This window comes from Carassius auratus, unplaced genomic scaffold (genome assembly GCF_003368295.1).
Source record: "Carassius auratus strain Wakin unplaced genomic scaffold, ASM336829v1 scaf_tig00013781, whole genome shotgun sequence".
NCBI classification, from domain to species: domain Eukaryota; kingdom Metazoa; phylum Chordata; class Actinopteri; order Cypriniformes; family Cyprinidae; genus Carassius; species Carassius auratus.
Genome location: NW_020524446.1, coordinates 7,364 through 151,542, shown reverse-complemented (window position 1 = coordinate 151,542; position 144,179 = coordinate 7,364). Strand labels below are relative to the sequence as shown.

Genomic DNA, 144,179 nt, shown 5'->3' with positions numbered 1-144,179 from the left:
TAGCACCGCTAGTTTATTACAAGAGTATCGTACTGATCCAGGGACAATAATTTAAAATAATAATCATTAAAAAAAATATTTAAAATAATATAAAAAATGCTGTGTAGTACATAACAGCCTACTATAGACACAGCCAGTTTTACTCACTGAAATATTTGTCAAAGTATTATTCTTACACACATGCTATACAGATAATAGAGTCGTGCATTATTTTGAGTGATGACTGCTATTATAAGAGTGGCTTGATGGAGCGCAGGAGATGCAGATAACATGATATTGACCCTTAAGAAACTTTCATTAATGCGGTCACGTAACAAATCTGTCCAAATATAAATTAATAGTTAATTTCTACATTGAAATAAAAATGTAAAGACTAAACAACTATTTTAAATTGCGAATCAAAATAACTGGGAATCATGAAAAAAATTCTAATAAAATAAAAACATGTATCATTATCTGTTTTATATATCTATTATAACATTTATGTAGCTTTGTTTGCTTGGCTGTTTCCTTATAAAAGTCCAGAAATTTGTCAAGTTTTTCGTCAGTTGTCGTTTTAAATTATATGACGTCATTACATTGCCGTCTTGCAATCGCTGCACTGCTGATCATGGTTTCGAGTATCGATACATATCCCCTTTTAAGACAACACCATGAACGCGCAATTATCTCAGAAATCTCAATCCAGCGATACTAATCATACACAACAGGTGTGTTCGAAGAACCCAATTAGCCGGATCATGATTAGCACGATGATATCATCTTGGATGTGTCATTTGATCTCGGGTTGTAATAAGCGACGTATGAAGAACGGGCTCCCTGGTAGCTCAGTGGTAGAGTGCATGCTTTGGGTGTACGACTTCCTGGGTTCAAATCCCAGCGGCTCCCCCAGGTCGCCGTTGCAAAGGAGATATTGTTCTCAATCGGCCCTACCTGGTTAAATAAAAGGTAAAAAAAAAAAAAAGGAAGGTCTGTTTTTACAGGGAATAATCCCTGTTCAAACCCTTAGATTACTGCAATCAGGCTGGGCACAGAAGCAAAAGTGCTTAAAGCACTGTGCTGAAGGACAAAATGGTTTATCAAATGTCTAAAAGCTGTTGAATTGTCAGTTCTAATATCCCTGTGTACTAGCAACCACCATTGTGCAGTGTGCTCTTGAGCAAGAGACTTGATCACTGAAGGCATTTCACTGATTCCAGCTAAATCATATTAAGGAGTTTAACATTTACCTTTAAAATGAACATGGCTGGAGACATGGTTTATCAATCCCCGCTTGGATATGGTACTCCGCATCCTGGATTGGTCCAAGTTCTTCTCTCCATGAGTGAAAACCTAAGTAGCAAGAGACATAAGTTTAAATGCAGTAAATAACCCATTGCCAATTGTATGACAAAGTAGTTAGTTCTTAGCCTGTCAGATATAACACAATAATAGTCTTTATATGGTATAATTGGGATTGTGTTGCCTACATTGTAGTCAAGCGTTTTCTTAAACTACCAGTGAAAATCAATGATTTCAAGCATTTAAAGATGTTTGAAGTTGTTCTACGACATAAAACACCTATACAGTAGGTCCATTATAATGTTTAAATAATTTAAATGAACATTCAGTTATTTAAAAATGGTCTAATTAGTTTTACTACGGATATATGTAACGTACTAGTTACCCCTGATGGCAGCTTTTCTCCCGCCATACAACCTAACCACACTGTAGTGCGGAAGTGCTATGACAACTGATCCTATACTCTATTTAACTTGCTAATTGTCATAGTAGTCCATCCTAACATACAAGCTAACTACTGTAGTGTGCATATCATAAAAAACATACATTTATCGATTATCAATCACATTGTGATTAAATTATACAACACACGCAAAAAAAAAAAAAAAAAAATGTATGGCATGCATTAAGCTTCAATCGTGCCTAGCTAATAAGTCGGTTAGCTTGGTAGTGGTAGTTAGCTAAATAGTTTCCATTTACATTGCCACATGTATAGGCGCGTTAGCAAACTAACGTTATCTAACATTATACTGACTAAACCGACTCGACAGAAAACTGCAAAGTTAAAATTATCGCTAGCAAGGCCTGCTTTGTTATTAACATTCTCCATAATATATGGTAGTGGCATTTGTTATGCAGTTGGAACATGAATTACATTTGAAATTAAAGTGTTTAGCTTACCTTGGAGACGAACACGCTGATTGATGCTGCGTTTGCAGCTCCTGCTCCTCCAGTGAGTCACGTCACGAGATGCAATCATTAGCTCCAGACGCGCGCGCGGGTATAGGTGTGGGGGAGGGGTTGACCATGTGGGGACCCGGATAGTCTTAACCAGGACATACACCGGTCTCGAGTGTGTGTGTGTGTGAAGATGGAAAAACCCACAACAATCAACCAACATACGCTTTTGATATTGGTTAATTTATGTACCCTCCTTTATCCAACCGAAATGTAGGTCTCTACAGTTAAGCTCTGTATTATAAATAAAAAAGACAAAATATTTTGTCATGTTGATTAAAGAAACAATCACGTTAGTAAAATAAACTCCTGCCTGGCAATTCAAGTGTGAGGCAAGGGTTTTAAAGGAGGAACTGTAGGATGGAACACATTCGATTACAGATAATATGAAAGTTATTTTAAATTAATAACTGGAAAGAATATAGTTTTGCTTTAGAGTGGGCACCAGATGAAGTATCATATGGGATTGTTTGCAGTCATTTGAACTCAGTGTTGCAACTCCAAAACAGTGTCAACATGGCACTTTTAAAATAAGTGTTCCCCTCATTTATCTACAGTGAGGAGGAAAAGCATTTGATACACTGGGGATTGTGCAGGTTCCCACTTACAAACCACGTAAGAGCCTGTCATTTTTATCTTAGGTATACTCTTCTACTCTAATGACAGAATCTTAAATAACAATCCAGAAAATCACATTGTATATTTTAAAAAAATATATTTTTGCAGTTTATTGTTTATGACATAAGCATTTGATCACCTATCAACCAGTAAGAATTCCAGCTCTCACAGGAAGCCCTCCTTTTCTCCACTTTTTATTAACTGCACCGGTTTGAACTGTTACCTGTATAAAAGACACTTGTCCACATACTCATTCATGGGAGAAGGTCATGTGGTCTGATGAGATGAAAATAGAGCTTTTTGGTCTAAACTCTACTTGTTGTGTTTGGAGGAAGACTAAGGATGAGTGCAACCTCAAGAACACCATCCAAACTGTGAAGCATGGAGGTGGAAACATCATTCTTTATGGATGCTTTTCTGCAAAAGGGACAGGACGACTGCAGCGTATTGAGGGGAGGATGGATGGGGCCTCACACACAAAAGTGTCACTGCAGGAAGAAACCCCAAATTACACAAACATATAATTATAAAACATAGTTATATACCAGGGGTCTCCATCCTCCAACCAACCTTTTTGTGTGCGAGAGCTACATCAAGGGATAAAATAATAAAAGGGATTTGTGTTTGTCATACTCAAATTTTATTATACATATAAAATGGTGGTGCTTTTTTACAAAATAATAAAATATCTTGATATTCTGGTTCAGACTTACAAGTGTTGAAAAAGAAATCAACAATTCCTGAAAAATTATGAAAATATTTATAGATTTTTTTTTGTTGTTGTTGATTTTCTACAAACCTATTATGTATGCGTTATCAAAAACAGTAGCCCAAACATTTAGTATAAATATAAATGCAAAAATAAATAAATAAACTGTCATAACTTCTTAAAAAACATTAGCATACTGCATTACATTTAATACATAGCCTATATAGCCGTTTTTTTTTTTTTATTACTTTCTGGACTCGGACTCGGCCTTTGGGAGCTCGGACTTGAGTCCAGCTTGGCCCCTTTTGGACTCGGACTCGACTTGGACTTGATGTTTGTGGACTTGGTCTTGACTCGTGCTTGACAATACCACTGCTGATGACACTCAGCTCTTCCTCTCATTCCATCCTGATGATCCGACGGTAGCTATTCACATCTCAGCTTGTCTAACTGACATTTCTTCCTGGATGATGGACCATCACCTTCAACTCAACCTTGCCAAGACAGAACTGCTTGTGATTCCAGCAAACCCATCGTTTCATCACCAATTTCCCCATCAAGTTAGGCACATCAACCATAACTCCTTCAAAAACAGCTAGAAGCCTTGGAGTTAGGATTGATGATCAGCTGACTTTCTCAGACCACATTGATAAAACTGCCCGATCCTGCAGATCTGCTTTATTCAACATCAAGAAGATCAAGCCCTTTCTTTGGGATCATGCTGCACAACTCCTTGTTCAAGCTCTTGTTCTGTGGCTGGACTATTGCAATGCTCTCTCTGCAGGTCTTCCAGCCAATTCTATCAAACCTTTACAATTAATCCAGAACGCGGCAGCAAGATTAATTTTTAATGAGCCAAAAAGAATACACGTCACACCTCTGTTTATCGATTTGCACTGGCTTCCAATAGCTGCTCGCATAAAATTCAAGGCATTGATGTTTGCCTACAAAACTACCACTGGCTCTGCACACATTTACCTAAATTCATTACTTCAGACTTATGTGCCTCTAGAAGCTTGTGTTCTGCAAGTGAATGTCGCTTGATTGTTCATCCCAAAGAAGCACAAAGTCACTTTTACCGACTTTTAAATTAAATGTTCCTTCTGGTGGAATGACCTTCCCAATTCAATCCGAGCAGCTGAGTCCTTAGCCATCTTCAAGAATCGGCTTAAAACACATCTCTTCCATCTTTATTTGATCCTCTAACTTTAACACTCACTATTCTAATTCTATTCTTTAAAAAATCTAACTACCTTTCTGATCTTTTTGTATTCTATTTTCTTTTCATTTATTATGCAATTGTATATGTATAGTTTGCTCTATTCTTTCATTTTTTTATTCTATCTGTTTTCTTTTTATTTATTATATTAGTTAAAAACCCATCCTACGTGTACTGTATTAACCTAACTGAGACTTGTTATATCACTTATATATCATTGCTCTTTTTGTTGTTTTTGATTGCTTCCACTGTCTTCATCTGTAAGTCGCTTTGGATAAAAGCGTCTGCTAAATGAATAAATGTAATGTAAATGTAATATAGGCCTACATGACTATATTAATATAACAGGATTTTCAATATGAACTTATACAGGTACATTTCTGCCAAAAAATGTTTGTTTTACTACAGTTAATTCATAAGTTGTGGAGTGAAATGTCTTCTGACTGGTTTGTTTTTGGAACAATGTTTCGCCTGTTTTTTTACGTCAATATGTTGAGAATATCAAACTTGAATCACATAGTCATCTGTGGGTTTTTAAGAGAAATAGAGAATTCTGCGCTAAATTGAGCTGCTTCTCAGTGGATCCTCCAAGGGGGCCCCCAACAGAACAGGAAAATCCCATTCATTTTCTCCCTAGGATATTTATTTTCAGACATAATGTCTAAAGTGTCAACAGTTGCTCGTGGCCTGATTGGAGGTAGCTCGCCAAGGGCCATTCACATATGGCGTCTTTTGCGCTCAAGTTCAAAATATTTTAGTGACCCACTCATTTTTTCCAGGTGCAACGAGTCAATATGAAGGATGGGGGTGCACCCAAACCACAGGTGTTTTTTTCTTCTCCGTAAATAAATCTTCTAGCAGAGCTACAGCAAACGTTTATCGGTAGTGGAAATCCATTAGCTAGGCTATTAAAACTTCTAGCAACGTAGCAACATAGCAACGACAGACGCCACGGGAAAATCGGACCGAATTTTACAGTTTTTTTTATTCACTTTGGTACTATTTTCACAAGCAAGGTGTACATTTTCACAACTCATATTACTAATATCACGACAGATCATCAAAAGTGCACTTTTTTCAAACATGTCAGCATATTTTCGATTGTTTTAGTACAATACACAAAACCACAAAGTATCCTTTTCACTACACAAAATAAGTGTTTCATCTTAATAAATGTTTCATTCACAGTAACCACCTTTCATAAATCTCTTACTGATCTTAATGGTTAATCACTGAACCGTTTGGTAAACCTATAGATTTTAAATTGGTTTGTCAGGAATATACAGTATATGGATTTTGAGAACTACAGAAATAAAAATGCGTGTTTGTATGAACATATAAATTATGTCCAAGTGCCTGGACAACCTGGAGGAAACATCTCCATGTGCGCAGCTATCTCTGAAGATGGTGTTGTAGGACGTAGGCCATTACTTGGCTCCTATAATGCTGCACATCTTATTGAGTTCCTCAATGAAATTGAACCAGCCTGTCAAGGTATAAAGGGGTCACCTATGTAACTGTGTGGGACAATGTCAGGTTCCACCACGCAGAGGTAGTTCAAGCATGGTTTCAGGCCCATCCCCGATTCATGACCCTCTACCTGCCTCCACATTCTCCCTTCCTCAACCCTATTGAGGAATTTTTTTCAGCATGGAGGTGGAAGGTCTATGATCGCCAACCCCTTGAACGTGCTACCCTCCTTCAGGCCATGGATGATGCATGTGATGACATCAGTGTAGACCAATGTCAAGCATGCTCGCCAAAAGGCTTTTTCCAAGGTGCTTGAACAATGATAACATTCATTGTGATGTGGATGAGAATCTATGGCCAAATGCTCAAGACAGGCGTGATCCAAATTAATGTAATGTGTGCACTAAATGTTATGTTTTCTTCTCCTTTAGTTAAATTTCATTATAGAAAATATACCTATGTTACAATTATATCAGAAAAATAAAAACTAATTTACCCAAATTATTGTAGAGGATGTCTTCATTGATCCTTCACTTGATTACACATTGGATGGATATTTTGGAAATTATAGATTATGTAAATGTTGGGTAATGTACTAAATATATTGGCATATAAAAGTGTATTGCCTAATGTGAAAACTGTGTAATCTGTCTTTTATAGTACTGTAGCATATTAATTTCAGCACTTCTAAGGCCGATTTGAAACCAGTATCTTGCATTGTTTGCTGTTGGATGAACTGAATGTTAAAAGTACTAAACTGAAAGAAGATCATACTGTTGTGTTTCAGTGATTAAACCAAGTGTTCTCATTACATATTACAATAATCTTGTGTTTGAAACAATGATTATATGGAATGAAAACATGTGCAACTGAATGAAAGCATGAGATCCGGTTTTGAAAGAATGACTAGCTGTGTTACAAATGTGATCAGTTTGGATTTTTGTACTAAGAGTTTTGAAAATGTACACCTTATTTGTGAAAATAGTACCAAAGCGAATAAAAAAAAAACTGTACTATTAATAATAAAATATAAGCTATTGTGTATTGTAAATGTCAGTATTTTGTCTTTTTTGAATCATTCTTTTTATAAGAATGATTTAAAGACTGAAATATGCGAGGTTTATCTTTTTATAAAAACGTTTTTGTCAAAACTTTATTTGAACTTGTACATGTTAGTAGATAACATGTTGTAAGACATTTCATTCAAATTTGGCCATCATTTTAATGATACTATTTTAATGTTTATGCAAACAAAAAGTGCATATTGATGGTAAGTTTATTTGTTATTTGCTGGTTTTCGATATAAAACTTGGTGAATTGATTTTATTGTGTAGTATTAGTACTTTTTGAACAGGATTATGTGATAACAATGCTCATTTTGGTCACTATAATCATGAAAATACAGTTATGATGTACTATAAAATCAACAATAATTATGTGTTTTTACAGTATAATAATTTTTTATATGTCAATTAAAGGTGACATATAGGCTTACAATAACTCGTTTAGGTCTAAAACAGTTGGCATAGTTGTTAATATGAGAGTTATGAGACATTATTTATGTAAGTTTTTTTTTATATAGATTTAATTTTTGCATATAGCTCTCGGCCACTTTCATTTTTAAAAAGTAGCTAAAAAAGTTTGGAGACCCCTAAACCATCCAAGTTAGATTGACCATGAGCTACGAGGCTGAGAAACGAAAGTTTCTGCTCCCATAAAAGCCACAAAGTATAAAAATCAACCTTGTTATTTGCGATCTTCTGGAGAAATACTACACTACCCATAATTCTAAGCAAAATAACTTGAGTCGCGCCGCGGTTACCATGGTGACGTATACCGGCCCCGCGAACGGTGATCTGAAGTAAATAAATACCGGTAGTTTATATGTTTATACTGTGCCTTTTTTCCGTAAGTTTAAACGGACGGACGTTCTGGACTTTTCCAGAACGCACAGATTGTCAGTCCGTCCCTGTTGACATCAAACGATAGTTTGGACATTATCTTCGCCGACAACATGTCTAAGGTAGGATAACAATAATTACATAATATACGTTGTTTCATAGCTTTATCATTACTTTGTATTGGGCGCTATACAAATGGGTGGGGTTACTGCGTTGCGTGGACAGGCTGTACCTACTGTAATCACGTGTGCTATCTTGTTAGCTAGCCTAAAGCTATCAGCAACGCGATCTACTAACATGATGCTAACATAACATGAATTACAACATGGGTTTCTGATTTCATGACTAGTAATTGACAATGTTTAGCAGGTGTTTGTTTTTCAACGTTTTGGTAAAACAATTTGATATTTTATGGCTGCTTGTAGAACAAGATCTAAACATCCTACTAGGCTATAACATACAAAGTGTCTGAAAATTATATTAATTTTTATAGTCGAAGCGTACGATAGTCTATATTCATCATACTTTATTAATTTACTAGAATACATGGTTGATATCCATCAAAAGCTGAGCAGTTAACTTGAGATAACTTCCTTGTGTCCAAGATATGTAGCATTTATTGATATGTAATATCTGGCAATTATTTATTATGCACAATGCTGTACCAGGACCGAGCCATAGGGGGAAACACGTCTTCTTAGTTTCCCGCCATACATGTAAATATGAGGCGGAGATTTATTAAATATGCACACTGCAGTACCAAGACCCGGCTCAGGGGGCAAATCCGAACACACACCCTCACACTCCAACACTGGTAAAACCACCTTCTGGGGTCACAAGTAAGGAGCTAAGAAATTTGCACAGGCTATATTAGCATGCTATTTCCTATCAGTTCCAATGGGCATCCTTATGGGGACACAGATTTTGTCCCCAGTTGGTCATCGTGTCCCCACATGGAAGGTAAAAAAACACATCCATGTCCCCAAGAGGTAGCAAAAACACACCCACACACACACACACACACACACACACACACACACACACACACACACAGGTTTATAATTGAACTCATAAAACTGATCTGTTATATATGCAATTTTATATATTATAAACAAACACTAATCGAAATTATTATAAAAAAGTGTTATGAATAGATTTGTGTTGGTATTGCTGTTCTTTTAATGCTGCCTGTCAAGTTAACTCAATATATCACAGCATTTATGAGTGTCCAAGAACATAAAACATTAATACTGTATGTACATTCTTGGCAGTTTCACAGAAAAAGGGTCACAGTCTTGTTTGTAACAACCAGTGTTAACAAGAAAAAAACTCATGTTGCTGTGTTTGTTCTAATTGAGTGTCAAGAGTTTTTGTGTCACGCATTTGAATTCGGTGAATGAATTTTTGTTTATTCTCACAATCCACAATGCTATCTCACCAAGATGCTCTGCTTTGTCCCAAGCAGTTTTTCAGCATGTTATTTCTGTCCCTCCACTGGTCATTTTTTGACTAAGGAGGTAAGAAAACGATTCAAAATTGGCCCGTCATTTTTCAGGGAATTGCTCTTTAAAATGGCAACCTTCCTGGTTCTTTGATACCGTGACAAAATGAATGGAAAATGGATGGACATGACAAAATGAATGAAAAATCAAATGTCAATGTGCAAACAAATTGGTTGCTCACAACAAGGTGGATTTTTTTTAACAGTGAGCAGCTTCTAATTGATCTCTGGTGATTTGCACTCTGCCCATCCATTTATGTCCTTTCAGTTGGATGAATTTTTGCACACCATTTTATTTCAACTGTGGATGTCCAGTGACACATTAATCTGATTCAGTAATTTTCTTGTAAAACTACAGTTAGTGGTGCAAAATAAATTCAATAAGAAATGCACAGTCGGCCTATTAGTTGTTTGCTGACCTTGTGTCAGTACAGCTTTCGACACTAAGAGTGGGAAATGTTTTTTTAATAGACTATTCCCCCTAATCGTTTGACTTCATATTTCATAATTAATAAGCTCTGTTTCCAAAACCTAGTGCGCTGCCACTTTAACAGTCTTTCAAGGATTCTTAAAACTATAATCTGTTCCAAAATGGATTATTAGGTCATTAAAAAAATTAAAAATTGCTGAAAATTTCACTCACCCTCAAGTAATCCAGGATGCAGATGAGTTTGATTAGGAGAACAGATTAGGAGAAATGTAGCATTACATCACTTGCTCAGCAATAGATCTTCTGCAGTGAATGGGTGCCGTCAGAATGAGAGTCCAAGAAACAGCTGATAAAAAAATCATTATAATCTACATTATTTCAGTCCATCAGTTAATGCCTTAGAAGTGAAAAGCTGCATGTTTGCAAGAAACCAAACCAATCAAGATGTTTTAACTTTAAACCATCACTTCTGATCAAAATATGGGTTCATATTGTAATTAATAATAACTCTTCCTCCAGTGTAAAATCCTTTCACATCAAAATCCAATGACATATTTGTTTTTGAACCATTTTGGACTGTTTTTGCTTGTGCTTGATCTGTGCATATTTCACTCCTTGTTAAAACAATATAACTTTTTTACTGGAAGAAGCAGTACTGTAGAGGACTTGTATTATAGCTGAAGGCAACAGTTTGAAAAAATGAACAACACGATAATTTATGGACTGGAATTGTGTGGATTATTTATGGATTATTGTGATGTTTTTAACAGCTGACTCGTGCATTGCAGATCCCAGCACATTCTAAAGTACAAGCTAAATAAAAAAAGTGATATGAGTCATGTCTTTGTTGATAGTCTTGTTCATCTCTATGCCAGCGCCTGATCCCGTTTTTTCTTTGGCTCCACATCAAATAAACTTCCTTTGAAGCTTATTGACTGATCATTCTCACCGAGGAGCACATTTCACGTAACGCTGCTTCATTCAAAGCTACAATATATGTTCTTAGCATGCAGCAGCCCCCACCCCAAAAAATAAAATAAAATAAAATAATTTAAAAATTAAATAAAGATGATGAGATGTTTAAAATATTTAAATATTCTTAGAATCTTTTTTTTCTTTTTTTCAGCAAATATATTTTGTGATGGCAACTGCACTTTTTAAGTTCAGTCATAATAACATTTTACTACTAGAATATCAATTAGTTTAGTTAAACCTACAGGCAAATGTAACCTTACCTTTACATTTTAAATTCTTCTTTAAGCCTTATATATATATATTTTTAAAGTTCTACACAACATTCACTTTAAATCAGTCAAAAACTGTTCTTAGGTAAATTGTTGCATTTATTTCACTTTGATGCTATGAAGAATGCATTTACAAATTTAAATTAATTCTCTTCATGTTTCATGAATGTATTTACTTCATGTGTATACAACTGTGCAAAAGAGAGTTTTCCAATAAGAAGCAATCCAACAAGCAAGCTGCTTATTTTTAAATAGTTGCGAATGCAGAACAACCAATAGCCACAATCACTGGCCGTGTCCAAAACAATGGCCACAGATTAGCCTTTAACAATCATTAGGCTTTGTTGGCTCTTGAAAGCCCCAGTGTGTTATGGGATTTCATGCGGCTGCCGTGTGTTTTCCCAGTGTCAGCAGAAGGGAGGCACTTTTTTGTAAACTGAACAACAGTTAACAGATTATATGGCAGACAAACAACAAAAAGTGTTCCTAACTGATCACCTCATTACAGAAGAATAACAAGGCCTGCTAAGATTAGCAGCGGGGGAATGAGAACTTGATTGTAGTGGTATTACAGAGGTCCCTTAAACCGTACTGATTATTAGCCGCAGGTTGAAAGCGGTTGAAACACTCCTGTGTGGGTTTTAAATAGAGTCGGGCTCCTCCTGTAGGCAGGCTGTAGACGTTCCCTCAGAGGAATCACATTAAACCGCACTGTGAGCAGCATGGCTGCCCTACAGAGCTCTGGAAGCAGGACTGCTAATTTAGCTTATTATAATTCAAAGATGTATTTCACCGGTTGCTTGGTTACCGAGAGAGCTCACTGCATGACCAAGACCTCGGTTTATTTGAAACCAACATTTGTACTCTTTGGGCCATTCGTTTCAGGCACCACAACAGAAAGGATATTGACTTTTTTGTGCAATAAGTGTTTAATGTTATTAATGTCACTGAATGGGTCATTTAAGCTCATTAGCCTGCATCAGTAACTATTTCAAAATGATTGAAATGGCATTTTATATGGATAACCTGAATGTAAAAAAACCACATTTGTTGCACTCCTTTGGCCCAGATGCACTCATTTATATCATCCTGTGCAGATGGTGTTGCCTGTTGCAATTGATATCTTTATACTTTATACTTTGGCGGCTAATTTGTACTTAACAGAACTACAAAGAATAGAATCTCCTGAAACCATGTCCAGGTGAATTTTCATCCTATAATAAAAAAACAAAAATGAAAGAAATTAAACGTTTCACCATGAAAAGGTAGCATGAAAAGGTGTATGTACTGTATGTCTGTATTTATTTATGTGGATATTTGTTTATTTATGTGCTTATTTAATTAATAAATTAGGTGCTTGTTTTTGTTAGTGAAAACATTTGTTAAACACACAAACACACACACACACGCACACACATTTTTTGGCCATAATATAATATCATTCTCAAAACTGTGAAAAAAAAAAACTAATTGGTAATTCATATTGTTCTCATTTGCTTTTGTAATTATACAGTTTTTATTTTTTTTTATAAATGATACTTTAATGCAAAGATTTTTTTTATCAGCCCAAATTAGCAGAACAACAAATGCTACCATGACATATATACACTTCTAATTAAAATAATACATCCTAGTTGCAGTATTGACAAATAAGGTTTTCATTTGAGCAATTTGATCAACAATTGGGGGTGACAGTTACAAAAGTTAAATAAAAAAAATAGTCTTACTTCTTCTCAAGAAAAAAACGATCTCTTAATTTTTGTGGTGAAATATTGACATTCTTGGTAGGTTTTTAGCCAAAAACATTGGCCACAGTCATTATCTGTCTGTTTACTCTCTTTCTAATCCACAGCTTAATAAAAATCCATCAGTGAGGAACATATGTTTTCACCCACACTTATTCCTCTCCTTGACCACTCACCAAGACAAATAACCTTTGATTTGGAAACATGACAGAAACCAGGGTCGAACAGATTTCCCGGGGAATCGGTCACAGTAGAGGTCTGTATTAATCTCTCGCTCACTTGAGCTCCGTCACACTCGGTGTGTAGGTTACTAATGCGCCTCTGCTGCTCTTCTGGACAGCAGCCACTTCCAGTAGTGTGAATGTCTGGTGCAGTTCGAAGGCTTGCCACATAAGATACTCCCAACCGTCTTTGCAAACTACATGATCGTATAAGAGTGGTATGGTATAAACCAAGACATTCTTCCTGTTTATATTTTTTTGTATTTTCAGCATCCTAGATGTCCAGCCAGTAACATATTTCCAGCTCTTGTCATCCAAACTCAATCAAAAGTTCATCCAGAATGCAGACTGCATCTGTGTCATGCTAAAATGCATGCTGGTCCTCTGCACCCAGGGATTAGTCAAAGAATATTAAGTATGGATTCAATACCCATTACAAACCTTCTGAAATATGCATAACCGATATGAATTATAAAGAGAAAGTCTCCTGAATGGATCACAGAGCACGACTGGAGGTCATTATGTGGTCTCTTAACGATTCATACTGCAGCTTAAAGTTGTATTTAAACTTTGAGTGGCTTGCCCCCTGCCAGAGCCCTGTCAGTGAGTTTGGCAGGCATCGATTAGCCTGCAGTGCACAGCTGTCTGCAGTCAAACCTCTGTTAGCGTTTGGCATACGGACATCAGTAAAGGCTGAAGAATAATGGAATGTGACATTTACCGTGAAACATGTAGCCGCGCAAAGTTGGGGTTCATCAGAGGGGAGCCAGAGGTTTGACAGCTCACTGTAAATATAAGATTTCAAAGTGTGATTTCGGTCCAGTGAAGAAGTACAGCAGATCAGTGTCAGGACTTTTGTATACCTTTATTATTTTTAGTGTTTTTTTTTTCATTTCCTGTTCTCCTGTGTACTGTATATTACACTTATATTGTGTAGAAGTGCTACAAACAAAAACAAACCATGACACAGTAGCACAATACGTGGCAATATTCTCACAGAATGAAAATCGTCAAAAATTGAAGAAAGTATTTAGTTTAGTACTGTGCGTCATCACTGTCATGATTCATTTGGAGAGTTGTAGTCCTTGTTTTTTGTTTTTGGCCTGTGTATAACCCCATGCTTTTGTGTGTTGGATGCTGTCATTAGTTATTCATTAATTTAATGAAAGTTGCTTTTGGGATATTTACTTTTATTAGTGACAGTTAGCTAACTTTGTATGCAGATTTATCTAATTTATTTGGTGACACTCCACATTGCAATAAAGCAGAACCTAATTTTACCAAGTGAGACATGTTCCTGGAACAACATCTTTGTTGTCCCTGGAACAACATTGTGATTAACCAATCAGATTTGAAGAACCAATTTATAGATTTTGTGAAGTTTATGCTTAAAATCACAGTTTGGTGCTTGTAAATCAGTGTCATTCGCTGTCATCATTTCCTCTGATTTTAGGGATTACTCATGGTTAGGGTTAGGTTTAGGTCAAGAATATATTTTTGGAGTAAAATGTTGTTCCAGGGTCAACAAAATATGTTGACCTAGGAACACATCTAACTCAGCAAAATCAGGACGTGCTGCAATAACTTTGCAGTCATTACAGATATTGAAATGGTTAACAAATCAGTATTTTATGGAAACTACATTTCAAATATTAGAATATATTTAAGCAAAGTTTCATGATGTTAGCATTTACTGTATTACACATTATAATGATAAAGCAGTAATTTTAATGACAGTGTACACATTTTGTAAAAATCCTTTCCTTGCTCTGAAATCATTGTATTGTTTAAATGTTGCATCAAAATATTAAAGACTCTATACACTTTCTTACATTAATTCCTCCTCGTCTTCTTCACTGATCTACTGGTTGTAGTCAAAGGCAGATGGGATTTATAAGTTATTTAGAAAGCATTTGATTGGATGTGAATTAATGCATTTGTGAACAAGATCATGTTACCCTTCCTGTTAAGGCTAAATGTGTGTGTGTATATATGCTAAAAATTACATTTATAACTTTGAGTACACTTGCACATAGAAATCGTCATGGTAAATATAAAATGCTGCTTAGATTGGGGGCTTTTAATGTTTGTTTCAAGATTCAGAAGAGGTGCATTCAGCACTGCTAATGCTCAACATTGTGAAGCAATTTTAATTAAGGTAAACATGAAAAAGTAGAACTGCAACTGCTGTGAGACAGAAAAAATAGTTTCCACGTGCTGGTGCAACACTGGGTCACTGTGAATACCAAAAGGCTGTGACACTTTAAGCTGCAAAAGAGACAGTGAGTCAAAGAAAACAAGATGGAGAGATAAAAACACAAAAAGAGGGAAATGGCGAGAGGGGCGTTTGCGTGTCTGTGCCCTGCAGAGCTGTTCAGAGAATTTGTGCTCGTCTCTTTCCTATCTAGATCCTCTGGATTCGGTGAAGGTGACGTGTCAGTCACCCGTGGTGATGTGATGTGAAGTGTCATTGCCGCAGGTGCCGGTGCACTTGTCACTGCCTCAGCTGGCTCGCTCCATTAGTGTCCGCCAGATCTTGAATGTTACCACCGCCCCACCTTTTCAGACCAGTCATGCCTTTTTCGACCAACTTAAGCCTTAGGTGGAGTGCTGCCTGTATGCACCTTATATGACGGACACCAAAGCTGCCTACTGTTATTGTGGCCATTTACAGAATAGTGCACAAGGGTATAGTGGTATCTGAGGAGTCGGGCTTGAAGAAAGACAATAAGGATAAACCTGGCCTCAAGCTTTTCCCACATTTATTCTTTCCCCCCATGTGTGGCCTTTACAATAATCCAAAATTCATTTTTGTTTTCATGGCACAAAGTAGCTAATGTGAGTGTATGCACTGAAAAACAAATATTTCGGTTCCTTGTTCAATCTGAGTAAAATGAGCCAGTGCAATGCAATTCGTTAACTTTTAGACAACCTAATTTCAGTGTTTTCAATACTTACATTTGTAAATGTGATTAACTTAATCCATTTGTGTTCAAAATATCTGAGTCATTTTTGTTGGCATTAACTGGCCAGGGGGGTTTGTTATTCCCAGCATGCTTTTCAGGAATTGTTTTTAATGTCCAATCATGGTGGAATTTAAACCTTTTTTTTGTGTTATGTTGCATTACCATCATGCACGGTAAAGAGTGCAGTTTTGATCCACTGGTTAGTTAGTTGGTAAAACCTAATAATATAATACAGACACAAAATGTTAAAATGAAGAAACAAATCATGTCAAGATGTGACTGTGTGTTCTGCTTACAGCACCAGTCAAATATTTAAAATAACTTTTTTTTAAAGCTTTTAAAGAAATCCAAGCATTATTAGAATGATTTATTAAGAATCATATGACACTGTATTAGCTGCTAAAAATTAAGCTTTGATATCACAGGAATTAGTTACGATTTAAAATATTTTCAAATAGAAAGCGATTCTTTTAAGTTGTAATACTATTTAATAATATTACTGTTTTTTACTGGATTTTGGATTAAATAAATCCATACTTGATAAGCATAAGAGACAGAAACATTTAAAATTCTTAATTATTTCAAACCTTTACACTTATACAGTCACTTAACAGTATAAAGTATTGAACTAAACTGAGGGGGAAAATTGTGTTTGTTACTGATTACTGTGAAACTGATGTACATGTAAAAACAATTAGATGCTGTTGGCCTTGGCCACTATTACCCTATAATGCAGAGAAGTCATTATATAAACTTCATTTGACAGCATTCTAGAAGAAGTGGTTAAAAAATATGTATATATTTTAGGGATTGCTTTGTGGGTCCACGTTGAAGCATGTCACGTGTGTGCTGCCAAAAAATTCCTCCTCCAGACGGCCGGAGGCGGCATCTCTGAAGAAATCCTTACAATTCATTGCATGCGGCAGCTGAGATCAAGACCATTTATTGGTCCCTTTGGTATGCCTCGATCTTTTGTAATGCAGTTTTTTTATATATCTCATATAGTGGTAATTTACTCGACTCCCAGGCCCCGGCGTCCCCTGCCAGTTAAGTGTTGATGTTGCGCTCGACTGTATTAAAACAAAACCACTGCTGGATATTAACAAATTAGGAACGATTTGCTGAATGAGTAAACCATTAAAAAAGCAATAAAATAAACATACACAAAAGCTCCGTTCAGAAATCTAGTGAGCTGCCTCATTGCCTACAAACTGTAGGCAGCTCCCTAAGCAACCAAACATTAGAATTAGCAGCAGCTCTAAAAATGCTACTTGTCTCTTGATTGATTCCACTCTTATATCCCAAAATGGCTTTAATATTGAGGAGAAGAAGGTCAACAGCTACGTTGTTTCTGCAGCATTTGGGATGATCACATCCTGAGCAAATGGTGACTCATCAATTGTAGAATGCATGGGTGTGGGACACCGAGAACCGAGAATCTCAGAAAATGAGGTGTCACAGAACTTCATTAACACACCACAGTTGTTAAGACAGGAGCAACTTCATTTACATTAAGTGCAGTAAAAGGTTAAGTTTAGGATGTTCTGGGTTCATTCCAACTCTGTTTCATTCAACTTTTTATTCAATACTAAAAGTATTGAAGTTGAGGGAAGGATTGTCTTCTCTGCCAAGGACATTTGCCAAAATGAGGTATCTTAGGAGGCATAATTAAGATGCCTATACCTTCGGGAACAGACACTGAAACGCTCACTAGGTTTTGGAACAGAGAGCAGTGATCTCTCAGTTGTTGTTGGCTCAGTGTTAATATTTGTTTGGAAAGCTTTAAGGAGAGAGTATGACAAATGAAGCATGTGGTAAATACATCTATGTGTGCTATGTTCTCTGTCTGTCCTTCTGTATTGAGGTAAAGTGATTCATTTATTTATTTTTTTATTTTTTATTTTTACAGTCACTGAGTTTAAGAGGTTGAACTAAATATCTGAACAGTTTTGTGTTGATTGTTGATTTTTATATTGAAAAGACCAAATATCCAAACAAAAGTAAAACCTTCTAAAACCTGGCTTGTTTTTTTCCACCTTAAATATTACTTCATAAACAGCTATTTTTTTTATTGTTAGCTTATATTGCATGTTTAATTGTGCATGTTCATTTACCCCTGTTTTTACAATTTGATTATCTTTTGCATTCATTTAAGTTAATTTTACAATAATTTTATAACAGCGGGCTCTAGACTGTGATGATATGTCTCCACAATTATTAACATCATCAATCTAACTTATTAGTTAATATAGTTATATAGTTATATATGTATATATATGTGTATATGTATATATAAATTTTTTTTGTATATGCAGGAAAAAATATATTTTTTTAATTCCTTTTTTTTAATTACAAAAACCTAGTTAGTTCTGCTAACTAACGGCTGACCAATGTAATTAATCTCTCTATATTTTTTCCACTCTTTTGTTCTTGAAAACGCTATCATATGTTTTTCTTTATTTTGCTTTGGGAAGAAATGTGAATGCAAAAATTACATTTAAAATAATTTATTATTATTATTATTATTATTTTTTTTTTATATAGTTGGAAAGAATGTTGGATCATCATCTGTGTCTTGGAGCAAAATCAGTTGGAAGAACTTTGGTGATTATGATAAACTTTTTCTTAGGTGCTGAGTTTGAGTTAGTCTGCAATAATGAATTATCCTTCTACAAAAACAAGAGAAGTTTATGGTATGCCCTCAATTAGATTACGTCTTAGATAAACATGTGCGTGTGCTCATTTGCTTTTGCTTCCTTCTGTGGAATATGAATGGAAAGATGTTTTTAATGGAAAATGGCTTTATGAGGCAGCCAGACTCATTTCACCAGCTGTTGTGATTTTATAAATGGTCTTTTCCAAGACACACTTAAGATACATGCAGTTGTTGGAGCACTAATGGGCTAGAAATCCATTTAGCTGATAAGGACGTATTATAATTACCTGATAACTGATTTAAAAAGTCACATAAATTAGGAAAGGAGCAGGGCAATTACTCAGCGTATCTTTCTAACCGAGAGCCACGGTTAAATTTTGCCTGCAGTGCTGCGTTGAGAAAATGACAAGCAAGACACTGTGAAATAAACTGTGATTTTTTCAGGCTTCATCTGCATTTTAAATCAGTCTTTTATTAGGTATATTATGTATGCATGAGCATAACAAGCATGTGCTGTCGTACCTATTTAGTTTGGCAAGTGAGGCACTAGGCTTTGTTATTGAAAATTTCTGTTCAAGAAACAAATGCGTGTCTAAATCTACTTTTAATTACTTCCAAGAAAGATGTCTGGAGAACATCGCTTACTCTTTTGTGAGATGAACTTTGGAGAAAATGAATACTCTACTGAAAAATAGTCAAGATAGGCTAATTATGTAATGTAATTAGTAACTCTGAGATAATGTAAAATATATATTAAAATATATAAAAATATATTGATATATTTTAAGTTTGATATTTATATATTATAATATGATTTAATTTATAATGAATGTTATTTTGAATTCAAATGGAAGCATTGCGGTCGTGGTCTCAGTCATTTGGACCACTGTATCTGTTATACTGTATATGCGTGCCATAATTATGTAAAATAAAATAAATAAATAACTAGAATGTGTTTGTAGCTTGTGCTTGGTCTTAAACCGCAGGCACTCATCTTTTGCACTTGAAATAAAATCTTATTAATTTTGAAGGTGGCAAAGTAGTAGGCGATTAGAAGAACAGGACGTTTTTAAATGGACAGTATTTGGCATTGATTAGAACCGGCGCTTGTAATTTCCCAGCCTGCAAATGTAATTGAAAAAGACATGCTTCACTTGCGCTGCCAGAATTACAAAAACGAGTTAGTCATACAATCTGTTGCCGGAAAAAGAAATAGTTTACCAAGACGTCTTCAGGCGACTGAATAGGGCATGAAAGACTGGCATCTTGATATGATAATCTCTGCAAATCAGCAAGTATAACGTGTGAAAAGATTTTCATGTGGTCAGCTTGTTTATTGAGTTCCCTTTACAGATTAACATGAATATGAATAAATGCTGATATTTACATTTGATGTGTCTTGTGAACAGCCTATGGAGCATTACTAAACATTTTTTAATTATTGAAAAAATAATTATAACAATATAGCTTTTGTAGATTAATTTGTTTCTACTAACAGATTATTATTCACTTTTAAAGACTATTAGTCGTCAGATCCTGAGAAAGCACTGAGGATGTCGTGACATCGCAGGTTTGAGGCGCAGCTTTAATTCACCTTTGCTGAGAGGTTATTAAAAAACAGCTTGTTTCTTACAAGTTCATTTTGAAATTGGTGATACTTGAGTGGGTGACTTGTTTACTTTGTGATTAGTCTGTCAGCTATCATATTTTTTTAACCCATTCTTGTAGATTTGTGTACTGGTTGCAACTAAATGCAGCTTTTCTGAAATGAATTGAAATAAATCAATGATTGTTACGTCCGTATCAACAGAAAGAAAGTGTCACTATAATTGACATGACTTTTTAAATAAACAAGTTCAATCAAGGCATGGTTTCATCCATGAAATTTTAATTAAAAAACGTAAAGTTTAAATATTTACCATTCAACTTTCCTTCAAACCACTAGATTTTACCCATTTGACATTATTAAGCTTTTAATTATTTTAAATATTTTAATAGTACAGTTCACAATAAGTATGCTGTCTCATTTTTTCATTTACTGTTATGATGGACGATGATGGAACATTATTTCTCCCATAATTTAACATTTTATTTTATCTGGAACATTACAGTAGATACTTTACTTTTCCTTTTCATTTAATATGCTTTCTATGTACAGTATGTCTGTATATGTGTGTGCATGTATGTAATATTGTATACTGTGTGAGAACCGTATTGCTCTTTTTCTCATCCATTTTCATGTCTCTTTGGGGGAGATTGGCCTTGGCACAGATTTTGAGAGAGATCTTTCTGTTCACTTCTGATGTGTTTGATGTAGCATCATGTATCTTGGAATACTTTAAAACAACAATACTTGTTGGCATCGTTTGAACAGTTTGTATACCGTGATTCTTTCTGTCTGACCCCAGTCATACAAAACACTTCTCTGATGGTTTATTCAAACATATGGAGGCTGCTTCTGCCAAGCAGAGATTTGTTTGGGCTTTTTCAGTCAGCGTGGCATCAGAAAATGTACTTATCTTTTTTTTTTAGTTTATTGTCTATCCAGACCTTGGCACAGATACAACATAACAGGCCTGCCAATGTCATGAGGCACATAGGCAGACATCTCCCAGTCAAATAGCTGTATTTTATTTAAAAAATCTAACGTTTTCATATGTCTAGTGTTAAGCTTCAAGAATAGAGTGGATGATGCAGTGCAACAAGACGTATCAACCTTCCAGATTTTAGAGAATTGTACTCCACAAACTCGGTGTGTCAACCACAGCATCTCTCTTTTCTGAAAGTGAACCTCAAGTGACTACAGAGAGATTGTAGTATTCACTTAACAATTGTGCCACATTTACATGCATTATTTCAGTGCAAATTTGCTTTACACACAAACACACACACAAAAAACTGTTGACCATTGCAGCAGTTATTCTAGAACAGTGTTTTAATGTGCATATATTAAGTTGTTGATTGTGTTGTTACATGCTTTGCATAATTCTTTTGGCCAAAACCAAAAGGGTTAAAACCAAATAATCTACATAAACAATTAATTAGCTCTTTCAGTGTGCAATATTCAGACCTCTTACCCCGCATGTTTTAATTTAAAGTTGATCCGCAAATCAAAACTGATTCTATTTGCTTACTTAAATATTGGTCTTATTGTCAACCATTCATCAGTGCACATTATTCTAAATTAAATAAAACGGTTGTCTCTGTAATTTATCAGTGTTATCATATTATTAAATTGAAAATTGGTTGCAAGCTACATTTCATTGTGGCTTTTAGGTGTATCTGCGTGTTTTATTCACAAAAGCATTCTGAGATCAAGTAATATAATTCTAATAGATGCATAAATTGAAAGCAGGCTTTGCTCATTAGTGTGATAATTTGAATGTTTTGAGGTCAGTAAACAAGTGTAGCACTTCCTCTACCGCCATTAGGCCTAGTACTTCAATAGAGTAACTATCATTATGGCATGCCAATATTACTGCAATTAAAAATTATATTTAAAGGTCCACTTAATGTTTTTTTTTTTCTAGACCGCATAAAAGCAGGAATGAATGTAAGTGGAATTTAAATCACCGTATTTAACATGTTAATTAATTAAGCAGTGAATGGATTTGTCTCTCTTTACCAGATTGCTTGCTTGAAGCTCTGTCATGCATTTTGAATACTGACTGTGGGTTTGATTTCAAACCGTGCCCATTACTTTATTCTGTTTTTGTATGCCTTATCTTGTAATAATCTGATAAACTAAATGGTTCGTGGTTGTTGTCAAGCTCCAGGAAACACCGGTGTGTATATGTATATATACATATACACACAAATAGCATTCTCATTATTAAAAGCAAATAAAGTGGTCAGCATGGTGTAAATGTAAAATAAATTCACTTGAATATTTCATACTTCAGTTTTTTGCAGAAAAACTTGTCTTGAATATATCCTACAGCTTCCTACATCCTACGTGGAACAATATAAAATAAGAAAATGCTAAATATTTCTTAGCCACATGTTTAAATTCAGTTTTAGATGTCAACTAAAAAATTATAAGCAATTAAAATCCAGAATGACTGAAAGTAATCCAGTAATATAGGCTATTATTAACAGTTAATTTAATGCAAATATGAAATATCGAACATACAGTATTCTTTACAGGATTTTGCATTCTAATAATAATAATAATTAATTTAATTTAATTTAATTTAATTTAATTTAATTTAATTTAATTTAATTTAATTTAATTTATAACACACTTTATGTTCAAACAGGATCCAAAAGTGCTACAAATTAAAACCAAAAAGACCAAAGAAATGTTAAAAATCAATTAAAGCTTTGTTGAAAAGATTTGCTTTAAGGCTGTATTTAAAAGCATCCACAGTCTGCCGAGTCCTCAGATGGTCAGGGAGAGCATTCCACAGGCCCGGAGCAGCTCAGCAGAAAGCCTGATCTCCAACAGTACAGAGCTTGTTTCTGGGGGATTCCTGTTTACTGAACTATGCTGAAGCAGAATGGAGGATACAAGTAGAGGTTTGTAGGGTGAGGAGTTCTTTGAGGTAGGGTGGGGCGTCATCATGGATGCACAGACGGGTAAGGAGGAAGACCTTATATACAGTCCTGAATGAGACAGAAAGCCAGCGAAGTGATTTGAGAATAAGAGTGATATGGTCATATTTGCATAACCTCATCAGGATCCTAGCAGCACTGTTGTGAATGTACCGCAGCTTCTGGAGGCTTTTGCCAGGGATCCCGATGCATTACAGTAGCCCAGCCAAGAAGAAACAAAAGCATGGATAAGCTTTTCCGCATCTGCAATAGTAAGCATGAGTCTGGCAATATTTCTAAAACGGAAGAAGGAAGTCATGTACAGATGTTTAATGTGAGCCTCAAAGGTGAGATGAGAGTCCATTCTAACACCCAGGTTGGTAATTGATGTTAAAAGTGTAATATTCTGGCCAGAAATGGTAATGGCGGTAATGACAGATGTCTGTACCTGATGTGGGATGCCTACTAAAATGGCTTCAGTCTTTAAGATGTTTAACTGCAGAAAGTTTTGCCTTTTATCTCCTCCAGGCAGGTGTTCAAGTTGGATATGACAGGGCAACAGAAGTGGATGAGTTGATCCTGAGATAAAGTTGAGTGTCATCAGCATAGCAATGAAATGATATTCCATGCTGGCTGATGACACGACCAAGGGAGAGCATGTAGAGAATAAACAGGGTGTGTCCGAGAGGTGAGCCTTGAGGGACACAGCCTAGAGGTGACTGTGATGAGTGGGGCGGGGCAGAGAGCCGTGGGAACAGGGGTCGAGTGGAGTAATTTGATATGAGCGACACTTGCGCCACTTCGAGTCCCACGGAGAAGCTCCGGAAGGAAAAAAAGAAGGAGTAATGACAGTGAAGGACAAAAGGGGACCAGGGCTGGATTTCATTTTGGGTTTTGGTTTTGTTTGTGCGCAGCAGTCGTCCATGAGGGGCTGTCGCGCTGTTTTGTTTTTATTTTGTAATTAAAGTTTGATTTTAATGTTTGCCGGTTCCTGCCTCCTTCTTCCCGTACTTACAAACGTTTCTATAGTGTTACAGTGACATTGTGTGTTAATGAATGAGCCTCTCCCAATGTGACATACCTAGTTCTCCCGGTATGGTAGGATGAAAAGCTGTTGTAGACAGAGTCAGAGAGACTAATGGTGTAATGTAGATGATAAAGAAGAATTTTATGATCCACAGTGTAGAACGCTGAAGTCAAGTCCAGGAGGACAAGAAGAGATGGGGAACGAGCATCTGCTGCCATCAGCAAGTCATTTGTGACCCTGACCAGAGCTGTTTCCATGCTGTGATCAGGGCAAGAACCAAACTGGAATTTCTCAAACAGGTTGTTACGTTTTAAATGGACATGAACCTGTGCAGCAACTACTTTTTCCCACACTTTAAAGAAATGGAAGGTTTGTGATGGGCCTGTAGGTTTTTTTGAGATGTGGTCTGATGCGGTCTGATGGCAGCAGTTTTCAGTGTAGATGGCCAGCCGGGAGGGAGTGATTGATAACCTTAAAGCTGCGGTAGGGAACTTTTGACACTCTAGCGGTTAATAAACAGAACTGCTTGCGTCTTGCGGAAGAACATCGTAGCCGGAACTACTTCTCTCTGTTTATGCCTATGAAGAATCACAAAGGTACTGGGTTACTCCGTCGCGGTACCCCCGAAGCAATCTAAAATAGTCCGAATATAAACACTTATTATAAGTGCACCCTAGTGATTCAGGACAAGCTAAAAACACGGTTTGGAAAATGGATTCATGGTGTACTCGCTTATTATATACATTTTTCTACATTGTGAACACAAACAAAGTTACGGACAGCAGCTCTGATTGGTTGATTTCTTACCGGGAGCGGTCTGTAACTGCAAATCGCAATAGGACCACTGGGAGGAGCCAGAGGAGCTTGATTTTTTTCACAGATTATCTGTCTCATATTCTACTGTCAGGACATAATGACAGGTTTAATAAATATGTTAAAAATATATTTTTTTTACAAAAGTTCCCTACTGCACCTTTAACGATGAAGGGACTCTCTTCTGGAGCTTCTATGTGAGAGTGTGCTAACGGTTTAAGGATGGGATTTATAATCGAGAAAAGTTGCTTGTAGTTTCCAGGGCTATTGTTGCTGATAATAGAGTAGAACTGTGACATTGTATCTCTCACATTGCACTGCTTTACTTTATCATGATTGGTTACGAGAGAACTGCTGTTGAGGGAGAGGTGTTTTAATGGGTCTTATTTTTTGAGCTCAATACCTTTATAAAACAATTAATCAGGATTATTTTTCTCATTAAAAGCTGTTTGATCATGTAGAAGTTGTTTGATTTCTGAAAACTCTTTATCCCTGTTGAGGTCTCAATCGAGAGGACCCAAGGAAAGCCCAAAACAAGATGTGTCTCCCATATTTCTCTGTATCTCTGTTGAAGAAGGTTTCTTCCTCAGAGATCCAGGAGTTACGAGCTGTCTGTCAACACTAGCTCAGGACTGGTCTTTTGGAAGCCGTGCAGCACATGGTGTCAGAGTAGCTTGAGGTAATGTATCGATCTGAGCTTTCATTCGCTCATTAAAGGAGCAGAACAGATAATCACAGCTCCAAAATCTCAGGAACGAATAAACAGCCTCTACTATCTATCTATCTATCTATCTATCTATCTATCTATCTATCTATCTATCTATCTATCTATCTATCTATCTATCTATCTATCTATCTATCTATCTATCTATCTATCTATCTATCTATGTCTGTCTGTCTGTTTGAACTGAAAGAGGCATGTGGATTTCTCTCTTTTTATAGAGAGCGATAGAGACGGATGCATAAATTTTGATGCAATAGATATAGATAAATATAGATACATTGAAAGATGCATATACAGTATAGACGGAGAGATAGTTTCATATGTGTATGTATGCGTTTTGAATGTAAATCGTTTTGGATAGAAGCATTTGTCATATATTCCCAAGCAGAATGACATTCTGCTTTTTTTTTCTTTATGTATGTTAGATCATTTTTACTTATTACTTTTAGACGGATGGCAATTCTGATTTATTTTTTGTTTTGCAGATGACACTGCTGTGAAATTATTATGATTATGTTTTTGTTTGTTTGTGGTTGGTCATTGAATGTGACCCATTCTGTGTAAGTGCAGGATTTTGTCCAGAATAAGTTGAAAAGTCTGACTACACCCTACACCCTACAACCTACACCCTACACCCTACACCCTACACCCTAGCAGGACATATATTTATGTCAAATTAATCAAATCCCAAAGGAGCTTCAACAAACCTCAAGTATTTCAAAGCTGAGTAAAGGTTTTACTTTATAAACCAATCAAAAGCTCTTTCTGACACACACACACACACACATATTTTTTTTTTCAGATGCCTGCCTGAATCAACACACTGTACCTTGTCACTTTAGTGCTCCTTTATCCAAACACAAGCTGAAACCTGTTATCATTTCTGTATTGTTCATCTGACAGCTTCTTGTTTTTTATCTTCCTCTCTGCCACTGTTTACATTGCCTGACTCATAGGATAAGCAGAAGGAAAGATCACAGACAGAAGAATATTAGGTACAATGCTGTATAATATATGTACCATCTATTATACCGTGGTTATGAGAGTGAATGAATAATGGGTTCAGACTGTAATCCATTTTAGAGTCTGTATTTGAATTGTAATGTCTGGCTCAGGACATAGTGTTGCACTCCTGCTAAGTAATGCTAAGCACAATGGTTTTAATTGGTTATTTTTAAACTTGCATTGTTCTTGTTAATAATTAGTAGCTCTTGCTTAAGGTGTTTGATGCACCCAAGCCCAGTACCAAACTCTGTGACTCTAAGGAGAGGCTTACTTAGAAATTTGATGATAAACAGTAAAAAACTTGGATGGAAGGAGGGTTTTTCTTGAAGGCTAGGCTCTTTACACTTGGGCCAGTAAGCAATCAATCAGATCACGCTTAAAAAAACTGCATAGGAATGGGCTAAAAATCCATCTGAACAGCTTAGGAACTGTATAGCAACACCCTGACAACTGAATAGCAACATGCTTAATGCTTAGACCACTTAAGTGTTTTCACAGCGACACCCTGGAAACCACCCATAACAACCTAGCAGCTACACAGTAAGTGACCATTCACACAAAACACATTTTTCCATTCCAATGCACTTAGTATGAAAGTGAAATTGAAAGTGACATGACATACAGCCAATGCTGTATGTATTTGCACAGCAACACGTTAAACAATATAGCAATGTGCTACCGTAAATACTTTAGTATTCACAAACAACGCCACAGTAACTGCATAGCTACGTGCTGAAGACTTGGAACACTTAAGCATTCGCATAGCAACAACCTAGCAACTCAGAACACATTAGCAAGCGAATAGCAGCTGCCTAAAAACACTCAAATCAGTATGGTGACCACATAACAATACCCTGGCAATAATGTTTGCACAGGTAAGCTCATGTAAAATGTAGCTATTATAAACTATTTCTGTGTGTTCATGTAGGTATTGCTGTTTCAACAAGTGCATCTTTTGCTTTAAAGCTTTATCCTATATGTTCCTTTCCTTGGCCTTAAGGGGACATGCTGTTTGAACAAGTGCAAGTGAGCATTCAGGGGACATGTCTCATGCTGATAAAGGTAAACAAGCTTTGATGCAAACAAGTCCTTCACTGGGTCTTCACAAACTGCTCCCAGCCACATACTCCACTGCTTTGATAACTCTGACCTCTTAATTCTACTGACTAGGTATTTGGCCTGTTTCATCTCCGCCAGACTCGGAGTTCTACATGACATCCGCTTGCTTTCCTTTGGGGCTTTTTGAGTGGGGCTCTCCCAGCACGTAATTGTAGCCTCTGGCTTTCAAGGATGAACTCACTTTTATTCCACACTCGTTCTTGCTGTCTGTTAAAGCAACACATCCGGTCAGCTCTGACAGGCGCTTTTGAGTCAACACAGAATGGCTTTCTCCTGAGTTGAATCCAACTTACATGAACACTATCAGAGGGTCATATTACATTTCTGAGAAGAGAAGCAACATTTCTTAAAAATGTCAGTTTTCACTTTTTTGACAAAGTCAAAGATTTCCAAAGTCACAGCTGACATCAATATTTGCTGAGGGGTGCAGTACAAAAGCATACAGTGTTGTAGCTTGATGACCAAAAATACCTTTCACAAGTTGTTGTTAATTAAAAGTCTGAATCTACCAAAGGTCACTGCTAAAATAATCTTGTAATATTAAATCTGTTCATTATTTTTTTTTATATCGACAAATATATATATTAGTTATTTAATTTGTTGAGGCTTATTGTTTACACACACACACACACACACACACACATACAGGTGCTGGTCATATAATTAAAATATCATCAAAAATGTTATTTATTTCACTAATTCCATTCAAAAAGTGAAACTTAAAAAAAAAAAAAAAAAAAAAAAGAAACTAATACTAATAAATAAAATGAACCAATTTTCTGAGATACTGAATTTGGCACTTCCCTTAGTTGTCAGTTATAATCATCAAAATTAAAAGAAATAAACATTTGGAATATATCAGTCTGTGTGTAATGAATGGATATAATATACAAGTTTCACTTTTTGAACGGAATGAGTGAAATAAATCAACTTTTTGATTATATTCTAATTATATGACCAGCACCTGTATATATATATATATATATATATATATATATATATATATATATATATATATATATATATATATATATATATATATATATATACTGTATATATATATATATATATATACTGTATATATATATATATATATATATATATATATATATATATATATATATATATATATATATATATATATATATAGCAAATATACTCTAAATCAATAAATATATCTCAACTCATCCCATAAAACATTGAAAATAAATTATTTAAAAATATATTTTAGTTGCCATTGAATATACAAGTATAACAATAGATAATTATTTTAGAATATTCAAATACAAATATACTTCAGAATGCTTAATGGGAATGCTTTCTACTGAGCTCATGCGGCAATTTCTGTTTACATGGTATTGTCAATTTCTGGTTGATAAATCTTATTACTATTATTGGCAGTATTTCATTACAGAATTAAGCCTGATTATTACATTTATTTTTTTTCAAAATAGAGTTGAAGTCATGGCATAATGGTTAGAGAGGCAGTCTTGTAATCCAAAGGTTGTGTATTCGAGTCTTGTACCCGCATTGTACAATTTAAGATTGTAGGTGGGGGAGTGGATGTACAGTCTCTCAAACTTTCAATACGCAGATATATGAGCATGGCACCTTTAAATTTGAGCATTTTTACAGCTGAGGTCACCATTAATTTTCATTGTATGGAAAAGTGCAGCTTAGATTTTACAATAAATAACTTCCTCTGTGCTCTACAGAAAAGTAACACAGGTTTCGAATGGCATGAGTGTGAGTAAATGATGACAGGATTTCATGTTTGGGTGAACTATCCCTTTAACAGTTCAACAGATGTCCCACCTCTTCATTTAAATTCCCAGGCACTTCAATACAAACTGATGCCTGATTGCACAGCAAATCTGATGGCTTGTTAATAAATGCATAGACCTTTCAAAGAGACACACAGAGAGACACACTGAAGGATGTTTGATGTCCTTAGCAAGCATAGCCCATCCTTGCCCTAGTGACCTCGCTAAATTATAAATGCACTGAATTCATAAGCAGAGAACATAGACTGGCCAAGGCTACAAGAGTCTTTTGGTACCGACACAGAACTGCCAGATGAGGCAATGCTCATTGGAATTTTCAATGGAGTTGACCTTTGACCTACAGGATGTAAGTGCTATGCCGAGTTCATTGATAAGATACTTGTATTTTTATTTATTTATTAATAGCTGAAAGTGCCGCATTCACACAAACAATTTTTAATAAATTCAGTGTGATATTTAAATACATGTTTTCGAGTTGTTGATTGGAATATTTCTGGACCATCCTGCTAGAAGCTCTCACCTCCACTGGCATCAAAGCAGTGAAAATAGATTATTAAGTGGAATTTTGGTCTAAGCAAACAGATGAAGTGTGATGATAGGATGCCATATTTAATGGAGTCCAAGACCACAGCTGGATAATGATGGGTTGATAAGCACATACATAATCCTAATTATCACTGGTAGTATAAATGTAAAACAGACGTGCTAAAGGGTTAGTTCATGATAATAATGAATGTTCTGTCATCACTGACTCACTAATTTCATTATTAATCTGCATGGCAGAAATAGTTTGTACAATTGTTCCATATATTCAGAATGTTACAAAGTCATATGATAACTTTATTTGTCAAATACACTAAATTTAAAGTTGTTTTACATGGATGATCAGTGAGTTAATAAACCGGATCAACTGATTCACTGAAAAGAACTGACTCAGTCGCAGCGATTCTCTTGAGTTTTGAGAATTGTTAGGTAAATGTTTCAAAAACTCATTGAATGTGCATATAATAAAGCTCAAATAACTTTATATATAGAAAAACAATGGGTATGTAAAGGATCTAGAACAATACACAGCAATTCGCTTTGTAACTCAAAAAATGGCCATTGTGTTTTTATTTTTTTATTTTATTTTTTTTCACCCAAGTATTCAGTAATTTGGGGGAAAAGCATTCACATTTATTTTTCATTTCATCCCATATCCAATTTCTACACCATTTAGGAATGCTTGTGTCATTTTCCACACTGATTGTTTCTCTGCCAAGCTCTGCCACCTTATGAATAAGAGTGCAGTCTTGACTACAATGTGGAATACAGTTGAAAAGTTCATTACAGAGCTGTGTTAAGGGAAAGGAGGCTTTCCCACTGAGCCAGATGTTAATGGCAGCTAGGATCCCCTACTTCAAAAATTTGAATGCAGTGGATATTGCCTCTTTATCCAGGACCTGCAATTGTGATTGAAGCAACCTGAAGCTTACTGTTGCCAAAAAACACCCATTTAGACAGGAAGGGGGTTGTGTAACTAGGATGTAAAATTATAATAGTTTTTTATTTGACATTTAGAGGCGGTAAATCTGAAATCAATGTTAATAATGGACTGGTGTGCAACACAGTAGCAGCTCATTTAAACAGAAGTACTGCAGTCTTTGTGAACGGCTGTACAAACAAATCAGCCAGAATGAATGGGAAATGTGTGTAGATATCTCATCTGTCCAAAAGAAATAAGTACAGATTATTTTACTGACGTGAGATAGGTGGCAGTAATGCACTTATAAGTCTGCAATCTGCCATAAAGCAGAAGAAGAAGAAGAAGAAAAAGAAGAATGTATCATACCATGATACATTTTTTTTCAGGATTCTTTGATGAATAGAAAACAGTCTTTGAAATATAAATCTTTTGTAACATTATAAATGTCCTTACTGTCCCTGATATTTTGCATCTTATTTTGTGTTTTCACAGAATGTTTGAATGAGAGAAAAGTGTGTGACAGCTGTGTTTCAGGGTCAGCACTCTGTGCCGAACATTGCTGCCCTTGTGTCGCCTGTGATTACGTCTGGCACTGACAAGAGCGAAGGATAACTTAATCTAAGTTATATAACAAACCTTGCAGTTGTTCATGACTGGTAGAGAAAGGATTCAGAGGTATGCAATCTCAGAGACCTTACTGCAGTTACAGCAGGCTGTGATAAAAGACATTCATCCATACAGTATAAGGTCTACAACACCTAAATTATACAGTATGTTCCATTAACAAACATATCTCAAGTGACCAAGCCAATTGTTCCAAGCCACAGTGAACTGGTGTTTCTTCATTAGAACAGGTTTGGAGAAATTTAGCATTACATCACACTGTAAAAAATTTCTTGTTGTTTTTACAAAAACTTTTTGGCAGCTGTGGTTGCCAGAATAATTTTGTAAAAATACAGAAAACTGTAAACACATTTACGTCAAAAACTGTTAATTTTACAATATAATGCTGTAATTTACAAACAAGAAAATGTGAATATAAACCAGTAAATTCAACAACACACAAAATTAAATCTGTTTTGTACCTTGAAAATACTGACAACCACCATAATAATAAAGATGGTACTGTATAAGAGAAAGCCACATGAAGTATCAAAGCTCATCACAAGTAGCTTCACCACAAGCAGAAGTATATATTAACATATAGAAGGTGCACATTTATGGAAACACAAAACACCATCATGGTAACACACGTGATACTTAAATAATGCAAAAAACTTTCATTAAGCAACAGAAGATGTAACATAAAGCTCAAATGTACATAACTGATAACAAGAACTATTTAAAAACATGATTATTTAAACAAAATACTTTCAAACGTGGAGTGTCACGCAGGGAATTCTGGGAATATCAGTTTACAGTTTTAGACTGTAAATTATACATTGATTTGTTCTTTTTTTACTTCTAAAAGCTGTATAATTAACAGAATTTTACTGTAAATTTACATTAAATGCTTTGTTAGATCTTTTACAGGTTTTCCCTGTATATAGTACGGGAACTTACTGTTAACCTATTATCAGTTTTTTTCCGTAGCGTTTTTACAAAATTTTTCAGTTAAAATTACACTTATTTTTTACAGTGCACTTGCTCACAATGGGTCCTCTGCAGTGAATGGGTGCCATCAGAATGAGAATCCAAATCATTTTTTTTTTACTTTAAACCACTGGTTCCAGCTAAAAAACAAAAACAGTCTACTATCCATAATACTGCTTTCTTTAATGAAAATATCATCTCATCTGAATCAGGAGAGAAATCTGTATAGTTTGCAACTTTGATGTAAGAGGACAACAAGGATAGACTTTTTTTTTACTGGAGAAAGTATTATGGATTATGGACTGGTATTTTGGCCAGAAGCTATGTTTTAACATTAAAACATCTTAGTGTTGTATTTGTTTCTTACAAACATACAGCTTTCCACTTTACAATAAGTGAAACCATGGAGTGGAGTTGGGTGATTACTTGTTTTAACACATGTTCTTCTAGCATTTGCATAAAAGTATGTGGCTGGAAACCCAGTCATGCTACAAACTATTAAAACACTCCCAAATAGGGTTATAACATTGGAGTAATACATAATTCTCTCTAGTCCCAATGGTACATGATTATATTACTTATTTTGAAACAAGGCACAATGTATTTCTCAACCAAATGCTGTTGCATTGGCAAAGGTGCTTTGTTGTTGAAAGCACCTTGTAAAACCTCTAAGCGATCAGTTATGAGCTGCTGATGAGATTCAGGAATGAGAAAACAATGTGTTTGTTGTGATGTAATTAGAGAATAATAATAATGAATTAACACTGATCTCATCTGGTCTAAAGATAGTTGCAAGAAATACTTCATTCGGTAGCTTTCTGAGCACAGTGTCTGATTTAACAAAGCTATTAAACTGAACACAGCCACACATATATATCTCTATTGATTTAATTTTGACTGATTTGTAATTGAGGTGAGGTAGAAGCGATTCAGTAAATGAAAGCAAAACGTACACTGGTGACAATTAATCAATGTTTGTGAGGCGGGTGAATTATACACATGAAAATTTGTGTACTGTTTAAACCATCAGTGAGCAAAACCCAATTCAATTACTTAAACAATTCAGACGGAAGAAAAACAAACAGGGAAAAGAGATGGCAGGGATTTCGCTTTTGGGGAGGGTGGGGGTCCTTGGGTGGACATTTATAGAGATGTGAGTTTGATCATAAAATATATTTAGAAAACATGGAAGATAATGTAGTTTTGTTTTTGTTAAGGAATGGTTTAAAAAGATTACACATATAATTTTCTCAAGACCATGGTGAAGATTTCTGCTCGAGATCTTATTTGTAGCTGCACGGTTGCATGATAAATAAGGTTTGAATGGTGAGAAATGAAAAAGAAAGGTCACTCACGATTGGATACTTTAGCTATCTCTACTTTTTTAGACAGCAAAATTATTTCCACATAATGCTACAAAATTACTCAAGGGTGAATTTATTTAACAATTGTATTATGAAGGACTGGATTGGTAATCAAGCATACTGGTCATTTTCCCGATGGGCCGACTCAATTAAGGGACTGACAGAATGTTTGTGTTTTTTTTTGCCGAGGACCATCACATAGGGACAGCGAGCTGCCAGTGGCCTATTGGTTTGTCTCCTGTATTGACTGTGTAAACATCTAATCACAATGCATTATAGACAAAGCGATTAAATATTTAGCTCCGCCTATATAAAGATCCAACTTCTTCCCCGTCAGCTTTTCCCTCGTATTCACAGCAGCTTTATCAAGAACAGGCTTTGCGTTGAGTGATGCGGTCCAAAGAGCTAGGCAGCAGGAAAAGAAGAGAGTAGTTGAAATGGTAAAGTTTTTGATAGGGACTCGCAATGGAGACAGGCATATAACCTACCCTAATGTGTGCGTGCACTATGAGTGTAGAATACATAAACAAACACTTTACGTATATTCGTCCCCCGTGATATTTTGGTGAAATCAAGGGTGTTCATACAGGTCCTTCTCAAAAAATTAGCATATTGTGATAAAAGTTCATTATTTTCCATAATGTAATTATAAAAATTAAACTTTCATATATTTTAGATTCATTGCACACCAACTGAAATATTTCAGGTCTTTTATTGTTTTAATACTGATGATTTTGGCATACAGCTCATGAAAACCCCAAATTCCTATCTCAAAAAATTAGCATATTTCATCCGACCAATAAAAGAAAAGTGTTTTTAATACAAAAAAAGTCAACCTTCAAATAATTATGTTCAGTTATGCACTCAATACTTGGTCGGGAATACTTTTGCAGAAATGAGTGCTTCAATGCGGCGTGGCATGGAGGCAATCAGCCTGTGGCACTGCTGAGGTGTTATGGAGGCCCAGGATGCTTCGATAGCGGCCTTAAGCTCATCCAGAGTGTTGGGTCTTGCGTCTCTCAACTTTCTCTTCACAATAACCCACAGATTCTTTATGGGGTTCAGGTTAGGAGAGCTGGCAGGCCAATTGAGCACAGTAATACCATGGTCAGTAAACCATTTACCAGTGGTTTTGGCACTGTGAGCAGGTGCCAGGTCGTGCTGAAAAACGAAATCTTCATCTCCATAAAGCTTTTCAGTAGATGGAAGCATGAAGTGCTCCAAAATCTCTTGATAGCTAGCTGCATTGACCCTGCCCTTGATAAAACACAGTGGACCAACACCAGCAGCTGACATGAGTAATGAACCAAGCTGGGAGTTTTTAAAAGCCTCAGGAATCTTTTGCAGGTGTTTAGAGTTAATTAGTTGATTCAGATGATTAGGTTAATAGCTCGTTTAGAGAACATTTTCATGATATGCTAATTTTCTGAGATAGGAATTTGGGGTTTTCATGAGCTGTATGCCAAAATCAAACATTAAAACAACGAAAGACCTGAAATATTTCAGTTGGTGTGCAATGAATCTAAATTATATGAAAGTTTAATTTTTATCATTACATTATGGAAAATAATGAACTTTTATCACAATATGCTAATTTTTTTTTTAGAAGGACCTGTAGATGTTTCCATGGGCCAATGCGAATAAAGCTAGATTAAAAAAAAAAAATACACTGTAATTATAAAATCTCCATATTCATCTAGAAGAAGGAGGCGGGAACCGGCGGACAATCAAAATGAAAGCTTTAATAATCAAAATAAAGACAAAACAGCGCGTCAGCCCCTCACGGATGACTGACACATACACTATATTTTCTGACTTGATGTTTTATTCTTATCCAAAACAAGATATGAGTGTGAACTACCAGTCAAAATCTTTTTGAACAGTAAGAAAGATCCAAAAGAAAGATCCAAAGATCAGCATTTGTCTGAAATAAAAAGCTTTTGTAATATTATATACCATTCAAAAATTAATGTTTTTTGAGCAGCAAATCATAATATTTGAATGATTTCTGAAGGATCGTGTTACTGGAGTAATGATGCTAAAAACTCAGCTTATCGCAATAATGAATTACATTTTAAAATATATTCAAATAGAAAACAGTTATTTTAAATAGTAAAAATATTTCACAATATTACTGCTTTTGCTGTATTTTGGATCAAATAAATGCAGGCTTGGTGAGCAGAAGAGAATTCTTAAAAAAAAAAACATTAAAACTCTTATTATTCAAACAATTTTAACTGGTACGGTATAGTGTGTGTGTGTGTGTGTGTTTGTGTTTGTGTGTGTGTATGCAGTATATATATATATCGACGTTGGTGGGACGCCTGGACTAAAAAATGCCAGAGCCAATGTTTTGTCCCAGTCCAGCACTGATTATAAGTGCATTTAATCTTTTTTTTATTTATTTTTTATGTCTGACAACATACTTCTTTCTGTTTGGTGCCTGATGTGAAATTATTTAGTACATATTCGGATTGGTCAGAGCTGTTTCAACTAAAAGAACACTAATTGATCTTAAATATGTCAGTCCCCTTGTTTTGTCTAAAGAATCACGCCAGCAATGTTTTTTTTTTTTAAGGAATGTTTATAAAAGTAACTTAAATGTCCTAATTGAACTATGGCCTAATCCTGGCTTAATCTAGGCCAGGGATAAGCAACTCCGGTCCTGGAGGGCCACTATCCTGCAGAGTTTAGCTCCAACCCTAATTAAACACACCTGAACAAGGCAATCAGTGTTTTCGGGATTACTAGATAGATACAGGCAGGTGAGTTTTTATGAGGGCTGAAGTTAAACTGTGCAGGATAGTGGCCCTCCAGGACTGGAGTTGCCTATCCCTGATCTAGGCCCTGTCTCTGAAACCAGGCCATTATAATATTATATTAGCATCCTAAATGAAATGCAGGACTGCAGTGCCTGGACTGGGAATGTTTTGTTGATAATTCCTTAAGCATATTTCTTAAAGCACATGCAAATAAACAACGCTATCAGCAACTCATTCTTGGTGAATTCCTCCTCAGTGTATTTCGGAAGGAAAAGTCTCTTCTAATAAAAGAGTCCTCGAAATGTCTCGAAAGAACCTCTTTGGCTGCTTCTGGCATAAGGAGGGATGGGATTCAGTTATCTGCAGAATTAACTAATTAGCGCGATATGAAAAAGAGTACTTCTGGAGCAGCCTCTGAGAGCGAGCAGGTGACAAATCTCTCTCTCTCTCTCTCTCTCTCTCTCTCTCTCTATCTCATAATGCCCTTCATACAAATGAGTTCTGATTTGTCAGACATGGCTGATTCCAACTCAGCACGGATCTTCTTAATCAATTGGCAAATGGCCACTGTGACCTTTCGGATGCTACAGATCATTACAGTTCAATTATATTGTATATTAACCCCAATCTTTTAACCTAGAGACAATAGCACACAAGGCCTGGAATCACAAGAGCTCTTGTACAAACCCTAGTGAGTTGGCTCACTGCAGGCAACCTTTTAATTGAAATGGAACCAAATCAAGTGAGCGATTTTGAACATTCTTCATAAGTCACTGATTTCAATATAGGAAAAGTGAGAGGAACAACAGTTCTTTTAATACATTTTATTATAAATATAATTGAAATTATTTTAATATAATTGTAATAACACTATGTACTATATATATATATATATATATATATATATATATATATATATAGTATTTATTTATTTACATATTTATTCATTCATTCAAATTTTTTTCAAACAATATCGTGAATAAGGGAAGAAAAGCTAGCTCAAATATAATAGAAAATAGCCGTGTGACATTTCTGAGCTTAATTTCTGCATTCAGAAAGCTTTTTAAATCTCTCTACCTCTAAGTCCACCCCCCCCCCCCTGTCTTTAAGCAGTCAGGTGTGGATTTTCTTATTAAATCAGATGAATACATTATGAAGGACAGCTTTGGCTGTTATGGTGTGAAGAAGTTGTCTGTCAGTTTAACGAATAGTCTCCTAGGCTTGAGGATAAAAATGGATTTTGATGCCAGAGTAGCTTACTCAGCTGTCTGTACAGAGACCAGTCCAGCATGATTCAGATTTTATAACCAAATCTGTCAACAGTGACTCGACTTTGCAGTCCTGACCTCTCAAAAACTATTGCCCTGCTTGCCACAGTGATACAGCTGGATACTTTTTGGATTCTTTTAGAAATTTCGTATCTTATTTAAGGTCGTGCCTCTCAACTGGTAGGTTAAGACCTAAAAATGCATCGCAGATCTTTACTTTTGCAGCAGAGCGGCAGGAACAGAGTGGAATGCAATAAATAAAATACAACTAGAGCTGTGTGATATATCATCACCATATCATGTATTGATCGGGTATTTAAAAGTGTATGCATATTTTCCCTGTTTTTGCATTTATATTATATTTGCTGGCGTCACAGTCAAAGTAATCTATAATTTAATCTCATCATTGTGATGCTTTCATTCACAAAATGTTTGATTATAGTTTTCACACTTTTGTTTTATTTAGGCAAAGTAATTTTGTAGGGATTGAGTATCGGACATACATTGGTTATTGTCCATAATTTAAAAATAATTATTGACTTATAGGTATCTGCGTTATTAATTTTAATAACGATACATCACTAAATGTAAGTTAACATATAATCATGCAAAGTTAGGAATGCAAAATAATTAGGCTTGTCAACTTTTCATATATGCTTACCATATCATTTATTATTAATGCCAATCAAAGGCATCTGTCATTAGCCATGTTAAAAGAAAACAGGACCTATACTGCTTTTAAGAACAAGTTGACTAGCTAATCTGGTAAATCACACTTGTTGTTGTACATTTTTGTGTTCAGAATAGCGGATTGTTTTGGCCTGTGTAGGTCAGACTGCTATTACATTTCAGTGTTCGGTCTTAAGGGGTTATTTTTGGTTTATTTTCATTTGATGAATATTTTTTTTTTTGTAATGGGTCTTTTGTTAGGTGATTTAAGGCTCATCTTGTGGGTCATGTAAAAGATCAGAGAGAATCCTCAAATGACTTTGCTGTTTGTCTGTGAAGAGGAAGAGAGATGCAGAGAGAAAGAGAGCAGGAGACGGTTTGTTTACAGACCCATCATATTCTTCCTCCCACATGCGGAAAACGCTCCAAAATGCAGGGGTGCCAGGTCCCAGAGCTCCCTACCCAGGACAGAGGGCTTTGTGCAGCAGCCCGTCTGGAGCACAGGAGGGGTTGTGGGCTATCGATCCAATAAAGAACTAGCAGGCAGCTCATAAGTGAACTCAGGCCCCCATGACATTGCATTAAAGTTGGCTTTTTATGAGAACAGCATCCCACAGGTAAAGCGGCTTGGAGGTTTTACTATTGTAATTACCCATGGCAGGTTGCTCTCTAAGATGAAAAAAAAAAAAACAACATCGTTGGCTTGGCTGAAAAATACCTCGCTATTATTTCAATTCAGGGATGTGAACTGCCTGTAAATATAGCAAAAATCAACACAAGATCATGTATGTAAGCATTTAAAAAAATCGGGCAAAATGGAAAAATAACCTCAAAACCAAACACTGAATTTTTTTTTTACACTAGTCTGAGTTGCGTAGGCCAAAAAATGTGTTAAAATCTTAATTGGAAAATTTACACTTTTGTAAAATGCATAAGAAAAAAACAAATGTTACTTACCAGACTAGCCGACCTGTTTTTAAATTTAGTATCTGAAAAGTTGATAATCCTTTTTATTAAGCTATTCTAACTTTGCAAAATTCTCTGTTAAATTTCATTTAGGGATGTACCAATATTAAAACCAATAACTAATGATCAACAATGATCAACCAATAATTAGTTTCATGTTATGGGCAGTAAATGTTATGGACAATAAATAGCTGATACTGGTTCTATACGATTTTGCCAAAAGAAATAAAAAATGTAAACATTAAAAACTACAATCAGTCATTTGAAATGCTACAAGTGGATATACATATTTTGAAATGTATATAACAGTTATATATATATATATACTGTATGAGAGTGTGAGTGTGTGTGTGCATAACAGTGATATATACAGTATATTACTTCCTGCAAAAAAACAAAACAAAAAAACACTATAATACATATGCTACAAATAAATATATATAATTTTAATATATTTAGATCACACAATAAATTAATAATTCTAATAGGATTATTTAATTTAGTTTTATTTTATTGTTCTACTTTTATTTGCAACCTGATGGACATAAACCAAAACATGCCAGTCCTGCCCTTTGTCATGCAAACATATTAGCTACTGTGTAAACAGTATATTAAAATCTCTACTGTTTAAACCATGTCTTTTGGTGCATGACATATACTCCCTAGCCCTACTTAATAGGGTGATTCTGTCTGATTTATATCCCACATGATTATGCATTAAACCACATACTCAGCAAGCATACGGTAAGCACCGACAAAACCCCAGATCATCATATCTTGTTCTCGAATGATTTGTATATTCAAGAATCAGCATATGGCCCCGCAGCTGTCATGACCCTCAGTTACATTTTTACCAACTGCACCAAAGGGTATGTTAGTTTCACATTCTTAGTTCAGCCCAAAAACAGCATCATAGAGCTGATGTGATTAAATGTTACACCAGTGAGTCTTCCAGAACCCAAATTGTTATAATATGGCATGAAATTTGAATGATCCAACTTTGAGGGAGGTTAAAGCTTGTTTTCTGCTTGACACTGATATGCTTGAAACATTTTCTTTATCATCAGCAGCCAATATATTTTTCTACTGAATTTTCGCCCAAGTATGCCACATCCTATTATATAAGTGCCAGCGCTGAGCATCACGAGCACTAACCCACAGACTAACAGCTTGCTTATTTATAGCAAAAAATAAATAAATACAATAAAAAGTTTTGAAAAAGTCTATATTATACAGTTAGATTCAAAAGAAACCAGAACCCTTTAAAAATGTGTAAGAACACTCGTGTTTCTGGGTAGTTTCAGTACTTTACAGTTACAGAGGGAAAGAAATATGAATGTGAATATAAGAAAACATGCAAAGTATAATAGACAGTTACTTGCATTAGGTTGCATGTAGGTTTCCATACTGATGTGGATAGTATTACTACATTTTGTGTATAATATCATCTAATCTAATCTAATACAATCTAATATAATTCAAACTAATATAATCCAAACTAATACAATCCATACTAATATAATCCAAACTAATATAATCCAAACTAATATAATATAATATAATATAATATAATATAATATAATATAATATAATATAATATAATATAATATAATATAATATAATATAATATAATATAATATAATATAATAAGTAGATAGCTAGTTTATTCATTCAAAAGTTTGAGGTTGTTAATTTTTGTGTCTGTGTTTCTGAAAGAACTCTAACAACATTAGATTTTGCATCATTGCTACACTCCTGCCAGAAACCCTTGAAAGTCAAGTGGATTTTGGGTGCGAAAATCCATGTCATCATCCACGTTACATTGCTCAGGGCTAATGATAGAGAGCTGTGTTGAGCACGTGTTGGAACTGCAGAGCAAAATCAACACAGAAGAGTTTCTGTTCAATTACCTAACACCTGCGTGAATGTGTGCTATGACTCAGGGGTGTGGAAACAGAGATTCCATTTGAGTATCGTAGTCCGATTCAAGATATATAAAATACAGAGTTGGTGATGTACCATTATATATGATTTACTTACTTCCTTAATGCCTGTTATGCCCCTGGCATGTAGAGCAGCAATATGATTTACAACTACAATTTAATATTAATTATAGAAAATTATATAAATTATATAACATTATCAATGTAAACATTTTTACCCTGGTGTGAACACTGCAAAAAGTGATTTGACTTGAGACTTAATGTCTTATGTTATTTTGTTTCTCAAATAACCCAGCCAGCAATGACATGTGGGGCCCAGATGAGGGCTTCATGGGCGGCAAATGTGGGCCCCATTATGGGCTTGCACCCGGGATCCATATTGGGGCAAGCCGTGGAAGCCCAGATGTACTCAAAGTGAAACCTGTAAGGGTACTGCATGGGTCTTAATTGGGCAATTTATGTCAGACTCATTTGGGCCCCAAATGGGTCTAAAGTGGGTTTGCACCCAGGATCCAGCCGTGGATGCCCAGATGGACTTTAAAAGGGATCTATAAGGGTGTTATGTGGGATCTTAACTGGGCAATTCATGACAGACCCATGCATGGACAGGATGCCAAGATGGGTTTTAAGTGGGACCTGTAAGGGTCTTAACTGGGTAATTCGTGTCAGACCCATTTGGGCCCCACCTGCCTACAGGGGTTTACATTTATATTACATTTATTCATTTAGCTGATGCTTTTATCCAAAGAGACTTACAAGTGCTATTTATGTCAGAGGTTGAACACCTCTGGAGTGTCTGGAGTTTCTTGCTCAGGGACACATTGGTGTCTCACATTGGTGTCTCACATTGGATTCAAACCCGGGTCTCCCACACCAGAAGCATGTGTCTTATCCACTGCGCCAACACCACCCCAAAGTTTGAAGTGGCTTATACATGTATGTGATGTTTGTTCTTTGGTGACTAGAGTGACTTGATATGTATTGAGTTACAATTACTCAATCTCAACATGCTTGATTAGCCTACATGTAGAGTTACTACAAGTTACTAAAACTTGTACAGTATGTAATTGCATAACTCAATAGGCCTACATAGATACTTTGCACCTCTGCCATGCAGGACCCATGTGTTCCCAGTTCAAACCTAACTTAGCACATAAATATGCCATGCAGGACCCATATATGTGTTCCCAGTTCAAACCCATGCCCAGATGGCCCATAAATATGCTATGCAGGACCCATATATGTGTTCTCAGTTCAAACCCATGCCCAATTGGCCCATGCCTGTCCCTTATGGGGCCTATGTAATCAGCTCATTTGGGCTTCCTATGTAGGACTCATACTGCAAAACCTACATGGGACCCACTGATTTCACCCAGCCAAAGCCCATGACCACACAGTAACCATGGAACCCGCAGTCAACCCATTTGGGCCCCACATGTCATTGCTGGCTGGGAAATGTATCTTCATTTAAGAATGATGGGATATTTGCAGTGGTGTCAAAAGTACTGGCATTCATTACTCAAGTAGAAGTATAGATACTAGGGTTTAAAAAGACTTTTGTAGAAGTTGAAGTATCAACTCAAGCTTTTTACTCAAGTAAAAGTGTAAAAGTACTGGTTTAAAAAACTACTTAAAGTATAAAAGTAAAAGTAATGTAAGGGAACAAATGCCATTAAGAACAAAAGCTTAGGCCGCACCACAGGGGCCTTTTGTGCACTACCCCACCGCCTCAAAAAACATTTTTCTAAAGGCCATAGGCCATAATGACTATAATGTTATATTAAAATGTTAATGTTGAAAAATTTGGGATGCACTAGGATTCCTGTTTCAGCCGCATATATGAAAATACAAAAATGGTGTGCACATCCCAAACATCCAATTAGGACGCAGGTGCAAGACAACTAAATGATATAGACAAATAAAGAAGTGAAGTCTGAACACTGAAAACTACTGCTCCAGAGGAATTTAATCAAGCAACGTTTCGACCTTCAGGTCTTCCTCAGCCGCATATATGCCCATTTAAAATGAACGCACTTTAGTACAATGCAAATACATTAAAGGACTAGAGATATGATGACTAGTTGCCAATAAGTATTGTTATGGTGCAAAAAGTCAAACTTCAGAGGCTTGTCATCAATAACTTTTAATGGAATGTACATCCAAGATTAGCTGCAGGAATCTGCGAGGGCAATGGACAAGAACATTGGTGCAGGCTTAGTAACAATTACACTTGTATGGTTGTCTATTTACAGTAAACATTATAGTGCTGTCAAAATGAATGATTAATCCAAGTGATTAATCAAAAACTAAAACTGAAAAAGAAATCATAATCCTGATACTTTCTTGATTGATAGCTTCTTGTATTTGGTACATACGTCTGCTATGTCCAGTGTTCGGGGGGTAACGAGTTACAAAGTTGGTATAGCCTACTTATCACAACATTGTCAATCGCATCGTCAATCGAAAACGCTAATTTATTAAAACATCTCGCTACCGAACTACGTACAGTAGCTTAATTTGTGGAGGACGAAGAAAAAGCACTCATTTGGTAAATGAGCCAGTGAGAAATAATAACTTTTAAGTAGGGTCCAGTGCCTTTTCAATACTTTTAAAACGGTACCGGCTCCTAAACGGTGCCTGAACCGATACTTTAAAAAAAGAACCACAAAAAAACTATGGATAACTTTACAGAACATTACAAATATTTAAAATAAATCCATAGCTTGTTGTGCAAGTTGTGCTTCCCTTAATCTAAGGCTAATAAATGTATTTCACAGTCTGGGTCATTATTTAATATAAAACCACACATAATGTTTCTGCTGTATCTCTGTCACTCACTCTGATATTTAGTTAACATGAGTGCTGTCTGTCACTGTCTTAAATCAGTTCTGTGAATTACTGTATGGTCATTAATGAATTCTTTATAAAGTAGCAACAATGTCGTTTTTAAAATACAGTACTGTGCAAAAGTCTTATGGAAAAAATAGTATTTTCTCCCCAAAAAGGGTTTTAAGCCAGTTATTTATATCTGTAGTGTGTCAGTAGGAAATATCAGTTTGCCATTAATTTTAATAATAATCTAGTGCGATTTTGAATGCACAAGCAGTCTGACAACGGCAAAATGAATGTTTGGAAATGTAAACTGATATTTTATACTGACACACTACAGCAAAATATATAAATAACTGTCCGAACACCATTCTTTTAAGTGAAAATACTAACGTGTCTAAGACTTTTGCACAGTAGTGTATGTATAAAGTACGTATGATTAAATTGAGAATATTTAAATAAGTTTAATTAAAGTATGTGTTCGTTCATATGTGTTAAGGGCTAGATTTTCGCTGGAGGAAACGGCTGTGGTGTGATGAGCGAAAACTTTACAGATGAGAAACCGACTGCTACCTCGTGACCTTTTGTAAACTGTATTTATGACAAAAAACTGCACAGATATGGATATTCTAACAATCTAAACACATACCTTGTGTCCTCTGTTTGTTTAAGTGCGCATGCGCTGCTCCGTTCGCGGTCTGCGCCTCTGCGGATTGAAGAGCGCGCTGAAAGACGGGAGGAGACCGGTCTGACGCTGGTTTCATGTGAAATTTAAGCGGACTGACTCTGAGGCGATCGGATACCGGTTCCATACCCAACCCTACTTTTAAGAAATATATTTTTTGATAAACGAACCCAAAACTGTCTATGTCCTGGCTGGACTGTGATGTGATTTATGTCACGTGCAGGTGCGATGGATCGCGTACAGACCAATAGGGTGTCGGAATGGTATATGTTTATACTTATCATCCAACCACAATCAAATTCACTCCATCCGGATGGCGCGATTTATCTGGATAGGTTTTTTTTTTTTTTCGAATGATGACAAGCCGGAATGAAAACAAGCCGAAATGAAATAGCAGTAACGAAGGTATTTTTAAAATGTAAGGAGTAGAAAGTACAGATACTTGCCTGAAAATGTAAGGAGTAGAAGTAAAAAGTCGGCTGAAAAATAATCACTCAAGTAAAGTATAGATACCCCAAATTTCTACTTAAGTACAGTAACGAAGTATTTGTACTTCGTTACTTGACACCTCTGGATATTTGTATTATAATACAAAGACAAAAATAGTAAGGATGTTTTTGCAGTGAAGGAAATTACTGTAGCCGCTTGCTGGCAACATAAAGACAACTTAATCTACTGGTAATTCAACATTAAAGGGTAACTACACCCCTAGTCAGAGCCTGACTCCACCCACTGGCAATATTTGAAAAATATTTTGAAAAGTGGGCAGATAGAGGGGACGAACAGAGGGTGGGGCGTTAACCTGAGACGCGCAGTGACGGATTAATTGACAGCTGCTGTCAGAGTCACAAAAATGGAGAGTGACTGTAGTGACGCAAGTAGCTTTGCAACAGAGCGTTCATTTGAAGTAGAGGACTTTTCTCCCCCACATTCACCTGAAGTGGAGGATGTCGAGGTGTCTATGGCCTGAGCCATATCAATTTGAGACGCTGGCTCAAACTGCGGTCTTAACTCCTGCACCACGTCGCTTTTCAGCACGAGCTGTGTGGAGAAGCCCATTTCCACCTCCATTGCCTTGGAGAAGCAATCCCGCGTAAAATGCAGTTTTCAAATGCAACGGTCTTCCAGGCCAAGTGCATGCAACCACTGGCGCCTAATTTTAAAGTCTGCTGGAAAACAATGCAGTCCAGCAGTGCTGTTGCAACCAGCAACACTACACATACGTACCATCCTGACCACTGTACTAAATACAGATAAATCTACGCCAACTTGAAGCTATGCTAATTGATGCAATAAACTATGCTACTAATTAACTATGCTTCTAACAATACTAACGTAACACTAAGAACTATGCTAATTAACTACATAGGCTACACGAAATAATCGAAATAAGTATATAAATGCAATGCTAAATAGATGCTATAATAGTCTATCCTGGTCGTTTTCAACACTCGCAATTCCAACTCCTGACTCACTAGAGTGATTTTGACGGAACAAGATGGTTTTATGCTGCCAAGGGGCGTGGTAGCTTGTACTAAGGGGCATGGTGAGCTGGAAACTGCTTATGTCACCTGCCGCCGCTTACAGTACGTCACTTGCCACCGCAACATCCAATAGGAAAAATCAACTGCAGTAGCCACCGTTCAACCTGAAGAGGGCAGCACTCAGACGTTTTTACACCATATATTGTAGAATTAAAACACTTTATCCTCAAATGTCAAAAAAGTTACTCGAATCAATGAACAGCACTAATAAAGCCACATTCTTACAGATCATTAACTAAAAAAAGTTGGTTTAGTAACTCTTTAATGTTTACCAATTAATCAGTGTATAAGGTAACAGATTCTATAAAAAAAAAAAAAAAAAATATATATATTATATTTATATTATATTATATATATTATATATTATATTTATATTATATTATATATATTTATATATATATATATATATATAAAATAGTAAGCACTAAAGAAATGGGATATTTGTGTGTTCTTTACATTTGTTTATTTCTCTTATAGAGTTTGCAGAGTTGATCCTGACATTAATCTGTGATTTTAACACTTAACGCCTTCTGTCTTGCCCTGATTTTGAAGAGCCAGATATCTTCTGCGTAATCCTCTTACATGATTAGCCTTTGCCCTGTTTGACACTTGAGGTGTGTTAAAACCCAAACCCACATACACTCACCACTAACACAAACTGCACTGACCATATGGCTAACCAGTCTGGCCTGAGTGGCTGTATTTCAAAATGTAATGTGCTACCCACCTAGAGTTATTTTTCAAATTCTAAGTTGTTAACATAGATTGATGCCCACAAGTGCAGTTTAGATAGGTAGCCCATTGTGTTTGGTTTAATTACCCAAGTGAGCATATTTGATGACTACAAATAAGCCATTTATGTGATACGCCACACTGTAAAAAATTTCTGTAAATTTACAGCATATTAACAGCGTAAATATACAGTACTGAACTGTTTTCTAAAATTACGGTGTCTTACCGTAAATGCACAAGTGATCGGTGGGAGAGGGGGAACCAAAGGCTAGCTGACGCATGGAGGAGCATGGTTTCAGTCAATGTTTTATGGATTTCATCTCAAGTTGAGGCTCATTTACAGGTAAGCAGATCAAAGTCTGAATACATTTTTATCTTAAACTGCAGCGTTTTTTTTAATGTGGGCACAATATTTGAATTTACCTTTGACAAATCTTGCCAAGACGGTGAACTAGCATGTATGCAATTTTTACAAATTTCTCCTGAAAGTTAAGTGTGTATGAGTGTGTTTGTGAAGGATTTGCATCGGGTTTTTTTTTCCTGGTGTAAAATCCTGTAAATGTTAAACTTGTAAATAGTTAAATATAAAATACTTGCGTTCGCTGATTATTTAATTGGATATGAATTGAACATATTTGGCAACTTTAGAAGATGAGCACGTGATCGGTGGGGGAGGGGAGCAACGGTTAGCGTCTGATACCAGAGAAAAGTCTCTGTGAATAAAACGGATATTATCTCAAATATAATCTCGATTACAGATTGCAGATAACGAGGATATGAAGTAAGTGTGTTTTCCTAATTTCCTTAAACACTTATTTGCACAATTATATTTACATTTTGCATTGGCGCCAACCCAGTGTAGTTTAAAATGGAGGATTTGTTTTATTTGCATTAATGTTGCTAAGTTAGGTGCGTATAAAGTTGGTAACTTATATATTATCCTTATATATTGGGAAATCGAAAATAGGCCTGTAAACTTAATTTTACTTAGGAAGCATAAACTCATCGCCTTTTGCATGAGCACTTGACTGGATAGATGGAAAGAGTAGCGTTAACGTTATGGTGAGAAACGTTTGTTTTTTTCGGAGTGACACATTAGTCTTTCAATATAAGTCGTATCTAAAACTAGTTAGAGTGTAATCTAAATATATTCGAACTTATTATTAATAAAGTGGGCTTTGTATGTGAGCACATTTTAATTTTAATTTTGCACTGGATTTATTGGCACAAATCTCTATATCACAGAGGAAACGTTACTTCATTCACTTACATTCTAACTTGTTCCTCAGCCTCAAATACAGTTTTGTGTGTGTGTGAGAGTGTGTGTGTGAGTGAGTGAGTGCGTGTGTGTGTGTGTGTGTGTGTGTGTGCGTGTGTGAGAGAGAGAGAGAGCAGTAGACAGAATATTTTTAAGTGTTTTTAATGAAAAGTTGGAGGATGTCCCAGGATGAGAACAAAGATATGGTACACCTGCTTGTCAAGATTCTAACGTTAATGTCCCACTTCCAGGAACATGAAGATGGACTGGTTTCACATGCAGATGTAAGTATTTAATTTTCTTCTTTCCACTTCACCACATTATATTATGTAATATTATTATTTGTGTATTGTGTGTTCTCTACAGGTTGCAGCATCTGCATCTGAGGTTGAGAAGACACTCAATCTACCTGCCAATCCTCATCTGATTTTGCTGGGTTAGTGTGTCATTGCACATGATGAAGAAGAAACATTTACTGATGGCTGAGATATAAAATTGTTAACATTGCTGTTGTGCACAATTGTTAAAATTGCTTCTTTTTTTTTCTTTGTGAATGTCCAGTCAACATTTTTGACTGCAGTTGCAAGTGTTTGCTGTGCACTACATCTTCAACCTGCAGTATCAAGAGGCGGCTTGTTGCACGTTAGAGTTTTTTCAAAGGTAAGTGTTTTCCTTTTTGCGTATGTTTTAATCACTCTCTTAGAATCTGTGGTAACACTTTATAATAAGTATACAGTAGTAAAGTAATAAATTATTTGCAAACTAGTTACCTCAACCTTTCTCCTGTGTTCTACTTGTGTTCTTCCATTTCAGTTTTTTCAGTTCATCATCTGAAACACTGTCAAATGTGGTTTTATTCGCATGCCAGACACAGAGAAAATAGGAGAAAGGCATGTAGATCCACATTAAATCCAAACGAGTCAGAATATATATATATAGATTGTTTGCAAATGATTTATAAGTGCTTTATTACTTTATACTTATTATAAAGTTTTACAAAATTAATCTAAATTCTAAACCAAATTAATTAATCAGAATTTTGAAAAATGGTTATTATACACTTCGGTAATGTGTAATGCAACTTTCCTTAGATGATTCTATGGAATAAACCCAGAAAGAGGCTCAAAGACCTGCCGAGGCAAGGTAGTCTCCAAGAAGACGGGGAAGGTGGTGAATAAGAAGTCCACTACAGTCAATCCAAAGGTTGCCACTCTACAAAAAAATCGAATGGACTTCAAATGGGACTTCATCTAGGCAAGTGAAGTTACACATACATTTTCATTAAATACAGTTCTTAATACAACTGATTTCACAGTTTACACACACAGAATATTTCTCACATTTAAACTTGTTTAACAAAAAAAAAAAAATCAACATTTAAAAGTAGTCAGTTGAAAAAGACTGGTGTGACTCATTTTGGTTACTAACGTTGCGTCCCTGTAGTTTGCATTACATAAAATAAAATAATTTACAGCAAAGAAACGGTTTTATAAATAAAATCCACAAACCTATATTTGACCCAAAAAAAAGTCGTCAGTGGCACTGAGAACTACCCTGAAGAGGATACAGTCCGCACTCATTACAACCCCTATGTTGTTGCGACTGTTCAGTCCCAGGTTACACAAAAACTATCCAAACACACAAAAAAAATTCGAGGTTGAAATAATATAATGATTTTATTAAAACCATGAATTTTTTATTTATTTTTTATTTTTTTTGAGTACATGCACACTATTAATCAGTTTAGTTGGTCCACTAATGTTGCTCAAAGTCTGCTTAATATTTAACTTAACACTCATGAAGAAATTAAGTAAATATGTTTTATGATTTTTTTTGTTTTAACTTTTTCAAATTACATCTTAATGGTTAAAATACATTTTAGAAATACGTTTTATTCTCAAATTCCATTTTTATTCCTGTTACAATTAAAACATGGAATAACAATTGTGTAATTATTCCTTAAACATCATTTTTAATGATTATTATTATTTTTATTACTATAATTCTTATTTGTATTATTATATTACTTTGAAAATGACATATTCTACTGAACAAAAGTGATATATTTCCGTCACAATCACATCACATTAGACCGAACCTTTATTTTGAAGGATTGATGTGAAGACACTTGATTTTTTTTTTGTGTGTATGTGGGATAGAGCTGCAACTATTGATTATCTTTTCTGTAAACTAATGTGACGTGTGGGTGGAGCTAAAGAATCACTAGCGCCAGTAGGCTTTTGCATTGAGAGCGTTTGGAAGTTGTGACATTAGCGTGAGGAAAAAAAAACATCATCCAAAACAAACCATGGTTAACAGTCAGATTCAGCCGTTTATTTATGATCCAGAATCAGATCCAGAGGCTGAAACTGAACGAGAGCAGCAGCAGCAACGACTCGCTCCGAGCGGGGCTCGAACCCGGGTCTCGGCATGGGAGGCGGACACACTAACAAGGAGACAGAGATATTTGAAGCAGTTTTACTCACCGCCTGCGGTTCCAACACACGATCGTGGCCCTTTTTCCTTGGGACTGCATCATCCTTAAGAAATAAACGATACGCAAATCCGTCGTCAAACTGGGCCTTGTTTGTAAAACAAGCATCTTCGAAATGCAGGGAACAAACAAAAACACTTGCACAACTCCGTTGATGCTCTGTAAAAATAAACTCCATCCACTGGTCCCTTAATGCTGTTTTTTTTTTGGTAATCTGTGCAGGGTTGTCTTGCCCTGGCAACCAAAAAGACACTTCTTTTGTGACATTTTGCGACGCTCTCGCTCTGATCAGTGAATGTCTGTGCTCTCAGTGCTCTGCTATACTGGAGCGCGCGCTCTTCCGGCAGAAGTGCCTCAGGACCCATATAAGGAAATTCTGCTCCATCTAACGTCACACAGAGCCATACTCGAAAAAAACTTTCCGAAACTTCTGACAAACCGTACAAACGTTCAAACGTACAACTTAATTTTTGAAACTTTGTCGATGTTTAGCATGGGAATCCAACTCTTTAACAGTGTAAAAAAACTTCAGTATGCATGAAATAGCATTTCAAACCCCTTTAATCTAGTGTTCCCTTTTTTGATTAGCTAATTAATCCTTTGGATAACTAAAATTAAATTATAAGTACAACTTCTAACATAATATTGCAACTTTTATTAATTAATACACTAATCCACATTGCGATTTCAGTTAGTGTACAACACTATTTTATTGTATTCATCACAAATGTGACAAATTCTGTGACAATCCACATTATTTGCCTAATTCCGTTTTCATGATTTGATTCCGTGATTGCCTCCATGTTTTTCACATCGTGGAAATCGTAGGGTCCTAAGTTTCTGAAATGTTTTATATTATTATGCAGTATACATGTTTTTTGTTACGTTCTATTAAAATTCTGCTGATGTTATTTTAACTTAAAAAGGATTTTTCTCAATTTTTATGTTTCAGACTACACCCCTCCCTGGCTACACTTGCATCAGAGTTGGTGACAGTTTTATGCTTCTGAAACGTTCTTGGACTGTTCTACAAATCCTTGCCAGGTTTTGACTTATTACACCAAAATAAGATTCTTGTTCAGAAGTTGTTTGCCATTTCTTAAAGGCTGTTTTTAGGGGAACGTACACTCCAAGCCCATGCCCATGCATTGTCATACTCATAGCACAAAGCTAGACCTAAAATGGCTGCTTGTTTTGTGTTTTATATGGTCAACTTAAATTTGTTTAAATATGTCCACAGACTTCTGCAGGGTTCATTTTGCACATTGTCTGTTTTGTAAATTGGTTAATTTTCTTCTCTCTTCATCTCATCTTTCTCTAACACATACAAAGACTGACTCTTCCATTTTGATTGCTTATTTTTTTTGGAGAAAGCATTTGAATTATTGGTTGGGCACTTAAATAAATAGTGTTCTATAAGAAATACCCCCTTGGTCTTCTCTTTTCTGTCTATTTGCTGCCACTTTTTAGTATAAATGAAATGCCAGTTTGTGAATTTGTTAAAATACAGATATTTTTAATAAAGTTAATGATTGGCAAAATTGCCAGTTCTACGGTTTAGAAAAAAAAAAACTAGAATACAGTAATGATCCTGAAAAATTACGGTACACCGCTGGAAACCTTGCTGCCAGTATATTACTGTTAATTTACAAAAAAAGCTGTAATTCAGAAAACTGTAAAATAACGGTACACAGCTGGAAACCCTGCTGCCAGTATATTACCGTTAATTTACAGAAAAGCTGTAATTCTGGAAACTGTAAAATAACGGTACACAGCTGGAAACCCTGCTGCCAGTATGTTACCGTTAATTTACAAAAAAGCCGTAATTCAGAAAACGGTAATAAAACTGTAAAATTACGGTACACTGCTGGAAACCCTGCTGCCAGTATACTACCGTTAATTTACAGGACAATTTTTTACAGTGCATCTATTTGCTATATAGCTAATAATAGCTTAGGAGTTTCTTCACAAGCATGTTTCTTAAAATTAGAGATGCAGGTTTTCAGGTCCTCAAATGCTGTGGTATAAATGTGAATGTTTAATCATCTTGTCAAATTGTGTTATGCTTTTAATCTTGCTTTACCGATAGCCTTTTCCACTAATAATTTTAATATATTTTCTGGATAAGCATTGAAAGCCTCAGCAGTAAACATCATATATTCCTGGATCTATCTTGTCACATTTTTTTCCCCCATTTGAGCAATTTACTGGCATGCTACAGGCAGGGCCATTTTTCTGCTACTGCTTTAATAAAATGAGCTTCAATTTGGAAAGTGTCAGTAATTCATGCTCTAAAGCAACTCTAAAGTTTCTCATACAGACATTTTTGGTCTCAAATACAAGCCTAAAAGAGTAAAACCCACTCTCCACCTGAATCATGCACTGATTTAACACTACAAATAGATTCTAAGCCCAAGTTTTACCCATCCTGATTAAAATTCATAGTCTCGTTTCTGTTTATTACTCATTTTCATCTCTGAGAATCCTTTCTCTCTTCGGACCGATTTGTTTAAACCCCGTCAGTAGTGTTTCAGCACGGTTTGTGCATCTCTGTGGTCGGCTGATTGAAAAATTAAACATTTTCCGAAAAGAAACATGGTGTGATAATGAGGAAAAGTGAATGGTGTCTGTTGGGATTCTTTCTTGAACTCTTGCCTAGATTCCACACGGCCCCTGAGGGCTTTGTCCTAGAAATTCCTCTCCAGTCACTGGTGATTTCTCCATTGCAGATTATGAGTCTTAATCAGAATCCTTCTTAGAAGTGCCACTAAAGCTTCTATGTCCTGTGCTCAAACACAGATAATTACACTGACAGCTGTGGAGCCAAATGTGAGTAAAGATGTCCCACATCCATGCCAGCCACTCCAAATCTTAAAACGCTCTGCAGGACCGAACTTTGCAAGGCCCGGCTAATGGCTTTCACACCTGGCTGCGGCTGAGGGACGGGAGGCTAAATTGTTCCAGAGAGGCTTTGGGCTGTCAGGTTCAGTTTTAAACAAGGGATTTAATCAAAGATGTGGGTTTTACACAGGGATTTGTCTATAAAGCCTTATTAATTAATGCTGTGCACAGCTTCTAATCTTTAGCTCCTGCCAAGACTGATGGGGACCATAGGTCACTGAATCAAACATGCTGTCCATATGGCAGCAAAGCCCAGAGCGAGCTGAAAGATGTCTTGCTTTACTGGTGACCTTGTGACCCCTGTGTCAACTGAGGATCAACTTAATGTTGTCGTATGCATAAGCTGGGATTTTGGTTACACTTAAAATAAACTTTGCGCTTCTTGAAACCTGGAAGTTATTCTTTGATTAAGATTTCACCACCCCATATTCATACATTTAATTTATTTTTCTTTTTATTTATATAACATTCAAATCTATCTATCTATCTATCTATCTATCTATCTATCTATCTATCTATCTATCTATCTATCTATCTATCTATCTATCTATCTATCTATCTATCTATCTATCTATCTATCTATCTATCTATCTATCTATCTATCTATCTAGCTAGCCTTAGTGGAGGGCACAATCAGATCACCATCCAGATCCATCAGTTAACAAGAAAACTTCGATACAATCAGAATTACGTCAATTTTATCAGAGTTAAATTTAAGGTAATATGCCTCCACCCAAAACCTTAGTTCCTTGATGCAATTTGTTAATGCAGGCAGAGGAAACACTGAGGTGGAAGGTGCGCTAAAATAAATTTAAATGTCACTAAAGCGTAACAGAGGAAATTTAACCCATAGCATTTGATTATTTGTTCAATTGGTAGCATATTAATGGTAAAGAGGAGAGGGCCCAAAACAGAACCTTGAGGTACACCAGAACAGATGGATTTGGTAGATGATCTGTGTTTCTGATTTATAACAAACTGTTGCCTCCTGGTCAAATAGGAGGAAAACCATCCAAGGGCTGTGCCAGTAATTCCAATTGCTGAAAACCGTGAGAGGATTGTTGTTCTGTTGTTCTATTGTTCTACTTACACACACACACACACAAAATAACTATACAAAATGTGTAGATAACATAAAGTTTATATATACATAGATATAGTCATATCCGAAGGAAAATGTTGGCTTGCTCAGCAGAATAAAAGTTGCATTTGTGTGTGATTTTAAAAAGTATAGTATGTGCTATAGCAGGAAAGGTTTATGAGTGTAAAAAAATGTTTTATATACAAATATACAAAATTATTGAAATTCAATCCATGTTCACACACATTTCTCTGCCTTATTATAATGTTATACATTATTGTGTCTATTCCGAGCTCTCCCATGTGTGGCGCATTTGACACTCCCATGATATGATTATTATATGATGCTTTCTGAACGTTGCCACTGGCAAAAGACTGTTTTAGCAGTCTAAGTAATGCTCAAGTGTAAATATATATGCAGTTCTTTTTTATTATTATTATCTTTTACCAGAATCACAGCTCATGTTTTTGACTAGCCAATTAATATTTTTTGACTCTTTTTCACTCAAGCCTGTGGTGTTACCTTTTGCCACCAGTCAGATACAGCTGCTGAATTATTCAGCACATTATGCGTCGATATAGAGGAGTATTTGTTCCTCTAACACGCAGAAGCCTAAGACAAACTAATTAGTCAAGATTACTTCTGAATTCATGATTTGGCAGAAATGCATTAAGATAATTAATTCTGCTCTTGCACATTTGCATTCCTGGGACGCATTCAATTATTCAATAAGAGCATCATGCAATACGGTGAAACATTATTTTGAATGTGGGTTTGTTTTGTGTATTTTGTGCCTGAAGTGTGTGACCTTCTCCCCTTTGGCTCGGTAGCATTTTGTGGCTTATGTGTTGCGGAACGGTCAACATGCAGGGAACTATCACATGATCAAAGAGAAACATAGATGCATAAGGGACCTCTGGGGATGCAGCAGCAGGTGTCTGCAGCTTTGCCTGTGTCTAATTACCATGTCCCTCACATTCTAATTCTAGCTTGTCATGTTCACGCATTATTTTTTTGTTCAATTATAACAGTGTTTTGTTGATGCTTTCTTTGTCACCTACTGTATATAAATCAACGAAATATGTTATAAAAACGGTAGTGTGGAATGTATTTGGTCACAGCTTTTGGGCAAGATTTACATATATGGCATCAAAAGTTTTGAATAAATATATTTTTTTTTAAGTTTTTGTAGTAAGTCTCTTATGATCTCCAAGTCTCTGTATGATAAAGTGATATTGTGAAAGATTATTACAGTTTAAAATGGTTTTCTAATTTAATGTATATTGAAAGGTAATTCATGCCTGTGATGAAAAAGCTGCTACTTTTAGCAGTCATTTCTCCAGTTTTCAGTGTCACACAGCCCTTCAGAAATCATGATATTTTTGTGGAAACCTTGGTAAAAAATGTTTTCTAAAGAACAGAAAGTTCAATGAACAGCATTTATTTGAAACAGAAATATTTTGTAACTTACTCCAAACTTTTGTAGTGTGGTATAGTTTCCACAAAAATGTTAAGCAGCTGAAAAAAAAAAGAAAAAAAAAAAAAAAAGATGTTGCATTAAAATTGTTTGACAAATGCATTATTGATTTGACAGTGAGATGGCGATAGACCTGCAAAATAATGCAGTTTTTCAAAAGTACATGATTATAGGCCTGTTACACATTGCCAACCAACTACCCACCAGCTGGTTTTTGTACTCTTGAGAACCAAGAGTAAATGTGAAGTATGTCGTAGAGCAGCTAAAACAAGATCACTTCACTCATGATATTGATTCAGACATATTGATTGTCCGGTCAAATGTGAAAGAAATCTCAACCAGTTACTCCGAGTGCTTCTCAATGCAGCTTTTGATTGGGCCTTGAGTTTATACTTTTACGTTGCCTGTATTGGCAAATCTATGTGGTTGATGAGTCAAATGATTCTTGCATGCATGTCCATGAATTATTCAAATCCCGATGCTCTGAAGAGGTAAACAAAGGCCTGTTCCATTTGATGAAGAGTTTCACCCTGAATGACCCAGACAAAATACCATTGCTTTGTTCTAGGTTTGCATAGCCAAAGCTTTTTAGACATCAAAATTCTTCTTATGCAGCCCAGAGAATGAGATACCAGAATGCAAAGTGGTCTAAGCTTCGCACATCATCTTGGTTTCATCTAACCTTCTTGACGCTCCATTACTGCTAAATTTAGCTGCTCTCACATTCACCCAGGACAGACCCCAAAGATGTATTTTTATTAACTAAACCCTTTTTTTATATATATGCGTGTGCAACATTTAGTAATTATGTGTCCTTTTGTTACATTATACTTTCCTATTTGCATTTGCATTAACATTTAAGTCATTTAGCAGATGCTCTCATTTCAAAATAAAGTGCTTTCTTTGTACTTCATACGAAGAAAAGTACTGTTTTGCCTCTTGTGTGTTCAGACATATTCAAACTGATGCATTCAGTGCACTGCATTGGAAACAATTCACATTTTTTATAGTGAGAACTACCATTAAAATATTCAGTGACTTTTATTCAGCAATGACGCATTACTTTGAATAAAAGTGACAGCCAAGGCAATTATCATACTTCAAAACATTTCTTACATTTCTATTCTATTCTGTGCTGTATTTTTTTGTGTATTTTACATCAAATAAATGTAGCATTGGTAAGCACAAAAAATCTCTGACCTCAGACTTTTAAATGGTAATGTACAGTATATAAAATAAACAGTTGAGTCTGAATTTATCAGAGCACATAATTAAAAACCAGAATAACTATTCATGAATATATAGCAGTAGAAACAATGTGAACGTGTCTCTTCAAATGTTACAATGAGACTTACACCACTAATTAAAAGAGTAGATTCTAATTTGTGCTAAATTGTGTTAAAAATAAATAAATACTTTTTTTTAGCAATTATCAGATAAAAACATTTTGAGAGCAATTCGCTGAAATTATAACCAGAGACTAGAATTAGAAGTTAAACCAGAACACAGAATACAAAATATCACATTGATGTCATCAATTACATATTTTGAATGTAGAACATTGTATTAATGTTCCAGAAATAAATCTAAATATAATTAGATTTACACGAGTATAAAGTGGTAAAAAACTGAATCTAGATGATCTACAAGCTGATTGGCTGAAGTAATTGCAGAAGTTTCATGCTTAAGTGATAGGGATTTAGAAAAAAACCTTACTAGAACATATGAGGAATAACAATACAGCTTGTTTATTATATCTTCAAGATGAACACGTACACACCAAACAGATGTCTCGACAATTTACATGTGCTATCAGAGGGATTCTGGCAAAAGCATAACGTTTTATATAGTTGGGTAAATAGAGTTTGTGGTAACACCATCACAAAACCCTGAAGCACATTTCTGTCAGTGAACTTGTATTTGATGTCAAATTGACCTCATAGAATCTTCCCCCTCACATTTACTGTCATAAGAGTGTAAAGCCTGATGGCTAATATCTGAACTAGCTGTTTCCTGTTAACATTTCCTGACATCTTCATAATTGCAAATGCAGCAAAGCAGATAATGTTCGCAACCGCTCGCTAACCATTTGTTGACCACTGCAGTCTCATGCTACGTCAAGAAAATCATATACTATATATATATATATATATATATTACAAAAAAGGCAGGAAAATATTATTGAACAAGGAAAAATATAGCATTTTCACTTATTAAGAATTCATGCTCATAAGCACAGTAAAAGCACAGTGGAACATTGACGGTTTTTGTTCAGACAGACTAGTCCTAGCAGGCAAACATCTTAAGTGCACCATGAGGATTAAGATATTTCTTGCTGTCAGTGCCATTAGTGTCTCTGCACTGAGTTTTAGTGTTTTTTAGAACCACTTGTTATGTAACTTCATATATCATCATTGATTTTCTATGGCATATCATTTGGCAGCTGTATTTAAAGGGGGTCATGAAGAATCAAATTCTCCCTGATCCTTTGAGATAAAAACACTCAATATAACATTAAAATATAACTTTCAGAACTCAAAACCTCTTTTTTAGACCCAAAACTATTAAATCTTGGCTGAAACAATGACTCGTTCTGCTCCGTACATTCACACGTTATTGTGTCCTTGACTTATTGAGGCCGTGTAGTAATGGCAAAGACAGAAATACATTATACAGTTCTTATTTAACTAACATTAACAGTAAGATTTCAGGGACATCGCCAAGTGTTGTATTATGCATGGTTAAAGTTTATATTCATCAAGGTGCAAACTTCTTTGTTTGTGTGCCAAATTTTGTTGCAGAATTTTCTGCACACCATTGTTACGCCCGTCTAGGGGTAAAGGCATAACATAAAAAGAGAAGGGAGAAAACAGGGATTCTTTAGAGGGTTTTTAATTGAGCCAAACAAAAATACAACCAACAAAATAAGTAAATGGGGGAATATTCTTCAGGAGTTGACCAGGCCAAAATAATAAACAAAACTTCTGTAGTTTAAGACCTCTTTCTTATACCCTAAACAAAATAAACAAAATAAAAGTACAATATTTTAACCTAACTCCCTAACCAAAAAACAGAGATCAAAAGGTTACAATAAACAAAATGGCGTCAAACTCCTTACTTTCTTCCAACCCTCTAGATTTACAATGATATACAATTATTTACAAGATCAGGCAAACAGAGTTACAAGGAGAATCCAAATACACATCATAACAAGCAATAGAGTCAAAATACCAATCAGTTCCTACTTACAAAAAAAAATAGTTTCAAAGTTCAACAGAGACCAAAAAAACCAAACAGCCAAACAGCCAAACAGCCAAACAGCCAAACAGCCAAACAGCCAAACAGCCAAACAGCCAAACAGCCAAACAGCCAAACAGCCAAACAGCCAAACAACAACAATTCTCTCTCTCTACTCTGCACTGCACTGGAGAAAGGAAGTGACATCAGGGCTTTTAAGGTGTGCCTAAGATTGAATGCACCAATCTAGATGGGCCAGTCATTAACCTTTAGGAGCCAATCAGCATCCTATCTGGACAAAACACTTTCAAATACAAAAAAAAAAGGAGACAAAATGACAAGATGCAAAACAATGGGTTGTAACACCATGCAATGAACCAGTCACAATTTGATACCAGCCTCGCATTGAATAATGACTTGAAATTATTAATTGTATAAATTATTTTTAAAACATAAGACACCACCATTCAAACATTTTGAAGGCATCAAAACTGCATTTATAAGATAAAAAATACAGTAAAACAGTAATATGGTAAGATAAGTGATGGCAAAGCTGAATTTTCATCGGCCATTACTCCAGTATTCAGTCATTTAACTGTCATTTTTGATCAGTTTAAGTATTAATTTCTTCAATAACAAATCTTACTGGCTCCAATCCTTTGGACGGTAGTGTAGTTCATGAGTAGGATATCCTCAGAAATGTTCCAAAGAAAAAAAAAAAGAAAAGAAAAGATAACAATAAAATTACTCTTGATGGTTTGCAAGCATATGACAAATTGTTTTTATATAATTAATTACAGTTTAAATGTTTAATGTTTGTAAACAATCCACTGATTGTTTTTTATTCCTTTAATCCCTATAATCTGTTTCTTTCTTCAGTCTTAGAGAAATGTCAGACTTTATGTTCCCTAAACTTCATCCAAACTTCGGTGACACCACCGTAATGCATTTTCTCCATAGTCTTAAAAGTCTTAAAGAGGCCTTGTGAACCTCACCGATGATTGGTTGATCTTGAAAGCCCAGGTCTTTTGATCAAATATCTCCCTCCTGGGAAAGGTCCTCACAAACTGACCACTTGGAGACAACTGTTGAGAGAGACTTGTCCGTCTGCGCTGTTTGAGAACGCATGGAACGCGGGTGTGTGTGTGTGTGTGTGTAGAGTAAGTATGCATTTACTCGCCCTCCAGGACTCCCCCGGGAGACCGGCCCACTGCTGGGAGCGCCATGTGGCTGATTGTTAACCTCTGTTTTCCCTACTCTCTCTCTCACCATCGTGAAGCTGCAGGAAGCCTTGAAACACTTCCAATCCAAGCAGATTATTCAGAGATAAAGGCTCGGCGACAAGAGCTCTCCGAGAGACACTCGGTATTCCATTTGCAGCTGTATTATTCCAAGAGTAGGTGGCATCTGCGTGACTCTTCCAGAGATGCGTTTCCTGCGCTCTGCTTCCCGCTGGCACAAATAGATGAACAGATTTCCGTCTCATAAACAAGGTTCTGGTTCCACTGAGTGATTGTGTATGAATTGCACTTAATCAGCTCCTGTGTTCAAATATCGGCTCTGGCTGCCAAGCATCGGGTCTGCTTATACACTCATTAGGTAGATGATAACAATAACAGTGGAGTGTGTCATTTTTATTTGCGATGTCATTGTTATTAGCGCCGAGGCTGACTGCATCAACCTGTTAATGTGCGGTTTGGTGTCAGACACAGCCAATAAAACCATTAGCGGGGGTGATGTAACACTTAAGCTCTTCTCTGCTGTCCGTATGTGGAGTGAATAAAAGTGTATAATGTTTTCTTTTCCTCTCTCTGTCATTTTATTAGCTCCCTCTCTCCTCCGAGGCCTCCGGATCAACATCCAAACTGAATTATACGGCTTACCCTGAACCGAGAGAAGGTCTTCTGTTTCAAAACAGAAATCATTTCAAAACAAATCATGAGAATATTCCGACGCTGTCCGAGGAAAGGCAACCCGAGAAAGTGTCGTTTTGCTCAGATGCTCCCATAAATACTGTAAAATGCTCGCACCTCAAGGCAGAGGAAGACTTTGAAGGGCTGAAGTTTGTGCTGCAGGAATGCTTGACAGTTTGCATGAATGAGTCCTGCGTTTTGTGCATTATGTCCGACACCATTTTTTTTTTAACTATTCTATTAATATTATAATGGTAACTGTGAGTAAAGCAATGTTCTTTTAAATTAAGGCAGACGGGAAAAAAAAACAAAACAAAAAAAACAGATGAACATATACAGTATATATTGTAGAAATACAGAGAAATAATGGTTAAAGTACTGATACTGAAATACTGTATATGTAAAATTATAATTGATATTGTATTTAATGATTTTAATTATTTATAATACATTTTATTTATTGAATTATTTGTTTAACATTTAAATTTTGATCGTTTTGATAGATATTGTTCTCATGAATACAAGAGACTCCTGTTTGCTTGCATCACCATTCTTTCCATAATTTCAGTAAATAACATTACTGATTCTATAATCTTACTGTACATATCCACTTTTCCCCATTCTATTTATATTTTTCTGAGAGCATGTGGACAGCAGTGAAAATCAAAGGCTCATATGTTGTTTGGTGTTTACCGTGGATTCACATAAGCCTCTGTTCGTCAGATGAATGCAGCATGTGTTGTCATCATACTGTAGGGTTTGAATATGCAGTTTGGAGCTCTGGCTGCTGTCTGTGTCAGTGATTATGTAAAAGAAAATGAATAATGCTCCCTTGTAAATGACCTCTGACTCATATGGCCCTCATTTCTGGCCCCCAGGCATTTAGCTGCAACAGAATGACTCCAAATCACTCTAAATATACAAAGCAGGTCTACAAGGACTTGGGTTATATATGCAGAAATGTGTGGGAGAGAGCATCTCACTGCAACCTATGACACGTTTAAGCCACGTGTAACAATCTGTCAGAGGGACACAAATATCAGTTTTTTTCAAAGATGACATCTTGATAGGAAAGTACCTTATTTAAGGACACATATGCATTTCTTTTCTTTATTTGTTATTTCTACCACTTCCAATAAGAATCATAATACTGATGCACAATAAAAAAAAATCACAGTTATTCATGTTTTCAGTGTCTATTTAGTCAAAAATATTAGAAACGCCCAGCATACAACTCCTTTAAGCTGATAATATGTCGTTAACAGTGAGAGGCAAAAGTTTCCTTGTTTCTTCACTTTGCAAAAAGCAATCCCTCTATAGTAATTAATCTGCAATGATTTATCTGGCTTAATATTCTTTGTTAAATCAATCGTAATGCATTATCAATTACACTCATTCATTTTCTCTGAGTGGTCCATTTCCTACCCCTTTACTGAAAGTCAATGAATTTTATAGTACCATATAAAAAAAGATTGAGGTCACTTTTATGTCAGAAAGTAATACTTTTATTCAGCAAGAAGGCATTAAGTTGGTCAAAAGTGACAGTAAAGACATTTATAATGTTACTAAAGATTTATATTTTACATTTAATCATTTATCAGATACTTATCCAAAAGTGACTTACAAATGAGGGCAACAGATGCAAAATTTAAGAAATTTAATTTTCTTGAACTTTCAAAGAATTCTGAAAAAAAGATCACAAAATTATTAATTCACAAAAATAACTGTTTTCAACATTGATAAAAATAAATTTTGAGCAGCAAATCATCATATTAGAATGATTTCCGAAGGATCATGTGAAATCTAGAGTAATGGCTGCTTTAAACAACTTTTTAAAAAATAATAATAATAATTTAAAAAACACTTTCAAACTTCACAATCACAATATTACTGTTTTTACTGTATTTTCATCAAATAAATGTTGTCTTGGTGAGAGATTTCTTTCTAAAATGTTAAATAATCTTACCAACCTCAAACTTTTGAATAGTCGTGTATGTGTCCTCTTTAATTAAAAAATACTGTAACATTAAATGGACAGGAACTGTCCTTTAACAGAAAGCTAAATGTTATCTAATATTGCAGAGGGATATCATGCACTGCTCACCAGTAGTTCTTCAGAATGATGTCATACTGTGTGTGTGCCAGTGCCCTATGCTCTGTTAAAACACGACCCTCTCATGTCCACACTTTCATGATTTGAGTATGAGAGGACAGCCTCTACCCATTATAGAAGGGCCTACCATTATTTTGAGATACTCTGCCTAATGTTGTGGTATCACCCCGTCACATCATGTCTCTTGAATCATATTCTCTCACAGGCGCCATCAGGTGACACAAAATGCTCTCCCTCCTGCTGAAATGTCCAGTCCAGAGCAGAGAAGCTCCATCTGGGGCACCATCTGCTAGTTCGCTCTCATTACCTGTGGGGGCTGAAAGTCCAGCCTTCCCTGTGTTCTGTCAACAGGTAAGCAGCCTCAGTTGCTTTAAAATTCCAATCTCATCCTTTATGAGCTAATAGTGCTGCCTTATGTCTTATTTTCTTTATTTGAGTCCATTTCTTTATTTCAGAAAGTGCGGATTAATTAAAGCTCTCCAATTCGATCCCTCCCATTTAAAGATGCTCTTTGTCGACTCTGCGAAATGAAAATATAATTATGGCAATCCTGCTCTCTGCTAGGCATCCTGAGATTCGCGGTTGAATCTGAGCCATACATGCAAAATAAGCATCAGATGCTGTTTCTTCACCCCCATCCATGACATATGGACCTTTCATAGGGTTTGCTCACCCAAAAATTAAAGCCATATTTACTCACTCTCATTCTGATATTCTTAGTGCAACACACACAGTTATAGCTCTGGCTATAAAAGTCAGTAACTTACAAAAATCCTCCATAAAAAGCTATGTGACTCTCTTTCAAGTCTTCTAAAGTCATATATTTACGGCGATTTGATCAAGCAAACTCCAAATCTTCACCTTCACTGCTGCTTTCACATGATAAATGGCACTTATACTGTAAGTAGTACAACTAACAACAGCATTTACATTTATGCTTTTAACCAATGCAACTTAGTGTGTTCTGCATTCAGATTACACATTTCTGTCACTTCATGCATTTTCTGGGAATCAAACCTATGACCTTGACGATACTAGTGCTATTGCTGTCTAAGCTATAAATAATGTTAGTTCTTGTTTCCAAGCTATATTTTATTTGAGTCACAGTGGAGATGAAGATTATTAGTTATCAGGTTTGTACGAAGAATATTTAGTTCTCAGCATGAGTTTGCAGTTTAGACATTTTGTTGTTTTTTAGCAAAAATATGTGATATTCCTGCAGTAATCTCCCACTCACAGGAACCCAATGTAATCTACAGACAAGAGCTTTGTGCCTAATAGACCTGTGTTTCCCAGTGATTTTGCAAAGTCATTTCCTTTCTGATATCCGTTATGACCTTTAACATCTCTGTGTTTAACTTCTTAGGTCCAGACTTTAATGTTGTGAATACCAGCCATGCCATTAATCTCCTGAAGTTCCTTCTATTGGTTTTACAAACAGCTGTGATTTTGCAACGGTAAGCTTTTGTGCGATTTGTTTGACAAAGATGCTGAAGATAATCATTTTCACCACATCCGGCGATGCAATCCAATACTTAATCTCCATTGCAGCATGACTAAATGCAGTCTGGGGCTTTCATTGGACGCTTGTCAAAAGGAAGCTGTGAGTGATTTGATCAATTTCCTTTGTGAAGTTTTCTGGTTGAAGTGATCTGAAGACTGACAGTGAAAAGTAACGATAAAATCAAAGCAGAGAGAGAGCGAATGCACATACATGCATGCAAAGATCCAGAATCCCTGTCTCATGCTATAATGAGAGTTTGAGTGGGTCTTAATTCTCAGAGATGGGATCTGTCGATGGCAGATTAATGGAAACTAGGTTTGCGTGTTTGTAATGCATCAAGGGTCGGCTGCAAAACCGTGGGGCATAAGAACGAGACTGTGTGACATGTAGAGTCTGGCAAAACTGTCCAAAACAGGAGCAATCTACTAGCTTAGCAAAACATTTCAGTAGAAGCTCAGGGTTTTTTTTTTTTTTTTTTTTTTTACTGACGTAGCTATAAGATTTCTGTCATTTTTACTATTTTTAATGGCAATGTCATTTACATTACATCTCAGAATGTTTTTAAATGACAATGACGAAAATTACATTTTAAACATTTTCCCCATAAAATAGCTAGTTAATATATTTTTTTAAAGGTGATTTCATAACATTTTATGCATCCACACAGAAATAGACTTGACAATATTACAGCATGAGTGGAAATAACACATAATACAAATATTACTTAATTTCATAACATATTCTAAACACTGAATTAGAACATAAAAATATTTACAAATATTTTCACTTGATTGAAAATGACAATACATATTGTATATAAGTGATATATTCATTGATTCACACATCATTACATATTCATCTATACTGTTGTGTCCCTGATCATGTAAAAAATTCTTAAAATTGACACTAGGCCTACTGTTAAAAAGTTTGAATCAGGCTTGTTGTTGTTGTTGTTGTTGAAATATTTATATTTTTGAATGATTTTTGAAGGTTCATGTGACATTGGAAGACTGGAATAATGATATCTAAACAGATAGTTTAGATTATCCATCACAGGAAAAAATTACAGAAAACATGAAACAGTTGTTTAAAATCATAATAATATTTCATAATATTTCTTGTTTTATTGTATTTGTGAACAAATAAATGTACAATAGGCTTTAGTGATCGAAAGAGACTTACTTTCATACTTGCGAATAGCAGTGTACTGTATAACTGATATCTTGATTTTTCTCTGTTTTCATGTCTATTACATGTATTGTATAATATTAATAATATTCTTTGCTTAGCAACATTTTTCAGTAGCATTGTGGCAGCTCAGATCTTTTTGTTAAATTGTTTATAGTTTATATTTGCCTGTGCTATATTGATGTTATAAATAGTTTCACTGAAGGTACTACATTTTATTAGTAGCTTACTGCATTTCAAAAGGTTATAAAATAGCTCATAGCTCAGAAAGCACTGTGACACGTATACTTTACTTGTGTGCCATGTAACCCCTCATGAACGCACCATTGCTCCGTGAGATTAGCACAAGCACTCCTTCGGTTATCTATTCAGGCCTCTGACTTAGGTGAAGCCATTGTGAGACTCGGGTCATTATGATGTCTCAGACCATCACAGAGAACGCATGACATTTCTCTATTAATACACTCGATAAATTCAATGCAGCTGTCAATGCGAAAATCCTTGGCTCTGTCTGCTTTCGGAAATAATTGCCTATTTACAAACCCACTGAAGTGTTTCAGCACAAATAGAGTATAAAATGCAAGCCTGATGAGGCGGTGTCAGTCCTGTCAGTGTTGCAGCGAGCCCGGCAGCATCCTCCCTCGCCACCCGATTTGAGATTTCTGTCACCCCACACGCTCGTCACACAACTGTCGCATTACACTCTCTCTCTTTCTCTCTTGTCTTCCAGCTCATCACCTTTGGGATATTAGAGGGCGTAATTTGTGCCGTTGAATTTAAACTGTGATAAATATTTCAATATTTTTCAATATAGTTCCCAGATTCAATATATCCCAAATTCAGACGAAGCCTTTCATAGAAACAGTCATTGTGAAAGAGTGTGTTCAATGTACAGGCAAAAGAAGCATGTCTATATGTACATATAATAAGCAGGATGCAGAATTTAGAGTTGTAGTAGGAAAGGGCTTGACCCTGAGCATGAATCAGAAGTTTGATAGTCTTCCGTTTCCTATTGTGACGTTTATTTGAGCCATACGTCTTTTTGAATGGGTAAGAAAGTAGGGCAGGTATATATTTAATATTTTTCATTAGATATTAAACATTCAAAATAATGATGTGGACAGATAAATCATTTATAATAAACACTGCAAAATATCATAAAAATAAAAACTGAGAATTTGATCTTGTGTACAATTAAGATGCTTTTCACACTTTTAAAGTGATGTGACATACAGTAAAGTATGGTGAACCATACTCAGTATTCATGCTCTGCATTTAACCCATCCAAAGTGAACACGCACACGCACACACACGCACACACGCGCACACACACACGGAGCAGTGGGCAGCCATTTATGCTGTATTGCCGGCCCAAAACCCAAACCCACAACCCTAGGGTTAGGAGTCAAACTCTCTTTCCATTAGGCCACAACTTCCCCTTTTTAACAAAATGAATTTGTCCTTTAAGAATGTCCAACACAGTTTAGAAATGCATCAGAAATGCATCAGAGGAGAAATTTTGAAGTTTCATTTCGACTTCAATATCCTTTTCCATCATATCTCAAACAGTGTATTGTGTTTTAATAACATCCTGTGGTGGAAATATTTAAAATATTTTTGGAATGAAATTGCCAATTGTTTTGAAATTGCTTTGTATTGCTAAGGTTTCATAATTTCATAGACAGCTCTTTATATTTCATAAGCACAAACAATTAAAGATATACTTTCAAATACTTTCAAACTTTTGCAATATTTTCAGACCATCATTTGACAAAAATGGCACAATAAATCTAAGTAATATTTACCTTGAAAATATTATACTAAATTATTATTATTATATTATATATTAAAACTATTATATAAAAGTATATTATATTAATAATATATATAAAATTTATATTTTATGTAGGCTTATGTATATTATAATGTAGTATTATACCATATCAGTTTATTTAAAACAAGCAATAAATATAGAGCAGCTCTATCATGTTTGTAATAACTCGTTATGTGTTCTGCAGGAAAAAAAAAAGTTTATTCAATATTCAATCTGTGGAAGGTGCAACTCGATTGGATTGACCAGCATTAAACATGTGGTTGAGTTATTTTTATTCATTTATTTTACATGCAATAATCATGTGTTTTAAGGGTAATTTATTTATTTATTTATTTTTTAATCCAAGGGGTATGTGTCTGCTCCTGGAAGACATTTTTTCAAAGAGAAGGTTTAAAGAGCCAGTAAGATGAAAATTCTAAGCTTCCTATCACTGTTTATAAGTCCTATACATTAGGTTTAAAACCATCCAAGGTTAAAAAACATTGTCATTTTGTCAAAATATCATTTTAAAATTACCTCAATTCTCAGAGATCCCCAAACGGTTCGCACGAAGCATACATTCGGTAGCATACTGTTTTTTGATTGGTCAACTAACATAACCAGTTTGGATTGGTTGTTCCGCACACACCTCCACGGTAAACTATGCGTTAGCATCTGTTTGGGGTGAATTATGTCTTATTCCTCTCATCGCGAAGCAAACAGTAAAATAAAAAACTTGAACAGTCTCGCTGCTTTTTCCTCTGTGTGGGTGTATTCAAGCCGTGCACTTCAGTTTGAATCTGAATAGCGCGTTCAGCGCGGGGGCGTGGTCACATTAGATATAATGAAGGGAGACATGAAAAACAGACATCGCGTTGTTTTCATATGGATTACTTTATCACAGAATATTTGTTTTCGGCAGCACTTGTTTAGTTTTAAAGTAGCTTTAATGTCAAGCTTTCTATAGATATCTCTCTCATGTCTCTTCGTTGAGTATTCACGGAGTTACACTTCAGTTTAATGACGTGTTTGTACATGACGATCAGCGCAGACAGGCTGCAGACAGCACACATACTGATAAGACGCTCGGGAGAAAACAGACACATAACTTCATAATCATACTTCGCGTTGTGATCCGGAGATGCTCGTTGTTCTAAATAAAGTTGGTAATGAACCATCTTTTATGGCCAAACGCTTTGAAAATCCCGCTGTCCTCACCGAGATTAGAAAAGCAGTCATCGGTGAAATGTTGTGAACACAACAAAAGGGATTTGTTGTACTGCTCTGGTATTGTGGTGAAAATGAATTTTAGCCACTGGTTCTTCTGATCTTCATTCTTTGGCAGTGAAAATAAAACAAATGGTCTCCTCCACATGATGCTCTCATACTAAACAGAGCGTCTGTGTGTGGGGTGGGGCAGGTCAGAGTTCGTTTCTCTCAAGACGGTAGGCGGAGATTATTATGCAAAGTGTTCTAGTGACGTACATAGAGATGGGCAAAAGATTTGAAATCTATAACGACTCGTTTCAGCGATTCAGAGTCAACTCCTTACTTTAGAAGCCAATAACTTTATAAATCGTGTACTATTTGGTTTAATTATTTGCACATTTTTTACACAGATGGACAGCTACATCATACACTGTAATACAGGTCATTTTTGATTTCCCATCTGTTTGGCTCTTTAAATGACGGGAAACTGCCAAATGCAACAAATCCACCTACCATCACCCAGCTTTCTGATTGCTCCCCTCACCATGAGCAATTAATCCAAATCTCCTCTTTTTCACACTCTGCAACAGTTGCAGTTATCTGCAACAGCCTCCCTAATGCAATATTACAGTTTTCATCTGCCTATTTGTCTTTGCACATTTGCAATTTGCTCTTTTATTTATACAGTAAAAATTCTTTCAAAAAATCTGGAGACTGGCACTTTTCTCAGTGTCAGAAGTGCATAATTTTAAATGGCTAATGGTTCATTAATAGATCATGATTTAGCTCGGATAACTGCTGTAGGAAGCACTCTAAAAGATTTATTATACTCATTGGTGGAGTAGATATCCTCTAAGTAATCCAGTGGCTCTGTTCTAAAACCACCCATGTCTATCCTGTAATTCTCTCTTTATTATCTCTTCTCTACCTGTATATCTCTCTCCATTGCTCCTTAAACCTCTCTCGTTCCCTAGCAGATAAACGTAAGGACATGACAGATGGGCATTTTCACAATTTGGCTGTTTTCTGAACCTCCTACCTGAAGCCGAAACGCTGAACCATTATATTCCCAGGTGGCAGCACAACAGACTGGCGGTGCAGGACTGTCTGTTGCTTTTGTCACTCTACCATCGCCTAATGTGCTAAATAAGTGAACATTGTATGTCCCCTGGACACGAAACAATGTTGACTCTAATGACAAAAAGTATGATTTGGCCTGCCACAACTTAAGTCTATTACTTCCATTTCCTAAACAACCATTCATCCGCCCAATTTACACCCGGCATTAACTTTTATCAATTAGTGGAAAGAATTAAATACAGGAAACACACTGTGATCTGAGTTTACATTCATTTGTTGGGCGTCCTAAAGGAAATTGACTTTGTATTAAGTTTAAAGAATGATATTAGTGGAGCTGAGATTCCTTGTTTCACCTTGACCTCAGTGGTTTATTCATTTCACGAGAGGACATGTGAAGATAAATCTGTGTTAAGCCAGATGACATGATAGGCCATTATTGTCGTCCACTCTGAGGTTATAATTTACTACAGAAACATGCATCCTCATATTTACTGCTATTCAGAGTAAAATAACCTTGCAGTAACTGTTATGTATTGGAAGGTTAAAGACGTGGATCAAAGCAAAATGGCAAGTAATTGGCCATTACGCTGTCAACATCTGACGTTTAGACTGCAGAGGAGCGACTCGAGTGAGAACAGAACACTGTAGCTTGCATTTGTAATAGAAGGCTTAAAAGGAGAGAGAACTGTGAGCTAGATCGACAGATAGATGGAGGGTGAAAGAAGAGGAGAGAAAAATAGAAAGACGGAGAACTCCGATGACAGCAGCAAGTGGTCTGATGAATGTGAGGTAAATGGACAGGTAGACAAACAACTTATCAACAAAGCGGCTGGTCTGTTGACTGACTGCATGATTGATTGTGGGTTTTTTGAGCTAGTTTCTTGAGTTTCCCCTTTATTCCTTTGCCAGCTCTGATTTTTACCCAAACCCCTTGAGGACTTGTGATAAATTAAAACTAATTTGGTTATTTGTGAAGAAGGAGCTCATTTTCAGTCTGCCTTTGGCGCTGAAAAAATAAATTTGGCCTTAAGTAAGTTTGCTCTTTTGATTAATTTTAATCGTGTTTTTCATTTTACTAAATAATAACAAGCAGTTTTATCTGTTTTTTAGGTTATCTGTGTTTACAGTTCAGGTTAAGGCAAATCTGTTCTCTCTGCAACTATATTTTAAACACCCCCAACAGCTATTTCCAGCCGTGCAAGTACAGCTACTGTCTACTTCAGTGAAGAAAACCAGAATCACTGTGACTGTTTGTCAAGATTGTGTTTCAAATCAGGTAAATCCATCTCGAATGTGTCTTGGAGGATCATAAACTGATCAGTCACAACATTAAAACCACTGACAGGTGAATAACACTGATTTTATTGTAACAATAGAACCTTTCAAGGGGTGTGATACACCAGGCAATTGAACAAGTAAGCAGAACAAGTTCTGAGTGACTTTGACAAGGTCTAAGGGTACATTTACACAACAGTGATGTGGTAAAAACAGAAAAAAAAAAAAATATTTTGCATTTATTCAACGTTTTGCATACAGACTACAATGTGCAATGTTCTGCTGGGAAACCTTGGCTCCAGGCATTCATGTAGATTTTACTTTGACATCTACCATGTGCCTACAGATTGTTGCAGACCAGAATCAGCCCTTCATAGCAATGGTGTTCCCTGATGACAGTGGCTTCTTTTAGCAGGATTATGCACACTGAAAAAATTGTTCAGGAATGGGTTGAGGAACATGACTAGGTTCCCTATACAATACGAGGCAGGTGGTTTTAATGTTTTAGCTGATCAGTGTATGTATAAAATGAAGATACATACATTTTGTCCAGCCACTTACCTTAAAAAAAAACAGAGCTATATTTTAGTGAGCCTAAGAACAACAAAAACTGTTTTTCAGCCATTTTCAAGCTGTCAGGGAGATGCATCTTGTTGTAGACTAGATTACCAAGCTGCTGTTGGTGCCTTCACTTTTTTGAGCATCTTATTCAGAGTCTTTTTATTTGCAGAAGGCTTCTTTTTGACAGAGGGCAACTCTTGGTTGCTCGTGCTTCCAGCTCTGCCAACTCGATGGTTTGACAAGCACACTTATAAAGGAGCCAGAATGAGCTGGTTACTGTTCCTTGTGCCTGCACTGCACACATTGCTGGCTGAATGGATGTTTGATATGCTATGTTTTTGACATTTGAAGCTCTAAATCTATGACATGTAGCACATGCTAAAAATGTCAGAATTACTATTAGTGTAGCTCCTGAGGCTGGATGATTATAATACAGGATTATAATACATGTTACTATGAAAATATTACAGGACAGTTCATGGCATGTTTTAGCTGTTTGCAGTTTTGTTGGACTGAATATTCATTAGCATGAAACTGAAAATCTTTTTTTTTTTTTTGAAAGCTCATGGGTACCTATTGAAAGATTATTTGTTTTTAATTAACTTTGATTGAATGTATTTGGAATCAACTGTACTCTGTTCACAATAGTGTGAAACAACTGGCCCATATAATCAGCCTCTTAGGTCAACATCAGGTCAGTGTATGGGCTCTCCATGGGAGAGATCCTTTCAAGTCATCAAAAGATTACACTATCATTGTCTCTCCATGGGGTGTTATTGTATTGTTTGAAGCACATTTGTTAACAGGTATAAAGGTCTGTTCTCACAGACAGTACTTTGGGTTAAGACTGTTTGAAGCATGAAATGCTAACATCACTGCTGAAGAACTGCTACACTGCTACCTTCAATAAATTCTTCTCCCCACAAGAACTTTGGTCAAGCTTACTTATTTTATGTATTAGAGAAATCTAATACATTGGCGAGCCACCCAAACTACTGCTCAGTCAAATACAGCAAAATCTAACAATTTACTTATACTTACTGTAGCTGCAGTGCAAATGAAGGACAAACAGAGTTTTCTGCAATGTTCTGAACACCTCCTGGCATAGTTTTCACAGTACAAAGCGCAGCATGTTTACCTGCTGACAGATTAGTTGCTCTCATTTTTTTAAACTATCTGAAATGGATTTCCCAAACAAACCTCCCCGTTAAGGACATGACATGAAGTTGCATTTTGTTGGCTTGTCTGTTAACTTGCTACTGGTAAGACCATAATATGACTCCATTCTTAATACATATTAAAAGCACTGTGGTACATGATAGTATATTATGGTAATGCAGTTCAGTTTAACATTTTCAGCAAGGCCCTAAAATGGATGTTATAAATTCAGTTATATTTTGTTTTGATTGATTTGAATCGATGTTGATAATTTGGTCCAGACAGATTGGATTTCTTCACATGGGTCTCAACAACTTTACATAAAACAAGCTTTTTCCGGTGAATTATGACCACCCAGTGTTTAAGTATGATCATACCTGTATAATTTCATACACTCTAAAAAACGCTGGGTTGTTTTTTTCAACCCAACTGCTGGGTTGAGGCCGTTGGATAGGACTTTGGGATGTTTTAACCCAAGTTTGGGTTGAAAATAACTCTTTTTTTTAACCCAGCGGGGGTGGGTTGAGGACGCGGACGTGAAGGAGAGCACGCACGTCACGTCAAAATCGTACGTCTCCCGTGCGAGCAGCCGCCATTTTCTCAGCGTGATAGAAGCGAGAAGCGAGTGAAAGACAATGGTAAGTAACGTTAAATATTCAAAATGTAAAGTTATCTTTTATTGTTTACCCGGTTGTATGAAAGGCGGAAGGTTTTATGAAAGGCGGAAACAAAGGAGCTTAACGTTATATATATATAAAAAAACGGACGCGGTTTTCGCCTCGGACACGGAGGTCTTAACTGCCTCATGTAACGTTATTGAACGGAGGATGTACTTTTAATATAACGTCTGTGAATGTATTTTGTCATATTTACATAAGATTTTACATTATCTGTTCTCTTTGAGGCGTTAACAGACGGTTATGGGCACGGTTACGCTCATGTGAATTTGTCTTTTTTTTTCGCGGTTAAACTGAATGTATGTTTGTCTCCTAAAGGAAACGGCATTGTGTAGTAAAGACTAGCATAATTATTTAGAGGCTGTTGAAGTGGTAACTGTTAAAAGTATGTTTTACATGTAATATTTCAGACTTGTCAAGCTTGTGTCTTCATTGTCCTCGCGCTGAGAGTTAAAGACACAGAAGCTGTTTGTGTGAGGAGTCACAGACCTGTGTGAGGATGAGGAGGGGACAGACGGGTTAAGGAGAGTAAACTTCAGAATAACATCAAGTTATCTTTATTTTTACTAAGACTAAAATAATGTTGTTGTTGTTTTTTTAGATGTTGCAATCCAGAGACAAGATAACTTCATTCTTTTGAGACTGATGTAAGTTAAATTATTATTACTTTTTTTTTTTTTAGAAAATTAATGTTTCTGTTGTGTCCTGCCTGTTAACTTCACATTTTGATGCAAAAACAATGTGATTTTATATATGTATGTATGTATATGTTAATATTTTATTGAAACCATTGATGCCCCTTCTTTGCAGAACTCAAACTAACTGGAGTTAAGGACACAGAAGTCTGCTTGTGTGAGGAGGAGGTTTTCTCAGCTTCTTCTGAAGAGAGGGAAAGATCGTTTAAGGCAAGTAAACTTCATATTTCATGTTATCAGTTGTTGTTTTTTTACTAAGAGTAAAATAATGTTTGTTTTTTGTTTTTGTAGATGTTAAAAGCAAGAGACATGGGAGAGCATCATTCCTTTGAGATTTTATGTAAGTTATTTTTAGAAAATAAATTTTTCTGTCGTCTCCTGCCAGTTTACTTCACATTTTGATGCAACAACAGTGTGATTACGTGCTCATTTCATTAAGACCATTGATGTCTGTGTTTTTTATTGCAGAACTCAAACCAACTTTGGAGTTGTCTGATTTGGAGAGTCATTATTCTTGGTCTTCGCTCTTAGAGGTAAAGTTCACACAAAAAATCGTTTACTTGCCCTCAAGTCATTCCAAACCTATAAGACTTTTGTCTGTCTTTACAACATAAATTAATATATTTTTAGTTTTCTCATAATATTTGTTAATCCATTTATAGTTTAGATAATCAGTATTTTCAAGCTTCATAAATATAGAGTTATTGTAGAAGTAAATTCTGATATTTATATATGAATACATCTTAAATTATATGATAGCAAACATGTATGTTCAAAATAAAATGCTGGTCTCCCGGACCAGCAATGGAGGACACAAAAAGAGAATATTAAATATATTCATACGTTTTCCAAAAAATGAGCAGATTTTGTATGAGTCTGGAAAAACATGGGGAGAGTAAATTATGAACCTTTTAATTATTTGGTGAACTAACGGTTTGAAGAGCAGCCCTCCATGTACATGAATATTGTGAGGTATGTGAATGTCATGTCTGTTTTAATGTTTCAGTAAAGAAGCTTTCTGAAAGCAATATTTATTCAAACAATATTGCATGTCCTCACACTAGTGCTGCCATTATAGCATTCTGAAGCGCTGTGGTGGACTGAGACATTAAACAACCGCACAAAGTGTTGAAACTTTAAAACCGATTATTTACCTATCCTTACGGATGTGAATACACCTCTACCTGAAAATGGATAGTTTAATTAAATGTTAAATTTTTTCAAATGTGTTTCTCTTAGGCCACTGATGAAGAACAGGCGGTGACTGGGATGAATCCTGGTCAGAGAGGAGAATCTTCTTTCCCCTAAACTGATGCAGCGGTGGTTTTAAAGGAGGACGCTGCCCTGGATGATGTAGAAGATGTCACATGCTGTGCTGATGGGGTTTCTTCATGATTACATCAGTTATGCTAAAGAGATCATGAAAATTGACCGTGATGCATGATCTGTATTCATGGACTATGAAACAAACTGTAAGTGTATAATTTGTTAAAAAAAAAAGTTAAATGCTTTTTCTGTGTTGTTTAGTTTACACTCTGTCATTCATACACCTGCTCACATTCTTTCACACACACACACACACACACGCACACACACACACACACACACACATGCGTCTGTTAAATGTTATAATATCAAAGTTAATGTGATTTATTTGTGTACTGTCATGCCAGAATAGTTGGAAAAAAACCTAACTAATTGTAAATTTATTGTATGTGTTTTCGTATATTTTTATACAATATATACAATTGAACAAAGTCCAATTTGATCTTAAGTTATATTCATTAAATGTTCAATGCTTTGTTTATGAACTCTGTAGCTGTTAATGCCATCCTTTTCTGCATTTCTTCTAACATGTTACTTTTTGACTTTTCTCTTGTTTTTAATAAATATTTTCCTTTTGGTAATTATTATTTGTGTGTAAAAGTGATATTTAAAATGAATAACATTTGTAGGTTTAATGCCTAGCTCAATTTGGGTTAATTTTAACGTAGAAATGCATTGTTTCCCCACATGGCTGCACTCTGCGAGTTTATTTTCTGCCAGCAGGAGGCGCTAAGAGCGGGAGAGGTAGGTTTCTCCGGTAACGGCTGCAGAGCGGTGCAGAGCTCACAAACGCTGCCTTATCAAGCACATGCGAAATGATATCGAACATTTTCTAAATACAGTAGTTTTCCTTCTGAAATACAGTGATAAAGAAACACCCGCTCTGTTTTTTTAAACCCTGCAATATAGTCATTTTAAACCATAAAAAAGGCAACCCAGCAGGCTGGGTTAAATATGATAACCCAACTGGTTGGGTTAAAACAACCCAGCGCTGGGTTCGTCCCTTTTTGACCCAGCGCTGGGTTGTCAAAATAACCCAAATTGGGTTGTTTTCAACCCAGCAGTTTTTAGAGTGTATGCATTCTGCGTTATGCTAGGCTATCTGACAATGTACATTTTCTGTTAAATGGGTATTCACGACAGTACCATGACGCCTGTGTGTGTTGCTGCTCACGGAGCTGGCATTCTGATGTAGAAAACTGAGCTTGTTTATAAGCAGAGGAATGCACACGCATGTGTACTGTCATCAACACGCGTCAAAGACTGTCACAGAAGAGAAGAAATTGTCATATAAAGTCGTTATTTTTGTTTTCTCTGCACACAAAAAGTATTTTCGTAGCTTCATATAATTATTGTTGAGTTGAGTTGAGCCACTGATGTGACATGGACTGTTTCAACAGTGTCCTTACCTCCTTTCTGGGGCTTGAATGTGGTAGTTGCATTTCTGTTTATGCAGGATCAGAAAGTTGGATTTCATCAAAAATATCTTAATTTGTGTTCCGAAGATGAACAAAGGTCTTACTGGTTTGGAACAAGTAATTAAACTAAATTTTCATTTTGGGGTTAACTATCCCTTAAAATGTAAAAATAAATTTCCAAATTCAAAATGTTATTAATAATTGTGTTTATTATAAGTGTCTAAATCAAGGTTAAATAAAGCATGCTCATAATACATGCTGTAATTTACTTATTGTGAACAATACTAAAACTAATGTAAGGTAGCCTACATTTCCTGGCTAGAATGACTGACTATTTATTTATTGCACATTTTAATAGTATTCATTTATTAATTCATTCATTTGAATTCATGTTATTAGCCTTTATGATTTGTATTTTGTTGATTAAATGGACGTTTGTTATCATATGCCTATTAAGAAACGTTAAGTAGCCTACGTTTTATTTGTAACTTTTCTGATATTCGCTTCATCAAAAAAAATCCTCGACAGGCTCCAAACGCTCTTTTCAGTCAGCTCACACATCGGTTCTCGGCTCAATGTAATTCGGACATGTTCGCTTTACGCTTGAATGAGTCAGAGAGTTGTTCACTCGTGACCGAATCGTTCAGTCCAATGCGGTGAGCAAACAGTTCAGACCGGATCGAACGATTCATTGAAAAGATCCGACCCAAAAGAACGATTCGCTCACGGATCGGACATCGGGCAGAATTCAGGAGCTCCACCACAAGCGTGTCCTTACGCCACAGGAATGAAGCAAATCAAACGGACGCGTAGCACACAGTTATTCTGCATAACTTAATGGTTCATTATCTAAATCCACGTCTTTTTTTTCGTTTCTCATAGACTCAACAGGGAAAGTTTTATATCTGTGGAGGAATACCTGCCAACGAACAGAACGCATCATCCGCACACAGTCACACCTTCTCCTCAGTATTTGAGTGCGTTGAGGAGATCGGATTTGCCTTCGGACTGCATTTTCTTATTTGTTCATTTTTTGGGGTGAGGGACAACTCCCTTAAAGTACGTATATTTTTCTTTTACAAAATGAGTGTGGATCTCTAGTTCTGTGCCCCGGTTTTCTGTAGTTTTGCGCGGATCATCTTGAAGTAGTTTTAGTTCCCGTAGACTGTTGTGTTGTCTCCCTTTTCTCTTTCTTGGATGCTGGATTTTAAGACTGACAGTCCCGTTCTCTCCTCATGCTCATGAAAACAACTCTCGGATGTTAAGGATTCCAGAGAATGGTAAATGATCGATGGAAAATCATGAACAGTGTTTCAGAACTCGAGGATGGACAGCAGCATAAATCGCAGGTATGTTGCACGCGCGTCATGCAGGGAGCGACTAGACCTGTGTCGATGCGTTCGTGATGCTCGGGCACTTCAGAAACTATAGATTTGACCATATGCAGGTCTCATTGCGTGTTAGTCAGCAAACATAAATGTTGCTCGGAACTGAATATTTTGAAACACATGCAGCTATTAACAAATCACGTCATGCTTTCAGACCTTGAAGATTAGGCTAAACTATTTGTTTAAACAAATATTATTTGATTCATTTATAGTACATTTTAGTATTTACTTTATATAAGAAAGTGCTGTCTAGAAAGAGATTTAAGGGGTCTGATATTATACATGGTTTGTACACACACACACACACGCACACACACACACACACACACACACACACACACACACACACTACATACACATATACATTTGTAAATGTCATTCAAAAAGACAGAAACTAGACCATAATAACTGCACATATATCCAGAAAATAATCATACTATTTAAATATTGAAAAAAGGGTCTGCATTGCATACTATTTGTCAGAACCAGTACAATTTAGTGACAACAGATAAAATGTACAAAATTGTTGAATTTAAAGGAACATTTGCTACGTACTACCTACTAAGGATCACTAAAAATTAGAAACCATTAAATTCTTTGGTAAATTTTGCAACAAACAGACGTAAATGAGGATGCAGATAATGTGACAATACCAAAATATCGACAGATTCATTGTCTTAGTATAAGTTTAGTGCTAGTAAATAATAAGCCCCTTTAGTTCTGGAGTATTCAGATTGATATAGTTCCAGTGTCATATGATACATCTCTCTGTGCCCTTCTGCACACGAGGGAATACATTTGTTTCTATTATGCAGCTCACACAGAACTACAGGATTAAGCCTAGCCCTTGCATGTATGAGCGACTGCATGCTTGACAGAAAATTTCACTCATGAATGCTGGAAGTTCATGCATTCACAGCAGAGAGAGCACATCACAGATCTGACGGTGGAGCTCAGCACGCTGAAGGGTGTTGCATCTTTGCTTTCTTTATCTCGCACTGTCTATTTCAAAGCTGGTTTGAAAAAAATCTATATCTTGCCACTGCCTGCATTTCACAGCCACTGTAATCTCTGCTGCGAGCATTTAGTGGGGAATGTACATAACACCCTGTTTATAGCAATCCTGATTATAGCGGTTTAAGGATGGGATCACGGCTGTAACAGCTGTTTATTACTGCTATAATCCTCACGTGGCATCCTCTAACCTTCTCTCAGTGGGAGTGTAAAGTGTGCATAATACAATGCCCTTTCAGGAATATGTCAAGCCCCGCTTTTGAAGCGTCGACATCAACATGAGCCGCTTGTTCTAATGGCACTTCTTTATTTACCCGTCTTGTGTAACCGAGTCATTTTAACATGCAGCACAACTGAAGTGTCGTGCCAGTTTATCAAAATGTCTGGGCTTGTTTGCTTTGTGCTGCATAAGTTATTTTAGGGGGTTGTTAATTAATCAATGGAATTCGTCTGCCATCCATTTCTGACTGATGTTTATTAATAAAATATTCACTTGGGAGAGAGAGAGAGAGAGAGAGAGAGAGAGAGAGAGAGAGCGAGAGGAGGGGCTGGAATCTCATGGGACGAATAAAATTGTTCACCTGCTGTGCTGGAGCATTCAGACTTAGATGGACATGATTTGTAATTCCTCTTGCTGTTCTTTGTGCCTTGATTTTTACAGTGAATATAAAAGGTGAAGTCTCTGGTCTGTTGTGTAGTGGTTAAAAATAGGCTTACGGGTTCTGGGAGACAGACGTACAGGTAAAAGAAGGATTTGCATTTTTTAGCATCAGCAAAATGATGGATGGTGTGAGTGTGTTATAAAATGGCCAAAGGAGTCACAGTAAGCTATTTTAGGTTGCAGGTAGTAACATTATTGTATGGTATCATCAGATGGACTCATTAGCTCCTTGTTCCTGGGGATTTTTCATTGTCGGCCCACCCGTGATATTCTTTAAGGTTTACTCCTGCAGACACACACGGTCACACTCTGGAGCAAAACAGCTGCAGTGATTTTTAAAACGAAAAATCCTGCTGTTATTTACTGACCTTCATGGCTTTCCAAAGTCGTATGACTTTCTTTCATCTGTGGAACGCAAAAAAAAAAGATGCTTGGAAGCCATTTTGTATGCAATTAAAGTGAATGGTCACCAAAAGGACCTTAAAAATAGCCCACACAAATCCTGCACTACGAACTGCAGGGATGTTCACACCAAGAAGGACATGTTTTAGTAAACACTCTGATTCCATGAGAATAGGTTCACTATTGAAAGTAAAGGATCATTTATTGTCATCTATGGTTCCACGACGAACCATTGAGGAACATTTACATTGTACAAAGTTTCTTCAGATGATTAAAATGTTCTTCATGTTTTGAAAATAATGAAGGTGGGGAGGGGTGAGGTCATGGTTAGAACTCTTGGTTGAGTGCATCAGACAAGACCACGGTGAAGAAGAAGAAGTGTTGCTGGAGAGTTAGTGCATTAGAGAAAATGGAGAAGAGGAAGTAATGTCAAGTTTTCGCCATGTCCATCCATATCTGTGTGTGCAAAGTTTCTGCGCGATCATCTTGTTCTGAATCCAGCTCAAATTGATATGGCAATATTGATGCCATCCTTACAGTAACTATACCGGAGCAAACAGAACTGGCTGCCTTGGCAAGGGGCGGGGCAGTACTGAAACACCGTCTATGATGTATGCCAATCACAACGACCTAGGAAAGCTAACCAATCACAACATATTTAGTTTTTCGGAAGGCGGGCTTTCATCAAACCCAGAACTAATCGAGTCATTTGTGCCATTTTTCGAACCACAAAGCATGAGAGCATGTTCTAGTACACCCCAAAACAAAATCAATTTGTAAAAGAGCATAATATAGGACCCCTTTAATATATGTGTTCATTGGTGTAGATGCTAATATAATTAACGTTCTTGGTGTGAGCGAGCCTCAAGTCTTCTGAATCTCAAATCTCATTCTCTTTTTTTGCAAAATTTCCTTGGTTTTCCTGTGTCTTTTTACCTAATTGTGACATGCCAAATTTGGATGCTTGAGTGCGGATTATAGAGAATTGGTTCTATGTCTTCTGACTTGGAATATAGTGCACAGTTTGTATAGATTTTAGTTTTTATGATGCATTGTGAATTTGTATGTTGCCATCTTGTCATTTCTGGAGCTTGACAGACCCTGCTCACCGTTCACTGTCATTGTATAGGAAAGAATAGTGTGAACATCCAGCCAAACATTTCCTTTTCTTCTCATTCGATTTTGGAACGTCATGAAGGTGAGTAAAGAATGACAGAATATCTGTTCTTGAGTGAACTGTTGGATTTTTAAGCTCCTACTGTATTTTTAACCCTGGAAACTGCAGTCTATAACATCTGTGACTGGTTCTTCACGTAACTGATTTGCTTGTGTTTTTTTTTTACTTAAAGGAATTTTACAATAAAGGGCTGGAGGGATTGAAATTTCGGAAAGCTGTAAGAAACATTTGCCATCCTGTAGAGTCGGGAAAATGAGTATTGGCCATTATAACTTGCAGACTTCATCTCAGCACAGGATGATAGCAGCCACCTGAAGTTAAATAGAGCTTTATCAATTCATTTCCCTCTAAAATGTGTCAAGCCGCTTAAGTTGTAGTAGCTATTAGGATTTGCAAAGTGAACAGACTTGCTGACAGCCTGGGTAGCTTTTCATCAGGATGAAGTGTAGATACTTTATCTTTAGAGTTAATCTTTGGAGAATCTGTGAAGTCGTGCCCAGCCGTGGTCTGCTTTCTGTCCAGCAATTCCCCATTGGCACACACAGCGATCCAATGCAGCCAAACAAAGACAATGTGAGAGATGTTTACCAATTGTGTGCTGGACACAATGGGGATGGAAAGTCCAAACATGTGGGCTGAAATTCATTTCTTCAGGATGCTTGTCAAACACGGCACTGCCAATTAAACACTCCTCCAAAAACCTGGAAGCCTGCTGTTCTGTAATGAAAGCTGTAACTGCATGACTGAACATAGCCATTATGTGTGTACAGGATAAAACACTGGATACCTAGAGTGTCCCCTAGCTTAATAAGTATGCTGCGATTAGTCTAAAACATTTCCTGTTTCATTATTTCCTGATGCTCATGTGCTTTTTCAGCCATATTAATGACAAAACCCTGCTTATTCTCTTCTCAAAGCCGTTTATTTCCCCTAACAATATTACTTATGCTATTTAATGTTTTATCCAGAAAATAATGGGTTTATATCAACTGTGGCTCGAATTAAAAAATAAAATCTGTTAAAACCCCTCCACGTTCATTCTTTGTCTTGTTTCGGTGTTCATTGTGGCCGGAAATGCTATCAGAATTTCAACCCTATCCTTTCAGCCATACCTTGTTTCTCGTCAATCTTTCCTGTCTGCGTAATAAAGTCTTCTGGCCTTGGTTGTAGCACACTGACAGTGGATGAATGTGAAAGCTATAAAGTCCCTGCGGATATATGGTTTTCCCTTCTCTGCTGTTATCTGTGCTGGATATCCATCACAAGATTGTGGGGCTATTTGAGGGTGTATGAATTCTGATATATGGAGTCCCACAGGCAAGGGTCTCGCTCTAAGAGTAGTTGTATAATTATAGGCCATCAATGGCTCTCCTAGATGGCGTCTGTATATCAACCTGTCATGGATTGTTTTTTCAGTGTGATGGAGCGAATGTTATTTGGTTTAACCCCTGACATCACTCAGATCCCCGACGTGTCTCTTCTTTCTCACCTTCAACAATGAGGAATTATTTTTTAGATGAGGTATAAGAATAAACAATCTAATTTTCGCTGGGTCAGATCTGTTGACATTTTGCAAAAGCCGCCTTTATTTAATTCAGGACTATAGACACACCTTTTGGTATTTATCTTGTGTTTGACATTTCTTCTCCACTTTTGAGATTACGCCCATCTTTGGTCAACCTGAATGAAACCGAAGACGGTGTGCTAAAATAGCTTTAAGAAACATGTGCACTCTGTTAACTAATTTGAATTCATTAAGCAGTTATACCACTTTGACACAGTATATTTAGATGCAAAAACATGCATCTTGTCAATTCTCCCAGTGGAAAAGTGCACCATGAATTGTGTTCAGCACGTGCAAGGGAGAGAAGAATAAGGTTTTATTACAATTTCAAATTGGCACTTTTACTCGCAGCACAATAGAACTCTCACCAGAGCAATGAACATAGACAGTGATGTTGCTTGACCAGTTGTGCTCAAGAGTCAGCAGTTTTCACAGCTTTTATTTTTGGTGGTTTGCTCTATTTTTATTGACACAGGCAGTAGAGAGGCGACAGGGAATTAGTGGGTACAGGAGCAGGAGGGAGACCTGGATCTGCCACAAGAACCACAGCTCAACTAGTCTAGAGCATGTATGTGTGCTGCTAGGCCATGGCATTTTTATATATATACAGTACAGACCAAAAGTTTTGACACACCTTCTCATTCAAAGAGCTTTCTTTATTTTCATGACTATGAAAATTATAGATTCACACTGCAGGCATCAAGGGCTATTTGACCAAGAAGGAGAGTGATGGGGTGCTGCGCCAGATGACCTGGCCTCCACAGTCACCGGACCTGAACCCAATCCAGATGGTTTAGGGGTGAGCTGGACCGCAGACGGAAGGCAAAAGGACCAACAAGTGCTAAGCATCTCTCGGGGAACTCCTTCAAGACTGTTGAAGACCATTTCAGGTGACTACCTCTTGAAGCTCATCAAGAGAATGCCAAGAGTGTGCAAAGCAGTAATCAAAGCTAAAGGTGGCTACTTTAAAGAACCTAGAATATGACATATTTTCAGTACTGTACTGTACTGTGTGTATATATATATATATATATATGAACAAATGGAGTGGCATTTGCTGTATTATAATGGACAGGGGAGTGTGAAAATTATAGCCACAAAGCCTATTAGTCCAATGTATTAGAGGAAAGATAATCACATAAAGCAAGTGCTTAAGGCGGTCAGTTTTTTGTTTGTTGCCGGTGGAATAAAAGCTGATTTTGAATGTGGTGGATTGTGTTATTAGAAGACATAATCTCCTGTTGGAGCCAATTGGGGTGGAAAGATTATGATCAAGGTGGATTGAATCTGGCAGTATGAGGTATTTGTACGTGACAGTGTTTGGCAGAGATGTGTCCAATGTATGGGAAGGTCAGAGCATGCATTTTGTGCTGCTGTTGGTATTGCCCCTTGAGTGGCCTTCACTCATGCACTTTTGTGTAGCAATAACTTCCTCTGGTGCAGTGATAAAATGGCATGCTCGTTTGCTCATACTGCATGCTGTCTGCAAGGGATTCACAGAATGGATAAGTAATCTGTTGTCTTTATCAGTATGTTTCAAACAATTAATTGGAGACCTTTAGTGTTGAGCTTCCTTACACAACCACCAGTTTCTCCGTGGTGTTTTTCTATCTGTCCGTCCGTCCATCCCCTTTCACACTGCACATCAGACCCAGAAAATTGCCGGAACATTGCCGGGTCGCCTTCTTTGTGAAAGCAAACACGCCCCGGGATTGATCCCGGGTCAGGGACCTAGTAACATTCCAGGTTCAGTCCCGGAAAGAGCACTGTGTGAACAAAAGCCAGAACTAATTCCCTAAATGGTGTGTCATAGTGATGACTCTTATACCAGGTGTTTCGAAGGCAGATCAACGTTCACGACAAATAAAAAATGTTTGCAAACTGTAATAAAGCAAAGATCAGTTAGTTCCTCACTTTCCCCACTGAAGCTGAGATCGTTGACCGTTGATCACTGACAGTGTGAAAGTGCAAAATCTAGCGACCTGGGAACAATTGCCGGGACACATTAGCTGTGTATTTTCCGGAATCGCAGTGTGCACATTATTTTTTTTCAATAAACTTTTGTATATTGTAATGATACAATACTTGTATCATTTCATGAGATTGAATCCATATTGACTACTTTTTTTCTTTTTCTTTTTTACCACAGCCTCACTTGTCTCATCTTACAAACCATTACTGCTAATCCTGCTGTTGCTGTTCAGATTTCTGTTCATGTTTCTTAAAAGGCCTCTGTGCCATTGACACTTGGGGCGAAGTTGTGGCAGACAGTTCTGTTGATGTATTCAGCCAGTGGTGAAACTAGTTTTCTTGCTATCATCAGCAAATGAAATGATCCTGACACTATGGCTTGCAGTCGTAAGTGAAATGTTGAGAGCATCTTGAGGATGATTTGTTGGTCTGTGAGCTAATGAAGTTATATTGGCCATTATCACAACTGGTGGTCTGCTTCTATCAGGAAATCAGTGTGCATTGGCTTTTCAGCTGATTTCTGTACAAACTCTAATATAACTGTCACTTTCAGAAATTCAGTAGTATGCAGGACAAGGAGATTTACTTTCTGCCAGTCAGTTGGTGTGATTTACAAACTGGATGTTGTTTTAGGCGCTCTGGGGGAAGGGCAGTTAATGTGAGAGATCACCAGATATTTTAAGACTAAGTGCAAGTAATGGTTTAAGACAGAATACCTTGGCTTTTCTGATCTCCATCGCTGCCATGGCCATTTTGAAGATGAGTGGTTTTAAAAATGAGAAATGGGGATTAAGCACATCTGAAACAGGACTCAGCTGTTCTGAGCTCTGTTGAATCCTGGAAGCCTTGTGCATTTTTATCCATGCCCATATATTTTCCTCCCCAGATTGTCTGATCTGTAAAGTCATAACTACAGTAGACCTAGGGCTACACTACGTGGCAATATATAATCTTGAAATATTAATCTTGAATATATAATATTGAAAAATAATAATAAATTTTCGGTTGCACTTTATTTTACAGTACGTGTACTTACATGTACTTATAGTGTACTTACAGTGTATTTATCTAAGAAAGTTCTGGTAATACAAGGAAACTACATGCGGTAGGGTTAGGTTTAGGGGTAGGTTCCGGGTTAGTACCTAGTTATTACATGGTTATTGTAATTACTATAATAAGTACATAGTATGTACACGAGGAACAGGACTGTAAAATAAAGTGCTACCAAATTTTCTTACCTTCAAGATGTTCCAAACCTGTATGAGTTTCTTTCTTCTGTGGGAAGTAAAAGATACATATATATATATATATATATATATATATATATATATATATATATATATATATATATATATATATTTTTTTTTTTTTTTTTGGAAGAATGTTGGTAACCAAACTGTTGATGGTTATTTACTGACCATCATTCCATTGTATTAATAAATGTTGTGGGAGTTGTGTTTTGTTGCCAACATTATTCAGAATTTCTTTTGTGTTCAGAAGAACAGCATGAGGGTCCGTAAAAACCTTTCATCTCTCTAAGGATGATTGTGAATATTGCGATATAGTTAATGTGCATTTTTAGCTTTTAAGTTTCCTAAAGATTGTGTCTTAACTTTTGAATTAAAGACGCATCATCACTTAAAATATGATCAGAAGCATTTTCATAAATATAAAAATATATGTAGGCATATGTTATTTTTAGTATCAAATTAATTTTGGTATTTTAATATATTAATATATTTGTAATATTTTTAAATATGATATTTGTTGCTAAATTATTAAATATAATTTATGTTGATTTATTGAAAAATAGTGTGGAAAAATTATTTTGCTTGACCAGATGTGGAAAAATGATCATTATTGTTGTTTTTATTATTTGTGTATGTGTTTCAGTTGCATTTTGAATCTAATTGTCCTATCCTTGTCCTCGTTTCTTCTCATTTTGGTTCTCTGTATTAGAGAATTGTGCAAATCTGATCTTTCATTCTGTTTCTCTGGTTGCTGACCAGCATATGTGATTTTATTGTGTGGAGAAAAACGATTGATACACTGTTTTATGTATCATGTGCTGAGGCCAACATATGTTTTTTGACTGCTCTGTGGTTAGTAGTTTCACACCAGTGATCTAGTGTTTTTTCGACATCAAACAAAACTTTTTTTTTATGGTAGCCAAGCAACAGCACACCAATCATTTAATCATTCTTTCTCAAAATGAACTGAAGAAGAGATTTTCTACAGATACAACAGTGATGCATGTTGATGATAGGGTCTATTTGGAAAACTGGGGCTTTGCTGAAAGCTCCTTTTAGCTTGAAGCCATATAGAGAGGACGCTAATGGACATTCTGCTCTGTATAATGTCTCATAGAGCTTTATATCTAAGGCATTGCTTATTACGACATCCAGTTCTGCTGCATGCTTTCATGCTTTCATGCTTTCTGTCAACCGCCCACTGACTGCCACGATAGATTTTCTGTAGTGTCACATTCAGATTTTAGATTCAAAACTTCCCAAACCTTTGCTGTCGATAGTTGTCAGTGAACAAGACATTATAGAAATCCACCTCATCTATTATTGCCTCTTTTAAATGTAAAACTAAAACCTGGCCAACCAACTTTACAGTGGCCACGGTCATATTGGAATGTGACACCTAGCAACATATCCACAACCTTCTTCATTTGACTGAACAGAAGGAAAAATAATCAGACTAATGTCGCCCCAACATCACATCTCACTGAAACATGGTACTGGCAGAATATTTTGCCATATTTAATTATTTCTGCAAGCAGACTTTGTTGTAGAGCACATGGAGGACCTTGAATTCCCCATGTAGGCTCTGTTGGTAGACATATATGATATTTGTATAATGTATATGCTCTATATAAGCAGTTAAGTAGCATAAAGTAAAAAAATAAAAATAATAAATTAATAAAAACTCAGATATTTTTGAGTTTGAAAGATACATTTTTTTGATGATTAGAGAGTTCAGAAGAACATAATTTATTAGAAATAGAAAAGTAACAAAAAACTCAGTAGTGTCACTTTTGATCAATTAAATGTGTCCTTAATGAATAAAATAATTAATTTGATTAAAAATGACTGACTTCACACTTTTGCATGGTAGTGTATATGTTTACATATAATTACAAATGTTACATTTAACTTTTTTTTCTTTTTTAATATTTATTTTTCATATAATTTTTAATATTTTTGTACATTTTCTGTACGTATTACAGAGTAGTACATTGCAGTCCTATACAGAAAAAAAAACATCTGTGAGAAGAGTAGGTCTGTTAGGATTGAAATCCCCTCCTTTTTTGCATATTATAAAAGGTAATAATAGTTTTTAAAAAATTATGTTATTAATAGAAGTACTACATTTTGGAGGTCTGGTGAAATGCTGCTAATACTTTAAATGTTGACAAACTCAGAGTTATCAAGAGCTATTGAGAGTATTGAAAAACAGTTTTACTGTTCAGTCATTCTTATTAAATCATCACCTTTTTCTTCTGATTAGCATAGAGACTCCTTTATCCAAATCAACCACTGGATCATGCCAACTTTCCTCTTGGGAAATTATGGCTTATAAATTCAGAAATCTTAACTGTAGCATGCCATGTGTTAAGATTTCATGCTTCTTTAGCTTTTTCACTTCCTGAATGAGACAGTATGTGCTTTATAATTAATCCTTTGTATACAAATTATGCATTAATTGTGTAATTGATTTCCATGTAGGTGTTTTATCATTTGCAACTCTCAGTGTGGTGGCTTTAGGAAAGGAAAGGATTGCTTTGATTGAAAAAATGTCACCTGATCCGTTGGTTGCATCCAAAATAGCAGGATCAATCTGAAAACATTTTTTTTTTTTTGCAGTTGGAGACATGTTATATAAAACGTAATCTTGGCAAACAGTTTGAGAGATCTCGGGTCTTCATTCAAGTAGGTAGGAGTAGTTCTCATGTCTGCTTGGTATTGCATTGCTTTTTCTCTCAACATCTAGTGTCATCATTGAAAATTGTTGTGGAATCATTCCGTTTTGCTTTCCTAGGCAACCACGAAGCCTTTTCAGTAAACCGTTTTTTGACCATTAATAGGATTTTAAATGGCCCACTTGTGAAACGACTGGTCCGGTTGTGTATATGAGGCTTAGCACAATGCAAACAGAGAAAAGTGTCAGTTTATGAAAATTGTACAAGTGGAACTGCTTTGTGACTCTGTAAATGGTCAACAACGAATAGAACATTGAATAGAAATACTGTAGATCTCCGCAGCCCAAAATCTGGACCATGTGTGTCAGGTACTAGTCCCACCTTTACTTTTACTGTGTCTTTTTTGTTGACATAACATCCTAGAGTTTGTGCATGTGGCTTGGGATTTCTGATGGCTTTTAAAAGGCTGTTTTTGCAGCTGCTGTGACCCGGGGTCATCCTGGTGTGATGCCACCTACAGGAGGCGCAAATGGATTTGACCTCTGCTGAGAGAGCTGGTCATCGACTAAAAGGGATTTTCGAAGCATATACACATCATAGTTGGAAAGCCGGAGATGAGCGGCCAAATTATTGCACTCAGACACACACACACACACAGACTAAAACAAACAGGTTCATACTTTACAACAGCTTTGGCAGCTGTCACGTCACATCATATAAAGTGAGATGGAATCCATTATGGACAATCTAATTAGTTTCTGCACTGTGAACCCTAACCGGCTGTGTCATTTGAAATGCTCACCTCATGACAGAGTTCAAAACGTATGCCATTCAGAGGTTTTTGTGTGCAAATTACCAGCTAATTCTTGAAGGTCCCCATTCTGAAGCAAAGTGGATTTCGTGATGGTGTTCATAAGTGTGTGAAAGCTGCAATTTATTGAACGTCTTTGCATAATACACTGAATTTTAAAAAGATTTCCATTGACAGTGTCCTTCTGTTCCTTCTATTTTGTATTTTTTTTTTAAAGATGTGACTTGAAAACATTTTGCCTGACCCTTACAATACTGCAGCATTTTATGGAAATGTATCTCAGATTCTTTCAGCGAGACATTTCCTCCCAGTAGTATTTCTTGGCACTTTCTAACTATGGCATTCTGGGGAAAAAAATGTCTCTGTGTAACAGAAATAAATGACCATTATTAACCACCACAAGCTGTGACTTCCCATGAGTGATGGCATTTTTAGGGCTCAAGCCCAAAGGGCGAGAGGCCTATTGTTTTCCTTAGGATTATTTTTTATTATTATTATTATTAGGGCTCAAGCCCAAAGGGCGAGAGGCCTATTGTTTTCCTTAGGATTATTTTTTATTATTATTATTATTATTATTTTTTTCCAACGTCTCGGGGGCTTTTGGGGCCCTTAACGTGCTTAAAAAGTCTTGAAAATTGGCACACAGATTGGAACCTGCGGCCATTAGGGCCGGGCAGAGACTGATACACGGGCGTGGCACAGGGGCTCTACAGCGCCCCCTGGAATATGGAGGGCCATATATCATACATTCTTGCTCGTAGACGTATGAAACTCGGTACACATATAAATCTCATCAATCCAAACAACTTTTGTATTGCATATCATAGGCTCCGCCCAACAGGAAGTTGGCTATTTAGGGTTTAGTATTCAAATTTTTTGTCAAAGTTGTGGGGGCTTTGGGGGTCCTTAACATACTCAAAAACTCTTGAAAATTTGCGCACACTTTGGAATCTGTGGCCTTTAGGAGCCTGCAGAGGCTGGGACCCGGGCGTGGCACAGGGGCTCTACGGCGCCCCCTGGAACACAGTCAGAAATGTTGATGTATAGCTCACACATACTTGCACATATTCATATGAAACTCAGTACACATATAGATCTCATCGTGCCGAACAACTTTTGTATTGCATGTCATAGGCTCCACCCAACAGGAAGTCAGCTATTTAGAGTTATGTAAAAAGCGCATGCTCTGGAATTTGAAATACTTGTCATAGGTTTTTTTCTCGATTGCCGCCAAACTTGGTAAACATGATCTCAAGACACTGGGGATGAAAAATTGCCAGGGGATTTTTGATATCTCGAACGGTTTGCTCGTGGCGAGGCGTTGAAATTATGGCGAGAAATGAGAAACAGGAAGTGTCTAATACCGTCCACATACATTTCCTGATTTTAATCAAACTTCATCAGATTATTCGTTGTATGATGTCGATCGCATATATGTGACTATTAGGAGTCAAAGTTATAGCGCCACCAACTGGCAGAAGGAAGTGTGTCATTTTCAAAATGATTTGAATTCAGCATCTTATTATTACTCGATTTGCTTCAAACTTCATCAGAATAATGTTAAAACACAGCTGATATAAATCTGCAAGGGGGATATTGATATCTAAAAAATTGTTGCCGTGGCAACATGTCAAACTGGAATACTTCTCAGGTGATTTTGAGGCAAATAACATACTTAGAATTTCACAAAACTCTGAACACACATCAGTATTTCTGATAGGAACTTAAATTGTGAATGGATTTTGGATAGCTTGAATGGTTTTGCCGTGGTGATTTTTTTAAATGACCTTACAAAGGGAATCATTACTGTATTTTTAAATTGCAGCTTCCAAACACGTCAAAGAATTTTTTCATACAGATGAAAAAGTCATTCTGAGGAAATATGCATAGTTTCACGACTTTACAACACTGTATGGATAACAGAAAATTAAAAAAACTGTCAGACATCTCATCTCACTCTGTCCCTCAGTTTGAGTGTATGTGCTTCAGACTTCCATTGTCTGAGAGAAATAGCGCCCCTACAGGTTCAATTCCCGGACTTTTACTTTCACTTTAAAATCGGTTAAAAATAAAAACAAATACTTAGATTTAATTCACACTGACAAGCTAAACCAACATATCTGATTATTACCGGTTCAGGGCTCATGGATAAATTATTTCTGGCCAGAGATACGTGAGAAATAGGAGAGATGAATCACCGCTGTGATCACGAGCGTCTGGAGTAAAGAGCTCAGAGAAAACGAATTTATTCCTGTTTTAAAGCTTTTAAAAATAAATTATTACAGCGATATCACACAATCAACCAATTAGAACACACCAAGAGCTAAATTAAGATGTTTTTGAACTGTTTGTGTGAAAATGAAATATTTGCAGCTGCCTATCTGAAATCACCGCCTCCGATCAGCGCGTACAGTGTCCAGCTCAAAACAAACGAATTTATTCTTGTTTAAGAACTTTTTTAAATAAAATATTACCACAAATGCACACAATAAACCCATTGTAACACAACAAGAGCTAAATGCAGGTGTTTGTGACCTGTTTAAGTGTGCAAGACTATTTGAAAGCGCGACTGGCAGAATAACATATCTCTTGAGCTGCAGGTTTCTGTCTTTCGTCGTACGAACGAACACATCACGGACAAGATTATTTCAAAATACATAATAGCTTGGCGAATATAAACGAAAACAGCCACGTGAACATAAACTGGATCTACTGGATTTGAATATTAAAGTGACCACATTTACCAATTGTTTCTGTCTTAAATTTTAATCTATATAAAAAAGGAAACTCATTCGACTTGGCTGCTTTTTTAATGTGTGCGTATTTATTTATTTATCTTTTTATACATTTTGTATAATTTCATAGTTTGTGTATTACAATTATAAAAACAAAAATAAAATTAGCCACTCACATAGAAATAGCTTAGGCCTTAACCTTTTTCTGACAGTTTTAGGGATTTTTAAAAACCCTAAAAAAACCTTATTTGTGCTGCAAATAATAATTTCAAACTCATTTGATACTGACCTATGACATCCTGTGACATTATATTTATTTTAATTTACATAATCTCATGGATGTAACAGTAAATCTGTTCAATCTGAGTCATTTAAGGATTTGATAACACTGTAAAATAATGTCTAATTTGTTAACATTAGCAAATTCATTGATAACACTTTATAATAATTGCACTCATTATTAAATAGTCAGTTCATGCTTTATAAAGCCTTGTCCCAATATTAATAGTCAGTAGTAAGCAGTTTATAAATACAGCTATAAATAGCTTGTCCTTGGTTTATAAGCACATTTATTAAAAATGAGAGTAAGTTATCTTCCTATGAAAAATAAAAGATAAAAATAAACAAACAACAACACAGATTGATACAGAACTCAGAAATTTTATTGTGGATTTATGATAAAGCCTGCAAATGAATTCATACTCCTACTCATACTACTCCATACTCCTTTTTCAACATGATGCCAATATACTGAGATGTTAAATTGTGAATGGGTTTAGGATAGCTTAAATGGTGTTGCCATAGAGATTTATTAAAGTAACATAAAAAAATACAATAGTTATTTTACTATATCTTTACAATTTTTCATTCTAAATCTTCATAATTTTTTATATAAGTAGAAGTCCTCATTTGAAGGAAGCACAGTAAGTTTCATAGCTTTATCACTTTCAAGAGCCAGCATAAAATTTAAACTATCATAACTTATAAATCAAGCTTGCAATTCTTAGTACCTATAATGGCCACCAGAGGGAGCTATAGGATTACTTTTAAATAATTATTGGAGAAACGAGTATGATTTAAATAATTTATAGAAATCTTTCAAATAAAATAATATGTATTTTAGGAATTTTACTGATAAAATGACCCTCACTTAATTAGAATAACAAGCTGAAGTATTGTGAACTGTATATTAAGAATAATTCTTAATAGGCTTTATGGACAGATACGTTTTAAGTGACTCTTGAAGGTTCAGCACCACATCCTCTTTTACCACTGTTTAAAGAATTAATCTTACAGAACAGGTGTGAATGAATTTTGGATAGCTTGAATGGTTTTGTCGTGGTGATTTTTTGAAATAATAGTAAAAAAGGAACCAGTAAAAAAAAGTGCAGCTTCTAAACACTTCAAAAAAATGTACACATAGAAGACAAGTCATTCTGAGGAAATATGCATAGTTTCATGACTATACAACATTATATGGATGACAGAAAATTAAAAAACATACATCTGATGTCACTCTGTCCCTCTGTCACTGTGTGTGTGTGTTTGTGTGTGTTTTAAGTGAATTAGGTGTGAAACTATCAGTGAGCATTTAGTCTCCAGCGCCAACATTTTACAGAACTGCCACTTTCCTGGAGTCTCAGAAAGCGAACCGAAAGCGTCGTACCGAACGGTTCAATACGAATACGCGTATCGTTACACCCCTACTTTATATATAGGCTTAATGAACAGATTAGAGTGACTCGTGAAGGACCAGCACCACCTTCTCTTGTCTGATGGTTTGAGGAATATATCTTCCAGAATCTGGGATTAAGATTTAGGAGCTTATTTTTATTCCACCTCCTTTCCTGAAAGTCTGTCTTGCAGAATTGACTAAAAATTAATCTTCACATTAATTCCTAATTCTTTTGCAATTCTTTTGTCAGTTCTTCTTGACCTGTTTTTCTCTTCCAGCTTTCCTGGACTATTGTATAGCACTCATAAATGATTAAATAAAAAATAATGGTAGTTATTAAGATTGATATGGTTTGGAATTGGTAAAATGTGCTTGGAAAAAAATCACAATAAAACAATGTTTTAATGTTTAAGTTTGGAATATTAACTGACATGAATGAATGCTATATAAATATTGTTCATGTTAACATAATGTTTATAAATGAAATCTTATTGTAAAGTGTTACTAAAGTTATATATATATATATATATATATATATATATATATATATATATTGTTCTGTGAATGTGATTTTAAAGTCTAGATGATTCGGATTAACCCTTTAACTGCCATATCAAGTTCAAGTTTTAGTTCAAGTTCAATTTATTTGTATAGCGCATTTACAACAGCCTCCTGGCTGACCAAAGTGCTTTAACATAAGAGCAAGAATATTACACATACATAAAAATAGACCAGACAAAAAATGTAAAACCACCCATTTCAAAATGTAGCATAACACAGTAGTCAGTACACTAAGGAAAATAAAAAAGTTTTTAGCAAAGATTTAAAAATAGACAAGGAAGGGGCCAGTCTGATCTCTAAAGGCAGGGTATTCCAGAGTCGTGGCCCAGCCACTGCAAATGCACGCTCCCCTCTACGCTCCCCTCTATCCTTTAAAACCTCACTGCCAGAGGGATATTGTGAATGCATGTGCCCGCTGGGCACAGTTTACCTGATGCCACCGGGGTGGTGATGGCATTGGTGGCTTGAGCCCGCCATCGCTGCTTGCAGCTATATTTATTATTATTTTCCAACGTCTCGGGGGCTTTTGGGGCCCTTAACGTGCTTAAAAAGTCTTGAAAATTGGCACACAGATTGGAACCTGCGGCCATTAGGGCCGGGCAGAGACTGATACACGGGCGTGGCACAGGGGCTCTACAGCGCCCCCTGGAATATGGAGGGCCATATATCATACATTCTTGCTCGTAGACGTATGAAACTCGGTACACATATAAATCTCATCAATCCAAACAACTTTTGTATTGCATATCATAGGCTCCGCCCAACAGGAAGTTGGCTATTTAGGGTTTAGTATTCAAATTTTTCGTCAAAGTTGTGGGGGCTTTGGGGGTCCTTTACATACTCAAAAACTCTTGAAAATTTGCGCACACTTTGGAATCTGTGGCCTTTAGGAGCCTGCAGAGGCTGGGACCCGGGCGTGGCACAGGGGCTCTACGGCGCCCCCTGGAACACAGTCAGAAATGTTGATGTATAGCTCACACATACTTGCACATATTCATATGAAACTCAGTACACATATAGATCTCATCGTGCCGAACAACTTTCGTATTGCATGTCATAGGCTCCACCCAACAGGAAGTCAGCTATTTAGAGTTATGTAAAAAGCGCATGCTCTGGAATTTGAAATACTTGTCATAGGTTTTTTTCTCGATTGCCGCCAAACTCGGTCAACATGATCTCAAGACACTGGGGATGAAAAATTGCCAGGGGATTTTTGATATCTCGAACGGTTTGCTCGTGGCGAGGCGTTGAAATTATGGCGAGAAATGAGAAACAGGAAGTGTCTAATACCATCCACATACATTTCCTGATTTTAATCAAACTTCATCAGATTATTCGTTGTATGATGTCGATCGCATATATGTGACTATTAGGAGTCAAAGTTATAGCGCCACCAACTGGCAGAAGGAAGTGTGTCATTTTCAAAATGATTTGAATTCAGCATCTTATTATTACTCAATTTGCTTCAAACTTCATCAGAATAATGTTAAAACACAGCTGATATAAATCTGCAAGGGGGATATTGATATCTAAAAAATTGTTGCCGTGGCAACATGTCAAACTGGAATACTTCTCAGGTGATTTTGAGGCATATAACATGCTTAGAATTTCATCAAACTCAGAACACATATCAGTATTAGTGACAGCTAGACACTGGCAAAAGTTCATAAGAGGCCGTGGAATAGGCACTCTATAGCGCCACCTTTTGTCAAAAGTGGGGGGGTTAGTTTTAGCTACAGACACCAAACTCAGTACAAAAATTGTTCTTATCAAGACGGACAACTTTCTAATTCACAGTCATCAGCTACGGCCAACAGGAAGTCGGCTATTTTGATTTGAATGTGGATTATTTTTTACATTTAGCCGTGAATTAATGCATACTGCTCAGAGGAGAGTAACACTATACACACCAAACTTGGTCTACATGTTGAAAAAACATTGAGGAACTTAAATTGTGAATGGGTTTTGGATAGCTTGGATGGTTTTGTCGTGGTGATTTTTTTAAATGACAATAAAGATGGAATTATTAATTTTCCTGCATTTTTAAATTCCAAACACTTCAAAACCTTTTTTCATACAGAAAAAAAAGTTATTCTGAGTAAATATGCATAGTTTCATGACTTTACAACACTGTATGGATAACAGAAAATTAAAAAACTGTCAGACATCTCATCTCACTCTGTCCATCTGTTTGAGTGTGTGTGCTTAGACTTCCATTGTCTGAGAGAAATAGCGCCCCTACAGGTTCAGTTACCGGACTAAAAAAGGGAGGAGACTGTCTTTTGGTTTCGATTTTAAATCGGTTAAAATACAAATAAATACTTGGATTTAATTCACAGTGACAAGCTAAACCAACATATATGATTATTATCAGGTCAGGGCTCATTAATAATTGATGTGTGGTCAGTGATACGTGAGAAACACCAGAGATGAATCACCGCTCTGAGCAGGAGCGTGTGGAATGATGAGCTCAGAAAAAACGAGTTTATTCTTGTTTTATAGCTATTAAAAATAAAGTATTGCAGCGATATCACACAATTCACCAATTAGAGCACACCAAGAGCTAAATTAAGATGTTTTTGAACTGTTTGTATGAAAATGATATATTTGCGGCTGCCTATCTGAAATCACTGCCTCCGATCAGCGCGCACAGTGTCTCAGAGCTCAAAACAAACGAATTTATTCTTGTTTAAGAGCTTTTAAAAATAAATTATTGCCATAAATGCACACAATACATCCATTATAACACAACACGAGCTAAATGCAGGTGTTTGTGACCCGTTTAAGTGTGCAAGACTATTTGAAAGCGCGACTGGCAGAATAACATATCTCTCGAGCTGCAGGATTCTGCCTTTCGTCGTAAGAACGAACACATCACGGACAAGATTATTTCAAAATACATAATAGCTTGGCTAATATAAATGAAAACAGCCACGTGAACATAAACTGTTGAGAATTAAATCTGAAGTGGATCTACTGGATTTTAATATTAAGTGACCGCATATACCAGCTGCTTCTGTCTTCAATTTTAATCTATATAAAAAATTAAACTCATTCATCTTGGCTGCTTTTTTAATGTGTGTACGTATTTATTTATTATTTTGCTCTAACAAGACTTAATCTATATTTAATTAAATCAATTACATTTTATTTTACATTTGATTTGTCCATTTCTGCATCTAAACGCCTAAAAACCTAAAACATGCTCTATTATACTATTGTTAGCAATTTCTTTATCGTCCAAGCTATCTGGTGTACACGCTTTTATTTTCATAATAAACTCGTTTGTTAGATTATACACAGTTATAGTGGTCTATAATAAATATTGACAGGTTTTATTCAAGATGTTTAGAATGATCGCCGTAGGCTAATTTTTTAAAATGTAAATCCAAAAAAAAAAAAAAAAAATTTAATAAATTAAAAACATTGGAAAAGAATAACTTGTACTTTTTTATACATTTTGTATAGTTTCATAGTTTATGCATTATAGTTATAAAAACAAACAAATTTAGCCACTCACATAGAAATCTTAGGCCTTATCCTTTTCTGACAGTTTTAGGGATTTTTAAAAATCCTAAAAAACCTTATTTGTGCTGCAAATAATAATTTCAAACTAATTTGATACTGACCTCTGACATCCTGTGACATGATATTTATTTGAATTTACATAATCTCATGGATGTAACAGTAAATCTGTTCAGCTCACAGATCAAGACTAAGCTCTAATGCAAGCAGAACTTTCACAAATGCTTTTAGGTCAATAAAATCATTACAAAACACTTACAAATCATTTAAGGGATTTGATAACACTGTAAAATAATGTCTAATTTGTTAAGATTAGCAAATGCATTGATAACACTTTATAATAACTGCACTCATTAGTAAATAGTCAGTTCATGCTTCATAAAGCCTTGTCCCAATATTAATAGTCAGTAGTAAGCAGTTTATAAATACAGCTATAAATAGCTTGTTCTTGGTTTATAAGCACATTTATTAAAAAGGAGAGTAAAGGGTCAGTTATCTTCCTATGAAAAAAATAAATAAAAAATAAACAAACAACAACACTGATTGATACAGAACTCATAAATGTTATTGTGGATTTATGATAAACTCAGCCTGTAAATGAATTCATTCTCCTCCAAGAAGACACAAGTAGTTCACACCAAACTGTTTTAACATGAAGCCATATACTGAAGATGTTAAATTGCGAATGGGTTTAGGATACCTTAAATGGTGTGGCCATAGCGATTTATTAAAGTAACATAAAAAAAATACAATAGTAATTTTACTATATCTTTAAAATTTTTAATTCCAACTCTTCATAATTTTTTATATACGTAGAAGTCATCATTTGAAGGAAGCACAGTAAGTTTCATAGCTTTATCATTTTCAAGAGCCAGCATAAATTTAAAACTATCATAACATATAAATCAAGCTTGCAATTCTTAGTACCAATAATGGCCACCAGATGGAGCTATAGGATTACTTTTAAATAATTATTGTAGAAACAAGTATGATTTAAATCATTTATAGAAATCTTTCAAAGAAAAATAATATGAATTTTATGTATTTTACTGATAAAATGACATTCACTTAATTAGAATAACAAGCTGAAGAATTGTGAACTGTATATTAAGAATAATTCTTTATAGGCTTTATGGACAGATACGTTTTGAGTGACTTGAAGGATCAGCACCACATCCTCTTTTACCAGTTTAAAGAATGTATCTTACAGTACAGGTGCGGATGAATTTTGAATGGCTTGAATGGTTTTGTCGTGGTGATTTTTTAAAATATAAGTAAAAAAGTAACCAGTAAATGTCTTTTATTTTTTTAAGAGCAGCTTCTAAACACTTAAAAAAAAATTACACATAGAAGACAAGTCATTCTGAGGAAATATGCATAGTTTCATGACTATACAACACTATATGGATGATAGAAAATTAAAAAACTATCATACATCGGATGTCACTCTGTCCCTCTGTCACTGTGGGTAATGTGTGTGTGTGTGTGTGTGTGTGTTAAGTGAATTAGTTGTGAAACTATCAGGGAGCATTTAGTCTCCAGTGCCAACATTTTACAGAACTGCCACTTTCCTGGAGTCTCAGAATTACAATGTGTCAGGTTCTGAGAAATCAAAGATTCCAAAAAATGATTTAATTAGAATACCATGAAGTATTGTGAAATACTACATATTAAGACTTTATATATAGGCTTTATGAACAGATTAGAGTGACTCGTGAAGGACCAGCACCACCTCCTCTTGTCCGATGGTTTGAGGAATATATTTTCCTGAATCCAGGATTAAGATTTAGGAGCTCATTTTTATTCCACCTCCTTTCCTGAAAGTCTGTCTTGCAGAATTGACTAAAAATTTATCTTCACATTAATTCCTTATTATTTTGCAATTCTTTTTGTCAGTTCTTCTTGACCTGTTTTTTTCTTCTTCTTTTCTGACCTCATGACCCAGTCAGCATTTTTGTACAATGGTCAAATCTTAACTTATCCATTTCTGTATTGCATTTGTGTTTGTTTTTTCTCATGGGTATTTCATAATTTTCGACTTTGAGTTAAAAACGTTTGAGTTAAAACTCTTTTTTAGCGCATTTCATCTGTAAAAGAAAACATGCCTAATGATTCTGCACATGAATATAAGGAGTTTTTCTCTTCCAGCTTTCCTGGAATATTGTATAGCACTCATAAATGATTAAATAAAAAATAATGGTAGTTATTAAGATTGATATGGCTTGGAATTGGTAAAATGTGCTTGGAAAAAAAATCACAATAAAACAATGTTTTAATGTTTAAGTTTGGAATATTAAATGACATGAATGAATGCTATATAAATATTGTTCATGTTAACATAATGTTTATAAATGAAATCTTATTGTAAAGTGTTACTAAATATATATATATATATATATATATATATATATATATATATATATATATATATATATATATATATATATATATATATATATATATATATATATATATATTGTTCTGTGAATGTGATTTTAAAGTCTAGATGATTCGGATTAACCCTTTAACCGCCATACCCTTTAAAACCTCACTGCCAGAGGGATATTGTGAATGCATGTGCCCGCTGGGCACAGTTTACCTGATGCCACCGGGGTGGCGATGGCATTGGTGGCTTGAGCCCGCCATCGCTGCTTGCAGCTATATTTCCATTTGCTTTTTCTTTCTCAATTGCTGAGTTGAAACAATTCAAGGTCCTCCATCACCTGTGTTTGTAGAAATGTTGTGGCCTTTTGGGTTAAATTATGGTATATAAGGCAAGACCATTATTTTTTCTATTTAACAGAGCTTCTGCAACGGAAAAATAAAAGATTTTTCGGGTGGCAGTCACAATTGAATGTGGTAATAGAAAATACAATAAATAGTTAACACAGCAAGTTTAAAGGGATAGTTCACCACCCCCCAAAAAAGAAAACCCACTCATGCAATTGAAGTAATAATATGTCTTTTTTTTGTAGTAGTAGTAGTTAACACGTACCTTTGATGGTACTGCCCCATTTAAATGTAACATTTTTACATATTTTATCTGGCAGTGAATTGTAAAAGTAGTAGAATTAATATCAGAATCAAATCAGAACTATTATTGTGTTTTCCCCAGATGACCAGTGTTATTTTAGTATTATTTATATTCTGATATAGTATTTATTAATATTCTGAATTAGTTGTATTTTTCTCATTTAATTTTTCTATTTAATTATAGTTTTAGTAATTTTGTTGTATGTTTTTGTCATTATTATGGATTCTATATTAATCTATATTCTATATTAATAATTTCTAATTATCTTGATTTTTTTAAATTTCATTTATGAGCTTTCTTTTTCCTTTTTTAAATTATTTTAATAATTAAACTCTTTATTTATACATAATTTGTAAGTAACTATTTAAAATGTCATTTATTTGCCAAGAAAACATAAGAAATTTATTTTCCTTTTTAAGTTTTTCATCTTTTATTTCATTTATTTTCATCTTTATTTCAATTAACAAAAATAAATGTAAATAGGTTTAGTTTTAAGGGAACAGTAATGACTCTGTATATGAAACATTTTCTCTAATTTCCTTTATGTTCAGTAAAATTATGTAAAGTTCCTTTGGAATCTTTTGCATTTTAGACATCCAAACCAGGTTTCTCCTGAAAATTTCTCATTCCTTTGAACTTTTGCTTGAAGGATCTAGAACTTTTTGTGCACAAGGTAACTGAAACAACATATCACTTCCTGCTCAAACATAGCGAAATAGCATTTTGAGATCTGTTTGCTTACTGTTGCAATCACAAAAATAAGAGACAATGTTCGCTTTTACACCTTATGCATTTACTTTCTCTCATATGGCATCGGTTGGTTCGTGAGTGTGAGTGTGTGTGTGTGTGTATGTACAGACTGATCTTTTGTCCCTTGCCGTTTTGATTCAGCATGTCAGAGCCATGCCGGAGCTGACTTCTGTGTGTCAGCCATTAGGGAGCTGAGAGGAAGAGTGTGAATAGTGACTTATGGCTTCGCTGCAGAAGCTGCTCTCTGGATCCCAGAAGAGGCCTGAAAGACAAATCGCTGCCTGCACACATCGCTGCATGTCCTTGGAGTGCACTGACAGGCAAGCCTGCAGAGAGAAGGCCCTGCCACTGCTGCTTGCCACTCTGTCGAGTTACGCATGCACAAGCAGCACACACACAAACGCACCACACGCTGAGGCTAAATCATGTCAACAGTCAGTTGAGTGGACACACACTACAGTTGCAAACACTTTTTGTTGTATATAGCAGTAAATATATGCTTTGCTTTGAAGATATTGTGCACACTCTCAAGAGTATTTTTTTAGTGGGCGCTCATGCTGTTACCAAAGTATCAAATTCGTCTCAGATATTTCTTAAGCCCATGAATACTGTTTTTTTATTCACCAGAATTACGAACGTGCAATTGTGCAATTGTTAAAAAAAAAAAAAAAAAAAAAAACAACAAAAAAAAAAAAAAATATATATATATATATATATTTTTTTTTCATTACTTTTTTTTAATTAACAGTTCATTAAAGAAAAGTTGATATCCAGTAACTTATGTTTTAGACATAACATTGCTATGTCAGCAAAATGCTCCATACACTGCAATGCAGAATTAACAAAATTAAAGCAGGATTACATTTTTTTTTCAAAAATATCTCCAATGTTGCGTTTATTGATTAAAATACAGTAAAACAAAAATATTTTGATTTACTATCACAATTTAAAACAACTGTTGTCTATTTTAATCTCTTTGTAAATGCCATTTATTCCTTTGATGCAAAGCTCAGTTTTCAGTATCACTTTGGTCTTCGTTGTCACACAATCCACTAGAAATCATTCTAATACACTGATTTTCTGCTAATAAAAGACTAGATATATAGAATTAGTAAATAACATAATATATTTAATGTACTGTAAATAGTGTAGCACATATTCTGTGATACTTTTCTGTGAAACCATGTTGAAATCTTTCATTTTTGATTGTGGACACATTGGTAAATCAAAGCCCAGTATGAGACACTCTGGAGCTCTTTTCTGATACTCTTTGAGATTAAAAGATTTTATGAAAGATTTTCCATTTAAAGGTTTGAGATATTAAAGAGAGCCAAGTCAAAGTTATCTAAGGTTCGCAGAAAGGAGGTTTAGTGGTCAGTGGAAGAGGACTATGATTAAAAATTGATGGCAGAGATTTCAGACCCACTTTGGCTGCACATGATGGCAATTTCGTGAAGCAACATGTACCGTTGAAGTGTTGATTTCCTCTTTTCGCACTGGCACCCACTTATTTCCTTTGAGATGGTAAGAGGATGCAGAGCTTAAAGTATGAATGCTTCTCTGCAAATGGTTTCGATAAATACCTCATTGTGCTTTTACCCAGAAAGACCTGAAATCTTTATACAATGAATGTTGTTTTTTGACCCACACATCTCAGTTTGACAACTCTACAGTTGGGGAACTGTTGTTACCTTTCTTATTTAATTAACCGTATGCATGCTACGATAGAATGCACGTTCATTTTGAAGTCATATCCCCTGCCTTGTTTACCTGTCTCACCCTACAAAGGAAGTAGAATCATTTTTCTCATTCACCTCAGGCTACAACTAGCACGTTGCATCGCTTTGACCCACTAGTAACTTATCAGTTTGTCAGCATGTACCGTTATCTACTTCGGAGATGCTTGTGAGATGTTTCAAAGATACACAGAGGGCCCTTCTCAGGATGTCATCACCTATTGGCTCAGAAAAACAGTTTTACACTTTAGCACGATGCCGTTTTAATAGCCTCGGTGGAGCTGGAGGGAGGGGGAGGAGCTTTCTGCTTTTGACAGCCCCAGGCACATCCCCCCCATACACACAATAAACTATTTATCATTTCAAACTGGTTAATGAAGCCACAAATTCTGAGCCAGCACAAATTGTGCTGGTATGTGTGAATGCATGCATGTGTGTGTGTGTGTGTGTGTGTTTTGATTTGTGTGGCTGTGGCAGTGCGGATCTCGTAGTGAGTCAGTGCTCAGGTTCCCGCGTCTTACTGCCGTGCCACATTAGTGATAAATGAACTGGAGAAGAAGCGCTAGAGTTGTGTGTCCATTTTGCAGATTAAGAGTAATCCTCCACATCTGGTCTGCCCAAAGCGCTAAGACTTGCTTGTTGGGATTTCTGCTTTCACATTGTATAACAAGATATTTTTTAGGCCTTGGGTTGCTGTGTAATTCGGGGCGAATGGCGTAGTGATCCCTTAATGCGTGTTGACGGGAGTTGCTTTCAGGCGTTTGGCCTTACAAGTGTCTAATTTGTAAAACAACTGGAGCTTGACCACATTTAATACTCACTTGTTTCTGAAGGGGTCTGAAAGTGCTCTAGGGGTCTTCGGTTGAAACCTTGAACATAGGTGCAATATCAATGTTAAATATGTTATTTATCCAATGTATGCAAGTTTTTATGACAGATAAAATTGCCAACATCTGAAATGTACAGTAAATAATACCTAACTTTAATTTAAGCTTTTGGCTAAAATGATCAAAATAATTAATCATGGAAATAGATTTTTAACAGCGATTTGAGATATAGGCATCCAAAACTTTAATAAATTGATTCTGATATGTATTGTATTATCTTTAAAATAAATATTGTATTAATACTGAATGATTTTGATATCTATTAGCAATACAAAAATAATATTTTTAATGATTATTTCAGTACTTATGAGATTTATTTTGCTGGCAAATAAGGAATCAATTCAGATTTATACAAAACAAATATAACGAATCATAAATACATTCAATTCAATTCAATTCAAGTTTATTTGTATAGCGCTTTTTACAAAACAAATCGTTACAAAGCAACTTTACAGAAAATTATGTTTCTACAATATTTAGTAGTAGCTAGTAGTTTGTGCACATTTGAGAGGATTTTAGAAAAACTAAAAAATAATAATAATACAAGACGTAGTCAGCTAGACGATGAACTATCAATATTATTAATTAAGTTATTATATGATTAAGTCACACATTTAGGAATAATTTCTAGTTCTGTTTGTTGATTCAGGGTCAGCATCATCTGAGGTCCTCTGAGGGTCAGCATCATCTCTTCTCAGGTGTTCTGGATCCAGACTGGAGCTTGTGTAAATCCTAGTTACCACGGGATGTGAATCCCGTGGCAAAACATAGAAACAAAATACAGACATCATTAGCATAGCTGCTGATCCAACAAAGTAAAATTTATTTAACCCAAGCTAATGAATAAAAATGCACCTTTGATCAGATGCAACTACACTCACAATTAAAAAGATACATTATTCGAATGCTTGGCGAAAGAGATGTGTTTTTAATCTAGATTTAAACAAAGAGAGTGTGTCTGAACCCCGAACATTATCAGGAAGGCTATTCCAGAGTTTGGGAGCCAAATGTGAGAAGGCTCTACCTCCTTTAGTGGACTTTGCTATCCTAGGAACTACCAAAAGTCCAGCGTTTTGTGACCTTAGGGTGCGTGATGGGTTGTAACGTGGTAGAAGGCTAGTTAGGTACGCTGGAGCTAAACCATTTAGGGCCTTATAGGTAAGTAATGATAATTTGTAACTGATGCGGAACTTAATAGGTAGCCAGTGCAGAGACTGTAAAATTGGGGTAATATGATCATATTTTCTTGACCTCGTAAGGACTCTAGCTGCTGCATTTTGGACGACCTGTAGCTTGTTTATTGAAGAAGCAGGACAACCACCTAGAAGTGCATTACAATAGTCCAGTCTAGAGGTCATGAATGCATGAACTAGCTTTTCTGCATCAGAAGCAGATAACATGTTTCGTAGCTTGGCAATGTTTCTAAGATGGAAGAATGCAATTTTTGTAACATTGGAAATATGATTTTCAAAAGACAAATTGCTGTCTAATATAACACCCAGATTTCTGACTGTAGAGGAAGTAACAGTACATCCGTCTAGTTGCAGATTGTAATCTACAAGATTCTGTGTAGTGTTTTTTGGTCCAATAATTAATATCTCCGTCTTATCCGAATTTAATTGGAGAAAATTCTTTGTCATCCAATCTTTTACATTTTTAACACACTCTGTTAGCTTAGATAATTGGGAAGTTTCATCTGGTCTCGTTGAGATATATAGCTGAGTATCATCAGCATAACAGTGGAAGCTAATTCCGTATTTTCTAATAATATTACCAAGGGGCAACATGTATATTGAAAATAGAAGGGGACCTAGGACGGATCCTTGTGGCACTCCATATTTTACTGATGATAAATGAGATGACTCCCCATTTAAGTAAACAAAATGGTAGCGATCGGACAGGTAGGATCTAAACCATCTTAGAGCCTGCCCTTGAATACCTGTATAGTTTTGTAATCGATCTATGAGTATGTCAGGATCTATGGTGTCGAACGCAGCACTAAGATCAAGTAAGACTAGAAATGAGATGCAGCCTTGGTCTGACGCAAGGAGCAGGTCATTTGTAATTTTAACAAGTGCAGTTTCTGTGCTATGGTGGGGCCTAAAACCTGACTGAAATTCTTCATACAGATCATTTTTATGCAGGAAGGTGCTCAATTGAGCAGACACAACTTTTTCTAAAATTTCAGACATAAATGGAAGATTTGAAATAGGCCTATAATTTGCCAGTACACTAGGATCTAGTTTTGGTTTCTTAATAAGAGGCTTGATAACCGCCAGCTTGAATGGTTTTGGGACGTGTCCTAAAGATAACGACGAGTTAATGATATTGAGAAGCGGTTCTTCGGCTACAGGTAACAGCTCTTTCAGTAATTTAGTGGGTACAGGATCTAATAAACATGTTGTTGGTTTAGATACAGTGATAAGTTTATTTAGCTCCTCCTGTCCTATGGTTGTAAAGCACTGCAGTTTATGTTTGGGTGCGATGGATGAAACTGAAGTGTTAGATGCTGTAGAATCTACATTCACTATTGTATTTCTAATGTTATCTATTTTATCAGTGAAGAAATTCATAAAGTCATTACTATTTAACGTTGGTGGAATATTTGAATCAGGTGGCGTCTGGTAATTTGTTAACTTAGCCACTGTGCTAAATAAAAACCTTGGATTGTTTTGGTTATTTTCAATGAGTTTGTGTATATGCTCTGCCCTAGCAATTTTTAGAGCCTGTCTATAGCTGGACATACTGTTTTTCCATGCAATTCTAAAAACTTCTAAGTTAGTTTTTCTCCATTTGCGTTCAAGACTACGAGTTACTTTCTTGAGAGAGTGAGTTATTTGCGAATCTGTCTTTGGTGGCTGGAACAATAGTTCTGCCCAGACGGTATCGCTGCGACATATAGTTAATATCAGTTATACGCAGCATGCACGATACGAGGAAATGGTCTGTAATATCATCACTTTGAGGTACAATATCTATAGCAGTAAGATCGATGCCATGCGATATAATTAAATCTAGTGTATGATTAAAACGATGAGTGGGCCCGGTGACATTTTGCTTGACTCCAAAGGAGTTTATTAGGTCAGTAAACGCAAGTCCTAATGTATCATTTGTATTATCAACGTGAATATTAAAATCTCCCATGATTAGCGCCTTATCAACTGTAACTAGAAGGTCTGAGAGGAAATCTGCAAATTCTTTTAGGAATTCTGTATACGGCCCTGGTGGTCTATACACAGTAGCCAGAGCAAGAGATACATTAGATTTCTTTTGCATGTCTGACAGAGTAACATTTAGCATTAGTATTTCAAAAGAGTTAAACCTGTATCCTGTTTTCTGGGTAACATTGAGAATATCACTATATATTGTTGCAACACCCCCGCCACGACCAGTCTGACGGGGCTCATGTTTATAACAGTAGTTTGGTGGAGTAGACTCATTTAGACCAAAATAATCATTTGGTTTTAGCCAGGTTTCAGTCAAGCAGAGTAAATCAAAACTATTATCTGTGATCATTTCATTTACAATAACTGCTTTCATTACATATTATGTGTAAACACCTTTTGCCAGAATTGAAAAAATTTATACAATTATGGAGGTACAAATGCATATGAATAAATGTAGTTAAACTATTTAAAAAAGAAAGAAATAAAATATAAATTTAGCCAGATAAATTTGGTAGCATCATTCATTATTTTCTTTTATAAAATCAGTCAGTAAGATAAGCCATAATTAAATCATAACCTAGCAGTTCTTAATTAATTTAGAATCATAAATGATGAAAATAGCCTAAAAAGTATAATTCAGCGAGTGAGTCTGAGAGAACTGGACTGATTTTGAAAGGTTTTTGATTCACTAAAAATAACTGGTTAATAAGAGTCAAAAGAATACATGCCTTTTCCAGAACCAAAATTAATAGAAATAATTCTGCTCTTTTTTTTTCATTTTTTTTTTCAAATAAAAGAACTAGTTCTGAATAAGACCTCTTTCTCAGTTCCCAACCCTAATGAATATGAATAGCCTATACTCTGAATGTATACTGTTAGTAGGTCAAGTTGCATACACATTAGCAGATGCTTTTTCATCTGTCTGGGATTGGTTTTCTGCTGAAGCATTGAGAACATTAAAAGGTCATTCGTCAAGACCCGCACAGTATTTAATAAATACCCAGCACTCTTAAATCAGGAAGATCTGTATCTCGGGAAAAAAGTAAACAACCACATATGTCCGACTGCCAGCCGGTTTATTTCACCCTCCCAATGTATGTGCACAGCTGGAAGAGGATCTTTCTAACTTAAGCTCTTAAAAGAAGATTAGGTCGGTCCTAGATTAGAGTCTTGAGGCACCCCGATATTTCAGCAAGAGCTGTAGATTTGTATTTCAAGATAAAGGGACCTCTGAGCTAAAGCACAGTGTTCCTTAAAGTTAAACTGAGTAGAAAGTGGACTGACCACTGGTACAAATGCCAAGGTAAAATACAGTTCAGAATTTGCCAACTTTTGAATGCTAGGAAGCACAGTGCAGTTGAATTTACTATTGATTTGAATTTGAGCTATAGATAAAAATACCAATGAGTAAATTATATATTGGTTACAATGTTGAGATCAGAAATTACAGCCCAAGGAATCAAGAATAACTCTGCTAAGCCCATGAAATATCTCTGCTATTCATATGCTACATCTTCTCACACAGAATAGATTTATATTTCTATGAATGTTTTCAAAAGCTTAGTATTGTTTAATTTTCACTAATACATGGCTAGTTTTAAGGTCATCTTTGCAGCAACATTATTGTATTCGCATATTAGAACCTATGGCACCTAAAAAGTGATTCTAAAAGCTTTGCCCTTACAGTGAAGCTATGCTGAACAGACTGTGAATAACTATTGAAAATGCCTGGATGTTCATTGTATTGAGAACCCTTTAGAATACGTGCATTCATTGAAAACCAATATAAACCTGAAGCAGTTCAGAGTATAAGATTAGAAGGACACACAAACAAAATGAGGTTCAGGGTTGTTTTTTTAGTATTGATTGAATTGTGGTTAAACCATATTTGTCTCAAAGGTAGGATGCTTACCCTTCCAAAAAGAGAGTCCTATTTTTCAAGAATAGAGAAGACCGTTCAAAAGTTTTCCCTGGTATCTCACCTTATATAACCTACAATTAAACTAATTGTGAGTGAAATTTTTATTGCTTGGAGGTTGCTTTTTCAAAGCTCTGGAGACTTAATGGAGGTATTCAATTATATTTAAACTTTTTCTCAGATGTTTCTCTTGTATTTCTTTAGATGAACAAACAAACAAACACAAAAATAGAATAACCCTAAGGTGGTCAAGTGGTTGATTTGATTTGATTGACAAGCTGATGTGATTTCTAATAGATGCCCCTCTCCTAAGGATCCTTGAAGGATCTTCCTTGATGTATTCTGAAACTTTATAGGATATCAAGGCTGTCCGCCATTCAGAATTAAATTGAGAAAGCCTGAATTCGAAATTAGTCTGAGTTGAGGTTGCAAACAGTTTTTTATATTTCTCCATACTTAATAATTCTATATACCGTTTCTCTTTTGCCCACTGAAATTCTCAATCAACTTCCTGTCAAGTGTGGTCAGTTAAATGAAAATTTACACTCATTAATTGAAAAAGAAGCCAGTTCTTCATTTCTGGATTTTGCACAACTCTGAATTAGAGCATATATGAATGAAAAGGGGGATTTTCCCTCTTGAATCTTATTGTTGTCTCTTACTGATCTTACTATAGTTTTAGTTTCTTATAGCCAGGTGATGCTTTCTTTCTTTTGCATCTTCAATGTCGGAGGCCAATGTCAAGAGAAGAGCCTACATCTCCCCGAATAAGAAATCGTGTGCTATTTTCAGTGTGTCAATGCACTTGACCTCCCTCTTGGTTCCTGCAGCTGGTATCAGTTTCGATCCGCTGTGGGTCTTACAGGTCTAAGGAGGGCGTTGAAAAGAATGTGGCACTGTTTTTGTTCGCCGATTCTTCTGTTTCACCTCTCCTCATACAAAAGCCTTGTCTCAGAGCAACAGAGAAAAGCCCTTATCAAATATTGTCTGTGCTCAGCTAAGCATGGCCCTCTAATCTCAACCTGTGTCTGTTCAGGGGGCATCTAACTACCCGCTGCCCACTAGAGTGTGAGAGGGAAGTAAAGGTGCGTAGACATCCCAGAAGACGGTCACGGTCAGGGCCCACCATCTAGTTAAGATGCAGGTCATGGTATGGCGACCGAATGTTTTTCTCCTAAACACCAGTAGAGAGGTTCTATCACAATGAAGAAGAGCAAGATTGATGGTGTGCTTGTACATAGAATAGACGCACTTATACTGCCTCATTTTGTCAGCAAGGATTTTCTTGCAGGGCTTCTCCAGTCTTTTTGGTTGCTGCCCGGCTGTATGCATTTCGATCACAGTGGAGGGGTCAGATATAAGCCCGGCTAAATCCTGTAGACAGCAGGTATTGTTGCTTTATTGTAACAAATTGATCTGAGACCACTCTCAACTGCTGCTGCATGATGAAGTAGGCTGGCGTCTTTTGTGCACATTAATTATCTTTAAAATAAATATGACAGTGTGTGCACTCGGTGTGGGAATAGAGCCCTCTTCACCAGGCTGCACTTGTTCTTATGTTCATAGGTGTCTTGTAAAGATACACTTTATCACAAGTATGGAAATACAATATTCTCTGCAAAGTAATATATCCATTACTCGGGACAGACACGGTCATTGTAAATTTAGATGTGTTTCACTGGAAATTTAGCTTGAGAGCAGGGGCTGTTATTCACTGCAGTGACTTTTAAATCAACATCTCAGAGGGTATGTGTCTTGTTATTGCGTTTGTGGGTGTGTGTGTCTGTGTATATGAGAGTGTACAGCACTTGATTTAACTTCACATGGAAATGTAGGACCACCTCATTTACTTTTACATATCTGGCTGACGCTTTTATCCAAAGATGCTTTTGGATTTCTGTGACATTTGGTTGCATTTGGTGTAAAAAATACACTTTTTAAACCTGTTTTAAATTATTTGTAAAACTTGTCAAGTAGGTTAAATTATTGACTTGGCTAACATTTCAAAAATAGATTTCTAACATAGTTTTTATTTTATTTTATGGATTTGAATATCATTGTTGTTTTGCCATAAATGCCACTTTTTTCTTGTTTTTCTGAATAATTGTAATAATTGTAATTTAGTTTTTATTGCAAATTATCTTTTATCACAATTTTTCTTTTCTCTAAAAACGAGTAAAAAATTTGATGGGAAAAAAAGTACATTTTATTTTTTTATTTTTTGCAAATAAAAACGAAACAAAATATTTTTTAAAGTATGTATTCATTAATTAATAATGTAAATATGAATATAAAATAATGTAATATTTAATTTTATATATATATATATATATATATATATATATATATATATATATATGATCTTTACATTTATAACCTTTGCAAATAGAAATCTGAACAGTTCACGCGATCAGAAATATTCCTTAATGCTGGTCCCTGTAAATATCTTATTGCAGCTGTGCGCCGCTTCAGCCTGAGTGTTTGTGATTTAATTTAAATCATAAATGCCGCTATGGCATATGGGCATTGAGTCACTCTAGCATATATGTAAAAATGTGACAAATAAATATACAAAATGTACTCAAAGCTCATGCGAAGGACCGACACCCGCTGTCAAGTGGAATATTGAAGTGGCACTTGTATAACAGCAGGGCGAGCAATGTAGGCTCCCCCTGAATAAAAAGACATGGCAAAATGATAAGCAAGCGCTCTCCAGTGCCTGCATGGCATTCCCTAGTTTCCCATCAAATGTTCTTCACTTCAATTTTTGTTATATCTGTGTTTGTTGCCGAATGCACACACACACACACACACACACACACACGTCCACAAGCTGGCACACACTCCCGTAGATGAAAGAGTTGTCAACTCTGGGCACTTAACCAAACCGTAATATCGAGCTTTAAGGCTTATGTCTGTAGTTTCTAGTCTCTTGCCCTGTGGGATTTGCCTTGCTAGATCCTCAAAGGAAACACTGCTCATCTTGTCGTTTATATTCCAGCCCACCGCTCGGGCCCTGGCCAGTCACAGAAATCAGTGTAAAGTGTTCACAGATTATCTATTGCCACTCCTCCTAATGTAGGTTTTAGCTTTATACTACATTTATAATGCACAATAAGAGGAATGCTTGGAAATAAACAATATATTAATTTGCATAGCTGTTTTATAATGTATATTCAGTGATTTATATGTGTACATTTGTTTAAAACGTTATATATATATTTCCATCCCTGGGATCGTAATGCATCATGTTTCCTTCTTGAGCATCAGTGAAGTTTTGTCCTTTTGTAATAATAGTTGATGCTGTCCTTATTGTGAGAATATAGATCTTAAAATCATGTAGCTACTGTTGGAAAGGGTTCAATATGCAGAAATGCACAGCAGCTATTCAAAATACATTTAGAGGAAACTAAATATTGCGCTCAAAATGAAAACGTGAGTACTTCCAATATCAGTTTGCATTCACAACAATTTCTTATCAAAGGATTCCCCAATTCTGAAAGTCTTTTTTTGAGTTTCCTACTGGCTGAGGTTGCATTCATGTGCTATGAATGCTATCTTCCTGACTTCAATTATCTGGAGCAAGGGATGATGATTAGGTCTTAGGAAACTGAGCAAATACAATTTATTTTCCATCTTTTATAAACACCTTTATGAAAAGCCTGAATTGATGCGTTCAAGAGTCTTCAGGTATTACATAATAGCAGATTAAACTTTCAAGATGCATCTCCATGCATGTTTAATGCTCAACATGGATTTTTAGAAATTAGCATGCTGGGGAACCTACTTTTGAATCTGTGTTATCAGTGTATGTCAAGTTTAATCAGAGTGTATTACTTATGCATCAGCTTTACACATTTGTATTTAAGACTGAAATGAGAGAGAATTTTTCTTTTTTGTGCTGGTCATTTTAATGCTTCTTTTCAGACTTGTTTTTTTATTTCTGTATTCTAATGTATCTCGTTCTTTCTGTTTTTCTACAGAGGATGAGCTGTAGCTACCTCCTATGCACCATCCTGCTCTTTGTTGCTGTGTTACTGGCTGTCACAGTAACCGGGATCATCCTTCTGATGAACCATTACCAAGCGCCCGGTGGCCCCGACGGCCCCCCTCTCATCAGCACTAACCAGGATGAGGGTAATGCCCTGGTAACCATCGAGAGAGGCGACGGCTCCCGCATCAACATCTTCATTGACCCCAACTGTCCTGACTACAACAATAACTTCCTGCGTCTGGAAGGCGTGCAGACCTCATTGCTGCACTCGCTCACCGACCATGACACTGATCTGAAGTCAGTGAAAGGGCAAGACCGGGCTTTGCTTGTTAAACTGGCCGAGGAGGTGGCCAAGCTGTCCGCCCATGCCAGTCAGCTGAAGATGGAGTACAACGCGCTGAGACAAGGCCAGAGCAACATCGGACAGGAGCTCAGCACTCTGCAGACCGAACAGGGCCGGCTTATTCAGGTTAGTTTGGGAAATTTCGCTGTCCGCTCCAAGAGAGGACACAACAAACCGGGCTGAAATGAATCTGTCACTTGTAGTCATTGCATTATCCACAGAGCCAAATTCTAGTGTGCACCAATTCTGAATTTCTGGCGTGAAGAACTTAGAAAACAAGATTTTAAAAACAACAATGCTGGGAGGGTTCACAAAGAATGAATGGCGCCGTTGATAGCGCTGTTTAATTTGCATGCACTGTTTGTATTGTTTTAGCACTTGGTACACTAAATGGTTTATGCAAATGAGACAAGCGTGCAAATACGACCATCTTTCAGGCTGGTTCTGAATATAAGTTTGTTGGGTAATGCTGCACACTATGTGATCTGGCATACTGTACAGTATTGCCCAACTACTGCGGTGCAGGTGCCTGACTCGGCTAACTCACCTCACTCGGTCTGGATATGTGCCTGGTTATAATGGAACAGCTATTCTAAATTTGGTTTACCGTCTGCTTTCCTTGGCCAGTAATAGTGTGCACTGTAAAAAATAAGTGTAATTTTAACTGTCAAATTTTGTAAAAACGCTACGGAAAAAAACTGATAATAGGTTAACAGTAAGTTCCCGTACTATATACAGGGAAAAACTGTAAAAGATCTAACAAAGCATTTAATGTAAATTTACAGTAAAATTCTGTTAATTATACAGCTTTTAGAAGTAAAAAAGAACAAATCAATGTATAATTTACAGTCTAAATCTGTAAACTGATATTCCCAGAATTCCCTGCGTGACACTCCACGTTTGAAAGTATTTTGTTTAAATAATCATGTTTTTAAATAGTTCTTGTAATCAGTTATGTACATTTGAGCTTTATGTTACATCTTCTGTTGCTTAATGAAAGTTTTTTGCATTATTTAAGTATCACGTGTGTTACCATGATGGTGTTTTGTGTTTCCATAAATGTGCACCTTCTATATGTTAATATATACTTCTGCTTGTGGTGAAGCTACTTGTGATGAGCTTTGATACTTCATGTGGCTTTCTCTTATACAGTACCATCTTTATTATTATGGTGGTTGTCAGTATTTTCAAGTTACAAAACAGATTTAATTTTGTGTGTTGTTGAATTTACTGGTTTATATTCACATTTTCTTGTTTGTAAATTACAGCTTTATATTGTAAAATTAACAGTTTTTGACGTAAATGTGTTTACAGTTTTCTGTATTTTTACAAAATTATTCTGGCAACCACAGCTGCCAAAAAGTTTTTGTAAAAACAACAAGAAATTTTTTACAGTGTGGCGTTAATAGCACTAGGCACAAAGGTTTTGTAAATGCAGAGTATATTAAGCCTAATTTACATCGAAAACGACATGTTTTGTGGTGAAAAGAATAATTACGTCTTATTTTTGTTTTGTTTATTTTTTGGATCAAATTAGTGTATGGTTAATTGCTGTGTTGATGTTTAGTATTGTGGGTTGTTTCTTTTTCTTGTATAACTGCATACAGCGGTGCAAGCTAGTAGAGTTTGTTTCACCTAAGGAAGTTTTTATGTCAACTTTTTAAAAACAGAATAATTTTTCTACACTAGTTTGGTTCTGAAATATAAACGTTTAAACCGTGGTTGTAATTAAACAAGTTTTTATGACACATTTATTCAAATATACATTAAATAATGAAGACAACAGGTAAAAGTACAAATATGAATATGTGAAATAGTGGATATATTTAGTAAAATGCTCTACTCTAGAGTTATTTTTTTTCCTAGCTGACTAATGAATTTATGAAGATTCAATGACTTTCCTGAGATAAATGTGACAATAATGTGATGTTGCTTACTAGGTGTTTTACTGACATCTTTGCGCTCTTGAAAGATTGATTGAGCAATTACATGTGACATGATAGATTTCAGCAAGTTGTACTCTATTATTTCAACATACATTCTGATGTTCATTCACGTTTATTTTGCTGACATCCACATTATGTGCACAAAATACACTTGACACATTCAATCAGAGAAATGCAAAATTAAATGCCACTGTTCCGTTCATAATTCTGCTGAATTTTTAGCAGCTATTATTCCAGTCTTCAGTGTCACGTGATTCTTCAGAAAGCATTCTAATATGCTGATTTGGTGCTCAATTATTAATAATGTTCCTTATAATTATCCATGTTTAGAAACAGTTTTTAGTGCTTAATATTTTTATGGGAACCGTGATACAGGGTTGTGCACTATTCAAGTTCTCCACATTCTCAAAATAACCCAGCTCTGATATATATTATGCTTCTGTGTGGCATCTGATTCCGTGTGAACAGGCCTTGACATCTACTTGAAAATCACGTTTTGCATCTTGCTGAACTTTTTTCTTATAGCAGTTTCAAAATAATTGGGATCAAATTCCTACCACACTGCTTGCCTCTCCTTCACCTTTGTCATTGTTGTAAAAGCCTTCATCAGCGCCGTTTGGATCGTCAAGATGAAAGAGTGAAAGAAAATCACAAGCACCATTACTCACAATGTCCCCCAAGCTCCAACTTTATGACCTTTTATGAGTGTAACACTCACTGATTACAGCAGACGGAGAGATTATTTATCCTTGACAGTAATTTGAGGCTGAAATACTTCGGTTTCTCAAACATTCAAGAAATCTCCTAGTGTTTACAAGATACCATTTATCTCTTCCTCCAATATGTTGTTGGCATACTAAAGCTCTTTATGAGCTTTCCCATGTGATGAACAGCTCCGTCTTTATTTTACTCTCTTTCCTTTCCTTTTTTTTAATTGCAACTTGAGTGAAGTGACTTGCCCAGGAACTAGCGGGGGATCGAGCTCACACTACGCTGCCGTATGCCAACACCCTCACTAGGCATGCACCTCATTTTCACTGTGCATTTTAAGATGAGATGACAAAACGCACCAGAGCTCAGTGGTGTCAAACAGAGGAGGACTTTATTTGATGTGGTACACCACAAGAAATTCAAGCAGAGAATGTAGTAGTCGTCCACATGATGTCTATATATATATATATATATATTATAAAATATATATATATTAGTGGTGGGCCGTTATCGGCGTTAACGTGCTGTGTGCTGCGTCGGGCGATAAAAAAAATATTGCCGTTAATCTATTCTCAAAGTTGGGTTGGGAGCTGGGTCTATACTTAGCAAGCTATGATGACTTTCACCTTGATATTTTATATAACCCACTGGCTTAGGCCAGCCTAAAAAGATGCTCAGGACAGTTGATGGGCCACTGCTGCGCATCGTCACAAAAGCTTATCTTTTTCACATGTTTAAGCCTTACTGCTTGTCGATTTAAACATTAAAGCATCCAAACACAAGGCGCGGAAAAGCTGAACAGATTAGCTAGTTACTCGCGCGCTGTGTTCGGTGCGCACGAGAGAGAGAGCCGCGTATCACGGACAGCGACACTGAACCGAGCTCTCTTCTGCGAAGTTCTCCTCAAAGTCCCTCCTGCACCTGAACGAACAAATACAAATCACCGTTTGAACAAACAAAAAGATGTGAAAGAGCCCAATTCAGTACTCGCGGTGTTCTGGTGTTCAGGGCTCACGCAGAGGAAGAGAATTTGCTTATTTTTGCTCTTGTGCTTTCAAATACATACAAAATATGTAAAAATATCCACCTTGGAAATTATGTTTGAAAAAACTGTCAGTTATTTCTTAAGTGAAAGTAAACAGTTGAGGGAAAAAATGGGATGTGGATTTTATTGGATGCGTTCATCATCTCTTAAAGTGACCGCGCCTAATTTAACTATTAGCTGCTGTAATGTTAATCCAAGAAAATGAAAATGAAAATCACTCACTGCTCTTGACTGAATTACTTTGTAGTTTTAACAGTCAAACCAAAAATTATTCAGACACCAGATATAATTTTTGATATATATAGCAAAACTGTAATAATCTAGATTAATTTCAAGATCACAGTGAGATTAATCTAGATCAGTGATCCTCAAATCTGGCTCGCGAGATCCACTTTCCTGTGAAGTTTAGCTCTAACCCTAATCAAACACGCATGAGTTTGCTAATCAGTGTCTTCAGGATCGTTAGAAAATCACAGGCAGGTGTGTTTAATTGGAGTCGGAGCTAAACTCTGCAGGAAACTGGATCTCGCGAGCCAGATTTGAGGATCACTGATCTAGATTAAAAAATGTATTCTATGCCCACCTCTAATATATATATATATATATATATATATATATATATATATATATATATATATATATATATTAGGATTTATAATACTACTTAAAATGCAACTAAGACCTACATTACTGTTTCTGTAATCCTGCAGTAATTGAGCAAGTGGCATTTGAAGCTTGAAAACAAAAATGCATATAAAATATATATTACATACAGTTGTCTGTGTATATATTTGAATATGCTGTTTTGAGATTTGAATGTGCTGCTTTTTATTGTAAAACTTTTACAGATCACAGGTGTTATATATTTCAACAAAAATATAATTTATTTTCATCAAATATTCTATTTCTATGTTTTCCAGTACCTTCATAGTAATAGTTTTTTAAACACCTTTTTGTAGGGATGTCTTGATAATCTACTACAAGTCTGATAAGTCAAATTATGTTATGATTGTCAGTATTTTTTCTAATATATATCAAAGTACCGTAGGTGTCCTGTGTGTCTGATATGTGATAGCATCATTTCAGACCTGGCTCTGGAGAGCGGGAGACAGAATGAGAGACAGATGGGATCTGTGGCTACATTCAGATCAGCAGTTTATGAATTCAGACAGTAAACTAGGGCCATGCTTTCATTAGATTCCCTCGGCCAGACAATAAAAAACACATTCCCATCAATAGGGATGATTGGGTTGAGAAAAGGGGGTTGTATTGCTTAGCCTTGTGGAGTTTAGACTATACAGCCTGGTAATATCATGGGAACTTTTTATTATTTATCACAGACTCAGAGATAACTGGATGGATGGATTTCTCAGCCCAAGGGATACACTTGTCGTGGTTAGGTTGATGGGAGCTATAAACCGGTTTGCACACTCTCTCCTTGAAAACCTCAGGATAAATCTGAAAGCAAATATGAGGCCGTTGAGCGGAATTACAAGAATACCAAATGAAAGTTCTGAAGGGTAATTTCACAACTTAATGGCAGGTATACCATGATATCCTGAGCTCATATGATTAGATCTGCCTATAACCTGTTTACTTTCTACAGATGAAATGAAATGTAATATCTGCCCAGTGCTTGCTAGAAAATAGTGGATTCGATCATTTTATGTAAATTAAGCTAAATTAAATCACAATAGGCATCATGTATTTTTAAAGGTACAGTAATTGTTCATGTACAGAGACAGCTGTATGTAACCGACTGGTCAAACACTGTAGGGACACCAGCTTTTTCTGTTTCAGTGTTTTGATATTTCTTTGAATCTGTTTTTAATATATTTTAAAATGTAGTTTATTCCGGTATATACTTTAGTATGTACTAAAGTATATAAATTATGTTCTTAATGATCAAATATAAATTTACTGCAAAATATTCAGATATATAAAACTTCAGTAAAAAAAAAAAAAACTTAATTATTAATATTTTAAGCTGCAGTAGGTAACTTTTGTAAAAATTTATTTTTTACATATTTGTTAAACCTGTCATTATGTCCTGACAGTAGAATATGAGACAGATAATCTGTGAAAAAATCAAGCTCCTCTGGCTCCTCCCAGTGGTCCTATTGCCATTTGCAGAAATGCAGCGCTCCCGTTAAAAAACAACCAATCAGAGCTGTGGTCCGTAACTTTGTTTGTGTTCAAAATGTAGAAAAATGTATATAATAAGCGAGTACACCATGAATCCATTTTCCAAACCGTGTTTTTAACCGTGTCCTGAATCACTAGGGTGCACCTATAATAAGTGTTTATATTCAGACTATTTTAGATTGCTTCGGGGATACAGCGGCGACGTAACCCAGTACCTTTGTGATTCTTCATAGACATAAACAGAGAGAAGTAGTCCCGGCTACGATGTTCTTCTGCAAGACGCAAGCAGTTCTGTTTATTAACCGCTAGAGCGTCAAAAGTTACCTACCGCAGCTTAAATTAATACTTCTATTCAACAAGAATGTGTTACATTTATCAAAAGGGACAGTAAAGGCATCTAATTTTAATTTTTATATTTCTATTTAAACTAAATGAAGTTCTACTGAATGTCCCTTTCATCAAATAATACTGAAAAAAAAAAATATATATATATTATGGTTTCCACAAAAATATTAAAGGGGGGGGGGGGGTGAAATGCTCATTTTCACTCAATATCCTGTTAATCTTGAGTACATATAGAGTAGTACTGCATCCTTCATAAATCCAAAAAGTCTTTAGTTTTATTATATTCGTTTATATATTCGTATATATACATTTGGGGGAAGTTTGCGCCTCACTATTCCACTTTAACAGCCTCTTAACACCCATGTTCAGTGTGTCAGGAAACCATAGTTTTGTAAATAGCAGGTACCCTCTGAAAATCTTTTTTTAAACCAATTTGGTTAGCAGGAGAGCACATTAGTCCTGCTACAGGACCTTATTAAAACTTGTTTGTTAATTATAAGTGTAGACTCATTAGAGTGGTTGCCAGGGGAAATTGCTCTGTGAAGAGAGATGCTTGCAGCCTTTCTTTCTTTACAATAAACTTTTGGAAAAGAGACCACTTTCTTTTGCCCTTTGCTTTGGAAGGTGGGTGGAGGAAGGAAATGTTGACTCATCTGTCAGCCAGATTTTAAAATTAATACATGCTGACACTTTTCTCCTGGCAAAATCACATCTGTCGTCTGCTGCAAAACGCTAGGATGTTGTCTCGAATGAAAAATTAGTTTCGATGTAACTTGCTTTTGTGATTGTTGTTATGCCTGGACAATGACATTGTTGTAAATTATTTGATCATTTAATTATACTTTCACTCTCTCTTAAAAGAACCTTAAAATCTCTGAAAAATAAACACTGAATGGATAGTGTTATTTAAAACCTGAGATGCAAAAGATTATCATCATTTAAAAAAAGAAATCATTAATTTTACATAATAATTGTAGTATTTATAATTAAAGAGCACCCAGAAAATAACATTCTGTCATAAAAAAGAATAAAATAAATAAATGAATAAAATAATAGTAATAATAATATTTATTTATTATTTTATTTATTTTTTGGAAGGCAGACTTTTCTTTTCTGTGTGACCTTTAATTATAAATATTACAATTTCTAATTATAATTTGAATTAAAGTATCAAAGTATTTGAACACTGAACTCAAAATGTCAAAACTTAAAAATGTTTTGCTTTAGAATACAAAATAATAAACCAGGTTGCATTTATTTTTAAAGAAATATAACCCAAAAACACTTTTTAACCAAGATATTTAATAAAACAAGGTTTGTTAGCTTTAAAATGGTAAATGTATCAATTTGTTTCTAATGCAATGACATTCAAACATTTTAAGTGAGACTTACATGTTAAAAATGTGCAATTACTTTTTAGTGCAATTTCTTATTATAATTTATTGGTAAATGTTGACGTTGACATTAAATAACTTAACAGTGCCATTATCTGAAAGATATTATTGTAGAGAATTGAAAAATGAATGCACAGTCTATAGGAAATGTTCAGTTCACATGACTGCAGAATCCTATGTTTTCAGTCATTTGCATACTAAGATTTTTAAGTTTTGATGTGTCAGCAAGCAGCACAGTTTTTCCCTTTGGTCTCCTCCTGTTCGATTGTGCTTATTAATCTTTCGCCTTTGATCTATCATCAGTCATTTCCAAAGCTAAGAGCTGTGTTCCAAACTTGGATGCATACTCTGTTGGCGAGATTATTGATCATACAGAGTCTAGCAGAGGAAGCGTGTTCGAATATGTCAGTGATTAATGAAAGCCCTTCAAACAGGAAGCAAATTTCTTTTAAATAATGTTTATGCCATTGATGTCCTGGTCCAGCATGGAGATGACAAATGGGCCAGACAGCGCTTATTTTAAACAGGGCTATCTGTGTCTCTTTATCTGCTAAAATGCTTTGGCACGAGACTCTTAACCTTAGTTAATTTCCCCTTCATTATCTCTTATCACAGTTTAAGAGCAATGAACATATACAGACCTCGGGTAGAAGTGCAGTCATTGGGCACTTATATAGCCGGTACCATGCTGTGACATTGGCTGTGTTCATAACAGCTAACTGCCTTCCTGCTCTTGCTATTTCTGTAGTATACGGTACAGGTACGTACTTTATTCTGTGCACAGTATTTTTCTGTTCGCATAAAATAACTGCATGACCTGCTGCATTTGCCTTATAAACCAGAGTTTGCTGAATATGTGTTGAATATGACATCCCACAATGCAGTGCGCTTGATGAGATGCTAGCAGATGCAATGTGATGATGAGGTCATATGGTGATAATGTTGTTTACATGCATATAATTTTTTTGATTAAAATTTAATGGAATCTTCTAGCATAAATATAATCAGCACAATCTAAATATATTAAAAACATGCATGCTCATTTCCTCCTTTTTTTCCCGGAAATACTTAAGATGCACTTTTTGCAGTTTATTTTGCTTTCATTTTGAGCAGAACTTTAGCTAACGCATTAATTCTCATTCATGTTTTTAACATTAGTACAAGAGCAGGATGATCTTTCTTTTAACATATGAAATGTTTGAATGTCCTCCGCATTCCAAAAATGTGTTTCTTCAATAACTTGACTTTTTAACTATCTGTATCTAAAATCTCTTCCAATTATCTTTGTTTGGGCATGCACAGATACAATTAATGTACTGTTACTGTGATTATTCAAAATAATAATACATAAATTATTATTATTATTATTTATATATTATTATTTTGAATAAAGTTCCCGAACATTCCCAACATTTTCTGAAAGCAAATTTCTGGAAAGTTTGCAAACCTATTTACAGTACAGTACAGATTTGAGCAAATTCTGATTAATTTCAGGATATTCTGGTGCATGTACACAGTCTCAGAAACATTTATCATGGAATAATGCCTGTTGTTTTTGTTTCAAATGCTTTTTTTAAAACACATATATGCAGTATAAAATACATTCTGTACAGTACAGCATTCAAGAAGTTGTAGGGTTCATTTCCAAACACAGCTATTGAAATTGATAGTTCAAGGTGAGTTTTGAAGTCCGGGATCTTTTAATTGCTAGTTTCCTGCTGTGTGCTTTAATGAAAGTGAGGCAATGTTTGGAGTAGAAGTGGTGACTGAGGTATTGCGTCCCGTCGAGTGAATGCCAAGAAGTTCAAGACACTGGACAAACAGGTTAGTTAGAGGTAAGAGCATGGAGTGCATTGTAATTTGAGGGACATACATTTTTTATCATACACATAAGTTTTTTTTTATTTTTTTTTTTATGCTGAGCTGGCCACGTAATGATTGTTGCTATGGCAGCATGTTGAAGCAAACGAGTTGTCGAGAGCTGCGAGTGATAATGTCCCAACCATCCACACTGTGCGTCAGCCGTTATCAACTTCAAGCGAGTTCACGCACACACCAACTCAAACTTAGCTTGCAGTGTTGTCACAGCGACATATGTGCACATGCAGACTTGATAACGACACACTCTCAAAGAACTTGAAGCGCCTTCTCACCCCAAAGGAGAGCTTTACACTTTCATGTGTCATAGGGCTAATTTTTGCTAATCGCCTACTGAGCTTCCTACATACTCAAGTGCCACGTTGATTCATGATGTTGGATGATTGAGACACAAAGACCTGTCCTTGGAGAAAGGCAGACAGTTTTCCTCACTCAGAATCAAGGTATTTTTTATTTTTTTTCTTCATCGAGGTGACCTCAGCAGCTTTGCTGATGCAGGCAGTAAAGAGAGCTGTCTGGGAAACTCAAACCGAGTGGTTTCCAGACCCACTGGCCTTGAGCCCGCAAAACTGAAGCGCTATCAGTGAAGTGCAGCATAGTGCACCTGTTACTTTAATGCAGTACCGGGGACCACATGCTGATACAGAGACTCCATTGTTGTTATTGTTTAAGCCAGCTTTTTAGAAAAGGCCAGAGTCAACCAAAGAACTGTCATAGTGGCACAGAAATGCTGAAAAAATCATGTTCAAACAGGGTATGATGCAACAAAATTTCAGCAGCAAGCAATTTTTCAAAATTTATAATAATAAAAAATGTTTATTGAGCAGCAGATTTCTGAAAGATCATGTGACACTGAAGCCTGGAGTAATGGCTGCTGAATAAATGTACATTTGCAATAAATCACATTTAAATAATAATTACAAAATATACTCAAATGGAAAACAGATTTTTAAAATTGAACAAATATTTCATAATATTGCAATTTTTACTGTATTTTTGATCAAATAAATGCAGCCTTGGTGAGCATAAGAGTCTTATAAAGAATATTATACTATTTTGGGATCCTGGTTTAATGTTGTAAGTATAAAAGTATAATATAATATATATGGTTTTTTTGTTTTTTTTTGTTTTTTGTTTTAATATATATATACATAATAGTTGTAGTAATAATAATGATAATGATTTATATTTCATAATAGTTTTAACTGGGGGTGGGCATAGATTTTTTTTTAAAATCTAGATTAATCTCACTGTAATATTGAAATTAATCTCGATTAAAATGGCTCATTTGAATTCTGCCTAAGGCATTCAGAATATGTGTGCTACCCAAATAAAATAATGACTAAAAGTAAGTCTTTGAGAACAGGTTTCTCAAGACAGGTGGTGCATTAGACCAGGGGCTCATCTCCTGTTTCAAAAATGCATCACAAGGTGCTTTCTCAAGTGCTTGAGAAAGCTGTAAACTAATTCCACATTGCACAAGTTGCAAACAACCTTATGCCTGTTTCACACATACTCCGTCTGCAGTGTGTATGTATTTTTGTATGCCCCATGTTAACGGATTCCAGTGTTCATCCATTTGCGGTCCGTCAGTGCGTTCCAGGAGCGGTGCGTCTGCAGCAGTGCAGCGATCGTTCACGTAACAAGTAGTGGACTGCAAACGCGTCCTGTGTGAAAGCACATCGAGTCCATGCTTCTTCTGCACCACATACGTAACGCACACGGACTGCATACGCACTGCAGACGGTATGTGTGAAACAGGCGTGCATCTTGTTGAGGTTTCCATTGGGAAGCTTCTTAAAAAAAAAATTCCCTGAAGCATACCCGGCGGGATCTTAGCTGCATCCATGTTAGCACGTCACGTTTGATGAGGTAATTTCACAGTAGGCATACACACAGGTTTGAAGACTCGTTTTTGCCCCCTACAGAGCAATTCGGCTATGTATACATCCACGCTAAAATATCAAGGTGAAAGTCATCATTGCTTGCATAGTATAGACCCAGCTCCCAACCCAACTTTAAGAATAGATTAATGGCAATATTTTTTTATCGCACGATAGGGGTCTCACGTTAACGCAGCACATTAACGCCGATAACGGCCCACCACTAGTTTTAACCAATAAATATGATAATATATAGTATTAGAATTTTATTAGAATTGTTTAAAAAAAAAATCAATATTTGAAAATAGTATTTTGGTAACATGTTTTAATGTTGGAAATATTTGAATTAATATGAGTGATTTTAATTTGAATTTAAAAAGTATTAAAACCTTAAACTATAAATACAATAAATTATAGCAATACTAAAATGATTATATCCATATTTCTGTTCAATAAATTATAATACAAATATACTTCTTTAAACATCAACATATACAGTATTTAGTTTGTGTGTGTGTGTGTAAGTGTTTGTGTGTGTGTGGGGGGAGGGGGGGTGGTATCTACAAAAACCTGTGAATCAAAATATGTGTTTTACTTTGCACTATAGCTCAAACATTTTTGTACTCTAAAGGTTTTTTCAGGCTGATTTAAAGGTCCCGTTTTACGTGCTTTTTTGAAGCTTTGATTGTGTTAACAATGTAGAATATAACGTGTTCATGTTTCGCGTATCAAAAAACACAGTATTTTTCACACAATTCACCTATCTGTATACCGCTGTTTTCACTGTCACAAAAATGGCTGATGACTTCCTTGTTCTATGAAGCCTCTCCTTCAGAAATACGTAACGGGTTCTGATTGGGCCAGCGGTTCCTGTGTAGTGATTCGACTGCAGCTTAGAGCAGGCTGCCCTCCTGGTAACGTGATTGGGCTAGAACGAACGTGCTGGAGATGTATATATAGTCACAGGAGCGTTTTTACTGACGAGATGCGCATGAAAACCGCATTCGTTTTTTTGCACAGCCCTAACATCTAGTTAACAAAGCTAAACAGCGTTGCCCTTTGTGTAATAAGTTACAGAAACTGTTAAACGCACCAACTTAAATAATAAAATACACTTACCGGTTGTGGTCCATAAACAATGCCTTCTCCAGATAAAGAGGGAACTGCTCCATCTTTCAAGAATAATCTTTGTGCGAATCCGGCATTAAACTGATTGAGATTGAGAAAGTTGTCCTCAGCAAAATGAGCTGCACATAGTTTTACATGTGCATTATAATTTTCGGGAACTGAGTTAAACATAAATTGTAACCATTCATCTCAAAGTACAGCGTCCCTGGGAAGCCCAAACAAAGATGATTGGACTCAGAGATGAAAAAAAACTGCGTTTCAACAACATGACGACAAACACAAACAGCTCTTCCTTCTTCTCCGTCGGAGCGCAACAAGGTCACGCCCCCTGTTTGTGAATTCATGTGGGCGGTGGTTAGTCAAAAAAACTGTTTTAGTGACGTAATTACTGCAGGAACTAGAGGGCTGTAGTCCAAACGGGTCGTTTTTTGTAGGCGAATTCTGTTAAATCAAATATCTCGCTTGGCATTGAACTTTGAGCTTTAGAATTTTACAGATATTATTTATACTCTAACAACAACATTACACACTAACTAAAGTTTAAAACATAGGATCACGAAGAAGGGGACCTTTAAACAAACAAGTATGTGACTCTTAAGAGCTTCAGTGAAAGAAATGGATCATATGTGTCATCCTCTGTCCTTTAAACTTTCCTCTGCTTTCTCTCTCTCCAGCTGCTGTCAGAGAGCCAGATCAACATGGTGAAAGTGGTGAACTCTGTGAGTGACGCGCTTAGCTCCATGCAGAAGGAGACCGGAAACATCAAGAGCCGTCTCAAGGCAGATCTGCAGAGGGCTCCGGTACACAGCGTCCGGCCCAAGGGCTGCGCCGGTGGAGAAGGTAAAAATAAATAAAAAAACCTTCTCATTAGTCACATATTCTCAAGTCTCCAGCCAGCCCTAATGAGCCCTAGAATGGTTTCATACCTATTCCCTCCTAATCTTTCTCGCAGTGTGAAAGCGACATGCCACTGCTTAGACAGCTGGCTTGAGATGACAGATTTGAGGTCTGAAGCTTTCTTGTCTCACGCCGTACCTCGAAAGGGTTTCTCAAAAAATGTAAAAACAGATGCAGTTATGGTTTGGCATGGAATGTAGATTGATGATGCTGGCATGTTGTATCTTCTGGCAGGTTCCAGACCCAGGGATTGCAGTGACATCTATGCCAGCGGGCAAAGAGAGGATGGTATCTACTCTGTGTTCCCCACACATTACCCAGAAGGCTTCCAGGTTTTCTGTGACATGACTACTGATGGGGGTGGATGGACGGTGAGTCGCACACTTTCCAGCATTATACATTACGACGATAGCTCGGAGTGATATTCGGACATTGTTTCCGGCCACCTCTGAACTGTTTTTTTTTCTACAAATATAGCTGAATTGACTGAACAGCCGTAGGAATAAAAATCACTAGTAATGAGTCACTCTATTAGACATTGACTTGTTAAGTGCATAATCCCACGCATTAGTAAGCAGGTCACAGATACAAACAATGAATGCATTTGCATGCACAAACACACTTCAAACTGATGTTTCACAAGTGTACAGTTCATTACAGCAGCTGCATACAGAATAGACAGAGCAAACGATCTTTTCCGAGAGCATTATCTTAACATTCGATGCACGCAGGAATGTTTTAATTTCCTGGTCTTTTGAATAAAAATAAAGATGAGACATAGGGAAGGCAATGTAAATCATGAAATGATAGCAGTGTGTCAACCGGTAAAGATTCTGCTGTGCCACTTATGCTGAGCTATATGCATTTAAAAGAGTCAGACGAGTAGAAAACTATAGAGGACTCTAAAATATGTCACAGACAGGTGCTTCCAGCTTTTTGCATTTTAGTTATGGTGACTTACTATTCAGCTGTTATTTTAAATCGTATCATTTGGTTTGAGTTAGAGTTCTCTCGATTTAATTCTTGATGTGATGCTCAGGTCTTGAATAGTTGCATTATTCGAAGTTCATCTCAGAGTTGTTATCATAGCAACAGGTCTGTAAGCTCAGGTTTGTAGAGTGTAAACAGAATTAGATTGTGGCTTATAAACAGAAGTGATACTGAAAAGAGCCTGTTTAATCATGGACAGCATTAGGAATTTTTTTTTTTTATAATTTAAAATTTATGATTTTAAAATTATTAAAATGATAAAACTATAAAAAATGTAATATAAATAATTTTTATTTTTATATTTCTATTTTTAGTTTAAGTAATTTTGTTATAAGCTTTTAATAAAATAGATATAATAATACATAAACTGATTTATTTGTTTTATAATTAGCTTTACTTTATTTCAGTACTTTAGTACTTCAAATGAAAAAAATAAACATTTTTTTTATTTATTAACTCATGCATGAGTTTTTTTTTCTGTACACTGTAGCACGCTGTGTAAAATGACTTATACAGTGCTATGAAGTGTTGATAATACTGCTCACCACAAAAACGACAGGTATTTAACAGATATCTTAACAGTCTTTAGCACCATTATTAAAGTGTCAATTTTGTAAATTTGTAGTTACAGTGGCACACCGATGATTGCTTCAAGGGGCCATGTTTCCAGTTCTTGCTTTTTTTTTAGACACCAAGTTCAGTCTTCTTAAAAATGGTTTAATCAATTCACCGGGATGACTTTGTGCGCTTGTTGAGCGGTACTTCTTTATAAACAAGTGGCTTCAGATCTTGTATTCTCTAAGCTAATGAAACACAAAAGCACTTTGTTTTAATTTAATTTAGTGCTATTATTTGTCAAACTAACTGATTAGACTATGTGAAACGTATCTGATAATGAATAATTAAAAGACTGCTGTTACTGCCGTATTCTCGTTTGCTCTGTGTCCTCAGAGAAGATCCTTTGAACAATACTTGGTGAACATCACAAGCTGTTTTTGTCTATATTATTTTGTCTATGCTATTGAGATATTTCAGGGTAATACATCGTGAGCATCCTGTTCAAAACACAGGCTGACATCTGCAGTAAAGGGAAAGAAGATATCTGATGAAACAACTTCTTTATGGTCATTAGTCTCTTAATGTATTTTGTTAAAGTCAGTAAATGCAGATTGGACATGGTACAGAGTTTTATGAACACAGAAATGCATCAGTTCCATATTTTCATATTTGCTTTCAGTGGCTTATATACATGGTGTTTAAAAGGGTGACATATTGTATTCCCTGATTACAGTCATAGCTGCTTGGCGGCAGAGCATTGGCTTAGCACGTCATCTTTCACTGCTAAGCGTGCCGAGAGTGCTGGGAATCTGAAGAGCTAAAAAGGAACTGTTACAGGGAATTAATAGATCCTGCGCCACTATTCATCATCTGCGGCCTCCAGCGGTTTTTGATGAGGATGTGGGGCTTTTCTGCTGGTGCTGGAGTACTGTAGTTCAGGCTGTGTTCAGATGGGTCACGGAGATGGGTGATGGCGCAGGGGGCTGTAATTTCACATGCTCGGACATGCACACAATCCCTGCCATGGACATTCCCAGTTAGCAGTGAAATAAGCTGTCCTCTCTCTGCCTCTCCACACGCTTGGTCTCTGGTGATTTAGTAAAGGACTAGTTCAGCCAGAAATGAAATGATGTCATTATTTACTCACCCTCATGTCATGTTTAGTGTTCCATGGGCAAAACAACTACACAGTTTTCATTTCTGATTACACTGTTCCTTTAATGTGCTCGTGTATGGGCAGAAAGACATAGGCAGAGAGGGTCTAGGGGAGAAAGTGCACATGGGGGTGATAAAAAAATAAAAGCTAGAATCCTCTGAAACTACAAATGACAATGGCAGACTGTGGTTAATTGGAGCAGATACTTCATTTATGTAGTTGTATAATGTATAAACATCTGGAAGGCAGCTGTGGCTGTCAGCCACGTCTGGAATAATGTCCCTGTTCTACCTCCGTAAGCACACAGGTGCATTCCGCCCCCAAACAGCGTTCCTGAACAGCACTTTCCTAAATACTCAGTTAAATCGACCAACTGCAAAGCACAGGCTGTTTGTTTCGGTTTGTATGTTTTCATCAGCTTAATACAATCTACTACATAATCTTCACCCCAAAAGACTTTCTGTCAGCATACTGGTTGGGAAAAAATTGGTGTGACATGACTCAGTGTGATGTGAACCACTGTTGGAAGCTTGTGAACAGAATCTCAATGTCTATGCAGAAGTGAGGAAACGGAGAAGTGAAGTGGCATCAGCTCGCAAAAGTAGAACCTTTCTATTTCTTTTTTTTGTTCAACTGTGATGAACTGTTTTGACACTTGAAAGCATCCGTGCCTGGTTTGTGAATTATACAATGGTTGTTTTTAAAGGAATTTCATTTGTTAATTTTCCAACACAGTCTGTTTAGATTCACCTCATGTCACCTGGCTTGTCTATGCACCCTTATTACAGCATGGTAATGGTTAATTTACAGAATAAGTGTTCAGAATAACCGATTCATTTAATCACTTGTTAGTGACTTGTCACACTGATTCAAAGTGTTCCAAAATGGGCTTTTAACCAGTTCATATATATATATATATATATATATATATATATATATATATATATATATATATATATATATATATATATATATTTATTTATTTACTTATAAAAAAAAAAAAAAAAAAAAAAAAAAATATATATATATATATATATATATATATATATATATATATATATATGTATGTATATATATATATATATATATATATATATATATATATATATATATATGTATGTATGTATATATATATATATATATATATATATATATATATATGTATGTATATATATATATATATATATATATATATATATATATATATATATATATATGTATGTATGTATATATATATATGTATATATATATATATATATATATATATATATATATATATATATATACACACATATACATATTTATTTATTTAAAATATATGCTGTTCTTTTGAACTTTATATTAATCAAAGAATCAGCATATTAGAATGATTTCTATGCTGCAACATTTTTTTTTTAATTCCAGCCTCCAAACTATAAAAGTCAATGCTCTGATTTTTGAGTCTTTTTAAATGATTCATCTCAACAATGATATTCTTATTCTTCTGTTCCCACTGAGCTATAAAGCAGGTTCATACTGATATAACTCATATATTCAGGGCTGATTTATGTAGTGTTTTAATAGATTCATTTAAACAAACTGATTTTAAACCAGTGAGAGTGGGGCAATAGAGTAATTTATTGTCTGTTTGTGATCTTTGTATGATTCTGCAGCACCTAGCCTTTCATCACAGTCAGTTTAAACTGCAAGCTTAAATTGTCAACTCAGCTCAAATGTCATTTCTTTTGCCACTGTACTGTAGATACAGTAGCACTGCAGGAAACACTGTCACAAGTATTTTATTACAGCGTTCGTCCACCTACAGACAACCAAGTACCATAAATGGAGCTGAAAGTTATAAAAATCATTCAGTTTCAATATTGGGACCCAAAAATGGACCCAATTTTTGATTCCGATCATACATCAGCCCGACATCTCTGCTGTTTTGTTTTTTTAATAGCTAGTGATCTCATTCAGCACTGTCAGATGGTGCAGCTGACATTTGGATCTTCAAAGCTCATTTAACACTGAGGGTGGCATACTGTTTCCTCCACAATCACCCCCTAGCACTTTTTCAAGAAATTCTGATTATTTTGCACTTGAATGCATTGATTTGTTTCCTTTTGTAATATTTCCTCTCTGTCAGAAGCTTTCTTGTAGTACTATTTGTCAAAAATAACAATGCACTCCCAGGCATAAAAATGCCTCAAATATTGGAAACCAGAGTCCCCTAAGGCATTTTAATAAGTAGTGCTGTCCTCCTCTGTGTTTTTTCAAACTTTTTAGTTTTTGGGACACGTAATGAATTGCTTTTATTTTTAGGAGAGACATAAAAGTGTTCCGGATGTGGTTCTATTGTTTTTTATTAATATGTTCTGCCTTTTAATCAAGACATTTAAGCTGATTTTAAAGGGGTCATGAACTGATAAATCAGAATTGATCTTTTGATATATAAGTGGTTGTTGTACTAAAAATATCCCGTAAGTTTCAGAACTCAAAACTTTTTTATTAATCTAAAAACAGCTTATATTGAAGCCAATCTGCCAAAACAACACCTTGTGGAATGTGCCACTTTATGATGTAATAGTGTGGCTAAACCCCGCCTCCGAAGAAGAAGATCAATGCCTGCTTCTACATCACTGCCTGTTTAGCCCCGCCCACCAATTCACACATTTAGTAGATGAATAATAAGAGAAGGAAAAAACTGGTCGACGCAGAAATCCAACGATAAAGATTGCCCCCGAAGACAAGTCTTTGCATCACCTTCCTTCTGATCCCAACATTAGGAAAGAGTGGATTAACTTTTTTTTTTAATTAAAAAAAGTCAGTCATTTGTTCACTTCAATTTGCCACAGGCACAATTACAAACAAGGCACAGTTCGGTGCAGGATTTTCAGAGTCTACAGTCCATCATGCCTATTCAAACAGAGCTGAGTGAACTCATGAGGGGAGTCAAAACAGGACAGAAAATAGCCTGATACCTATAAATTATGTTTTTTTTTATGTAAAAAATGTTGATAACATTAAAAGTGAACCTCAAAGAACAGTACAAAATAATAAAAAAGGCAGTTCATGACCCCTTTAAAATGAAAATTGTCCCCATTTACACACCAGCAAATTCTTGTGAACAATTTTCTGTTCTTTGGAAAACAAAAACAGAAATGTAATATTTTTGACCAGCGTATATGAATAATGTAATCCATGCAATTACACTAAATGGCTTCTGGAGCTTTCAAACTTGCAAAAACACCATAAAAGTGGCCTAGAAATATTGTGCTCTAGTCTCCTGAAGCCATGCTATTCAGAAGACATAAATATGAAGTCATTATTTATTAATAGTGTTCTCCAGTGAGCTATTAACCACTCTGGCTGAGTCACTGAGTCAGATTTGTAAAATAATCACTCGGATCAGTTTTGTGATCTGGGTCAATGAATTTATTGAAAAGAATGATTCATTCATGAATCTGACATGCCCACCTTTCTCATGAGCTCTCAAAAGGGTTTGGCATGACTTGAGGGTATGTGCACAATGATATTTTCTGTTGGTAGATTAAATGTCGTGTTCTTATGAACCAGAGGCAGAACATTGGACATTAGTTGCTTTTTCTTTAAGCGTGTAAGAGTACACACTGCCCTTGTTAGAACACACCACCAGAGTAATTGAAGAAACTAGAGCAGACCTTCAAGCGGTCTCCACGCGGTTCATGAATCTTTTTTTTTTCCTAAAGACTTCAGTCGACGGAGTCCATCAAGAGAAAGCTTTTTGAAAGATGGTCTGACACAGACGGCAATCAAAGCATCTGAGAGGAAATTGCACCAGCGATGGCATCTTACTTTGTTGGCAGGGGAATGAAACATATCAATCTAATTTCAATTGAAACTCAGAAAAAGTTTCAACCGGAGCCCTGCCGCCCACTCCCAAACTCCCACAGCTTAATCGTCCCTGATTTGCCGTCTCTGGTCCTGCCCCGGATCTCCACTAATTGCTGTATTTTTCTCCCCTTGTAACTCTTTAGAAGCAACTCTGGAGATGTGGAGATGGGGGAAAAAAGGGGGGTCGGTTTTTGATGGCAGATCTTAAAAGGTGATGAAAGTTGAAAGTAACATTATTGCCAGAGGGAGAAAGTCTCAGCATATCTTTCTTTTTCTTTTTCCATCTTGACGGTTTGAATTTTGCATGACCACTAAAGTTCTGGAGGTCTAACGATTCTTGAGGTTGCTCTATTTATATTCAGGCAGTTAGCGCTACCCCTAGGTTGTTTCAAAATGGCCGGGTGCCGCACGCCACAGCGGCAGACGGGTTTCTCTCTGGCATTGATCTTAGCAGAGAGTAATGATTTCTCATGATTACAGGCAAGGTGGAATTGTAAGGCTGGTTTCAAAGGAAAAAGAAAAATGCATTATTCCTCATGCAGATTGCACTGTCCTTTTTCAGAAATTTCAGGTGTAATCAAAACACTTTGGAAAAAGCGTTATTTCCTGTAACATACTTTCCTATTTTTTAAAAGCGGCCTGTTGAATTGAAATACTTTATCTATTATAGATTGCCAGAGGAGGGCACATGAGGTAACTCTGTTGAAATATTTACCTCTTCTGTAAAGCGTATCTTTATGTGCGCGCTGTCAGGCCTCAGATGGTTTTGTTTTTGTTTTCTTCTCTTGGATTGTGGTTATTACATGGGTCACTCTCAAAGAACACATAAATTTTCATGCAAAATGTAACACTTTGGGCCTTAAGGAAGTATTTGCAATTCTGTTAAGTTATCGCTCTCTTTTCTCAGTGGTTTATGTGTTTGACACACCTACTAACACTTTTCATTATCATATATAAATATATAATAAATATATATAATAGACCGTTATTTTAAGCTGTTATAATATTTCACAATATTAGAGATTTTACTTAGATTTTTATTAAATTCAGTTTTTCCCTTCTCTTTGGAGTGTTTCAAGCTCTTGGTGCACAAAAAAAAAAGCGCGCGCTCCCGTATAGCAGAGCACTGAGAGGCTGAGCACAGCCTGATCAGAGCGAGAGCGTGCGAAAAGTCACAAAAGCAGTGTGTTTTTGGTTGCCAGGGCAAGACAACCCTGCACAGATTACCAAAAGAGAAACAGCATTAAGGGACCAGTGGATGGAGTTTATTTTTACAGAGCATCAACGGAGTTGTGCAAGTGTTTTTGTTTGTTCCCTGCATTTCGGATTGCACATCGTTTATTTCTTAAGGATAATGCAGTCCCAACGGAAAAGGGTCACGATTGTGTGTTGGAACCGCATGCGGTGAGTAAAACTGCTTCAAATATCTCTGTGTTGTTAACTTAGCTATCAGCGCGTAAGCACATCAAGTAAACAACATGCGATGTTGTCATCAAACTGCACTTTCCACATGTACAGCTTAAAAAAAAAAAAAAAAAAAAAAAGACGACATAAAGTGGAACTTAGTCATTTTCCAAAACCGCTAAGCAAATATATACAGTTTCAGTACATACCACATAGCATACCGCCTTTGCTGATGCTGCTCTTGTTAAATTTCAGCCTCTGGATCTGTGTCTCAGCTTCCACGTGCTCTCAACTCAAAAGCCTACTGGCGCTCGTGATTCTTTAGCTCCGCCCACACGTCACGCCTCTAGGCACTCGTGTTTTTCCGGGAAAAATCGGTACAGACTATCTTTCTCTTATAAATATAATAAAAATAAAGACTTTTTGGAGTTATGAAGGATGCAGTACTACTCTATAGGTACTCAAGATTAACAGGATATTGAGTGAAAACGAGCATTTCACCCCCCCTTTAAAAACCTTGATTTATTCAGGTGTTAAACTGTGTCTGTATGAAAATACTGTATATATTAAGGATGTTTAATACCCATTTGTGAGACTAAATCAGTAGAGAGTGAGTGTTCATTAAAATGAATGGTACCATCTGCAATCCTCCAGCAATTTTACACCCTCTAATGTGTTTCTAATATGGCCAAAAGTATATGGACACCCAAACACTATGCCTATAAGTGCTTGGAATCCACAGACATTTGTGCTCAATCAATAAATAACTTCAAAATATGTTTTTCAACCATTATTCCTGTACTTCCATATTCTGGCCTTTTATGTGATTCTCACAAAACTGAATCCAACATTATTCTAATAGATGTATCTTATTCATAAATAGAATTAAAAATCAACTTTAATACCCTTGCGAATACATTTAAGCACACAGTGATTCTCCTAGCATAGCTCGCAACTCATATAATGATTAATGTGGTCCAGATAACCGGAGAACGCCTATGTTAACCTTGAGAATTAGAGGGTAAGCCCTTGAAATCTGGCCCCATTTATTGTGCTTTACAGATTCCCTCTTTGCTACATGACCTTCACCTGAGATATTTAGTTTCAGAAGACATTTAAGGCGTATCAAACTCCTCGGCTACACTGCTCATACTATTTATGTGCCTTATATGGGGTTGTGTATATAGTACGCATATTGCAATATTTGTGGTACTGTATTAAGTAAGGGCAAGAAAGCAGAGCGCAGCTGGAATCCAAACGAGTTTGTCACAGATGCGATCCTTCACGGCACGACTGCCTTTTACTGATTCTCTGGTGTTGGAAGTCTGAATGTCCTTTGCCACAGTTCAATTTGAACCACATTAGAGGGTGTAAAATCGCTGATGGGCTGCAGATGGTCCCATTGATTTTGATGGGGACTCAGCTCTCCTCTGATTAATCCACACAATCTGCATATTAAACATCATTAATCTGTATTTACAAAATTATGCCTGGAGTTTATCAACCTTTCAGCTTTTGACTAGATTTTTACTGCTGTAGTATTAAACTGAAAATGATTTAGAAATTACTTGAAATGATGGCACGTCTAGCTCATAAAGATCAAACCATTTTTTAGCCATCATTTACCTCGTATTAATATTCCAGCTTCAACGATCTGTTTAGAAAAAAACGTAACACTTAAATCTGGTTTAATGGGGTATTTTGTGTCACAACTAAAAAAAAATTATCAGAGATAGTCAGGTGTAACATCCTAAAAATCAGTTTAGACCAGAAAATTTATATATAATACAGTTCAAAAGTTTCGAGAGTTGTAGTGTTAATATTGTCAGCAATTTTCATTTTAGTCTTAGTCTTGTGTTATATTGTCCTTGTTAGTTTTTCATCATATTTAGTCAACCTTATCCTATTTCATTTTAGTCAAGTTTTAGTCAACTAAAAGTCTCAACATTTTAGTCTAGTTTTAGTCCAAGAAAACCTAAAGTATTTAGTCAAATGAAAACTTGACATTTTAGCAATAAAATAATTATTAATGAACTGTACAGTATTAATTTTAGCAGCCATTTTTAATTTGGTATTAGTTTTACTCAAGTGTACATTTTAGTTATGATATTTAGACAACCTCGTCCTGTTTTTGTTTAGTTAAGTTTTAATCAATCATTTTTTTTATTCTATATAATGGTTAAACTGCCGAGAAATATTTTTTCTCTAAATTCTAATTGTAATGATTATTGTCATTTGAGAAATGTCCTTTTCATTTCAGGTATTGCACTTTCACCAGTAAGCATGAATCATTAGAATGTGGACGCACACATGGTGTATTTTACCTCATCTAGTATTCTGATTTATTATAGGCTTTTTATTATAAAATGTAATACCAGAGACTTATGTAATTTCTCTGTCTACATTATGAAAACAGCTAAAACCAACGAAAAATATTATAACAGTGAAATTTATTTTCCAAATGGCAATAGCCTATTTCTCTTATTAAAACAACAGTGGTTGAGTAAGTGCATTTATTCCGTGATCACAATCCCAAACAATACAGTGGAGATCTCATGACAGAACACAGACCAGCTGAGTAACACTTTCATTTAGATCGCTAAACTCCAACTTGTTTGTTGTCTGTGTTTTAAGATGGAGTGAGCGTATGTGCATGGTTGCTAGACTGCTTTAAATAAGCAAAAAACTGGGCAGAAAATTTAGCAATGTAACAGCGAAGCTCTTATTCGGGAATTAGAACTCTTGATATCTGGCAACCACTCTCATGAGAGCTCGCATAGTAGAGGCATTTAGAGCAGTCTGCAATTACATTTTGTCTCCATTTTTTGACGAAAAAAAAAAACAATTTTGGTAAACTTTTTATCTTTTGAATACTTTTTAGTCTCGTCTTATTTTGTCAATGAAATTGCATGTTGATATTCTTAGTTAATTAATTGACTTTATTATCGTCTCATCATTGTCTCGTCATAGTCAAAGCTCGTGACTAACATTTTTTTGCCATAATCTTCGTTAAATAAATTAACACTAGGGAGTTGGTAGGGTTTTTGTTTTGGAAATTCTCTTATGCTCAACTAAGCTACATTTATTTAAAAATGCAGTAAAAACTGTATTGTTTAGATTTTTTTTTTTTTTTTTTTTTTTTTTGGAAACCGTTATGTTTTTTTTTTTTTCAGGATTCTTTGATTATAGAAAGTTCAAAAGAACAACATTTATTAATTACAAAAAAAAAATGTTTTTTTGTAACAATGTAAAATTGTTTAGGGTCACATTTGATCAATTAAAGCTGCAGTAGGTAACTTTTGTAAATATATATTTTTTACATATTTGTTAAACCTGTCATTGTGTCCTGACAGTAGAATATGAGAGATAATCTGTGAAAAAAATCAAGCTCCTCTGGCTCCTCCCAGTGGTCCTATTGCCATTTGCAGTAACAGACGCTCCCGGTAAGAAACAACCAATCAGAGCTGCGGTCCATAATTTTGTTTGTGTTCACAATGTAGAAAAATGTATATAATAAGCGAGTACACCATGAATCCATTTTCCAAACCATGTTTTTAGCTTGTCCTGAATCACTAGGGTGCACTTATAATAAGTGTTTATATTCGGACTATTTTAGATTGCTTCGGGGATACCGCGGCAGAGCAACCCAGTACCTTTGTGATTCTTCATAGACATAAACAGAGAGAAGTAGTTCCGGCTACGATGTTCTTCCGCAAGACGCAAGCAGTTCTGTTTATTAACCGCTAGAGCGTCAAAAGTTCCCTACCGCAGCTTTAAATGTATCCTTGCTGAATTAATGTATAAATCTATTTTAAAAAACAATCTTACATGCTGACTTAAGTGATGTATGTACCATGAAATGAAAGAACTTCTATGACAATCTTATCCTGTGTGGCCACAGGAGACATGTTTGAGAAGCGTAATTAAATCACTTGTGACTGATGGTAATGCCTGGTGTAAACAAGGCTGAAGTTAAACTAGTTTTGTTTAAAACAGTTTGAATTGGAGTGAAAAGGGGACTTTTCAATGATGACACTGCAGAGCCTGACAAACTTGAACCATGAAGCAGAGTGGAATAAGCATGTATGAGCCTGAATGAAGGAATCCTTTTTTTCAGACTTGCAAGTTTTCCCGTCAGTGGACCTCCTTACTTCAAAGTGTGTTATCTGCACAGGCCCAGCCCGGATTAAGGGCTGACTTGATTAGGTGTGAAATGGCTCTTTGGCCTCCGAGAACCCGGCCCTTTGAAGTGTCAGTGTGTTTTCTGGACAGTATTGTGTGTTTGGATCAATGTACACTCTCACAGTGAAAGACAATGTCACAAGAATGGCTGAATTTACTCTGCCTGGAAGTACAGCTCGGATGCCAGGAACATTTTATTTTGTGGTTTACACTATATGGAGTGTCATGACCCTCTAGAGGTGTAAAAGTTATTTGTAGCCATCTTAATTTTGTGCCTTTGTGACATTTTTCATGTTTAGTTAGGGACTGTGAAATTCTTAGACTGTGGGATGTACTATCGCATATCTTTTAATTTTATAGCTGCAGATTGATTGATTTATATCTGTCACATCTGAGTGAATGTTAAGTGAATTTCAATTTGTAAAATTAAAATTAAACCGATTTTGTCACCTCAGTTGGTAGATCATAATTTGGTGTTCTGTTCATATTTTGGCATATTTTCTCCCTATTTTCATGTTTTATGGATTTATTTGTATTTATTTTTTGCCAAACATTTCAGCGGTTTAAAAATCACAGAATTATTACTGGTGTTCAAGCTGTTGTTTTCCTACCAAAATCCATGTCATTTCCAGCATCTGTTCAAACCAAAGTAGTGAAATGATTTAAAATTCACCCCCTATGTGCACTTAGTGAAAAAACTGGATGAAAGAAAATAAAGTTGTTTGATTTCCTTCTTTTAGAAAAGTGAATTCCATTTTTTTTAGCTCAGCTGGTAGATCATAACGCCAGCAACAGTTGAGCTTAATCAAATCATATCAAATATATGACAAAATGTATACCTTGGATGCAAATCTGTTTTGGGAAAAAAGCATCTGCCAAATACATAATGCAACTTATAAATGGCAATTTATTTTAAAAAAGTCTTAAACTGTTTTTTTTTTTTTTGTTGTTGTTGTTGTCGTTGTTGTTTGTTATTTTTTTGGATAATACAAGCACCATTCATCTGTGTTTAAATATGAGTTGGCTTGGATAATTTTTCTAAACGTTAGAATTTCCACGTCAACATTTCTGTGGCACAGCCTGTTAATGTTGTGGATCTGTTAATGTTTTTTGGACATATTTTTTCTCCCTGTTTAATTTTTGTATGGTATTCTTTGCCCAAGATTTTCAGCAGCCTAACTTCTTTTTTTTTACCAAAAGAAAAATTTTGGTATTTCCCTCATCAATCATTTTCCTGCTCAAATCAAAGTAGTGAAATGAGTTAAAAGTCACCTTGTAAGTTTACTTTGTGGTGAAATTGTGATGAAAGAAAATCAAGTAGTATGATTTCCAACCTTTAAAATTTTGAATTAAAAGTTTATCCATTTTATTAACATGATATGATATGGACACTAAAATGTACTGCTGAATAGTAATGACCCTAATATGTTTAGACAGTAAAAAAGATTTTTATAAGTAAAAAAAAAAGAATATGCTCTATCTTCTCTCTCTCTCTCTCTCTCTCTCTCTCTCGAAGGACATTTTCCACTGCATGTCTCAAAAGAGCATTCAGAAACCTGACTTAAACAGCCGTGTCATGCTTGGCAATAAATTTTTCACTGGCTGTTTCCGTTTGATCATTTGTGTCTAAAGAGACTGCAGTGTAGGTCAAAACCTGACTTTAGCAGAAGGTATCTGAAAGCTTTAATGCTTTGCCAGAACACGATGTGTCAAAATGAACATTCTCAATCATGCGGCTGCAGCCCTGATCTCATGAGCAACAGGGAACACATATCAAGAAGTCTATTCTGTATTTCATTTCAAGAGTAGCCTACTGATAACACCCACATATTTTTATGGTTATGTGTTCCTAAACACCAGACTACTTACTGAGTCTTGAGTCACCATCAGTAACCAAGTTAACATAAGTCATAAGTCATAACTAAAGGGATAGTTCCCCCCAAAAATGACAATTCTGTCATCATTTACTAGGGGTGTAACGGTACACAAACATGACGGTTCGGTACGTACCTCTTTTTAATGTCATTGGTTTACTGATCAAATTGCTCTTTCTTTAAATAAATTCAGATATTATTTAAAATTGTCTTAGGGATAAAAATCTTCCTCGGCTTATGCTCTAGTGAGCCCTTTTACATTAGGCCCACTATAATGTTACAGTTAACAACAGAGCCAAACTTAAATTTAATTACTAATTATTTTTTAACAAAACAAGCAAATTAATAAATACATTTATGCAAACATGTAAATTGCACACAATGTAGTTTTTAAATTAAGTTCTAAATTATAAAAGTTCTATTTGTTTTTGAAATATAATAATTTACACAGTGCCTCTCATAACTCATTTGGGACTCGTTATTAATATATATGTATTGTATATGTATTATTACCTAATGGTTAGAGAGCCGGACTCCCAATCGAAAGGTTGTGAGTTTGAGTCCCGGACCGGTAGGAATTGTGGGTGGGGGGAGTGCATGAAGTTCTCTCTCCACCTTCAATACCACGACTTAGGTGCCCAAGGCATCGAACCCCCAACTGCTCCCCGGGCGCTGCAGCATAAATGGCTGCCCATTGCTCCGGGTGTGTGTTCACAGTGTGTGTGTGTGTTCATTGCTCTCTGTGTGTGCGCTTCGGATGGGTTAAATGCAGAGCACAAATTCTGAGTATGGGTCACCATACTTGGCTGAATGTCACTTCACATCACTTGAATATATTATGTATTAATATATGGTGAGAAGCAGAAAAGGAGAGGGTCAACACTCAGAGTGGTCGAATGACTTTGTGTTAGACACCTGTGAGCCTTTTATAGAGAAGTGTCTCAAAGACGCTGTGCATTCCGGTTGGCTTTCAGGTTGTGAAAAGTCATTTTTACAGTAAATTTGAGTTATGCAATAGACTTCATGGACTATTTTAACTCTGGATGACTCTAAGAAGAGGCAGAATCTTCACCATAAACCCCCCCAAAAAAAACAAAAAAAAAGAACAAATAGGGATTTTTATCATTCATCCTGTTAAGACTATTTTTTATGGATTCTATCACTTTATTGTTGTTACAAAAGTGATCACTCGTGCACTGTCACATGGTGCAGTGATTGCTGAAATTAACATATGGTGGCTCCAAAAATCATTTTGACACTAAGGTCACACTGCAAATAAATAATGATGCAAAATTTTCTCAGGATGAGATTGAATTTTTTTTTTATGTATGTACACATACACACATACACACACACACACACACACACATCCACAGATAATTTTTCCATTTTTATTTATTTATTTATTTATTTTACCTGTTGGTGTTAT

At 35.8% G+C, this 144,179-nt stretch overlaps 1 protein-coding gene across 1 annotated transcript; it reads left to right on the top strand.

Moving 5' to 3' along the window:
* Positions 1-78,832: 78,832 nt before the first annotated feature.
* LOC113074179 (fibrinogen C domain-containing protein 1-like) lies at positions 78,833-129,156 on the top strand. The gene is made up of 5 exons (XM_026246934.1): positions 78,833-79,180; positions 79,388-79,470; positions 115,009-115,488; positions 128,512-128,677; positions 128,969-129,156. Exons 2-5 carry the CDS (start codon positions 79,399-79,401, stop codon positions 129,154-129,156), a joined length of 906 nt encoding a protein of 301 aa, XP_026102719.1. The 5' UTR covers positions 78,833-79,180; positions 79,388-79,398.
* The last annotated feature ends 15,023 nt before the right edge of the window (positions 129,157-144,179 follow it).

Bases quoted from the DNA above. Each gene is read 5' to 3' on its own strand.
- LOC113074179 (XM_026246934.1), top strand. From the start codon at position 79,399: ATGGTAAATGATCGATGGAAAATCATGAACAGTGTTTCAGAACTCGAG. The intron at 79,471-115,008 runs GTATGTTGCACG...GTTTTTCTACAG, and splicing joins GACAGCAGCATAAATCGCAG to AGGATGAGCTGTAGCTACCT. The intron at 115,489-128,511 runs GTTAGTTTGGGA...CTCTCTCTCCAG, and splicing joins AACAGGGCCGGCTTATTCAG to CTGCTGTCAGAGAGCCAGAT.